At 43.6% G+C, this 144179-nt stretch overlaps 2 protein-coding genes across 4 annotated transcripts; one reads left to right on the top strand and one right to left on the bottom strand.

Annotated features, from left to right (window-relative positions):
- Positions 1–42260: 42260 nt before the first annotated feature.
- serinc1 (serine incorporator 1) lies at positions 42261–82774 on the top strand. Of its 2 annotated transcripts, XM_072555930.1 has the most exons (11): positions 42308–42373; positions 47126–47226; positions 52306–52467; positions 56756–56949; positions 58578–58657; positions 60596–60733; positions 61095–61264; positions 64180–64270; positions 65512–65653; positions 77533–77763; positions 81434–82774. In XM_072555930.1, exons 3-11 carry the CDS (start codon positions 52432–52434, stop codon positions 81570–81572), a joined length of 1221 nt encoding a protein of 406 aa, XP_072412031.1. In that variant the 5' UTR covers positions 42308–42373; positions 47126–47226; positions 52306–52431; the 3' UTR covers positions 81573–82774. The 2 variants fall into 2 exon arrangements, with proteins under 2 accessions (XP_072412030.1, XP_072412031.1); XM_072555929.1 differs by lacking the exon at positions 47126–47226 and having other exon boundaries at positions 42261–42373.
- Positions 82775–82945: 171 nt separating this feature from the next.
- hsf2 (heat shock transcription factor 2) lies at positions 82946–109271 on the bottom strand. Of its 2 annotated transcripts, XM_072555927.1 has the most exons (12): positions 109119–109271; positions 108669–108777; positions 104638–104765; positions 102958–103082; positions 101771–101846; positions 99048–99109; positions 94009–94090; positions 93791–93912; positions 91926–92174; positions 90918–91023; positions 86069–86138; positions 82946–83621 (listed from the first exon to the last, which is right to left on the bottom strand). In XM_072555927.1, exons 1-12 carry the CDS (start codon positions 109209–109211, stop codon positions 83323–83325), a joined length of 1521 nt encoding a protein of 506 aa, XP_072412028.1. In that variant the 5' UTR covers positions 109212–109271; the 3' UTR covers positions 82946–83322. The 2 variants fall into 2 exon arrangements, with proteins under 2 accessions (XP_072412028.1, XP_072412029.1); XM_072555928.1 differs by lacking the exons at positions 82946–83621; positions 86069–86138 and adding an exon at positions 87403–90794.
- Positions 109272–144179: the final 34908 nt, after the last annotated feature.

Here is a 144179-nt window from a genome sequence, read left to right as displayed (position 1 = left end):
AGTGGGATTTGTGGGGCGTGTGTCAGTAGAATGCTGGTGAGTGGCGTTGGTGGGGGAGGAAGTGGTATGACATCAGTGATGAAAGTTCTTGCCCAAAAGCATCCTAATTGGCCTTTCTCCAATTTAGAACTTCAATTTATAGATTTGGTCTATCCTTTTCCATCACTATTTTAAATCCAATAGAATTATGGTCGCTGGCCCCAAAGTGCTCCCCCACTGACACCTCAGTCACCTGCCCTGCCTTATTTCCCAAGAGTAGGTCAAGTTTTGCACCTTCTCTAGTAGGTACGTCCACATACTGAATCAGAAAATTTTCTTGTACATACTTAACAAATTCCTCTCCATCTAAACCCTTAACATTATAGCAGTGCCAGTCTATGTTTGGAAAGTTAAAATCCCCGACCATAACCACTCTATTATTCTTTCGGATAGCTGCAATCTGCTTACAAATTTGTTTCTCAATTTCCCTCTGACTATTCGGGGGTCTATAATACCATCCCAATAAGATGGTCCTCCCATTCTTATTTCTCAGTTCCAAATAACTTCTCCGTATGTATTTCCAGGAATATCCTCCCTCAGCACAGCTGTAATGCTATCCCTTATCAAAAATGCCACTCCCCCTCCTCTCTTGCCTCCCTTTCTATCCTTCCTGTAGCATTTGTACCCTGGAACATTAAGCTGCCAGTCCTGTCCATCCCTGAGCCATGTTTCTGTAAGCGCTATGATATCCCAGTCCCATGTTCCTAACCATGCCCTGAATTCATCTGCCTTCTCTGTTAGGCCCCTTGCATTGAAATAAATGCAGTTTAATTTATTAGTCCGACCTTGTCCCTGCCTGCCCTGACTGTTTGACTTGTTTCTGTTCTCAACTGTACCAGTCTCAGATTGATCTTTTTCCTCGCTATCTCCCTGGGCCCCCCCCCCCCCCCCCCACCCCCACCCCACTTTACTAGTTTAAATCCTCCTGAGCAGCTCTAGCAAATTTCCCTGCCAGTATATTAGTCCCCTTCCAATTTAGGTGCAATCCGAACTTCTTGTACTGGTCACTTTTACTCCAAAAGAGATTCCAATGATCCAAAAATGTGAATCCTTCTCCCATACACCAGCTCCTCAGCCATGCATTCATCTGCTCTATCCTCCTATTCCTGCTCTCACTAGCTCATTGCACTGGGAGTAATCCAGATATTACTACTCTCAAGGACCTTCTTTTTAAGTTCCTACCTAACTCTTTGTAAGCTCCCTTCGGAATCTCAACTTTTTCCCTTCCTATGTCTTTGGTTCCAATGTGGACAATGACCTCTGCCCCGTGAGAACATTCTGCACCCTCTCTGAGACATCCATGATCCTGGCACCAGGGAAGCAACATACCAAATCTGATGAATGGACATTTTCACTGTACTCCTGCGTGCATATTATATGAAGTTTCATTTAAATCCATCACGGTTGTAGATGTAGTTGATAGCCTCTCTAGTCATGTTATGTTAACACTGTCCTTTATTCACTCTTAATGTCCAGCTCCCAGTCTTCGTTGTCCCCCTTGCACCAATGACTTGCTCTCTGCATTCACAATTTGTACCCTCCATTCCAGAGAATTGCACCCTGACAATCACACCCTTTGAGTCCCGCACCCTACCTTTCATTTTCACACAGCATATCTCTTTGCTCAGTTTTTCAGTTCTTGCCCCTTTTAGGTTGGTACCTCTTTAGATTCCTTCCCCATTTATACGGCTCCCTCTTTTAAGTTAAGCCCTGTTTACCAGACCTGGTCAGGTTTTCTTAAATCAGTCAGTGTGCTGCCTCCTGTGGACAAGCTCATGAGCCAAATTGAGCCTTCACTCCTAACATTGTAGATTCTAATAAACAAGATGGTGAACTATTTATGAATGACACTTCTGTTAAACTACGGAATATAGACTGGCTTCAGTCTAACACTATAAGTATTTGCACAAAAAAAAATTTCTGATGTAGTTTAATTAGTGAAGTTGGTATCAACCAGAGGTTGGAGAAGTATAGGAAGTCAGAGTTGTAAACAAACTTGTTTCCCATTTTTAGGTAATCCCATAATTGATGGAGTGTTGATGAGTATTTGTGACGTACTAGTAAATACAATCCAGGTTCCTGCCAATTTCAGTCCCAGCACCAATCCCTGAGGCGTCACAGCTTGCCAACCTGTTAAAGACCCATTTATGCCTATACTCTGGTTCCTGTTACGCAGCCAATCTTCCAACCACACCAACATGCTTCACTCTACACTAAAATGTCTCATTTTCCACAATAGACTTTGGCGCAGTATGTTAGCAATTGCCTTGGAAATCTAAATACAGAACATCCCCTGGCTCCCCTTTATCTTTGGCAGGTGTCATCTTCTCAAAAGAAATTGGTCAAAATTATTTCATTCTCTAAAAACCATGATGACTCTGCCTGGTTACTTTAAACTTGACACAAACACTGTTGTAGCTCCTTTAATAAGAGCGTCTAAAATTTTTTCTATGTTAAATGTTAAGCTGGCTGGCCTGGAGTTTCCTGAAGTTGGCTATTTGATGTAGTGAGGGTTTGGGCTCCATGTTATTGCAATCCAGTCAGTGGGCCACAGTCAGTTCAGAGCTTGATTCCAACCTGTCTGAGATTAGTGATAAATCAGTTGAGGAGCTGTGTAGAGATCAGTCAGGGCTCTGGCCAATATCAATCGGGATGTTTTCAGGCTGTTGATCCATGAAGTTTGTGCAGTAAAGGTCATGGAGGGATTATCATGTGGCTGTGCTGTGGTGGGGATTGGAGGCAGCACGTTTGGATGCAAATGGGAGCATTATTGTACAGGAGGGCTTGAGTGAGATGAAAATGGAAGGCACTGCTATTCGTGCAGGTGGGGGAAACACGTTGAGCGGTCCCAGGTAAGTGAGAGTTAACAAGATAGTGCTTGCAATAGTGAGAGTGGTAAACTCTGGATTATGGTGGGAGGTGGGTGCAGTGGCAGAGTTAGGAATGTAAGGTGGCAGAGAAAACATGGTGACAGTTACCCTTATGCAGCACAGAAGTCATTGACATTCTTGTGCCATTGCTGTTTGGCACAAGAATTGGCTCTGATCTGGAAAACAACATTGGACAGACTGGCAGGATTTGGTACCATGGTCTCCTTTGGTGAAAAGAGGATGGCCCTTCTCTCCACCATTCCACCCTTAAGGAACTCCAGTTCCCTGTTGGTAAAATGGGATGCCAATTTGCCTCCATTCAGCACCTCCTTTAAAATTCTTGAAACACAGGAACCGTGGAAGGAAATTTCTGGCTTGCAGCATTTGGACTGGTGTTCATCTGGGGTGTAAACTTAGTTTAAAGAGGCATAGAGACCATAAGAGATCAAAACAGAACTATGTCATTTGGCTGATCGAGTCTGCTTAGCCACTCAATTAGATCATTCTTGATCTAATCATTCTCAACTCTATTTTCCTTTCTTTTACTGATTAATAATCCTGTGAATGATTAAAAATCTGTTGATCTTAGCCTTGAATATTCTGAATGATGTAGCCTTAAGAACTCCTTGCAGCACAGAATTCCATAGATTCTTTGCCAACTGAGAGAAGAAATTCCTTGTAATCTCTGTTTTAACTGGACTACCCCTTTACTCTGTGATTATGCCCTCTGGCCCTAGAAGGGGAAACAATCTCTTTGCATCTACCCTGATAAGTCCCTTAAGAACCATTTTCAATAAGGTCTCCTCTCACTCTTCTAAGTTCCAATGAGTCTAGGCCCAACCTGGTCAACTTCGTCTGATAAGACAATGCCTCTGTACTCAGGATCAACCTAGCAAACCTTCTCTGGACTGCCTTAGATGCTAGTATATCTTTCCGTGGATAAAATGACCCAAAACCGTTCCAGCTGTGGGCCAACTAGTGCTTTGTATAGTTTTACATAATTATAGACATCCCTATTTTCACACTCCATTCCCTTTGAAATAAAGGCCAAAGTTCCACTTGCCTTCCCTCTTAAGTGCTGAACTTGGATGCTAACATTTGTAATCCACACACATGGAAAGATCACAGAAGCGCTTCACAGGAGGCTCCCAAGCACTGTGGATGTCACCTAGACAGGGGACGAAACGTCTGCAACACAAATTCCCAGCTCGGCGAACAGAACCACAACAATACACATGGACTCCCAATCTCTCTGTGCTACAGCTTTCTGTAGTCTTTTTCCTTTAAAATAATATTCAGTTCCTTTAAGTCTTCCTGCCAAAGTGTATAACCTCACATTTTCTTATATTTTGTTACATCTGCTAAGTTTTTGCCCACACACATACTGTCTATATCTCTCTGCAGACTCTGTCACCCTCGGTATTCACCTTCCTCCCTAGTTTTGTGTCATCCACAAACTTGGCTGCAATACATTCACTTTCCTCATGAATGCTGCAATGTCCAGTGCTTCTGTTGCTGGTGACTGTAAGCTATCACAAGAGTGGTGCCTTGGAGATGTGGTACATATTTATAAGGTGAGCAGCATAAATCTCCATGAAATAATTTGCCAGAGCTCACAAAGGGAAACTCTCCATGAAGCTCTCTGAAACTGACATAGCCCAATTTTGAGAGAATTTCTTTTGTGACATTTATCAAACTTGTGGCAATACTATGAGTACAGCACCCTCTTGTGGAAGTTGGAAATGACCTTCTTTTAAAATGTTAAGGAAAGTTTGGACAGGAAGGGGCTTAGGACAGTTTTGTGCCATTGACCTCTACCATTTACATCAAATACTCCTGATTTATTTCATCAAAACATTGTCAGGAATTCTCCCTGCTGAAGTACAATGGGTTCATCTCTTTATTTAGGAACAATTCCTTAAAAGCCTAAAGAGAGATACTGGCCAAGTTCTATTGACCTCATAGAGTTGGAGACCAGACAGATCCAGCAAGTGGGCTGTGGGTCCCCTCCGCAGTCTTGATGCAATGATATGCTGCTGGGAAGTCTACACTTCGGGTGGGTAATTACCCAGCATCTTCTGAAAATGTTTGCAGATGTCCATAATTCTGAGATAGAGTTGGAGATTGTGGAACATTCTGCCTATTCTCACTTCAGGAACTAGCCAGGAAAAGCTACAGGAAACCTCCTCCAACTCCTGGCTAACTACAAATCTGAACCCTATCCCCCAACTCCCCACTGATCCCCTGATCACTCACACTGATCCTTCAGTCATTTACACTGATCCCTCGGTCACTTACCCTGATCCCCAATCACTTACACTGATCCCCGATCACTCTCACTGATCCCTCGGTCACCTACACTGATCCCCAATCACTCACACTGATCCCTCGATCATTTACACTGATCCCCAATCACTTACATTGATCCCCAATCACTCACACTGATCCCCCAATACTTACACTGATCCCTGATCACTCACACTGATCCCTCAGTCACTTTTACTGATCCCCAATCACTCACACTAATCCCCCGATCACTCACACTGATCCCAATCACTCACACTGATCCCAATCACTCACACTGATGCCCAATCACTCACACTGATGCCCAATCACTCACACTGATCTCAATCACTCACACTGATCTCAATCACTCACACTGATCCCCAATCACTCACACCAATCCCTTGGTCACTCAGACTGATCCCCAATCACTCACACCAATCCCTTGGCACTCAGACTGATCCCTCGGTCACTCACATTGATCCCTCGGTCACTCACATTGATCCCTCAGTCACTCACACTGACCCCCAATTGCTCACACTGATCCCTCGGTCACTCACACTGATCCCTCAGTCACACACACTGATTCCCCCAATCACTCACACTGATCCCCAATCACTCACACTGATCCCCCAATCACTCACAATAATCCCTCGGTCACTCACATTGATCCCTGATCACTCACACTGATTCCCCGATCACTCACACTGATCCCCCGATCACTCACACTGATTCCCCTAATCACTCACACTGATTCCCGATCACTCAAACTGATTCCCCAATCACTCACACTGATCCCCAATCACTCACACTGATTCCCCTAATCACTCACACTGATCCCCTCATCACTCACACTGATCCCCCGATCACTCACACTGATCCCCTGATCACTCACACTGATCCCCCGATCACTCACACTGATTCCCCTAATCACTCACACTGATCCCCAATCACTCACACTGATTCCCCCGATCACTCACACTGATTCCCCTAATCACTCACACTGATCCCCAATCACTCACACTGATTCCCCCGATCACTCACACTGATCCACCGATCACTCACACTGATTCCCCCAATCACTCACACTGATTCCCCCAATCACTCACACTGATTCCCCTAATCACTCACACTGATTCCCCTAATCACTCACACTGATCCCCTGATCACTCACACTGATCCCCCGATCACTCACACTGATTCCCCTAATCACTCACACTGATCCCCAATCACTCACACTGATTCCCCCGATCACTCACACTGATCCACCGATCACTCACACTGATTCCCCTAATCACTCACACTGATCCCCTGATCACTCACACTGATCCCCCGATCACTCACACTGATTCCCCTAATCACTCACACTGATCCCCAATCACTCACACTGATTCCCCCCGATCACTCACACTGATCCACCGATCACTCACACTGATTCCCCTAATCACTCACACTGATCCCCCGATCACTCACACTGATTCCCCTAATCACTCACAATGATTCCCCTAAACACTCACACTGATGCCCCTAATCACTCACACTGATCCCTAATCACTCACACTGATCCCCAATCACTCACACTGATTCCCCCAATCACTCACACTGATTCCCCTAATCACTCACACTGATCCCCTCATCACTCACACTGATCCCCCGATCACTCACACTGATCCCCTGATCACTCACACTGATCCTCCGATCACTCACACTGATCCCTCGGTCACTCACATCAATCCCTTGGGTACTCACACTGATCCCCTGATCACTCACATTGATCTCCCGATCACTCACACTGAATCCCTGATCACACACACTGAATCCTCAATCACTCATCCTGGTCACTCAGTCTGATGCATCCACAAACACCAGACTCAATCACCCTCCCCAAACACTGACACCTCAGCAATTGGCAGCTGACCATCTCCCTCCCTGTATATGCGAGAAGCCCTGTGCTCCTGACATTCAACCACCCCCCCTCCCTCAAGCACCCAGCCTTTACCCTCCAGCCTTCCAAAACTCCTCCCCCAGACTCTTTGACCTGACCATGATACCTGACGCACCCTACCTGTTCAACCTCTGCCACCCACTTCTGTCACCTACCTGCCATCCTATTTCTTCACCTGCCAAATTACTTCCTCAGCCATTTGACACCCTATCCCCCCACTCAATTACCTGCCATTATGTGCTCACTCACCAGCCACCCACCCTCATTACCCACTTGCCACTATCCCTCATCTACTTGGCACCCATTCCCATTACCCACCTGCTACCATACTCTCTCATTCACAGCAATAAATACATCTTTATTCAAAGGAATTCTACTCCCTCGTCCTACTTTCTCACCCACTTAGCTTCCACACTTATTTTCTTCTCTTCTCTGAGACTTTAGACCTTTGAACCCGAATAGACCGGTTACTGCTGTAAAAAGGGAGCATGGTTTGTTCTCCTATGTTGATCACACATTATGCTGGAGGGTTCCTGAAAAGCTATGTTCCACATTTTAGAAGAGGCCTGAATTCAAATGTTGGGCCAGAAACTCAGAACTCTGAATAGCAGTAAGTAAAAAGAAGAAAAATGTCTATTCTATAATGATTCCAACATTTCAGAAGATTTGGCACAATCTATGCAGAAAATCTGAATTTTGGATTTTACAAACTCCACATCGTCCAAACTTTTATTCCTAATGTGATAATATGGTAATAAAAGATGGTTTATGGCAGTTTTACAGAACATAAAACACCCACAAACAGGAAAGTGAAGATATATGTTAAAAGGATGTGCTTCAGAAAGTCAAGCAGATGGGTCACTCATTTAAAACAGAGATAAAGGGATTTTTTCACTCAGAGGGTAGTGAATCTATGAAACTCTTCGCTGTAGATGTTGGCTTATTAAGTATATTCGATGGTGATAGAGAGAGATTGTTAATCAGTAAGAGAATCCAGGCTAATGGGGAAAAGTCACAAGAATGGAGATGAGGGTTATCACATCAGCCACAACCTCATTAAATACAACACACTACTTGGATTGAATGGCCTACTCCTGTTCCTACATCGTCTGGTCTTAGGAAACAGACAAACCTTTGACAGCACTGAATAATACAGTAAATGTTTGAGCTGATCTTGAACAGTCATCAAATATCATAATTTCTCAAGATAAGATGGTGTCTAATTGGTGAAACACAATTGATTATTGATCTTCCAGCTCTGTTGAGAAAAGTCTTACCAGTCTTCAAATAGTGCATATGTGAAAAAAACTTCAGCAAGGTGTTCAACAAGCTTCCACATGGTACAATGTTTAGCAACGTTAGATCACATGGAACCAAGGAGAGCCAGCCATTTGGATACAAAATTGGTTTGAAGGTAGGAAACAGAGGGTGTTGGTGGAGGATTGGTTTTCAGACTGGAGGCCTGTGACCTGCGGTATGCCACAAGGATCGGTGCTGGGTCCACTGCTCTTTGTCATTTACATGAATGATTTGGATGTGAATATAGGAGAAAAGTTAGTAAGTTTGCAGATAACATCAAAATCAGTGGTGTAGTGGTCAGTGAAGAAGGTTATCACAGAGTACAATGTGACATTGATCAGATGGAATAATGGGCCAAGGAGTGGGAGATGGAGTTTAGTTTAGATAAATGTGAGGTGTTTCATTTTGGTAATGTAAATGAGGGCAGGACTCATATATTTAATGGTAAAGTCCTGGGGAGTGTTGCTGAACAAAAAGACCTTGAGCTGCAGGTTCATAGTTCCTTGAAAGTGGAGTTGCAGGTTGACAGATTAGTGAAGAAGGCAATTGGTACACTTGTCTTTATTGGTCAGTGTATTGAGTATAGGAAATGGAATGTCATGTTGTAGCTGTACAGGACATTAGTTATCCCACTTTTGGGATACTGCATTCAGTTCTGGTCTCCCTGTTTTAGGAAAGATGTTGTTAAACTTGAAAGGGTGCAGAAAAGATTTACAAGAATATTGCTGGGGTTGGAGGGCTTGAATTATAAGAAGAGACTGAATGGTCTGAGGCTATTTTCTCTGAATTATTGGAGGCTGAGGGGTGACCTTATAGAGGTTTATAAAATCATGAGCAGTGAGGATATGGTGAATAACTCAAGGTCTTTTACCCAGAGTAGGGGAGTTAAAAACTAGAGGGCATAGGTTTAAGTTGAGAAAGGAAAGATATAAAAGAGACCTTAGGGGCAACTTTTCCACACAGATGGTGGTGCATGTGTGGAATAAGTTGCCAGAGGAAGTGGTACAATTACAACATTAAAAGGCATTTGGATGGGTCTCTGAATAGAAAACGTTTAAATGGATATGGACCAAATGCTGGCAAATATGATTAGATCAATTTGAGATAGCTAGTTGGCATGGATGAGTTGGACCAAAGAGTCTGTTTCTATGCTTTACAACTCTATGATACTTTTGCTTCTATGACCAGCTGGTCAAAATGTATTCTATATTGATGCCTTAGTTAGTGAAAACATTTATTTAAGCTTTGCAAAATTCTCTGTGCATTGAATTAATGATCCAATATCATGATATATTTCTCAGTGATATGCAATGAATAGAAACAGATATGAAATTACTCCATGAATGCTGGAATCCCATCACCACATCACTGTTTATTTACATCTGCATAGCACATGACATTGACCCAGCTAGTTCAGAGCTGGCTCAGAGTGACACTCCTGCTTTTTTTCTTTTATTTCCCACATGTTATTTGTGTGCAGGTATCTCGGACACTGTGAAAAACAACAAGTGTGTACATCTTTATTTATATTCCACCACCAGGAAGAAAGGCAACAGCCGAGTGGCCAGTGACAAGCACTGCCCTTCTCAAAAGGGCAATGCTGTGTGAACAAATAGTGAAGGGGAGGGCAGGGATTAAATCAAAATAGAGTTGGATGGGGAAATAATGTACTCTACTCCCTGCGGCCCCCACCTCTCCCTGAACAACTCCAGGGTGTCAGTGGACACCGCGTGCTCCTTCTCCAAGGACACCCGGGCTCTAACGTAACCGCAGAAGAGGGGCAGGCAGTCGGCCCTAACAACCCCCTCCATGGCCAGCTGCCTGGACCTGTTTATGGCCAGATGCTTCTGGTTTTTTTTAAGCCTGCTCTGAGTGAACAGAACAGTGACACACCTATTTTTCTCCCCCCATTTACCCCCACCTTATGTCTAGCTGCAGTATGCTCCTGTTTATTTTTTCAAATTTATTTTTCCCCTCCTGTTCTTTTTATTCTTCTTTAATTTTTTTTTTCCCCCCCCCACTACTACCTAGCTGTGGTAGTGCTTAATTTTTCCCCTAGCATCCATGTTGTGTGTGTGCGCGCATGTGAGACACAGTGAAAGACACAAGGTGCACAAATCTTCATTCAGTTTCCACCACCAGGAAGAAAGGAAGCACCTGAGTGGCCAGTGACAAGTGATGCCCTTCACATGAAAGGGTATTGCTGTTTGATCACACAGCAAAGAGGAGGGCAGGGACTAAATGAAAATAGAGTTGGAGGGGGAAAGATAATGCACTCTACTCCCCGAACAACTCCAGGGTGTTGGTGGAGACTGTCTGCTCCATCTCCAAGGACACCCAGGCTCTAATGTAACTGTGGAAGAGAGGCAGGCAGTCAGTCAGCCCTAACACCCCCCTCCATGGCCTGCTGCCTGGACTTGTTTATAGCCAGTTTGGCTAGGCCCAGGAGCAGATGCACGAGGAGATCTGTTTCCACACTAAGTAATCTAATCTACAGACCTGCCCTCCCTCCTGCGTACTGGGTGCCTGAAGATCAGGCGTGTGAGACTGAAGTGCAACCAAAAGCAGAGGAGGAGGCTTTTAAGAAAATCAAAAAAGAGTGCAAACACCCACACCCAAAATACACATGGTCCACGGATGCCACAGAACAAGCAGTTGGGCTGGAAGTCTGTGAACCACTGCAATCTACTGTTGCAGGGGACCGCTGCGTACAGCACCCTCCAAGGGAGAGTACTCCAACATAGAGCCCTCGACTGGGGATCCCCATGCCCGGTGGCAAATGGGCACACCATGGTGTGTCTGGACAGTGGATGAGGGAGAAGAGGTGGATGGTGTGCAGCAGCAGTCGATACAGGGCCCACCTTTTTACATCCTTAAAAAAAAGGGACAAAAATGAAAATTCCAGAGACGGCTCAGGTTGTGGGGCACAGGCTCCAGCGGGAAGTACGGGACCTTGGGGTCAATGTGAAATTCCGTCCGAGCTGGGTGAGCATGGACAGGATCCCACCGCACACCTGAGCATCCTCCAACTGGTGCACTAAGTCGGGTCTGAGCACTGCCATTTTAAGGCTTCGGATGGCGGTGGCCACGTACCGGACGTCTACCCGCTGCCCTGCTCGCTATGTCCTGCGGCAGTGTCCAGCCCAGGCCCCCGGCACTCAGCATATCCCTGACCCTGGTCACCCTCCCCTCTGACAGCCACTCGAACCCACGAGTACAGAGCTATGGATTCCTGAGCGACAGCTCCCTGACAACAGCCGCTACTCCTGCCGGAGGGTAGGTGCGGTGTGATTTGACCATGTTCCAGGCATGGATCAGGTCCTGGTAAAAGACAGGCAGTGTCTGGAGGCTGACCTCCAAAACAGTCATGGTTGACAAACAGGAGCCACATGTTGTAGTTGAGGTTACACACCTGGCGGAAAAAGATACATGGCCAGGGTGCACCATGTAGGAGGAGGCTCAATGTAAAGGTATCGCTGCAAGGTCTGAAGGCGGAATGTCACAACCTGAGTGCGGATGCACACCAGTGACTGACCGCCCTCCTCAATAGACAGACACACACCGAACCTGCACAGCGACCCAGTGCATTTTTTGTCCCAGAAGAAGTTGACCAACATTCTCTGGAGGTCAGTGACAAAGCCAGGAGGAGAGACCAAAGTGACCAACTGGTACCACAGCATGGTGGCTACCAGCTGGTTTATGACCAGCACACTACTCCTATAACATTGCACTGAGCAGTCCTGTCCAGCAGCCTAGGAGAGCCGAGACTTTGGCCTCCAGCTCCTGCCAGTTGGCCAGCCAGGATTCCTCAGCCGGGCTGAGGTAGACCCCCAGGTAGAGGAGATGGGTGGTACTCCAGCTGAACCCCTGTAACTCCCCCAGCAGGGAGTCCACCTGCCACAGACTGACCTGTAGTCCAGAACATTTAGCCCAGTTGATCTTGGCGGAAGACACTGCAGAGTACACAGCCTAGCATTTGCACATCCTCCCCAGGTCAGCTGGGTTGGTGAAAGTGAGGAGCACGTCATCGGCGTGGGCAGAGAGGACCACCCCCGTGCCCGCACTGTGCAGAACCAGCCCTGACAACCTCCTCCGCAAGTGGTGCAGGAAAGACTCCACACAGGGAATACAGCTGGCCGGACAGGGAGCAGCCTAGACACACTCCTCTCCTGAAGCGAAGGGGCGCCGTCAGGGACCCGTTAACTTTAACCAGACACTCTGCGGTGGCATACAAAAGTCAGATCTGGGCGCTGAACTGCGTCCTGAACCAGAATGCCTGCAGAGTCCTGAGCAGGTACTCGATCGACCCTGCTGAACGCCTTCTCCTGGTTGAGAGACAGGAAGGCGCTTGGCAGACCAGCCTGTCGACAGAAATGAATCAGGTCCCGGACCGGGTCGATGTTGTAGTGTATCCTCTGGCCCGGGACAGTGTAGGACTGGTTCGGGTGAATCATGTGGGCCAGCACGGAAGCCAGGCAAGACGACAACACCCTGGCGAAGATTTTGTAGTCCGTGCTGAGGGAGACTGGATGCCAGTTCTTTAAAGAACGAAGGTCCCCCTTCTTTGGCAGCAGGACAATGACCACCCTGCGCCAAGAAAAGGGCAGCTCTCTGGCATTTAGACACTCCCCTAGGACCTGTGCGTAGTCACTCCCCAGGACATCCCAGAACACCCCGAGGAACTCCACAGTCAGCCCGTCCAGCCCTGGGGATTTTACCCTCGAGAGTCGGTAAAGGGCACCAGTCAGCTCCTCTAAAGTGACGGGAGCGTCGAGCCTTCCAGCGTCCTCCGGGCCAAGCTGCAGCAGGTCCTCCCACCTAACTCTGCAAGCATCCTCGCTGGACGGATCCAGAGAGAACAGAGCCGTGTAATAGTTGTGGATGTGGGCCCTGACACCCTCTGGATCAGAGACACGGGACCAGTCGTCAGCCAACAGCACAAGGAGCTGCTGACGGGTGCCACGCCTTTTTTCCAGCAAGTAGAAGGGGGAGCCACGGTCCAGGTGCTGGAGGAGCTGGATCCGTGACCTCACGTACACGCCCCGGACCCTGACGAGCTGCAGGTTCCAGAGCGCGGCCTTCTCTTCGTACGCCCCGCACAGGGCCAGGTCCGCGTCGGGCTGACCAAGGCGTGACTCCAGGTTGAGCATCTCCCTCTCCAACTCCCCGATCCTGAATTTCCACCTCTTTGTTGACCCCCTCGCGTACTCCTGACAAAATACGTGGATGTGAGCCTTGCCCACGTCCCACCATAGCCTCGGAGGGGAAGCTTCCCCGCTTCCTTCTCCAGCCGGCCCAGAAACGACGAAACGAGTCCCAGAACTGCTCGTCCTCCAGCAGCAGGTAAAGTGCCAGTATGCAGAGCAGAGCCTGGTGCCGATCGGAAGGAGTTCCGCCCACACCAGGTGATGGTCCGTGCACAACACCTGCCGCGTGGAGGCCTTCGGAAAACAGGAGGCGTACATTCGTGAAGTGTACAGGTGGTCGATTCTGGACACTCCGACCCCAGGCCTCACAAAGGTGAAGGCGATGGAGTCAGGATGGAGATTCTGCCAGACGTCCACCAGGTTGAAGAACTTGACCAAGTCCCCCAACCTCCTCCCTGACACCCAACTGGTGCAGGCACCACCATGGTCCCTGTCCTCGAGAACACAGTTAATGTCTTCCCTGAGGATGACACACTGGCTCTCAAAGGTGGTGAGATGAGCGGACGCTTCTCCGAAGAAGCTCGCTTGCCTCAGCCCAGCCAGGGGAGTGTAGATGTTCACCAAGTGAAGCACCGTGCTTTCCCCCCCCCCCACCGCCACCAAACCGTCAGATGAAGCAAACAGCCTGGCACTAGCTCCCTGACCCCCAAGATCTCTGGCTGAAAATGCGGGGCCAACAAGATAGCCACCCCGCCAGATCTGCGGGTGAGGTGACTCATGTCGACCCCCCCCCCCCCCCCGCCACTCCAGGAACTGGGTGGCTTTGTCTCCCGGGGTATGTGGGTTTCTTGCAGGAAGCACACTGCATACCTCCTATCCTGAAGGGCCGAGGGGGTCTGGAATCTGCGTTGTGACTCCCTGCTGCCGTTGATGTTGAGGCTGGCTATAGTCGTCTCCATGTCGGAAGCATTGTGCAACCACCACCGGTACAGTTAAAAAACTACATACATTTACTGGGAGGACAAGGGAGGGGCACAGAAGTCCCTCACCAGGAGTGCCCGACTCGCTTTTGCTCATTCACATCAAGCCCAGGCGCCTGGCAAGCAGCGTGGGCCAACCAGTTGACTCTCAAAGGAGCTCCAATGGTTGAGCGCCAGTTGGGCTCTTCCCAGCGACTCAGTTTCCTCAACAAACTCAGAGCTCCTCGATGGGGATGAGGGGGAAGATTGGTGGGGGGCACCTGGAACTCAAAAACATCACTGGAGAAAGACTCCACGTCGTCCCCAGTGACCACCACCAATCCTAAACCCTCCTCCAGGAGATCACCGAGAGAATGGGGTCTGGTCCTGCACCACCAACTGGCCTCCAACCACCGGCAACCCCACCCCTAGGGTGACCAGCAGTACCTTCCTCAGCACACCCCTTCCCAGAATGCCCCATGTACAGGTCATCAACAGCAGAGGCTCAGGGCCCCACTCCTCTCCTGACACCGGGATACCCAGCTCCTCAGGGAAAAGGTCCTTCCCCAAGGTCAAGTTCCCCTAGAAAAACAGTCTGGGAGGGAGGATCAAGGATAACACCTTCCTCCCCTCCACCACTCAACAACCCAGCAGAGAGCTCACCATTGTCACCAACACCACGGCCCATGCAGTTATTAAAGTCCTCCCCAGGGACCAGAGGCATTATAGCAGCTGAAGGTCCTGCTGTAGCCGGTGGGGGTGGGGCACCATAGGCTCACCCCTGGAGAGGGACAGCACCACCAACACACTGCTGGGACATCTCTCTCCTCTAAGGGCCAGCACCTCTTCATTAGAGAGACAGGGGGAAATTTATAGGCCTTCTCCTCCCCGCCCGCCTTGGTGGTCATGGGGCCCACGGCTCCCCACCGCCCCCTCCAGCCTTTCCTGGAATACTATTGGCTGGGGAGGGTCAGTCGTGTCACTTCCTGCCCCACCTCTGGTTTATCAGATGATGGTGGGTGGGGCAGGGGCCTAGAGACATGATTGCTGTAGGAGGTGAGGCAGCGGTGGTTCCCCCCAGGTCAGTATCTGGGTGGGCTCAGGGGTCCCTGGGCCAGGTGTTGTGGTGCTAGGAGCAGGCGTTGAAACTCTGAGGATTTCTGTAACAGGGTGGGGGTTGGGTGTGGGGTCAGTGAGTGCAGTAGGAGCAGGACTAGGTACGGGTTTGGGGGTCAGGGTTCCTGTGCTGGGGTGACGCTGGCATGGCCATGGGGGCATTGTCATGCCAGGACAGGGCAGGGTGTGGGCTAGTCGTAGGGGGAGGGGATAGGGTAGTCTCCCCGTGGGCAGGCCTGGCGCGTTGAGTCCTCTTGAGCGCCTTCTGTCCGGCTGGACGCTCATCCCCCTCCCCGCCAGAGGCTGAGGCATTGGAAGCCTCTGGCTTAGCCCCTGCTGCTGGGGCTTGTGGTGTTGACTTCGGGGGAGGGGGAGTGGGTGTGGCAGCTGTTAGTAGGGGCTGGGTAGCCTTCTGGGTGGGGCAGTTTTTTTTATGTGCCCCACCTCGCAGCACAGGTGGCCCTGCACACTGTCCAGAAGACACAGTAGGCTGCGCCCTCATGGAGGAGGGTAAAAGAGCTCTCGGTGACTTCTTCCCAGGCAAGGCAAATGAACACCTGGCGTTGGAAGGAGTATATGTGTCGGAGGGCAGGGTCCTTAAGAACCGAACAGGAGCGGTTGGACACCTGACTGGATCTCCCCCAAGGTGTTGAGGTGGGGAAGAAGGAGCTCACTAGCAATGAAGGGCAGGACGTTGGAGATCATGACCCTCTTGGCCATAACCTCCAAAGGGTCGACGGGCAGATGTGTCCCACCCACAGTGAGCCCCTTCTCCACAGCCAGGTGGACCACCTGCTCGGTCTTCAGGAAAAAGACGGCCTTCCCTACATCCTGGCTGCAGCGACGATGGCTAGTGGGCCGACCACACAAACCATGGCCTTGCTGCAGGCCTTGATGATGTTGGGGTGGGGATAGGCCTTTACCCCTAGGTGTTTAGTCAGGTGCCTGAAGGGGGTCAGGGTTGCAGCCGGGGTTGGAGCAGCAGCCCCTAAGGCAGCAGCTACCCTGGCGTAGGTGTGGCTGGCCCCTGCAAGTTTGGGACTCGCCATACTGTGCTGCTGAATGTTGGTAGGCCCAGGAACCAGCTGTGTGTGTTGAGTCCAGTTGAGGCCTCAGGAAGTGTCAGCAGCAGGTGGAGGCAGGCCTCAGATCGCAGTAGTGGTGGCCCAAGGCGAGCCCCAGGCAGCGGGTGGTGGAGGCAGGCCTCAGGCAAGTCCCAGGCAGGCCCTTGGTCACAGCGGTGGGGGCAGTCCTATTGGGGAGGGTCCCCAAAGCAAGTCCCAGGCAGCAGTGGTGGAGGTGGGCCACTAACGGCAGCAGCGGTGCAGGCCCCAAGCAGTAGCAGCTGAGGCAGGTCAGGGTGGGGTCCCAGAGACCAGTAGTGGGAGTGGGCCCCAGGTCAGCAGCAACACTCCCTTGACCTGGGTGAGGCCCAGGCTGCAGCTCCAAAAGCAGGCCCAGGACTCAAAGCTCTCACCTCCTTCTGCCTCTGCTGCCTCCTCCTTCCTCTTCTCCCTCCTTCTCTTCATCTTCTTCCTCCTTTCCTTTCTTTCTTTCTTTCTTTCTTCCTTCCTTCCTTCCTCTCAGAGCTCTCTGGATGTGGGGCAGCTGGTCTAGGGACAATCCCCTTCCCCTCTGACCTCTTCAAGGAGGCGAGTCCTTGAACATGTGCACACACTGATCCAGCTCCCTCGGAGGCAGCTCTCAGAGTAACAGAAACTCTGGCACTCCTGTTTACTTTTTTCCTTTTTTTTCTTTTTTCCCATGGTGTGTGTGTGCAGGTGTGAGACACTGAAAAACACAAGGTGTACCAATCTTTATTCAATTTCCATCACCAGGAAGAAAGGAAACACCCGAGTGGCCAGTTACAAGCAGTGCCCTTCACATCAAAGGGTAATGCTGTGTGATCAAACAGTGAAGGGGAGGGCAGGGATTAAATTAAAATAGAGTTGGAGGGGGAAATAATGTACTCCACTCCCTGCGGCACCCACCTCTCCCTGAACAACTCCAGGGTGTTGGTGGACACCGCGTGCTCCTTCTCCAAGGACACCCGGGCTCTAACGTAACCCCGGAAGAGGGGCAGGCAGTCGGCCCTAACGACCCCCTCCACGGCCCACTGCCTGGACCTGTTGATGGCCAGATGTTCCTGTTTATTTTTTCTCTTTTTTTAAACACCTCTGACTCTTTTTATTTTTAGTGAATAGAACTGTGGCACACCTGTTTAGATATTTTTTCTTTTTTTTTCCTCTTCCCCCACACTACCGACGAACTGTGGTAGTGCTTATTTTTTACCCCAGCACCCATGGTGTGTGTGTGTGTGCAGGTGTGAGACACAGTGAGAGACACAAGGTGCATGAATCTTTATTGACCTGTTTATGGCCAGATGCTCCTGTTTTTTTTTTTTTCTTTTTTTCTTTTTTTTCTTTTTTTTTTAACCCCCACACTACCGCCTAAGTGCGGTAGTGCTTATTTTTATTCCCCAGCACCCATGGTGTGTGTGTGCAGGTGTGAGACACAGTGAAAAGACACAAAGTGCACGAATCTTTATTCAATTTCCACCACCAGGAAGATAAGAAAGACACCCGAGTGGCCAGTGACAAGCACTGCCCTTCAAACCACAGGGCAATGCTGTGTGATCAAAACAGTGAAGGGGAGGGTAGGGATCAAATCAAAATAGAGTTGGAGGGGGAAATGATGCACTCCACTCCCTGCGGCGCCCACCTCTCCCTGAACGACTCCAGGGTGTCGGTGGACACCGCGTGCTCCTTCTCCAAGGACACCCGGGCTCTAACGTAACCCCGGAAGAGGGGCAGGCAGTCGGCCCTAACGACCCCCTCCACGGCCCGCTGCCTGGACCTGTTGATGGCCAGTTTGGCCAGGCCCAGGAGCAGACCCACGAGGAGGTCCTCGGACCTGCCCTCCCTCCTCCGTACCGGGTGCCCGAAGATCAGGAGCGTGGGACTGAAGTGCAGCCAGAAACAGAGGAGAAGGTTCTTGAGAAAATCAAAAAGGGAGTGCAAACGCCCACAACCAATATATACATGGTCCACGGACTCCACAGCGCCACAGAACAAGCAGTTGGGCTGGGAGTCCGTGAACCACCGCAACCTGCGGTTGCAGGGGACTGCTGCGTGCAGCACCCTCCACCCCAGATCCCCGAGAGAAAGGGGGAGGACTCCCGCGTAGAGAGCCCTCCACTGGGGATCTCCGCCGCCCGGTGGCAAATGGGCACGCCAAGGCGTGTCCGGACGGTGGATGAGGGAGAAGAGGTGGACGGTGTGCAGCAGCAGTCTATACAGGGCCTTCCTTTTAATATCCTTAAAAGAAACAAAATTAAAATTCCGGAGGCGGCTCAGGTTGTGGGGCACAGGCTCCCGCGGGAAGTACGGGACCTTGGGGCCAATGTGAAATTCCGTCCGGGCCGGGGTGAGCGCGGACGGGATCCCACCGCACACCTGAGCGTCCTCCAACTGGTGCACTACGTCGGCTCCGAGCACCGCCGTTTTAAGGCGTCGGATGGCGGTGGCCACGTACCGGACGTCTACCGCTGCCCTGCTAGCTATGTCCTGCGGCAGCGTCCAGCCCAGGCCCCCGGCACCCAGCACGTCCCCGACCCTGGTCGCCCTCGCCGCCACCGCCCTCCCCTCCGACAGCCACTCGAACCCGCGAGTACGGAGGTGCGGATTCCTGAGCAACGGCTCCCTGACGACAGCCGCTACTCCAGCCGGAGGATAGGCGCGACGCGATTCGACCATGTTCCAGACAGTGATCAGGTCCTGGTAAAAGACAGGCAGCACCTTGAGGGCGACCTCCAAACCGTCACGGTCGACGAACAGGAGCTGCGTGTCGTAGTTGAGGTTACGCACCTGGCGGAAAAAATACGTCGCCAGGGCGCACCACCTAGGAGGAGGCTCGACGTAAAGGTATCGCCGCAAGGTCTGAAGGCGGAACGTCGCGACCTGGGTGCGGACGCACACCAGCGACTGACCGCCCTCCTCGATAGGGAGACTCAGAACCTGCGCGGCGACCCAGTGCATCTTTTTGTCCCAGAAGAAGTCGACCAACGTTCTCTGGATGTCAGCGACAAAGCCAGGAGGAGGGACCAAAGTGACCAGCCGGTACCACAGCATGGCGGCCACCAGCTGGTTTATGACCAGCACTCGACTCCTGTAAGATAGCACTCGGAGCAGTCCTGTCCAGCGGCCTAGGCGAGCCGAGACTTTGGCCTCCAGCTCCTGCCAGTTGGCCGGCCAGGATTCCTCAGCCGGGCTGAGGTAGACCCCCAGGTAGAGGAGATGGGTGGTACTCCAGCTGAACCCCCGTAACTCCTCCGGCAGAGAGTCCACCCGCCACGGGCCGACCAGTAGTCCGGAACACTTGGCCCAGTTGATCCTGGCGGAAGACGCCGCCGAGTACACGGCCTGGCACTCGCGCATCCTCCCCAGGTCAGCCGGGTCGGTGAAAGTGAGGAGCACGTCGTCGGCGTAGGCCGAGAGGACCACCCCCGTGCCCGCGCCGCGCAGAACCAGCCCCGACAACCTCCTCTGCAAGAGGCGCAGGAAAGGCTCCACGCACAGGGAATACAGCTGGCCGGACAGGGGGCAGCCTTGACGCACTCCTCTCCCGAAGCGAAGGGGCGCCGTCAGGGACCCGTTAACTTTAACCAGACACTCTGCGGCGGCGTACAAAAGTCGGATCCGGGCGACGAACCGCGTCCCGAACCCGAACGCCCGCAGAGTCCCGAGCAGGTACTCGTGATCGACCCTGTCGAACGCCTTCTCCTGGTCGAGGGACAGGAAGGCGCTCGGCAGACCAGCCCGTCGACAGAAATGGATCAGGTCCCGGACCAGGTGGACGTTGTCGTGTATCCTCCGGCCCGGGACCGTGTAGGACTGGTCCGGGTGAATCATGTGGGCCAGCACGGAAGCCAGGCGAGAAGACAACACCCTGGCGAAGATTTTGTAGTCCGTGCTGAGGAGGGAGACCGGACGCCAGTTCTTCAAAGAACGAAGGTCCCCCTTCTTCGGCAGCAGGACGATGACCGCCCTGCGCCAAGAAAGGGGCAGCTGTCCGGCATTTAGACACTCCCCCAGGACCTGTGCGTAGTCGTTCCCCAGGACGTCCCAGAACGCCCTGAAGAACTCCACAGTCAGCCCGTCCAGCCCCGGGGTTTTGCCCCTCGAGAGCCGGTCGAGGGCGCCGGTCAGCTCCTCTAAGGTGACGGGAGCGTCGAGCCTTCCGGCGTCCTCCGGGCTGAGCTGCGGCAGGTCCTCCCACAGAACTCTGCGAGCGTCCTCGCTGGACGGATCCGGAGAGAACAGAGCCGTGTAATAGTTTCGGACGTGGGCCCTGACGCCCTCCGGATCCGAGACGAGGGACCCGTCGTCGGCCAGCAGCACAAGGAGCTGCTGACGGGTGCCGCGCCTTTTTTCCAGCGAGTAGAAGAAGGGGGAGCCGCGGTCCAGGTCCTGCAGGAGCTGGATCCGCGACCTCACGTACGCGCCCCGAGCCCCGACGAGCTGCAGGTCCCGGAGCGCGGCCTTCTTCTCTTCGTACGCCCCGCGCAGGGCCGGGTCCGCGTCGGGCTGACCGAGGCGTGACTCCAGGTCGAGCATCTCCCTCTCCAACTCCGCGATCCTGGATTTCCGCCTCTTGGTCGACCCCCTCGCGTACTCCTGACAGAAGACGCGGACGTGAGCCTTGCCCACGTCCCACCATAGCCTCAGGGAGGGGAAGCTTCCCCGCTTCCTTCTCCAGCCGGCCCAGAAACGACGAAACGAGTCCCGGAACCGCTCGTCCTCCAGCAGCAGGTTGTTAAAGTGCCAGTACGCGGAGCCGAGCCTGGCGCCGAACGGAAGGAGTTCCGCCCACACCAGGTGATGGTCCGTGCACGACACCTGCCGCGTGGAGGCCTTCGGAAAACAGGAGGCGTACGCCCGCGAAACGTACAGGCGGTCGATTCTGGACGCTCCGACCCCAGGCCTCACGAAGGTGAAGGCGATGGAGTCGGGATGGAGAGTCCGCCAGACGTCCACCAGGTCGAAGGACTTGACCAAGTCCCCCAACCTCTTCCCCGACGCGCAGCCAGTGCGGGTACCGCCGTGGTCCCTGCCCTCGAGGACGCAGTTAAAATCTCCCCCGAGGACGACGCACTGGTTCTCGTCGATGGAAGCCAGATGAGCGGACAGTTCTTCGAAGAAGCTCGCTTGCCTCGGCCCGGCCAGGGGAGCGTATACGTTCACCAAGTGAAGCACCGCGCCCCCCAGCCGAACCGTCAGGTGAAGCAAACGGCCTGGCACCGGCTCCCTGACCCCCAAGATCTCGGGCTGAAAATGCGGGGCCAACAGGATAGCCACCCCGCCAGATCTGCGGGTGAGGTGACTCATGTAGACCCCCCCTCGCCACTCCAGGAGCCAGGTGGCTTCGTCTCCCGGGGTAGTGTGGGTTTCTTGCAGGAAGCACACCGCATACCTCCCGTCCCAAAGGACCGAGAGGGTCTGGAATCTGCGCTGTGACTCCCTGCTGCCATTGATGTTGAGGCTGGCTATAGTAGTCTCCATGTCGGAAGCATTGTGCTACCACCACCAGTACAGTTAAAAACAAATACAATTACTGGGAGGACGAGGGAGGGGCACAGGAGTCCCTCGCCCTCACCAGGAGTGCCCCCAGGAAGTTCCTGACTCGCTTTCGCTCGTTGACGTCGAGCCCAGGCGCCTGGCGAGCAGCGTGGGCCGACCAATAAACTTTTTCATAAGAGCTCCAGCGGTCGAGCGCCAGTTGGGCTCTATCCCGGCGACCTCGAGTTTCCTCGACAAATTCCCGGAGTTCCTCGAGGGGCATGAGGGGGAGATCGGCGGGGGGCACCTGGGACTCAAAAACGTCACTGCAGACGGAGTCTGCGTCGTCCCCGGTGTCCGCCACCGATCCCGAACCCTCCTCCGGGAGGTCGCCCTCGGTCGCCGACCTCTCCCCCACCGAGAGGATGGGGGCTGGTCCGGCGCCGCCAACAGGCCTCGAACCCCCGGCGACCCCACCCCCAGGGTCACCGGCGGTACCTTCCTCGGCGCACCCCGTCCCGGAACGCCCCGAGTTCGGGTCGTCGGGCGGCGGAGGCTCGGGGCCCCGCTCTCCTCCCGACACCGGGACGCCTGGCTCCTCGGGGAAAAGGTCATCCCCCAGGAAAAGATCGTCCCCCAGGGCCAAGGCTCCCGGAAAAACAGTCTGGGAGGGAGGAGCGGGGATAACACCTACCTCCCCTCCGCCGCTCGGCGACCCAGTAAAGGGTCCTTTGTCGACGCCCGCACCACGGCCCTCGTCGTCGTTGTTGGGCAGGTCAGGCCGCGGTGCGGGATCGTTGGTGGGTCCGTCCCCCGGAGAGGGGCAGCGCCGCCGGCGTGCTGCAGGACTGTCTCTCCCCTCCAAGGGCCAGCCCCTCTTCCCCAGAGAGACAGGGGGGGATTTATGGGCCTTTCCCTCCCCGCCCGCCTTGGTGGTCATGGGGCCTAAGGCCCCTCCCCCCAGCCTTTCCCGGAATACGATTGGCTGGGGGAAGGCAGGGGGCGTGGCCAGGGTGGGGAGGGTCAGCCGTGTCACTTCCTGCCCCGCCCCTGGTTTATCAGGTGACAGCGGGCGGGGCAGGGGCCCAGTTCCCTCTCCGGGGCCCGGAGACACGGTGGCTGCAGGAGATTGGGCAGCAGTGGTCCCCCCCAGGTTAGTGCCAGGGCGGGGCTCAGGCTCGGGGTCCCCCGGGCCAGGTGTTGCAGTGCCCGGGGCGGGCGTCGCACCCCTAGGGGTTTCTCCATCGGGGTGGGGGGTAGATGAGGGGTCCGTGGGGTCAGGGTCGGGTACGGGTCCGGGGGTTTGGGGGTCAGGGTTCCCGCGCCGGGGCGACGCTGGCACGGCCGCAGGGGCATCGTCGTGCCGGGGCGGGGCAGGTCGTGGGCTGGGTGTCGGGGATGGGGATAGGGTGGTCTCCCCGTGGGCGGGCCTGACGCGTCGCGCCTTCCTGAGCGCCTTCCGGCCGGCTGGACGCTCACCCCCCTCCCTGCCGGAGGCTGGAGGATCGGAAGCCTCCGGCTCAGGCTCCGGTGCCGGGGCCTGTGGTGTTGACTTTGGGGGAGGGGGAGTGGGCGCGGCGGCACCACCGTCAGCCGTTGGCGAGGGCTGGGCGGCCTTCTGGGTGGGGCAGTTTCTTCTGATGTGCCCCACCTCGCGGCACAGGTGGCACCGCACGCCGTCCGCCGTCCAGAAGGCGCGGTAGGCCGCGCCCTCGTGGAGGAGGGTAAAGGAGCCCTCCGTGACCTCCTCCCGGGCCAGGCAAATAAACACCTGGCGACGGAAGGAGTAGACGTGACGGAGGGCGGGGTCCTTCAGACCGAGCAGGAGCGGCTGGATCCCTGACCGGATCTCCCCCAAGGTGGTGAGGTGGGGGAGAAGGAGCTCGCTGGCAATAAAGGGCGGGACGTTGGAGATCACGACCCTCTGGGCCGTGACCTCCAGAGGGTCGACGGGCAAATGTGTCCCGCCCACAGCGAGCCCCCTCTCCACGGCCAGGTGGACCGCCTGCTCGGTCTTCAGGAAAAATACAGCCTTCCCGTACATCCGGGCCGCAGCGACTATGGCCAGTGGGCCGACCACACTAGCCATAGCCTTGCTGCAGGCCTCGATGGTCATATTGGGGTGGGGATAGGCCTTGACCCCCAGGCGTTTGGTCAGGTGCCTGAAGGGGGTGTGGTTTGCAGCCGGGGCTGGGCCAGCCGAGCCTAAGGCAGCGGCTACCCCGGCGTAGGTGCGGCTGGGCCCCGCGACCTTCGGGCTCGCCATCCTCTGCTGCCGGTGGTGGAGTCGGGACTCTGGCAGCGGCAGTGGTGGAGGTCGCAGGGAGGGTCCCAGGCAGCGACGGTGGAGACCTGCCTCAGGCGACAACAGCGGTGGAGGCAGGCCTCAGGCGAGTCCCAGGTAGGCCCTCGGTCGCAGCGGTGTGGGGCAGACCTGTTGGGGAGGGTCCCCAAGGCAAGTCCCAGGCAGCCCCAAAATCGAGTCCCAGGCAGCAGATGTAGAGGCAGGCCTCAGGCAACTGCAGTGGTGGAAGGCAGGCCTCCGGCAAGTCCCAGGCAGTTCCTCCAGTCACAGCAGTGGGGGGCAGGCCTGTTGGGGAGGGTCCCCAAGGAAAGTCCCAGGCAGCCCCAAAACCGAGCCCAAGGCAGCAGTGGTGGAGGTAGGCCTCAGGCAACAGCAGCAGCGGTGGTGGTGGAGGTCCTGGGGAGGGGCCCCAAGGCAAGTCCCAGGCAGCAAAGGCGGAGGCAGGCCCCGGGCAGCAGCAGTAGAGGCAGGCCTCTCCTCAGGCCACAGCAGCAGCAGTGGTGGTGGTGGAGGTCCTGGGGAGGGGCCCCAAGGCGAGTCCCAGGCAGCAAAGGCGGAGGCAGGCCCCGGGCAGCAGCAGCAGTAGAGGCAGGCCTCTCCTCAGGCCACAGCAGCAGCAGTGGTGGTGGTGGAGGTCCTGGGGAGGGGCCCCAAGGCGAGTCCCAGGCAGCAAAGGCGGAGGCAGGCCCCGGGCAGCAGCAGTAGAGGCAGGCCTCTCCTCAGGCCACAGCAGCAGTGGTAGTGGTGGTGGAAGTCCTGGGGAGGGGCCCCAAGGCAAGCCCCAGGCACCAGCAGGGAGGCAGGCCCCAAGCAGCAACAGGAACAGTCCTCGCACAGTCACAAGATGGTCCAATCTCCAAAGGGAAGGAAACACTCAAGTGGCCAGTCACAACTCCAGGGTGTCAGTGGACACCCGCATGCTCCTTCTCCAAGGACACCCGGGCTCTAACGTAACCCCGGAAGAGGGGCAGGCAGTCGGCCCTAACGACCCCCTCCACGGCCCACTGCCTGGACCTGTTGATGGCCAGATGCTCCTGTTTATTTTTTCTCTTTTTTTAAACACCTCTGACTCTTTTTATTTTTAGTGAATAGAACTGTGGCACACCTGTTTAGATATTTTTTCTTTTTTTTTCCTCTTCCCCCACACTACCGACGAACTGTGGTAGTGCTTATTTTTTACCCCAGCACCCATGGTGTGTGTGTGTGTGCAGGTGTGAGACACAGTGAGAGACACAAGGTGCATGAATCTTTATTGACCTGTTTATGGCCAGATGCTCCTGTTTATTTTTTTTTTTTTTTTTTTTTTTTTTTTTAACCCCCACACTACCGCCTAAGTGCGGTAGTGCTTATTTTTTCCCCAGCACCCATGGTGTGTGTGTGTGCGCAGGTGTGAAACACAGTGAAAGACACAAAGTGCACGAATCTTTATTCAATTTCCACCACCAGGAAGATATGAAAAACACCCGAGTGGCCAGTGACAAGCACTGCCCTTCAAACCACAGGGCAATGCTGTGTGATCAAAACAGTGAAGGGGAGGGTAGGGATCAAATCAAAATAGAGTTGGAGGGAGAAATGATGCACTCCACTCCCTGCGGCGCCCACCTCTCCCTGAACGACTCCAGGGTGTCGGTGGACACCGCGTGCTCCTTCTCCAAGGACACCCGGGCTCTAACGTAACCCCGGAAGAGGGGCAGGCAGTCGGCCCTAACGACCCCCTCCACGGCCCGCTGCCTGGACCTGTTGATGGCCAGTTTGGCCAGGCCCAGGAGCAGACCCACGAGGAGGTCCCCGGACCTGCCCTCCCTCCTCCGTACCGGGTGCCCGAAGATCAGGAGCGTGGGACTGAAGTGCAGCCAGAAACAGAGGAGAAGGTTTTTGAGGAAATCAAAAAGGGAGTGCAAACGCCCACACCCAATATATACATGGTCCACGGACTCCACAGCGCCACAGAACAAGCAGTTGGGCTGGGAGTCCGTGAACCACCGCAATCTGCGGTTGCAGGGGACTGCTGCGTGCAGCACCCTCCACCCCAGATCCCCGAGAGAAAGGGGGAGGACTCCCGCGTAGAGAGCCCTCCACTGGGGATCCCCACCGCCCGGTGGCAAATGGGCACGCCAAGGCGTGTCCGGACGGTGGATGAGGGAGAAGAGGTGGACGGTGTGCAGCAGCAGTCGATACAGGGCCTTCCTTTTTATATCCCTTAAGGGGACAAAATTAAAATTCCGGAGGCGGCTCAGGTTGTGGGGCACAGGCTCCCGCGGGAAGTACGGGACCTTGGGGCCAATGTGAAATTCCGTCCGGGCCGGGGTGAGCGCGGACGGGATCCCACCGCACACCTGAGCGTCCTCCAACCGGTGCACTACGTCGGGTCCGAGCACCGCCGTTTTAAGGCGTCGGATGGCGGTGGCCACGTACCGGACGTCTACCGCTGCCCTGCTCGCTATGTCCTGCGGCAGCGTCCAGCCCAGGCCCCCGGCACCCAGCACGTCCCCGACCCTGGTCGCCCTCGCCGCCACGGCCCTCCCCTCCGACAGCCACTCGAACCCGCGAGTACGGAGGTGCGGATTCCTGAGCAACGGCTCCCTGACGACAGCCGCTACTCCAGCCGGAGGGTAGGCGCGACGCGATTCGACCATGTTCCAGACAGTGATCAGGTCCTGGTAAAAGACAGGCAGCACCTTGAGGGCGACCTCCAAACCGTCACGGTCGACGAACAGGAGCTGCGTGTCGTAGTTGAGGTTACGCACCTGGCGGAAAAAATACGTCGCCAGGGCGCACCACCTAGGAGGAGGCTCGACGTAAAGGTATCGCCGCAAGGTCTGAAGGCGGAACGTCGCGACCTGGGTGCGGACGCACACCAGCGACTGACCGCCCTCCTCGATAGGGAGACTCAGAACCTGCGCGGCGACCCAGTGCATCTTTTTGTCCCAGAAGAAGTCGACCAACGTTCTCTGGATGTCAGCGACAAAGCCAGGAGGAGGGACCAAAGTGACCAGCCGGTACCACAGCATGGCGGCCACCAGCTGGTTTATGACCAGCACTCGACTCCTGTAAGATAGCACTCGGAGCAGTCCTGTCCAGCGGCCTAGGCGAGCCGAGACTTTGGCCTCCAGCTCCTGCCAGTTGGCCGGCCAGGATTCCTCAGCCGGGCTGAGGTAGACCCCCAGGTAGAGGAGATGGGTGGTACTCCAGCTGAACCCCCGTAACTCCTCCGGCAGAGAGTCCACCCGCCACGGGCCGACCAGTAGTCCGGAACACTTGGCCCAGTTGATCCTGGCGGAAGACGCCGCCGAGTACACGGCCTGGCACTCGCGCATCCTCCCCAGGTCAGCCGGGTCGGTGAAAGTGAGGAGCACGTCGTCGGCGTAGGCCGAGAGGACCACCCCCGTGCCCGCGCCGCGCAGAACCAGCCCCGACAACCTCCTCCGCAAGAGGCGCAGGAAAGGCTCCACGCACAGGGAATACAGCTGGCCGGACAGGGGGCAGCCTTGACGCACTCCTCTCCCGAAGCGAAGGGGCGCCGTCAGGGACCCGTTAACTTTAACCAGACACTCTGCGGCGGCGTACAAAAGTCGGATCCGGGCGACGAACCGCGTCCCGAACCCGAACGCCCGCAGAGTCCCGAGCAGGTACTCGTGATCGACCCTGTCGAACGCCTTCTCCTGGTCGAGGGACAGGAAGGCGCTCGGCAGACCAGCCCGTCGACAGAAATGGATCAGGTCCCGGACCAGGTGGACGTTGTCGTGTATCCTCCGGCCCGGGACCGTGTAGGACTGGTCTGGGTGAATCATGTGGGCCAGCACGGAAGCCAGGCGAGAAGACAACACCCTGGCGAAGATTTTGTAGTCCGTGCTGAGGAGGGAGACCGGACGCCAGTTCTTCAAAGAACGAAGGTCCCCCTTCTTCGGCAGCAGGACGATGACCGCCCTGCGCCAAGAAAGGGGCAGCTGTCCGGCATTTAGACACTCCCCCAGGACCTGTGCGTAGTCGTTCCCCAGGACGTCCCAGAACGCCCTGAAGAACTCCACAGTCAGCCCGTCCAGCCCCGGGGTTTTGCCCCTCGAGAGCCGGTCGAGGGCGCCGGTCAGCTCCTCTAAGGTGACGGGAGCGTCGAGCCTTCCGGCGTCCTCCGGGCTGAGCTGCGGCAGGTCCTCCCACAGAACTCTGCGAGCGTCCTCGCTGGACGGATCCGGAGAGAACAGAGCCGTGTAATAGTTTCGGACGTGGGCCCTGACGCCCTCCGGATCCGAGACGAGGGACCCGTCGTCGGCCAGCAGCACAAGGAGCTGCTGACGGGTGCCGCGCCTTTTTTCCAGCGAGTAGAAGAAGGGGGAGCCGCGGTCCAGGTCCTGCAGGAGCTGGATCCGCGACCTCACGTACGCGCCCCGAGCCCCGACGAGCTGCAGGTCCCGGAGCGCGGCCTTCTTCTCTTCGTACACCCCGCGCAGGGCCGGGTCCGCGTCGGGCTGACCGAGGCGTGACTCCAGGTCGAGCATCTCCCTCTCCAACTCCGCGATCCTGGATTTCCGCCTCTTGGTCGACCCCCTCGCGTACTCCTGACAGAAGACGCGGACGTGAGCCTTGCCCACGTCCCACCATAGCCTCAGGGAGGGGAAGCTTCCCCGCTTCCTTCTCCAGCCGGCCCAGAAACGACGAAACGAGTCCCGGAACCGCTCGTCCTCCAGCAGCAGGTTGTTAAAGTGCCAGTACGCGGAGCCGAGCCTGGCGCCGAACGGAAGGAGTTCCGCCCACACCAGGTGATGGTCCGTGCACGACACCTGCCGCGTGGAGGCCTTCGGAAAACAGGAGGCGTACGCCCGCGAAACGTACAGGCGGTCGATTCTGGACGCTCCGACCCCAGGCCTCACGAAGGTGAAGGCGATGGAGTCGGGATGGAGAGTCCGCCAGACGTCCACCAGGTCGAAGGACTTGACCAAGTCCCCCAACCTCTTCCCCGACGCGCAGCCAGTGCGGGTACCGCCGTGGTCCCTGCCCTCGAGGACGCAGTTAAAATCTCCCCCGAGGACGACGCACTGGTTCTCGTCGATGGAAGCCAGATGAGCGGACAGTTCTTCGAAGAAGCTCGCTTGCCTCGGCCCGGCCAGGGGAGCGTATACGTTCACCAAGTGAAGCACCGCGCCCCCCAGCCGAACCGTCAGGTGAAGCAAACGGCCTGGCACCGGCTCCCTGACCCCCAAGATCTCGGGCTGAAAATGCGGGGCCAACAGGATAGCCACCCCGCCAGATCTGCGGGTGAGGTGACTCATGTAGACCCCCCCTCGCCACTCCAGGAGCCAGGTGGCTTCGTCTCCCGGGGTAGTGTGGGTTTCTTGCAGGAAGCACACCGCATACCTCCCATCCCGAAGGACCGAGAGGGTCTGGAATCTGCGCTGTGACTCCCTGCTGCCGTTGATGTTGAGGCTGGCTATAGTAGTCTCCATGTCGGAAGCATTGTGCTACCACCACCAGTACAGTTAAAAACAAATACAATTACTGGGAGGACGAGGGAGGGGCACAGGAGTCCCTCGCCCTCACCAGGAGTGCCCCCAGGAAGTTCCTGACTCGCTTTCGCTCGTTGACGTCGAGCCCAGGCGCCTGGCGAGCAGCGTGGGCCGACCAATAAACTTTTTCATAAGAGCTCCAGCGGTCGAGCGCCAGTTGGGCTCTATCCCGGCGACCTCGAGTTTCCTCGACAAATTCCCGGAGTTCCTCGAGGGGGATGAGGGGGAGATCGGCGGGGGGCACCTGGGACTCAAAAACGTCACTGCAGACGGAGTCCGCGTCGTCCCCGGTGTCCGCCACCGATCCCGAACCCTCCTCCGGGAGGTCGCCCTCGGTCGCCGACCCCTCCCCCACCGAGAGGATGGGGGCTGGTCCGGCGCCGCCAACAGGCCTCGAACCCCCGGCGACCCCACCCCCAGGGTCACCGGCGGTACCCTCCTCGGCGCACCCCGTCCCGGAACGCCCCGAGTTCGGGTCGTCGGGCGGCGGAGGCTCGGGGCCCCGCTCTCCTCCCGACACCGGGACGCCTGGCTCCTCGGGGAAAAGGTCATCCCCCAGGAAAAGATCGTCCCCCAGGGCCAAGGCTCCCGGAAAAACAGTCTGGGAGGGAGGAGCGGGGATAACACCTACCTCCCCTCCGCCGCTCGGCGACCCAGTAAAGGGTCCTTTGTCGACGCCCGCACCACGGCCCTCGTCGTCGTTGTTGGGCAGGTCAGGCCGCGGTGCGGGATCGTTGGTGGGTCCGTCCCCCGGAGAGGGGCAGCGCCGCCGGCGCGCTGCAGGACTGTCTCTCCCCTCCAAGGGCCAGCCCCTCTTCCCCAGAGAGACAGGGGGGGATTTATGGGCCTTTCCCTCCCCGCCCGCCTTGGTGGTCATGGGGCCTGAGGCCCCTCCCCCCAGCCTTTCCCGGAATACGATTGGCTGGGGGAAGGCAGGGGGCGTGGCCAGGGTGGGGAGGGTCAGCCGTGTCACTTCCTGCCCCGCCCCTGGTTTATCAGGTGACGGCGGGCGGGGCAGGGGCCCAGTTCCCTCTCCGGGGCCCGGAGACACGGTGGCTGCAGGAGATTGGGCAGCAGTGGTCCCCCCCAGGTTAGTGCCAGGGCGGGGCTCAGGCTCGGGGTCCCCGGGGCCAGGTGTTGCAGGGCCTGGGGCAGGCGTCGCAGCCCCAGGGGTTTCTCCATCGGGGCAGGGGGTAGACGTGGGGTCAGGGTCGGGTACGGGTCCGGGGGTTTGGGGGTCAGGGTTCCCGCGCCGGGGCGACGCTGGCACGGCCGCAGGGGCATTGTCGTGCCGGGGCGGGGCAGGTCGTGGGCTGGGTGTCGGGGATGGGGATAGGGTGGTCTGCCCGTGGGCGGGCCTGACGCGTCGCGCCTTCCTGAGCGCCTTCCGGCCGGCTGGACGCTCACCCCCCTCCCTGCCGGAGGCTGGAGGATCGGAAGCCTCCGGCCCAGGCTCCGGTGCCGGGGCCTGTGGTGTTGACTTTGGGGGAGGGGGAGTGGGCGCGGCGGCACCACCGTCAGCCGTTGGCGAGGGCTGGGCGGCCTTCTGGGTGGGGCAGTTTCTTCTAATGTGCCCCACCTCGCGGCACAGGTGGCACCGCACGCCGTCCGCCGTCCAGAAGGCGCGGTAGGCCGCGCCCTCGTGGAGGAGGGTAAAGGAGCCCTCCGTGACCTCCTCCCGGGCCAGGCAAATAAACACCTGGCGACGGAAGGAGTAGACGTGACGGAGGGCAGGGTCCTTCAGACCGAGCAGGAGCGGCTGGATCCCTGACCGGATCTCCCCCAAGGTGGTGAGGTGGGGGAGAAGGAGCTCGCTGGCAATAAAGGGCGGGACGTTGGAGATCACGACCCTCTGGGCCGTGACCTCCAGAGGGTCGACGGGCAAATGTGTCCCGCCCACAGCGAGCCCCCTCTCCACGGCCAGGTGGACCGCCTGCTCGGTCTTCAGGAAAAAAACAGCCTTCCCGTACATCCGGGCCGCAGCGACTATGGCCAGTGGGCCGACCACACTAGCCATAGCCTTGCTGCAGGCCTCGATGGTCATATTGGGGTGGGGATAGGCCTTGACCCCCAGGCGTTTCGTCAGGTGCCTGAAGGGGGTGTGGTTTGCAGCCGGGGCTGGGCCAGCCGAGCCTAAGGCAGCGGCTACCCCGGCGTAGGTGCGGCTGGGCCCCGCGACCTTCGGGCTCGCCATCCTCTGCTGCCGGTGGTGGAGTCGGGACTCTGGCAGCGGCAGTGGTGGAGGTCGCAGGGAGGGTCCCAGGCAGCGACGGTGGAGACCTGCCTCAGGCGACAACAGCGGTGGAGGCAGGCCTCAGGCGAGTCCCAGGTAGGCCCTCGGTCGCAGCGGTGTGGGGCAGACCTGTTGGGGAGGGTCCCCAAGGCAAGTCCCAGGCAGCCCCAAAATCGAGTCCCAGGCAGCAGATGTAGAGGCAGGCCTCAGGCAACTGCAGTGGTGGAAGGCAGGCCTCCGGCAAGTCCCAGGCAGTTCCTCCAGTCACAGCAGTGGGGGGCAGGCCTGTTGGGGAGGGTCCCCAAGGAAAGTCCCAGGCAGCCCCAAAACCGAGCCCAAGGCAGCAGTGGTGGAGGTAGGCCTCAGGCAACAGCAGCAGCGGTGGTGGTGGAGGTCCTGGGGAGGGGCCCCAAGGCGAGTCCCAGGCAGCAAAGGCAGAGGCAGGCCTCAGGCAACAGCAGTGGTGGAAAGTAGGCCTCCGGCAAGTCCTGGGCAGTTCCTCGGTTGCAGCTGTGGTGGAGGCAGACCTGTTGGGGAAGGCCCCCAAGGCAAGTCCCAGGCAGCCCCCAAAATCGAGTCCCTGGCAGCGGTGGTGAAAGGCAGGCCTCAGGCAACAGCAGTGGTGGAAAGCAGGCCTCCGGCAAGTCCTGGGCAGTTCCTCGGTTGCAGCTGTGGTGGGGGGCAGGCCTGTTGGGGAAGGCCCCCAAGGCAAGTCCCAGGCAGCAGCAGTGGAGGCAGGCCTCCGGCAAGTCCCAGGCAGTTCCTCCAGTCACAGCAGTGGGGGGGGCAGGCCTGTTGGGGAGGGTCCCCAAGGGAAGTCCCAGGCAGCCCCAAAACCGAGCCCAAGGCAGCAGTGGTGGAGGCAGGCCTCAGGCAACAGCAGCAGCGGTGGTGGTGGTGGAGGTCCTGGGGAGGGGCCCCAAGGCGAGTCCCAGGCAGCAAAGGCAGAGGCAGGCCCCGGGCAGCAGCAGCAGTAGAGGCAGGCCTCTCCTCAGGCCACAGCAGCAGCAGTGGTGGTGGTGGAGGTCCTGGGGAGGGGCCCCAAGGCGAGTCCCAGGCAGCGAAGGCAGAGGCAGGCCTCAGGCAGCAGCAGCAGAGGCAGGCCTCTCCAAAGTCCCAGGCGGCAGCAGGGAGGCAGGCCCCAAGCAGCAACAGGAACAGTCCTCGCACGGTCACAGGAATGGTCCAATCTCTCCCGAAGGGAAGGAAACACTCAAGTGGCCAGTCACAACTCCAGGAGTGTCAGTGGACACCCACGTGCTCCTTCTCCAAGGACACCCGGGCTCTAACGTAACCCCGGAAGAGGGGCAGGCAGTCGGCCCTAACGACCCCCTCCACGGCCCACTGCCTGGACCTGTTGATGGCCAGATGCTCCTGTTTATTTTTTCTCTTTTTTTAAACACCTCTGACTCTTTTTATTTTTAGTGAATAGAACTGTGGCACACCTGTTTAGATATTTTTTCTTTTTTTTTCCTCTTCCCCCACACTACCGACGAACTGTGGTAGTGCTTATTTTTTACCCCAGCACCCATGGTGTGTGTGTGTGTGCAGGTGTGAGACACAGTGAGAGACACAAGGTGCATGAATCTTTATTGACCTGTTTATGGCCAGATGCTCCTGTTTATCTCTATCAGGTGGAAATCCCTGATTGGACCAGATTAACAGTCCCAATCAGGAACTCATTCTATGAGATCCATCTATATATGTCACCTGGCTGACATTGTTACGATCACTACAAGACCCAACAGGTTTTGTCATTGTGAAAAACTGCAACAGATCTCAGGTAAAAGGTCTCTAAAATTGTTTGTGTGAAAGGAATCACTAGAAAAAAAAGAGAAAATTCAGAAAACTAATGAATTTATGAACTTAAGATGAAGACAGTAAGTTTTATATAATGTGCTCTGTGTATCTCATGCTTAGTAAATTAACACCCTTTGTATAGAGTGCTGCTGATGGACCATTCCACAACTGAAAAAAAAAGTCACTGGCACATACTTGGATGCAATTTTCTATTCTAGTCAGTTAAGGATTTGATACAGGGAAAGTGTGAATAAAAAGTTGATTATTGCTTGAATAACTGTAAGGAAAATTCCAACTTCCCGCCAGAGCATTGGAGTTCATGACATACTATAAATACACAAAATAACTTATAACTCAATGGTGTTTTGATACTAAAAACAAACAACCGGATATTGAAAATCTTAAACAAAAACAGAAAGTGCTGGGGAAACTTTGTTTGTGCACCTATTCTACTTTCTTGAACAGTTATGTATTTATTTATGCGTGCTTTGTTCAAGGGAAAATCCTTAATAAATTGTCTGTCGATGCTTTATCCTGAGCCACCCTTGTGGCATCTCCTGTCAGTGGTGATGTATTATTGCCTTCCACACTCAGGGGCAGAATGAGACGGCAGGTCCTAAGTCTACCTCAGCCAGAACAGGAACTGAACCTGTTCTGTTGTAATTTATTCAGAAACACAACGTAGAGTACCTTCAGTCGTGAGTCCTCTAGTAAATCTCCATATTAGGATAAATTATCTGTGCCTTTGAGTTGTATCCTTTATTTTGAAGCAAGACAAATTTGTAAGACTCTAGAAAATAATCTAGTTCCACTTAATCTCAGAAAACAGTTTCTCGGAAAACAGGTTGCATATTTTCCAATTTTGTTACACTATTGAAGATTTACTATTATGAAATATCTCCCTCCTCCTAAATCCCACTCCAAGTTAAATATTTGTGCAGTTAGCACCTCTGTGAGTGATCTCATAACTTGCTGTTAAGTTAAAATCATGTTGCCACTTCCTTTTTAAGCCTTTCCAATATAATATTAACAATATTATTTGTACTGAAAGCAAAGTTTAATCCCTATCTCAAAAGTTTTATAACTTCTTTTACACTTTATATGGAACAAATACAAATTTTAAAATTGGTTTCAAATATCCATGTCTATAAACTTTTTTATTTTATGATTGTATAAAATACCATGAACATTTCCAACCAGTACAGGGCAAGGAAAACACAAGAACATGAGTAGGTCATTCAATCCTTTGAGTCTGCTCTGCCATATCTGATCATCTAGTTCAATGGCATATTCCCACCCTATTCCTGTACCCCTTGACTTTATTAGTAGCTAGAAATCTAACAGTCTCTCTCTTAAACTTGTTTAATGTCTGAGCTTGCATAGCTGTCTGGGGACATGAATTCCAAAGATTCACCATCCTCAAAAGTGAAGAACTCTCTCCCCATCTCAGTCCTAAATGATTTATCTTTTAATCTGAAGCCCTGCAGTCAGGGGAAATGTCCTTTCTGCAACTACTCTGTCTTTACGTTTAAGAAATTTGTAAGTTTTGATGAGATCATCTCTCTTTCTTCAAAACTCTAGTAATACACATCTAAACTTCTAAAACTATCTACACAGGATGGTCCCACGATTCCAAGAATACATTTGTAAAGGTCTGCTATAGTTGCTTTAGCAAGCATATCCTTCATTTGCACGGGGACCAGAACTGTACACAATACTCCATTGTGTCATCAATGTCTATACAACTGGACCAACAAATCTTTGTTCCTGTATTCAATCCTTTTGCAATAAAATCAATTTCCCTGCCCAGTTGTTTGCTGCACTCACATGCTAGCTATCGTTGACTTACGAACAAGAACACCTCAGTCCCTTTGGACATCAACACTCTCCAATCTCTCAACATGAAATAAATACTCTGTACCTTTTATTCCTCCTGCCAAAGTTACTTATGCACTTTATATTCCATCTGCCAAGCTTCCTTTGAGTACTCACTCAGTTTGTCTGAATCCTCCCAAATCCTCTCAAAATCTCTTCCACTAGTTATAACTGGAAAATCCACTGCCGTGAGTGACTGGAATTGATTATATATACTTGTTTCAATAATTTAAATACCTCCATGCAGTTTGCTGAAGTAATAAATCTATTCTTTTTTATCAAAAAGTCATTAATGCAATTTTGGTCATTTGTTCTGCCATCTGTAAAGACTGTTTAAATAGATTTTGTAACCTTTGGTTCTAGTCACTATTTGATAAGTAGATTCTGGGCCAGATTTACATAGGGCTGGAAGGGGTCATTGACAACCAAAATAGCCCCAATTTCAGAAGTTCAAACACTCATTTCCAGCATCCACCGTTCTGGCAGGAGGGAAATTGGGACAAAATTGTACTTTGCGCATTCATGATTAACAAAGGCAGCTGCATATTGTGATGTGATGTGCCTTTAAGATGGATTTGTCAGTCCTGGTTCTCTTGAAGAGAAGTGTTGTAAACTTGGTACTGAGGTGTCTACTCCATGGAAAGCAGAGTAAATAGCCTTGGGATTTTTAAAAATTTGACAAAAAAAAGCATGAATGGGTGAAATCAGGCTCACACAGACCTAGGCTTTTAGTTTTGCTTTTAGTTGTTGAAGTTGGGGTTTTGCAATTGAAGTTGCTGGATACATCTCTCTCTCTGCTGCTGCTTGATCCATTCTGTTCATTCTCCTAGACTGGAATCATAAAATCCCTATAGTGTGGAAGCAGGTCATTCACCTCAAGTCCATACCAACTCTTCAAAGAGCATTCCACCCAGGCCCACCCCCCCATTTCCATATTTCCCAATGCTAACCCACCTAACCTACACATGCCTGCACACTATGGGCAATTTAGGATGGCCAATCCACCTAACCTGCACAACTTTGGACTGAGAGGGAAAACCAGAGTGTCCAAAAGAAACTCTCACTGACACAGGGAGAATGTGCAAACTCTACACTGTTGGTCACTAAGGGTGGAATTGAACCCAGGCTTCTAATGCTGTGAGGCAGCAATGCTAACCACTGAGCCATCATGCCATCCCTGGAGGAGATAACAAGCACAAGAAATCTGTTTTGTTGAAGTTGCCTTTGCCAGGCTGGGTTTATTGGAATAGTTAATGTGTTGTAGTTAAATAATATATTCTTTTGTCAAGTATTTGAATAGAGTTAAATTTATGCCAATTCTTTTTGTATTTGCAGTTTAATTGTGGTGTAAAAATGAAATGTGTTTTGCTAAAAGCAGAGTAATTTGACCAATCAAATTATATGTGGAATGTGGCACCTTACAATTGCCTTTTAAATAAAAGTTAGGGCGTAGGGTATCCTCTTGATATTTTTTGAGGGGGTTTGGTCTGGTCAATAACAATATATATACAGATGCAATTTTCATTAGTGGGATGTGCAAAAGGTGATTAATGAGCTTCAGCCATTTCAGCAAGAGATGTAAAGATGCGAGAGTCAATTGGAGAGATAAGTGAGCCTCTGTTGGAGATAAGGTGTCAAAGGTAGACATGGCTGCACATGGAACAGTCAAACTGGGAAGGCACTTAAATCCCACTCTTTAAAAATGTTGACTAGGATGGCCTGCAATTTCATCAGATAAATGCTGACTAAACTGAGGGATATCATGGTTTGATTACTGCTACATGATTGAATCCATATCTTATCACAGGATGGAATGCTGTAAATGCAGTTTGATTAACAGCTGCAACTAGTTATAAACTTTTCAATGTGAGGCATTTATGTTCATTAGGGAATTAAGTATTTGAGGAAATGTAAATATATTGAATAAATGAAAGTGTTTTTTTTAAATAGCCACATCAGATACATGTAAAGCAAATACAAACCAATGGGTAGACTGGAAATGCAGATTGATGAATTGATTTTAATAAATGGATAAATGCAATGCAATGAGACTGGAAAGGAGACAGTAACAATAGAACATAGAAAAATACAGCACAGAACAGGCCCTTTGGCCCACAATGTTGTGCCGAGATTTAATCCTCATGTAAAATATAGTAACTTAACCTACGCACCCCCCAACTCACTGCTATCCATGTGCATGTCCATCAGTCGCTTAAATGTCCCCAAGGACCCTGCTTCCACCACCACACTGGCAGCACATTCCATGCATTCACAACTCTGCGTAAAGAATCTACCTCTGATGTCTTCTTTATACCTTCCTTCTAATATCTTCAAACTATGGCTTCTCATACCAGTCAATCCTGCCCTGGGGAAAAGTCTCTGGCTATTGACTCTATCTATTCCCCTCATAATTTTGTACACCTAAATCAGGTCTCCTTTCTTTCCTTCTCGCCAGAGAGAAAAGTCTGAGCTTATTCAACCTTTCTTCATAAGGCAAGCCCTCTAGTCCAGGCAGCATCATGGTAAATCTTCTTTGCACCCTCTCCAAAGCCTCTATCTTTCTTATAGTAGGGCGACCAGAACTGGACACAATATTCCAAGTGTGGTCTCACCAGGGACTTGTAGAGCTGCAGCAAAACCCTCACGGCTCTTAAACCTGACCTCCCCGCCCCCGCCCCCGCCCCCGCCCCCACCCCTGTTAATGAAAGCCAAAACACCATATGCTTTCTTAACAACCCTATCCACTTGGGTGGCAACTTTAAGGGATCTATGTACTTGCACACCCAGATCCCTCTGTTCCTCCACACTGTCAAGAATCCTGTCTTTAATCCTATATTCAGCATTCGAGTTCGACCTTCCAAAATGCATCACTTCACATTTATCCAGGTTGAACTCCATCTGCCATTTCTCAGCCCAGCTCTGCATCCTGTCTATGTAACACTGCAGTCTGCAGTAGCCCTCTATACTATCGACGACACCTCCAACTTTTGTGTCATCTGCAAATTTACTAACCCACCCCTCAACCTCCTCATCCAAGTCATTTATAAAAACTACAAAGAGCAGAGGCCCAAGAACAGAGCCCTGCGGTACCCACTCAACACTGTTCTCAAGGCAGAATACTTTCCATCTACAACCACACTCTGCCTTCTGTCAGCCAGCCAATTCTGAATCCAGATTGCCAAGTCTCTCTGTATCCCATACTTCCTGACTTTATGAATGAGCCTACCGTGGGGAACCCTATCAAATGCCTTGCTGAATTCCATATTTACCACATCCACTGCTCGACCGTCATTGATCTGTCTTGACATGTCCTCGAAGAACTCAATAAGATTTGTGAGGCATGACCTGACCCCCTCAAAGCCATGCTGACTACCTTTAATCACACTGTGCTTTGCCAAATAGTCATAAATCCTATCCCTCAGAATTCTTTCCAAAACTTTGCTGACCACAGACGTGAGACTGACTGGTCTGTAATTGCCAGGGATTTCCCTAATACCCTCCTTGAAAAGAGGGACAACATTCGCCTCCTTCAAATCCTCTGGTACGACTCATGTGGAGAGTGAGGAGGCAAAGATCCTCGCCAGCGGCTTAGCAACCTCCTTTCTCGTTTCCTGTAGCAGCCTAGGATAAATCTAGTCTGGCCCTGGGGACTTCTCAATCTTAATGTTTTCCAACATTTCTGGCACATCAACTTCATCAATCTTGATCTGGTCAAGCCTGTATCCCAGCTCCTCTAAGTTTTCATTTACAACAGGTTCCCTTTCCTTGGTGAAAACCAAAGCAAAAAACTCATTTAGGGCTTCCCCTATCGCTCAGACTCCACACACGTTCTCTATGCTATCCCTGATCGGCCCTACCTTCTCCCTGGTCATTCTCTTATTCCTCACATATGAGTAAAACGCCTTTTGGGTTCTCCCTAATCCTTCTTGCCAAGCTTTTGTCATGCCCTCTCCTGGATCTCCTCAATCCATTTCTGAGCTCCTTTCTAGCAAGCCTGTAATCCTCTAAAGCTGTGCTAGATCCTAGCTTCCTCCACCTTACGTAAGCTGTTGTCTTCCTTTTGGCAAGAAGCTCCTCTGTTCTCGTCATCCAAGGTTCCTTAATCTTACCACCACTTACCTGTTTCAGAGGAACAAATTTATGCATCATTCACAACAACTGCTCCTTAAACAGTCTCCACATATCTGCTGTGCCCTTTCTGTGGAACAATTGCTCCCAGTCTGTACTTCCCAATTCTTGTCTGATAGTGCTATAATTTCCTATTCCCCAATTAAATATCTTCCCTCAGTAACTGCTCCTTTCACTCCCCAAGGCTATGCTAAATGTGAGGCAGTTGGGATCACTTTCACCAAAGTGCTCTCCCACCGCGAGATCTGACACTTGTGCTGGCACGTTGCCGAACACCAAATCCAAAATGGCCTCTCCCTTCATCGGTCTGTCTACATATTGAGTAAGGAAACCCTCCTGAACACATCTGACAAAAACGGCTCCATCCAAACCATCTGCACTCAGGACGTTCCAGTTGATATTGGGAAAGTTGAAATCACCCATAACAACAACCCTACTACTTTTGCATTTTTCCAGAATCTGCCCACCTATGAGATCTTCAATTTCTCTACTGCTATTAGGTGGTCTGTAGAAAACCCCCAATGTGGTGGCTGCTTCCTTGCTGTTCCTAACTTCCACCCATACTGACTCAGTAGACAAACCTTCCTCAACAACCTTCGTTTCTGTAGCTGTGATGCACTCTCTGATTAGCAATGCGACACTCCCTCCTCTTTTTCCACCCTCCCTGTTCTTTTTAAATGTTCTAAACCCTGGAACAGCAAGCAACTGTTCCTGCCCCTGTGAAACCCACGTCTCCGTTATGGCCACAACATCGTAGCCCCAAGTACTGATCCATGCTCTAAGTTCGTCACTCTTATTTCAGATATTTCTTGCATTAAAGCAGACACACATTAATCAATCCCTTTGTTTCATCACGTGAGAAACCTTCCTGATAGATTCAATATATCCTATCACTGTCCTGTCTGCAACTGACCCCCTCGCAGACATATGACTCTGATTCCCACCCCCCTGCCAAACTAGTTTAAACACTCCCGAATCACACGAGCAAATCTCCCACCCAGGACACTTGTGCCCCTCCGGTTCAGGTGCAACCCGTCCTTCATGTACAGGTCCCACCTTTCCCAGAAGGTAACCCAATGGTCTAGGTATCTGAAACCCCCCCTCCTGCACCAGCCTCGCAGCCATGCATTTGCTGACTGTTCATCTCACTATCTCGTGGCACTGGTAGCAAACCTGAGATCACTACTCTACTCGTCCTGCTCTTCAGCTTCCAACCTATCTCTCTGTAGTCACTTTTCAGATCCTCCATCCCTTTCCTCGCTATATCATTGGTGCCAATATGTACCACGATTTCTGGCTATTCACCCTCCCCCTTCAGAATCTTGTAAACCCGATTGGCTACAGCCTGGACCCTGGCACCAGGGAGGCAACATACCTTCTGCGAGTCCCCTTCCTGACCATAAAATCTCCTGTCAATCCCTCTAACTATTGAGTCCCCTGCCACAAGCGCTTTTCTATTTCTCCCCCTTCCCTTCTGAGCCACAGTGCCAGAGACCTGACAACTATGGCTTTCCCCTGGTACGCCGTCCTCACCAGCAGTATCCAAATCAGTATACTTATTGCTGAGGGGGACAGCCACAGGGGATCCCTGCTCTGATCCTCCCCCTGATAGTAACCCAGCTGTCCTTATCCTGTATCTGGGGAGTGACCACCTTCCTCTCAATTTCCCCCTCAGCCTCCCAGATGATCCGTGGTTCATCCCGCTTCAGCTCCAATTCCCTAACTCGGTTTTTTTAGGAGCTGGAGTTGGGTGCACTTCCCGTGGATGTAGTCGCCAGAGACATGTGAAGTGTCTCTCACCTGCCACATTCTGCAGGAGGAACATGCAACTGTCTTAACATGCAATGATTCATCTTCATCTAAATACAGAGCTCAGGAAATTGTGGGAAGAGTCATGGAGGAATTTATTATGGAATGAGAATTTATAATTGAAGAGGATCCATACGGTAGGGGAGGGCTTTGGAGACACTGAAATGCTGTATTGTGGAAATTGAATCAGTGCTATAGTTATCAACAGCTAGCACTGAAATAATTTTTAAAACCAGCGAAGCACCTACGGGTGCTTGCATTAAGGAAGGAAATATATTTTGGGAATAAAGATGTCAAACACCAGCTTGCTGCCGAGTCTGGCCTGGTTCCGGAAGGGGCTGTGCTTTCCAAATGGGTTGGGGGGAGGTGAGAGTGAAAGCGGAAGCTGTGCGGGTGTAAACAAGTTGTCAGTCACTGTCAGACAGTTCTGTCCCAGTGTGAGGAGCCGGAGCCGGAGCAGCAGCGGTGATGGGAGCTGCGCTTGGAGCTTGTTCTTTAGCCAGCTGGGTAGGTGTACAGCTTCAGGGCAGCGGTGCGCACTGAACCTCACCGAAGTGTTGTTCCTAAACCGCTCTAGGATTGCTATGAAAGAATGCGCCGGTTGCATCTATGATTTCACGGCCAAAAACAGAGTAGATAACAAAGAGGATGATGCAAATCCTCGCTGCTTTTTCTCTTTGTATTTCGACTGGCAGCTTTTGGGTGGGGGTGCGTGCTGGTGGTTGCAGGATTTCTCTTTAAATTTAAACCTTGTCGGTTTGAACCCCAGTCAGTTTTATTTTAGACGTATTGCTTATGCAGAGCCGGTGATGTCACTGACTTGTGATACTGAAGATCTGAGTCATGCTGGACATCTCAGGGGCCTTTAAATAGCTGACAGTATCGATCCGATTATGTAAAAGCCCAGGCAGCCTTCTGAATCCTTTCAGTGGTTTAAACAAAAACCCCCTGAAAGTTGGTCAGGGCAAGTGCGTGGAAGTGACCCAAATATCGAACCAATCTCTAAATTAACCCACCCCTCTAACACACTCACACACCCCACTGTAGACAAATTGTGGAGAAAGCTGAAGGGTGGAATTTTGAGTGTATACAGCCTTTAACAACTGTAAACACATACCTATCCGCAATAAATAAGTGAAAACAGTGAAGCGTGGGCAGTAATGGATTGCCGCAAGACGCCTCTTCATTGACAGGGAATGGGAATGATATTTTGTTGTTTTTAAAAAATATATAATTTGACTTTATACTCCAACTGAGTCGCTGTAGCCACTGTAATATTTGCAGCAACATATCTCTAGCTGCCAGTTTGTTGGGGTATAGATTGCTCTGGGTTTTTGAAGAGGGATGCTGTCCAGTTAGAGCCTGTATTAAAGACCGCTAGTTGATTTCCTTTTAACTACATCCATAAATCACGTGAAATATTGTTGCACCCAATCGATGGGAGCTGCCTGGGGCTGTTGGAGATGTATGGCTTTTGTCTCTGACAGAAAAATACTGCTTAGGTTAAAATGGCAGAAGGGAGTGATCCTTAATTTTGTACAGTTACAGCAGTTTTTCTTGATAATGCAAGCACATGAAACAATTTATCAGATGCAATAACATTTAATGTGATTTTGCACATCATCAATGCTCCAATTGTAAGCCAGGCTTCTCACGAACTAATGACTACTTAGGTTATAACAAAGTATTCATAGCTTATCCAACTTTGACTATATCCAGTGCATCATATAGGACTCATCTATAATAGACAGCACAAAATAAATTATTTCAGAATTATACAGTATAAGGTTGACCCAATTGTTGAAAATAATAAAATAAAACTTGGTTCAATGCTTTGAGTAATACCAACTTTTCTAAGTAAAGTTAATAACCAATCAGAACATCTTCAATATGGTTAAACTTATTTCTCAAGTGAGTATGTTTATTTGACTATACAATAGACTTTTTGACAAATAAAAACTTATATTCTGCTCAAATACTAATTTCCAAGAAAATAATCCTTTACGTACTTTCTTCCCATAAAGCTCCCAAAACTCATCCACTCCTTGATTTCAAGATTTCTGATAATCTTGGGGTGATAGCAAGAAGATTAACAATGTTGTGAAATAAAATGCATTCTATCACCTAAGACAAAAAGAGACGTGTAGGTTGAAGTAAAGGAGTGATAAAGTTGCTGCCCAAGGCACAGTATGTCCCAGCCCTAGGCAGATCAGTCCATCATTTGTATTGGTTAGGATTTGAATTTTAAAAAGAAAAGAAACTAATCCCATAATAGACAATGCTAAATAAACCTAGTGATTTATATAAGGAAAATAACTAAGTGTTGGGGGGAGGTGGGAGAGCTTGAGAAGTTGTACAATTATTTGGGAGTCACACAGGGTGTATTTAAAAAAAAATGTTGGTGACCATGAGATATAAATTCTCTAAGGGAGATATCTCAAAATATCTAAGAGACTAGATATGATTGGATGATTTTCCTTAGGTCAGAGAATGCTGAGAGACCTAACTGAGGTATACAAAATAATGGGGAGGGGGGGTAACACATCGGTAATTAGAAAGATAGATAGAAACCTTTTGTCTTAGAGGGGGCAATAACCAGGGCAGAGTTTTAAGGTAAAGCACAGAAGGTTTACAGGGCATTTGAGGGAAAGATTTTTTTTTCATCCAGAGGGTGGTAGGTATCTGGAATTTGTTGCCTAAAGGGATGGTAGGTGCAGGAACTCTTAAGACGTTTAAATATATAGATGAGCACTTTAATCGCCATAATATATGAAGTTAGAAAATGGGATTAGAATTGATGCTTGATGACCAGCTTGGATACAATGGAACAAAGGATTTTTTTAAATGCTGTAATAGCTTTGTGATTAGCCAAATATAAAGTAATCCATTGAATATTGTGTTAAACTCGAGAGGCTGTTGCTAAAAGATGGTTGTGATTGAAATAAACTTGTGTGACTTTGTATTAGAAATATCCATGTGCATATGTAAAAAATGAAAACATATACCTGAGAGAGTAATTTAAATTACATTGCAACAAGAGATTAATACAAGGTCAGTTTGAGACTAAAAGAAGGAAATGTTTCGTTAAACACAGATTAAGATATGAAATAGACCTCTAGCGAGCAAAGAAAACAAAAGGCTTAGGACAATTTTAGAAATAAATTGATGTTTTTCTGGAAAGGATTGAATTCATTTTCTTACCTGTAAACACTTTTGATCGAGTGTGCTCTGTCCATTGCATTAATGTCCTTCCCAGTTCTGGTTATTACTTATATTTGAAAAAAAAGACTTTGATTAGGACTAGTGCAACTTTAATAGTGGCAGTAGTCATGTTGCGCCTCACTGTATTGAGGGAGAAATGAAAATCATTGATTTGTGATTGCCGAGACTGTGAAAGATTCTTTTGGATTTAGGCAAACTGTTTTTTCGTCTTTCACTTGACACTCTGGTTGGTGGGGAAACCATTATTCTTTGGTATAGCCCTTAGTCTATTTGTGAGTGAGTAACATTCCTCTTCGGTGAGTGATTATATTCTATAAACGATTGGTAACATTAGAAATGCATTGACGTTACAATACAAAAAAAGTAATTTGGCCCAATCAATGTGTTGCTTCAAAGTGTTGCGTCAGTGTGTTTACACCTCACCAAAGAAATCTTAACAACATTCATTTATTGTTCTATTATGTACCTTCAATCACCAATTCAACCGAATCTTGAATTTTGACATACTTCCTGTCATAATTACAAATACTAGAAACAAATTTCACAGTCTTGCAACTCTTGGTGTAAAGATATTTCTGTATTATTTTCTTGTTCTAAATCTCTTGTATTCAGTCTGTGACCTTTCATGATTGACTGACTATAAAACCATTGTATAAGCAACTGAGCGTAAAAACAATCTCATTCTTCTGGCTCCAAAAGTCATGTTTTTACATGTTATTTTGTATATAATTTGAACTAGTTTTGAACCAATGAATTGTTATATTTGCATTAATAGTTGGCCTTAATTTTTCTCTCCACAAATGCATGTTTTACTTACAAAAATGTAGGCTGTTGTGAAGGTGCTTGGAAATTTAAAGCATTTCTGGTCTTTGTGCCAAAAGCAGTTGACGTTTCAAAATGGTGGTCACCCATACCATGTTTCACTTTTGTACTTGGTTTTTGAGTTTGAGCCCTGTTGTTTAATGGATTTTCCGAGGATTGAAAAGTTGACTTAAGTGCTGATATATATGATGCTTTCAAGAAAGTTTATCTATCTTGCTCAATCCTTTCACAATTTTAAATATGCTTGATATATCACCACAGAAACTATATAGAAAAATATAAATGTGCTGTAGTGTGTTTGTACCAAGAAACATATGAGTGAACCTGCATTGTATGTCTTTAAAAACATTAGTAGCCTTTCTTCAGTTCGATAGTTTAGGACATCTCACAAATGCATTTATGGAGCAGAGCAAGTGAGGTTCTTCAGGCAGGCAGTCAGCATCACTGAGAGGAGGAGGTCAGGTGAGGACCCCAGAGCAAGTAGACAAACAAAAACAAATCTGTTTATCAGAATTAGTTTTTCTGCTATTAGAGAAAAGAGCTATTTGAGGAAATCCCTGGTAAGTGATGAAAATCTTTTCGATTCTTAGATTTTAGCATCGCCAACAAATTCATGGTAAAGATAATATTTAAAATGCAACATAAGTGAAAAATAAAATTCAGACTCATTAAGGATGGCAGATCAAGCTGATGTGTCAAGGCTGCAACATGTGGGAGCTCTTGGATCCCATCTTCAGTCAAGGTTTTGAAGTTTGAGCAGCTTAGGCCTGTTGTTTGCGATGGAGGCTGAACTGCAGACATTACAACATGTCAGGGAAGAGAAAAGTTATTCTTTGTATCAGGAGGTAGTCATGCTACTTGGGGTAGTTTCTTATTTGTACACTGGTCAGAGAAATAAAATAAAATGTTGTCATTAAAACAGTGGTGCCCTTAAAACAGCTCATGGTAATTGGAAAATATCAGTATGGTTTTGTCAAATCGAAAGCATGTTTTAACAATCCATTCAAATTCTTTGAAGGAGCAACATGCATTGCAATAAAGGGGAGCAGGTTAAAAAACCATACCTGGACTTCTAGGAGGTGTTGGTAAGACACAACCACAACGCATATTGCGGAAAATAAAAGCTTATGATCAAGGTGGTCATGTATTGCAATTGAAAGAAGATTGGCTAGCAGAAAACAAAATTACACACAAAATGCATCTTTCTCTGATTAGCAGGATGTAACGAGTGGAGTCCAGGTTTGGGTCGGGGCCTCAACGTTTTACAAAAGGGAACAAAGGCATTGGGGCTAAGTTCACAGACAAGACCAAGATAGGTAAGTATGTTGTGAAGAAGACATAAGGAAGTTGCAGAATATAGATTGGTTGAGTGAGTTGGCAAAAAATCTGCAGGATGGAGTATAAAATGGGAAAAACCTGAAGTTGTCAGGAAATAATTTTTTTTTTAAAGCAGAGTATTAACAAGAGGATGACTGCAAAATTCCAAGATGCAGTGGAATTTAGCTGTTCTGGTGAATGTGTCACAAAATGTTACTATGCAGGTACAGCATATAATCGGAAAGTTAAAAGGGATGCTGTTGTTTATTATGAGAGGAATAGAACATAGAATTAAGGATGTCATACTTGTATAAGGCATTGGTGAAACCACACCTTGAACACCGTAGTTGTGGTCTCCTTTTCTGAGGTAAGGTGTAATGCATTGGAGGCAATTCAGAGGAGGTTACTTGGATATCTGGAATGAGGAGTTTGTACTGTGAGGTTAGGTTAGGTTGGTGGGCCTTGTTTTTATTGGAGATCAGAAGAGTGAAGAGTAACTCAGTGGAGTGTATAAGATCTTGAATGGTTCTGCCAAGATGGATGTGGAAAGGATATTTACTGTTATGGGTCAATCCAGGACTAGTACTGAGATGAGAATTATTTTTTCCTCTCAGAAGGTTGCGTGACTTTGGGACTCTGTGTCTGCAGGCGCATCATTGAACAATTTTTTTAAAGACAGGTGGATAGATGGATACGTTTCTTGTTAGCCAGGGCAATCCAGGATTGTTGTGGGTTGGTGAGAATGTGGAATTTGAAATTCTGCTCCTTATTTGTTTTTTTTGTATGTTTTACAAATGCTCACCTTTACTACTTTGTTTTATAGGCAATTCTCTGGTGCTCAAATGTAGAATTACACAAATGTTTTAAAATCCCTTTCTAAACCTGACTTAGACCCATATATCTTTGATTCCCCTACTCTTCCGCAACATCAAAACTCCTTCCATTCTGAGAATGGTGGCTAGTTAATTAAGTGGGTAGCAATAAATCAGATGCTATAGACGATAGTGCTTTAAATACATCCATTAGAAGCTCATTTAGCATGGCCTTATATGATGCTTACTGTGATAATGCCATTAGAACACTTCTTGCATCCTATTGGCTTTTCTTTCATCTCCCCCTGTACAGGTTGTGCACACTAATGTATTGTCTGACCAGGTGATATACCTGTGGTATACCTCAAACACTTTGAATTCTTGAGCTAGCTGAGAGGTAGCAGCAGATTAACTCATGTTTTTTTTTATTTTCTTTACTTTTGAAGTATTTTCCTTCCCTCTGAGGAAGTCACTGACATTTCCCATTCTTCCACTTGACAACCATGAAAGGATCAATGATGTATTATGTTCTTGAGTGACCACATTCTCCCATTCTATGGCACTGCCTTGTACTGACTAATTTTTCTGCATTCACTACAACTAAAGAAAAAATCTGCTTAATTTCTGTGGGTGAATATTGACTGGCTTACTGCATGCAGTAAATTAACTTATTTGAAGTTGTATCATGCTTTCCTTTTTCTTCATTTAAAGTATTATTTATTGTGTTCAAGGAAAGCTATTTATTTTTCTCCACTGATATTAGCTCGTATGTTTATTTCCTGTATTTAGCTTCTGTGTTCATTACCTGTTGGTTTATTTAAAAAGTAATGCCCATTCTTTGTCTAGGTATGTTGTGTGTGCCTTTTTCCACAGTTCATTGTTCCACCTTGATCCATGTTGCACTCTGCCTGTATTAGCTGTACCATAGACCTTGCCCAGTTTTTCAAAATATAATTACTGCTAATGAATTAAAATTCTTGTGTTCCGGAGTTAAACTACAAGAAATGCCTTAATTCCAAATTACATTGGGGTATGAATGTGACTACCAGTAAACTCCAAATAAGTCTCTGCCACTAACTTCCCACAGACACAGCCTAGTTAATATCATTTCACATCTGCTTTCTGTTGTTAGGACAGTCTCCAATCCATCCAATAAATTTAATCAATTTCACTGAATTGGTTAATTTAGAAAAAACACCTTTCAATTAGACCTTTGATCAAATGCAGACCTAAGGGTATTAGTTCTTTTAAACAATCTCAGTAGATTATGTTAAATTCACAGTTGGTATGTCAGTTTTCCTTAAAGAGAATTGTTCATGATTCATTACTTATAAGGGCATGTGACCTGATTGCAACATTTAAGAGGCATTTGGATGTGTACATGAATAGGAAGGGTTTGGAGGGATATGGGCCGGGTGCTGGCAGGTGGGACTAGATTGGGTTGGGATATCTCCCATTCCTCAAAACTCTAGAGGAGTTGGACCAAAGGGTCAGTTTCCATGCTGTACATCTCTATTACTCTGAGTCTTACACTCCGGCATTTTAACTAGGATCACTTAAAGCCTGATGTGTTACTAGAAGCATGCTCTTCAGCTGTAATCTCTTAATGTTATCCCAGACATTGGTGTACCTGTAAATGGATTGTTGGATTTTTCAATTTGACAATATCTGCAGCCAGTTTTGGGAGATAATGTAAGTATTGTTGCATCAGGTAAAATACAACCTGGAGGGGAAAGTCACATCAGACTACTAGGGCATAGCCTACAGTTTCTGAAGCCAGCTGCTTATTCTGTTTACTTTGCTTTTGTTTCCAACAAAATATCGAGCAGAATTAGCTGAAGCATTCGATATAAAACAAACGAAGTAAAAATGTATTAGAAATTTAAAGCCCTGATTTTCACTTCTGGGCTTGATGCACAGAGGAAGGAGAAATCTGCTTTTAAAATGGCTGCCTGCACTTCTCATTTTTGGTCCTGGATGAGGAAGGACAGGAATGGGAGTCAGGCCAGTAATTTGGAAGAGCAGAGGATGCTCCAATTCCTGAGACAGAATGGGTGGAAAGCCTGCTGTGAGCCCCAACACCATGTCCGAGTCTAAAAATAACAATTAAAACATAAACGGTTCCTCCTGCTCTCACCATCTCACTGCCCTCATCTCTCAATAGCTCATTCATTCCAACCCATGACTAACTATATATCTCTATTCCCACTCTCCTATGGCTCCTCTCAATTTATCTACCTTCAAACATCCCATGGCCCTTGTAGCCCCAGTGTAAAGGTTTACTAGATTAATTCCTGGAATAGTGGGACTGTCTTATGAGGAGACGGAGTCTGGGTTCCCTAGAGTTTTGAGGAATGGGAGATGACTTCATTGAAACTTGCAATGAGGTGACAGTTTAGATATAGCTAAGATGTTTCTTCTGACTAGTGGGTCTCGAACCAGCGGAGATGATCCAGGGGCACTTTATCTCGCAAAGAGGGACAACTATAAAACACTCCTCCATTCCTCAGCCCTCCTATCTGGCTCATTCTCTGTCACCTCACACATTCTCCATTCCCCACCTATGCCAACTCTAACCTCATGTTCTCTATGTCATGCTCTGTTGTACCCCCAGACCAAAGTAGTGCCCTTTTCCCCAAGTCCCCATTTTCTACTTCACTTACAAGTTAACTCATTGAGTATCCACAATTAACAATGCAAAAAAACCAGAAAATGTAGTTCTGTTTCCTAAAAGTTCTATATTGCATGCTACACTTTTAAGAATGATGGTGCTTTTCTCAATAAAGCACCATCGAGGCATATCAACATGTGTTGATGTGCCTCGACACTTGTTGACATTTCTGGACCAGTCTGACGAATGGGACCGATCCAATGTACCTAATGGATACTAGCCCAAACACAGTTAACAATCCCAAAGACCACCCTGCCAAAAGGGTATCTGTTCTTGCGCTCTCTTCATACCAACCCACGTCCACACACACACACAACCACACCCCTGCATCCACACGCTGCCACTCCCCCACCCCCCACCCCCCACCCCGTGCACAGCCACACCCAAAAAGGATCACTAATGCTTCCACCCTGGGGTCTGGGACCTTGCCTGCAGAGGTATCTCAGCTGTACAGAGGGATGCCCTAACTATCCAAAAGAAATGTACAAAAAAAACCCATTTGCTTTTGTCTGATCTACTTTGCACACTCCAGGTTGTGGAGTCGGGAGGTTCTGCAAATCCTGATCGCAGTGGAGACAGTTGTCCATTTGAGTGTTTGGCTGCCTATGGGAACTGTGAATGGTAGACATTCCCAAAGTCCCCCTGAGAAAATTAGAACTACTAGGTGCTGGAGCAAGTTTTCTGATGACCTCTGGCAAAGTTGCTGAAATGGGGATGGTGAAAATTGGGCAGTAATTATGATTTATTGAAGGTGGTCTTGCTTGAATTTATGCCAGTGTGCACTGAGTTATTCTACAATTCCGGCATTGGTGTGATCAAGATGTTCGGGTGGAAAAGTTGTGGCATAATACCAATGCAAAGTTGGCCTGATTTTTTGTGCATGCAGAATCTTTTACTTTGGACATTTCATAGTGGCATTTAGAATACTTTTAAAAGTTTCAAAGTCAGGCTTCTCTTCCTATGTCATTAATTAGGTCCTTTTGATCCAGCTCATTTGTTCCAGCTTTCTGGGAGTGCTGTTCACTTTTTTTCTATTTTCCTTTTATGTTTCCACATCATTCATTTTAGTTTACAACAATTAATCAACTTTTTAAATCTATTCAGATTCTACTTGCCGCACTTTATTCTGGACAGATTTCTTTCCTCTTTCTGATCTGCATCTTTAATTTCCTTTAGCAGCACAAACCATTGCAGATTTGCGAGCTCAGTTTGAGGCATTAATTGCTATGTGGGATATGACTTGATATTGGTATTAATTCCCCTTGTTGCCTGTATCTTTCACCAAATGAACTGATTGTTTTTAAACCTCAATGTTTATAGTGACAGATGATTATCTACGTTTATTGCAGTAACATTTGAGAATGATCAGATGTATATATTCTTCCTGAAAGAAAGGAAGAATATTTAATGAATGAGTAAAAGCCATGCAAGTTCTTGCTTGTAATTACAGTGCAGGATTAATTATTTTACGTCCAGTTATTCTCTTCAGTGAGTGTTAAAGCTTGCAAGTAATAACAAAGCATTATTCAACACCAGTTGCATATTTTCCTGGTCTGTCTGTATGGATTAATTGGTTCTTTACTTGATCTTTACAGATCCCGTGTTTATGTGGCAGTGCACCATGTCTTCTCTGTGGATGCTGCCCAAGTGGGAAGAATTCAACAGTGACTCGTTTGATCTTCGCATTCTTTCTGCTGCTTGGAGTGGGAGTGGCTTGTATTATGTTAATGCCGGGAATGGAAGAGCAGCTCAAGAAGGTTTTGTATCTGTTAGCAGTATGCTCCACTTGTTTGTGTAACCTGACCTAAAAGTGCAAGGCACACATCCGTCTTTATATTTTAGATGTAGGGAATGTAGAAGAAATTTCTTTCCCCAGAGACTGGTGAAAATGTGGAACTTGCTACAAAGGGAAGTTGAGGTCAATTGTAACAATGCATCTAAGGTATACATTGAGAGAGAAGGAATTAGGGGCTTATAGTGATAGGAATTAGATGAGACAGGATGTTTGGCTGGGCATAAGCACAAGATGCCACTCTAATCCTTGATCTGGCTATCTCCATTAGACTTTTAGTGAATGTCTTGTCTGCATTCTTAGTATTTTGGATCAGAGTGGTGCTGGAAAAGCACAGCAAGTCAGGCAGCATCTGAGGAGCAGGGAAATCAACGTTTTGGGCAAAGGCCCTTCATCAGGAATTCTTAGTAGTTTCTTGTTATTTGTTCTCTGGCAGTCAGGGATCCCAGCAAGTCTACAGCATAAGCAGCTCAGATTCTCTAAGAGTGCAATTTGGCATTCTCATTTTCTGTGGCTTTTACACACTTTTTTGAGAGTGTTTAAAAATAACCATATGTTGTTCTGGGCATGCCATCCCGGTCTAGCATGGTTAAGGTCTTCAGATTTCCTGCCTGTAAGTTGTCTTCTTAGACCTCTGTCCTGTTTCCTCCAATAACAAGTTTGAGGCGGCCATGGAATTTTTATAGTCACTTTCTGTCTTAATTCCTGCGTTTTAGTTTCTCTCCTATCGGCTCCCCTCATGTCTCCTCTGCATTAACTTTGCCTACGACTCAATACCTGCAAAACTACTGATCAACCAAATTCCCTTCTTATCTCCCATAGTAGTTGGCATGGTTACTGATTCTCTGTCCACTGGTTTTGTTCCTCCTTCAAACCTTCACCTTCATGTTACAGGATGTAGTGGAGTAATGGTAATGTCACTTTACCCTTGGGTTCTGAATTACTGGTCATGTTCTGGGGAAATGGATTCAAATTCCACCATGACAGATAGCGAAATTCAAATTCAGTAAAAAGCTAGCTGAATGGTAACGATGTAACTATTGTTAATTGTTATAAAAACCCATCTGATTCACTAAGTGTCCTTGGAAGGAAATCTGCCATCCTCCACTCTCTGGCCTACATGTGACTTCAGACCCACAACAATATGGCTGATTCTTAACTGCTGCCTGGGCCATTTGGGATGGCAACAAATGCTGGCCTAGCCAGTAACATTCACCTACATGAAGCAATAAAACAAGTCAGATGTCATTACCTGAAAGAGACAATTCTTAACCCCAAATGCTAGCAAAATACTGCCCCAGCTCTAACCTTTTTATTTCTAGCCAAAGTCTTTGATAATATCTGCTGCAGCAGACTCAGAAGTCTGATTAGAAAGATTGAAACCAAGTTCTGAGAAAGCTGGGCAGAGATTCGGAGCATCACAATATTGTTCAGAGTCACAAATGGCATTCGATGTGATGACAACGGTAAACTATCTTTGTCTTTTTCGACCAGCCTAAAGTCTTTGACACAGTTAGTTACTTGATCCACTTCCAACACCTTTCTATTATGGATAGGATAAATAGACAAAGTCTTTTCCCTGGGATGGGGGGAGTCCAGAACTAGAGGGCATAGGTTTAGGGTGAGAGGGGAAATATATAAAAGAGTCCTAAGGGGCAAATTTTTCACGCAGAGGGTGGTACGTGTATGGAATGAGCTGCCAGAGGATGTGGTGGAGGCTGGTACAATTGCAACATTTAAAAGGCATTTGGATGGGTATATGAATAGCAAGGGTTTGGAGGGATATGGGCCAAGTGCTGGCAGGTGGAACTAGATTGGGTTGGGATATCTGGTCAGCATGGACGAGTTGGACCGAAGGGTCTGTTTCCATGCTGTACATCTCTGACTCATTGTTGTTAATTTGGGGGACTATTTGTTTGCTTCTGTTCTTCTCTCGAATAGAATCCCTGTCGGGTGTGTGCAGGTCATTCAGTCCATTGAATCCACACTGATGCTCTGAAAAGCATCCTACCCAGACCCACTTCTTACCTTATCACCCTACATTTTCTATGGCTAACCCACCTAGCCTCTACATCCCTGGACACTATGGACAATTTAGCATGGCCCACCCACCTAACCGGCACACCTTTACACTGTGGGGGGAAAGCGGAGCAGTTGGAGGAAACTTACGCAGACACAGGGAGAATTCACAAACTCCACACCCGAGGGTAAACCATTATCTGTCTATCTCATCTTAATCATGGAATTGCAATCCACAGCTGCAGTTCCCATTCCTGCAGAATTACCTCCATGCCCCAAGGATCTGTCTTTGGCTCCTTCCTATTTCTCATTCACGTGATGCCCCTTGATAATACCATCCAGTAACAGAACATCAGTTTTCACAGGAACACTAATGATGTTCAACTTTATTCTCATCACCTTCTCTCCAAACTTCTCCAGTACCTCTATGCCATAAGAAGATGCTCGTACAGCATTCACTACTGGGTGAGTAGAAATCTCCTCCAAATAAATAATGGTATTTCCTTAAATCCACACCAAAATCTGTTCCCTGCTCACAAACTCCATCACTTTCCCTAATAACTGGCTGATCCAGAGCTTTCCTGAACTTGGTGTTGATTTTGAATCGAAGATGAGCTTCCAATCACAAATTTGTGTCATCACTAACAGCACCTCCATAACATAACTCAACTTTGTCCCTGCCTTGACTATTTTATTGCTGAAACCTCATTTTTACCTTTTAGTACCTCTAAATTCTACAGCACTCCCTTGTGCTGCTCTCCATAAATGTTTGAGGTCATCCACATCTGTCCATCCATGTCCTAATTTGTATCAAATTTTGTCCATCCATAAGCCTTGTGCTGCCAGTTCCCACAAACCTCCAAGATATGTTTACTCTAATGCCAGTCTCAACTTTAATGAGTGCGCCATTTGTTATGCATTCAGTGAAGAGTTATAATGGTAGTATATTGGGTAATACGGTGGCTGTGTGGAGTTTGCACATTTTCTCCGTGTCTGCATGGATTTTCTCTGGGTGCTCTGGTTTCCTCTCTCAGTCCAAAGATGTGCAGGTTAGATGAATTGGCCATGGGATAATGCAGGGTTACAGGGCTGGGATAGGAGTGGTGGGTCTATGTGAGGTGCTTTTCGGAGGGCCAGTGTAAAATTGATGGGCCAAATAGCTTGGTTCCACATTGTAGGAATTCTGTGAATGACATGGGATTGCTTGCTTATACTTGGAAGACAAAAGCAACAATTTTCATTTCATTTGTTTTGCTTTGTTCTAGTTCAGTATTTTGTACAATTTACGCTCCGATGGAGAGCGGGTTTACCTAGAGAATTTTTTAAAAAATTGTCCATGGAATATTGGTATTGCTGCTAGGTTAGCATTTATTGCCAATCCCTGATTGCTCAGATGGCTGTTAAGAGTTAACTGTATCGCTGTGGGTTAGGAATCACATTTAGGCCAGATCAGGTAACGATGGCAGTGTTCCTTTCCTAAAGGATGCTATTGAAATAGAAGGATTTTTGCCATTAACTTGCTTTTTATTTGAGGTTTTCATTTAATTCAAATTTCACCATTTGGCCATGTTGGAATTTGAATCCTTGTCACCAGAACATTAGCTGGGATTACAAGTCCAGTGACGTGACCAACACACCATTGTCTCCCTTAATGTAATGTCAAATATCTTCATATGATTCCATTTATTCAAAGGGTGACCCCTTGCATGAATTTCCAGAGTGTTGATTGAAACAGTTCTCTTTTCAGAGCTCTTATTTGAATGAACACCCAAGGTTGGGTTGGGGAATCAAGGACTAGAGGACATCAGTTTAAGGTAAGGGGGGAAAGAATAAAAGGAAACCTGAGGGGTAAGATCTCTACACAGAGGGTGGTATGCATATGGAATGAGCTGCCAGCGGAAGTGGTTGATGTGGGTACATTAACAACATTTAAATGGTATTTGGACAAATGCATGGGTAGGGTAGGTTTAAAAGGATATGAGCCAAGTGCAGAGAAATGGGGTTAGCGTGGATGGACATTTTGGTCGGCATGGACCAGTTTTGCCTGAAGGGCCTGTCTCTGTGCTGTAGGACTGACTCTTATCATCTTCATAATTCTGGAGAATGATTTTCATACTAGAAATTTGTTTCTAGCTATGTGTGGAAGAAAATGTACTTTAAAAAAAAAGCTCCTACATCTGTGTGAATGAAACAAGCCTAAATCCTTTCATTTTTGCTGCCTCTTCCCTCTGTAGATACCAGGATTTTGTGATGGTGGACTAGACACCCCCATTCCTGGAGTCCATGGACAAGTGAACTGTGATGTGTTGGTTGGATATAAGGCTGTTTACCGGGTTTGCTTTGGCATGGCAATGTTCTTCCTCCTCTTTTCCCTGTTGATGATTAAAGTGAAGAGCAGTCAAGACCCAAGGGCTGCAGTCCACAATGGGTAATCTTTAAAATTCCTATCTTAAAAAGGGGCTTTGCAGACTCTAAGCCAGTGCTTACTTCAGTGACTTGGTCATTAGCAATTTAATTTCATGCAACAATTGGGTGGTCAGCTGTTTTGTTGGCCCATTAGTCATGTGATGGGAGATAATGTTATTTCTGTTTTATGTTTCTCTTGATCCAAAATGTTACAGTATTTATTTTAGATTTGTTATGAAATATATTAGTTGTCCTCCTATATCATGGCAGCAGAAAAAAGTAATGATCTGTTCCTAAGCTGTGCCCATTGCCACTATACTTTATCTGCAAATAGTTTAGTAAATGGTAATTTAGAATAATGAGTATTCACTCTCCACATCGTTGGCATTGGAAATATCGTTGAAGCTTAATTTGTATTCAGTTTTGATTGAATAATGGAGATTAATAGATTAACACAATAAATGCACAAGCTTCCCCTCTTGCACTGTATGCTTTGTCCCCTTCTTTTCCTTCTACTTTGCAACTCTCCATCTTCCTTTCCTTAAAACTGTCATTTTTGACTATTTTTAGTTACTCCTTACAATTTTGTTTGATTTGGTGGCCATTTTTCCTTTGCACTTTAATGAAAGATTCTGTAAGATATTCCACATTAAATGTCTCCTTTCCATTCTGAAATGCCTAAGGTTCTTTGGTTTTTCATTATAGTTGATACCTCCTGCAATACTTACCAGTCTTTTGGCTTTTCTCTGGGTTTCCTCCCATTGTTTTATATCTCCCTTCATTTCTTGGGAACTAGGAGCCAAGGGGTAATATGACCACAGCAGTTGTTGCAAGACTTAGTGACCTATTGCCTTGTCTGAGGCATTCTTTCTTTTGTAAGTTTGTCAAGGAAGTGCACGTGCATTTGTAGCTATACCTTTGACATTATAGAAGTCTTAAGGATTACTCCAAGTTCCCTAGAATAGAACTTCATTAATGACTTGCCTAGTTTACATTTGGGCCAAATGGGCAGAGGGGCAGAACTATAATCTCTCCAGTAATTGGTCAAATCTCTTTGAAAATTCATAGAATGGCAGGTTTTGACAATTTTCAAACTGAGTAAATAGTAGGATGTAATTATTAAAAAGTGCAGCAATAATTAAAGATCAGGATGTACTGTTAACTTCTGAATCGTATATCTTCCTGTCCTCAGTTGCAATTAATATTGTCATGCTTTTATTACAAAAATGTACTTGCATATTCTAAAAAAAAATGCATAGAGGCAGTCCCTATGTTGTGAATGTTTTCTATTCTTGAGTCCGTTCGCAAGTCGATTTGTATGTAAATTGGAACACCATGCAGGGTAATGTAAATTAACTGTTCATAAGTTCAGGAAATGTTGAATCTTTAAAAGCACATTGTCTGTATGGGATCGCATTCGTAACTATGAACGTTTGTAAGTCAGATGTTTGTAAATCGGGGACTTCTTGTAATTGAATGGAATGAGCATGTTGATCAGGGACACAATGTATGAAATGAACATGTTAAAATCCATTTCTCCTCCCTACTGTTCACTTTCTGCTGTAGTAATGACAGGACAAATGATTGTCCTATACTTGTGGCATCAACTGTTTTGGATGGTGACATAATCAGCTGTTTGTTTTCTTTTAGATTTTGGTTTTTTAAATTTGCCACCATGGTTGCCATAACAGTGGGTGCTTTCTTCATTCCAGAAGGACCCTTTACAACAGGTTTGTACAAGACAAGCAACAAAAATGCTGCTAGTTCATGACTGTTGAGATTTTTAAAGCATCCTTAGACTAAGCATCTTGATTTTGATTTTTTTACCTTTTTGTATATCCATATGAACTAAATCTAGAGATCATTACAATATTACACGAATGCAGCACTATCATAATGAATATCTTTGGTTCAAGTGAAAATGAGTAGACCCAATGTTGAAGGCACATGCTGTTTCGCATAGTGCATAGCAACATAGAAAAGGATGTATGCAAGGTCAGTAAAGGTAATGAATATGATTTTTTCTTTTATTATTAAGTTACTGAACTGAGATTGACTAAAAGTAGGATCAGATTTGCTGTACCTGACCCAGAAGACCTCGATGTTGACACTGAACATGAAGGCATTGGATGAAACATTTTCCTTTAATGAATTATCTCCGGATAGCTAGCGCAATTCGTTTAAAAGGCAAATCTTGTTTACACAGCTTGTTTGAGTTTCTTGTCAAAGTAATACACAGGATTGATGAGGGCAGTGATGTCATCGATCTGGATTACCAAATAGTATTGGACAAAGTGCCACATAATAGGCTTGCTAGCAAAGTTGAATAAAAGGATGTGAAGTTATTTGAGTGACAGAAACAGAGTGATGGTGAATGATTGTATCTTTTCCGCTTCTGTGAAAATAATCAGACCCCTAAGGGTTGGTATCAGGACTACTATTATTGTAATTCAATATTAAAGACTTGTCTGCATAGGACACACTTTTTTTCATGGACTAAATTTTGAAGTATTGTACACAATGAGGAGGTCAGTAATGAAGTTCATTGGCTATAGACATGCTATCAAAATGGGTGGACAAATGGCAGATGAATTTTAGTGCAGAGATGTGTGATCTGATACATCTTATTAGGAAAAGTGAAGAAAGGCATTTTAAATTGAAAGCAACAATTCTAGTTAAATTGTAGTGTCAGAACGACCAGGCAGGGTATATGTGCACAACTGTTCAAGATGGTGGGGTAAGTTGCGAAGTTCATTAAAAAGGACTTTAAGTTTCACAGCTTTATACAAGCAAGATTTAATGAACCTTTATGTAAGAAAAGAGATTCACCCTCAACTGGATTATCCTGCCTCAGTTGTAAGGATTTCACATTTTAGGCACGATGTGAAGGTAGTGGAGAAAGTGCAGAGACGATTTACAAACACTGATGGTGATGAAGGCATTCGTTATGTGGATAGATTGGAAAAACTGGTGGTGTTTTCAGAGAAGATCTGACAGCCGTTCTCAAAGTCCTGAGGGCATCAGGCAGAGTAGATGGGGAGAAGTTTTTCCCATTGGCGGAAGGTACATGAATCTGAGGGCACAGGCATAAAGCATTTGGCAAATGACCAAAGGTTCCACAAAGAAAGAATATTTTAACACAGTACGTGGTTATGATCTGGAATGCACTGTGTAAACAAAGATCCTCAGATAGCGCTTTCCAACCCGAGGACTTGGGCAGCAGATGCATGATTCTGCCACTGTATCTTATGGCCTTGGAGAAAGGATTGAGGAATGGGACAAGCTAAATCGTCCTTGGAGAGAGTCAGTATGAACTCAACCACCAAATAGCTTCCTTCTGTGCTGCAATTATTCAAAGTTCCCTTTGTATTAACTATTAACTTCCAATGTTGTGATTTTTTTTTCTATGCAACATCCAAATAAACTAACAGACCTTGTGAGAAGATGCTCAGTTTTACTGAGTACATTTTAAGGTATACCACATTTGAGGGCGTTTGATTTTTAGTTTAAAGTTCATGTTTAGTGAGCCATGATTTTATAATTATTATTAAAAAGCATTTTAAATATTCATTCCACAGATATGTGCTCAAAATATAGTATTTTTTCATACTTTAAATAGAATGTAAGTTAAACCAATTTCTGAGCTTGTTTTATTTGTTTATTTACAGTCTGGTTCTATGTTGGAATGGCTGGTGCGTTTTGTTTCATCTTAATCCAGCTGGTCCTACTCATTGACTTTGCCCACTCCTGGAATGAATCATGGGTTGAAAAAATGGAAGAAGGCAACTCGAGGTGCTGGTATGCAGGTAAGGAGGGAAAAAAAACTGAAGAACAGTAACTACCGAGAGTGGTGATTTTAAGTAAGTGAGGCTAGGGTGACAAACAGTTCAGTGTTGTTGTTGAATACTGAAATTCCTGCATTTGTTCACTTGTTGGGGTAAAACATTGCTTTCCATTTGGGTCCTGTTGAACTTCATCAACTTTGTATCACTTTTACCATCCAACCTCTGTGCTGTATCCTTCGCTTCATGATTAAGAGTATGTATATCCTCAAATAGTATTGGTGCAAATAGTGATTTTTGTTTTTTTTTTTGAAAGAAAGCAGTTTGCTAAAATTACTATTAAAGAATCCAAAAGACTAATTAGCTGACGTTATCTTTTGTACAGCATTGTTGTCCGCCACAGGCATGAACTACCTGCTATCCCTGGTTGCTATTGTCCTATTCTTTTGTTACTACACGCATCCTGAGGGCTGCACTGAGAATAAGGTCTTTATCAGCTTAAATATGCTGCTATGCATAGCTTCGTCTGTCATGTCCATCCTCCCAAAGATACAGGTATGACCCAAAAACTTTGACTAATTAATGTAGATTTTAGAGCTCATATTGAAAAATCCATCTTATAATTTAATTTTGTTTTGCCAAAGTAAATCCTGTGGGATTGGATTCTAACTGTATTTACTGCTTTAACATAGGTTATTGCATATAAAAAAGAAATTAAAGTCATGTCAAAAATAGAGTTCAAGGAAGGTATTTAATCAGCACAGTTTTAGCTTGTTCATTGGCACCGCTTTCAAATGTTTAAGGAAACTATAGAGTTTAGCTCCTTGCATCTTTTAATACTATTATATTAGATTAATGTCCACATCGGAATCTATCTGCAATTTGTTCATATCGATTGATACTCAACACCTACAACTTCAGAAAAAAAATGATTTGACCCAGAATCCACTACATTTTAGAATGAAGGGGATTTCAGATTTCCATACTTATTTGTTTGGGGATAGAATTTTACTTCTAACTTTCCTAACACTAATTTTTAGATTAGAGTTGCTGGTTCTGGATTTGACCACCAGAAGAAATAACTACTTTTTTCATACTATCACATGATTTTTAATTTTAAATACTCTGATTACTTTCTAACGCGAGAGAATACAACGCACCCTTTAGCCTTTGTTATTTGTCTGGTGGATCCCCACTATAGCCCCTCCAAGGCTTATGGTGTTCCAAAGGCATGATACCAGAAGTAAGTATTCTTATATGGCTTTCTTAGATCCAAAATGAATAGCTTCATTTCTCTCCAACATTGAACATCACCTTCTATGGTTTTGCCCACTTATTTAATCCGTACGTCTCTACTTGTATGTTGTGGTTCTGTTTGCCGAGCTGGGAATTTGTCTTGCCAACGTTTCGTCCCCTGTCTAGGTGACATCCTCAGTGCTTGGGAGTTGACAACCGGAAGCGGCAGAGACAGGCCACTATAAATGCCGGAGGAAGCAGCACAGAAGCGCTTCACAGGAGGCTCCCAAGCACTGAGGATGTCACCTAGACAGGGGACGAAACGTTTGCAAGACAAAGTCTCAGCTCGGCGAACAGAACCACAACAACGAGCGCCCGAGCTACAAATCTTCTCCCAAACTTTGAACATCTACTTGTATCTGCACAACTTAATGTGCCCCCTAAATTAGAGCCAGATAGTTCTTTTAAAAATTCTGTTCCTTCATACAAATCATTTGTAGATAGGCTATTAAACACCTCTGGGAGCAGTTGAGATTTGAATTCAGGCCTCCTGGCACAAAGGTAGGGTCATTACCACCTGTGCAACAAAACCCTCCAGGTTATTTATATGCTGAGTAGCTGAGGCCTTATTACAGATTCTGGGGGAAGCATCACCTTTCCTATTCAGGCAATGTCAATCAATGGATGGTGCCTTTATCTCCACACTTTCTCTGACCTCCAAACTAATTCAACGTTAAGGTTGTCATTTTTGATAATATCTTGTGCAAATTCCCTATCGATTATGTTCTGGTAATGGAAATAGAAAATAGCTGCACACATTTGCTTATAAATCCTGTCAGTGACTTTCCACAAAATTCAACTGGATTAGTCAGATACAGGTCATAGAGATGTACAGCATGGAAACAGACCCTTCGGTCCAACTCATCCATGCCAACTAGATATCCCAATCCAATCTAGTTCCACCTGTCAGCACCCAGCCTATATCCCTCCAAACCCTTGCTATTCATATACCCATCCAGATGCCTTTTAAATGCTGCAATTATACTAGCCTCTACGAGCTCATTCCACACAGGCATCACCCTCTGCATGAAGAAGTTGCCCTTAGGCTTTTATAGCTTTCCCCTCTCACCCTAAACATATGCCCTCTAGATCTGACTCTCCCACCCCAGGGAAAATACCTTGTCTATTTACCCTATCCATGCCCCTCATGATTTTATAAACCTCTATAAGGTCACCCCTCAGCCTCCGACATTCCAGGGAAACAGCCCTAGCCTATTCAATCTGTCCATACAGCTCAAGTCCTCCAACCCTGGCAGCATCTTCGTAAATCTTTTTTGAACCCATTTCAAGTTTCACAACATCTTTCCAATTAAAATGAGACCAGATTAATCTCTCAATATTCCAAAAGTGGCCTAACCAATGACTTGTACAGCTGTAACATGACCTCCTAACCCCTCTACTCAATTCTCTTGACCAATAAAGGGAAGCATACCAAATGCCACCTTCACTATCCTATCTACCTGCGACTCTACTTTCAAGGAGCTATGAACATGCACTTGTTCAGTATCCTAGGACCTTACCATTAAAGTGTATAAGTCCTGCTGAGATTTGCTTTTCCAAAATGCAGCACCTTGCATTTGTCTAAATTAAACTCCATCTGCCACTCCTCAGCCTATTGGCCCACCTGATCAAGATCCCGTTGTAATCAGTGGTTACCTTCTTCGCTGTCCATTATACCTCCAATTTTGGTGTCATCTGCAAACTTACTAACTACACCTCCTATCTTCCCTTCCAAATCATTTATGTGAATGAGAAAAAGCAGTGGACCCTGCACTGATCCTGGTGGCACTCCAATCTGGTCACAGGCCTCCAATCTGAAAAACAACCCTCCACCACCACCCTCTGCCTTCTACCTTTTTGAGCCAGTTCTATATCCAAATGGCTAGTTCTCCCTGTATTCCATGAGATCTAACCTTGCTGACCAATCTCCCATGGCGAACCTTGGTCAAGTTTTGACAAGTGCCGATGATTTGTGTATGGAAAAACAGTGGAAGACAAAGCAGTGAGAAGTAACAGATTAACTTATAAAATCAGACACCGACTGTATGTGTTCTGTCTGAATGGAGTATGTTTATAAAAGGAATATTGAAGTTAAATAAGGGGTAGACACTTGTAATTGTGTGTATATATGCATATGTAAAAATAAATTGAAGAGATTGTTGATATATTTTTAGGAGTCTCAACCTCGATCTGGTTTGTTACAATCGTCCATCATCACCTTGTATACCATGTATCTAACGTGGTCTGCTATGACTAATGAACCAGGTATTTTATTCATTTTTAGTTATTTTAGTTCATACAGTGTACCCTCCATTAATAATGTCATGGAATGTGAATAATGCTCCATGATAAATTCTCACCCAGAGAGGGGAGAATGAAAATGCTGCTGCAGTACTATTGGACTTCAAAAGCTCAAAGGACAAAGGTTTCATTGGTTATCATGAAACTTGCATTCCAGAATGCTGTTACATTGCTGTCTTTTTAAAAACACTCTGTTTTAGGTCTTGTTATGAAATTGGGAGGGAGGCACTAAAAATTGCATTAATGCATTTCCTTCTCAAATATTGATTTATATTTTGGTTTACAAAGAATTAAAGCACTGGAAAATGCTAAAGCGGGTTGCTTTTGTATTTGGCATGTCAAAGGGAGAAGTTTTAATTTGTCTTTTAAAATGCAAATTTATTCATACCTCCAGATAGTACGTTTTTTTTCGTAATTGTGTCTAGATGTTTCTAGGTATCCTGTAGTCAAGCTTGTCACAGTTCATGCCATTGTTGTGCCAAGGCTAAAAATGGATAGGAAATGGCAGCTAGTTCCACCTCAGTCTGCCTACACTGAAAAAGATTGTAGTTGAAAAAACATTATGACAGTTCAACTAAGCTAAATTATTTTCTTTTGGCAGTTGTTGAAGACTCCTATCAATCACAAATTAAAACTTGTTGACCTAGTGCCTAGATCAAATTTACTTCTATAAATGTAATGCTGATTTAATTCTGCATATTAATTTGAGACAACTTTGTGGCAATTTTAATTTATATCAATGGAGTGAAAATTTTGAAGTGATTCATTATGTTTAACAGGCTGATGGCTATGATTTACTGTGGTGTGGAATTGAATATGTTTTGTACATGTAACTGAATAGAAAGTGCTATTGAGACCGCCAGAAATTGGAGAGATTGACATTTCGAAATTATATGATAGCTATTTTGTCAGCACTGAATGGGTGCCTCAAAGTGTTTGGGTCAGCATGAGTCCAAGGCCTCCTGTAATGAACAAACTTTGAACAATTTATTTTTCATGGTCAGATTGGAAACATCAGCATAAAAAGAATGCTTCACCTTGTATGTAAATCAGTTAAGTTAATCTTTAAATCACATTGCTTACAAAAAAGGTGTTTTATTGAAAAAAAAGTTATGTAGCTAGCATAATCATTTGAAGTATAGACAGTAATTTTGAGAAATAGTCAGACAAAAGGCCATTTTACTTATGTGTTTAATTTCTTACAGACCGAAAATGCAATCCCAGTTTGCTGAGCATGATTGGGTACAACAGCACAGGGACTCATGTCCCTGGTCAGGTTATCCAGTGGTGGGATGCACAAGGAATTGTAGGACTGGTTCTATTTTTACTTTGTGTTCTATATTCAAGGTCAGTAATCATCAGATCTATGCTTTTATTATTAGCTGTCTTCTTTTCTCCCAAAGCTGTCACTTCAAGTCAGAAATATAAACTTGTAGGAAGGTTAATATAAAGTAGATGCTAACTAAAGTCATACTGCATATGGATTTAACTTGTAAGTTATGAATAATGGAGGAGTCGTCTCAGTTTGCTTGTAATTTAGATGCTCAAATGACACCATGGTTGATTTAGGTTGTCACTTCCTCAAGGAGGATATCAGGCAGGAACCTTTCTGTCTTGAAGCCATGTTGCATGTGTCATAAAGTCATTACAACAAAGGAGGAGACCATTCAGCTCATCAACTCACTGCTAGTACACTTCATAGCAATCTAGAAAGCTACATTTCTCCAGTTAATCATTGTAGTCGACAAGTTTATTTTCCTTAAGTGCCTATCTACATTCCTTTTGAAATCATTAATTAATTGTCTCTGTTCCCATGACCCTTCTAAACAAAGGAGTTCCAGTTTATTGGCATTCGGTGTATAAAAATTGGGCTTCTTACATTCCTCTATTTCTTGTGCAGAACTATTCATCTGTGTTCCCTAATCTTACGCTATTAGTTCACAAGAAGGGCTTTCCTTCGTCTAGCTTGTCCAAACATGTCATAATCTTGGAACAGTTTTATTTCCTCAACCACCTTTGGTCTAAGGAGAACAACGTCTGCTTCTCCAACTTAATTTTGCAGCTAAATTCCCTCATCCCTTGAAACATTCTGGTAAATCTCCTTTGCAGCTTCCAAAGAATCATCATGTTGTCCCTAAAGTGTGGTGGCCAGAACTTGACTAGATAATCTTGTGGCCCAAGCAAATAAAGGTTTAGCATCCCTTCCTTGTGTTTCTACTTAATCGCTCCATATTTGAGGTCTGCTATGCCATATGCTTTTCAACCTAGGTCCTGATTTTTGTTCCTGTGTCCCGTGCACAGAGGCAGAGTAAACCCCAACTCCACAAGCATAACTTTTAAAAATGTCTGCTTGTCCTTCCCTTCTCTTTTTCTTCCCTCCAATTGGGGATTGTGGATTAGATTGGGAATTGTGCTGGATAACCTGGGAAAAGCTCAGGATTCTGCGAGTGATTGATAAAGGAGAGGTGCCTCTGAAATTTTGACCATAGTGTTGGAGACGAAAGTAAGGATGAGAAAGTAAAACATCCCTCCTGCCTATTCACCCTCTCCACCATACATTCCCCATGCCCTATCCAAGTCAGCCTATTCCCATCTATCCACCTCCATGATGCTTCACACCCCCTGTGCCAACCTACTCACCCCCATGGTCACTAATACTCCCCTGTGCTACCCTATGTCCATTTAGGCATCCCCTTGGCTCTAGTCTGCACACTCAATTATGCAGCACAAATCCTGTAATGACTAATGTGAATAGACACTCTGAAAGAGCAATCACTTTTTTTTTTAAACAACTTGCACCCACTTTTTTGGCAGTTCCTTGGGGTACCACAGCAACTAATGGAGTTTGAATTTCATAAATAAATCTGGAATTGAAAGCTAATCTCAATGATGACGACCTTCACCTTCCATATCACCTCAGATTATCCACAAGCATTCATGCATACAGGGTAAATATATAGTTCTATTACTTATAGTTCTATTTTCTACACAGTTCACAATCACAAAATACCCTTGACCCTTGCTTTCATCACGTTTCCACACAGTGCATTTAGGACCAAAATCACTTGTTAGAAAAAGATTTTTCTCGTATCACCCTTGCTTTTGCAAATTATTAAATCTGTGCCCTTTTGTTCTTTGTCGTTACAAGCAAGAATAGTTTCTCCTGCTGACGCTAGCCAGTCTGATCATGATTTTGAAAATTGCTTAGATGCCATGTTAGCCCCCTTCTCTCCAAGGGGAGCAGTCCCAAACACTCTAGTCTGTCATAAGTGAAGTTTCTTATCCCTGGAACCATTCTTGTAAATCTCTTCTGCACTCTGTCTCTCAACCTTACTATAGTGTGGCCACACTGACTTGTGCACAGCATATGGTCATGTAGGTTTGATATCGCCTCCTTGCTGGTGTATTTGTGGTTTTTGTAGCTTTATTAACTGCTCCCCTCATCTGTCCTGCAACCTCCAATGGTCTGTACATATGTACATCCAGCTCCCTCTACTCCAGCACTCCTTTTAGAATTGTGCCCCTTGTTATGTTGGCTGTCTATGCACTTATCACAAATACGATCACCTCATATTTATATGTCTTGAACTGTATCTGCTACATATCCTCCCATTCCAAATTATTTACGTCCTTTATTGAAGTTCTACTCTGTCGTCCTCACAATTTACATTGTTCCAAGTTTTGTATCAAGTGTAAAATTATCCTCTGCAAATACAATATCTAGATCATAAATAAACATCAGGAAATGCAAAGGTCCCAATACCAACCCCGCAACCAGCCCCCCCCACCACCTCCTCCCAGGCACTCCACTACAAACCTCTTTCCAACCTAAAAAATATCCATTTCTGTCTTTTCTATCATTCAGACTGTTTTGTATCCAGGCTGAAGAACTGTTTGTATGTGCACTTGTGTTAAGAATAGTTAGGTAGTTGTTTTTGACTGATGCCGACTTGAAGGGCTAAAAGGCCTTTTTCTGTGCTCTAGATCTCTTTGACACTTTGACCCTCCTATTTTGCAAATTTCAGTTTTGTTAACCAGTCTTTTATGTGGTATAAGAGATGGTAACATAGTGGAAGATAATCTCCTGGCCTAGACTGATGCTTTGAAACCTGAGCTTAGTTTAGCTCCCATGATGCTAACTGAGTAATATAAATTCCATTATTTCATAATCAAGAACCAAGAACTATAATTACAAAATGTAATAATTGTGAAATTACTGGATTGTTATAAAAAGCCTTCTGGTTTACTAATACCCTTTCAGGGATAAGAATTTGCCATACATAACATATGGGAGATTGATTCTTAGCTGCCGCTAAAATGGGCCAGCAAGCCTATTGGTTATATAAAACTGAAGCTAAAGCAGAAATTGCTGAAGAAATTCAGCAGGTCTGGAAGCATCTTTGGAGAGGAAGTAAAGTTAACATTTCAAGTCTAGTGACCGGCTTCAGTTACGTCATGTGATGTTCTCACCTCAATATTGATGGTTTCTTTACTTTGCCGCCCTGGAATTGAGTCTTATAATTTTTACTTTGCTTCTGTTGGTGTGCTATTGTGTAGATAATCCTGCGTTTTACTGCTGAGCCTGGATTCCCCAGTAAGTTGAATTGGTTTATGGTTACCTATGTCTGCTTTGTCGCCTTTTTTGAACAAGGACTTCACACTGACTTGATTCTGGTCATCTGATGCCTCTTCAGTATGCATTTCTCCATCAAAATCCTTGTCAGGACCTTTTATAAATCATCACACAGGTTGCTACGATAAATACAATCAGAATTTGAACATGTGCTTAAAACCATTTCAACTTGCGAAGGGCTTTCTTCTTATTGACGTAACCATAGCTTTTCTGGGGATACTCAATTCTTTGTGTTTCCCTTTAAATAATTGGAAGCTATAATTATTCAAAATGTGAACTGTCTTGTGATCGTCATTAGCTTCACGCTTCAGTTACACTATGTAATGTTCTCCCCTTTATGCTGATGGTTTATTTGCTTTGCCAACCCAAAGTCAAGGCTTATCATTTACACTTTGCTTCTGTTGGTGTGTTTTTTATGTCCAAGTCATTCACGTGTTCTTCTTATCAAACTTTTTTCACTTTTTTAAATTAATATAATCCTGTATTCATATGAGTAACTCCTTTTTCTTTCTTTTACAATATTTCTACATATATGCTCTTTATTTCACTTTTTAATTTGTCTACAAAGCATCCAAGTACTTGATTGTTTAGAGTGAATTTGTCGAATTTCAGATTTTTAAAAGTTTAATTCCTGGTAAAATAGTGTTTTTGAAATAAATTATAATGTGCTATCTAGTTCAGAAATGATTAGGAAAAATTTTAATGTCTGGCTCCTCTGTGTTTTTCTCTTCCTATTCATCAGCCACAGTATTTTCTTAATCTCACTAATAAACATTCACCAAATCACCCTGCGGAGGATCACAGATTTAAATTTATAACCGTGAATTGCAAAATGCTGCAACAATTCCCAGCATAGATGTTCCAAAATCTGATTGAATTTCTAGTGAATGTCATACATAAGTCACTTGATCAAGAGAGACAGACATTTTTCAGCTTGAGCAGAACTCACTAACTATGAAGGCAAAAATAGAGGCTGTGGGAGGTCAGCCACTATGCATACCAAAACATTGTGATGAGGAAGGCTGTCTAGAGTGGTAGTGGAGGGAATATCAGAACAAAATAGAAATGTGGTAATGAATAGAGGGTTTTGTATTTATAGAGACATTAAGAAAAGCCCCCCCCTGTATTCCTGAAGAAGGGCTTATGCCCGAAACGTCGATTCTCCTGCTCCTTGGATGCTGCCTGACCTGCTGCGCTTTTCCAGCATCACATTTTCAGCTCTGATCTCCAGCATCTGCAGTCCTCACTTTTTCCTTAATCAATGCCAGAGTTGAGAGACAGTTGGAAAGGGACAGAAAAATCCACTTTTCCTGGACTATATTGGCACAAAAGACTTGGGTAAGAATAGCTATTTTGTAATCAATCTGCTCAGAGATGTTAGTGCATACCTCTGAAGCAGGTGGACTTGAACTCTGGCGTCCTGGAGTGGGGTAGGAGGGCCCTCTTAGGTGAGAATAGGGAGGCAGTTTAGGTGTTGGATCAAGAAGAAGGGCTTATGCCCGAAACATCGATTCTCCTCCTTGGATGCTGCCTGACCTGCTGCGCTTTTCCAGCAACACATTTTTCAGCTCTGATCTCCAGCATCTGCAGTCCTCACTTTCTCCAAGTTAAAAAGCAAGCATTCAAAACTAATTATTGCTGGATTGATACTGAAACTACATGCAAATTGACATAAAGATAGGCCCTGTATTCCTGATGAAGAGCTTTTGCCCGAAACATCGATTTTACTGCTCCTCGGATGCTGCCTGAACTGCTGTGCTTTTCCAGCACTACTCTAATCTGGACAAAGATAGGCCAGGGCTGGTGTGAGAAAGCAAGTACCCTTTTCCTAGGACATGCCTGGTAGTACTAGTGCAAGAAGGAGCTGAAGAGTGAGGCTAGAATCCACCTGAACTGGAATGGGACCTATTGAAAAGCCCAAGGAGGGAGATGGCAAAGTTTTTAAATGGGCAAAATTGGTTGGGTAAGGGAGGGGAAGAATCTGAGAAATGAAACCAGTTCAGTAGGAATGAATCAGAAAAGGAGAGCAAACATGACCAGGGAATGATAGTTATAGAATGGGGGGTGGTGGGCGGTGGGTAAAAAGACCATTAGACAATGAGAAGAACTACTGGGATTAAAATCTTAGAACGCCCTTCCTATCAGCACACTTATTCTACATATAGTGCAGATTGCAGAAGTTTATAAATAGCTCACTGTGATCTTCTCAACAGCGAATAGGGGCAATCGGTGCTATCTGAGCCAGTGATGCTCAAATCTTATGAAGCAATAAAAAATATTTTGTCTTTACAATATTATATGTATTGTCCATAATAAAACAGTAATAGTTTGCAAGGAATAGCTATATCATAAGTGAAGAGGGTACAAACAATTAACAGACAGATAATTTCGAAAAACACGGCTCTTCCTGAGGTTTCCCCTGCATGGTTGATACGCTGTAACTGCAAAATTGAGGAAAGATATTTCTTTCTTAAGAGTTTACATTTCACTGAGAAGATTTCAATCCACATCACTCAGCTCCGAAAACTCTGCTAACAGGTTTTTTTGCTGTAACAATTTTCACCACAGCAGCTGAAACAATCTGTGTCTAAAACATCCATAACATTCTTAAAAATGCCAATTTGTTTTGTCTCACAAATTTAAAGAATCCTTTAAATTTCATATCCACATGTTATGCTGTGGTTATACAGATCATTGGTGAGACCACATGTCGAGAACTGAGTGCAGTTTTGCTTTCCTTATTTAATGAAGATATATATGAATTGGAGGTAGTTGTAGAGGTTTAGTGGATTGATATCTGGCATGATTGGGTTATTTTATGAGGATATGTTGGACAGGAGGGCACAGCAGTTCAGGCAGCATCCGAGGAGCAGTAAAATCGATGTTTCGGGCAAAAGCTCTTCAAGGCCTTGAAAAGTGAGAGTGTTTAAGATCCTGAATGGTCCCGACAAGGTGGATGTGAAAAGGATGTTTCTCTTGTGGGGCAGTCAATGGTTAAAAGGACACTATTTAGGTTTAGGAGACACCCTTTCAGGAGAATTTTGATTTTCTTGAAGTGTTGTGCAGCTACGGAACTCTCCAGCTCAGAAGGCAATAGAGATTGGGTCTTTGATTACTTCGTAAAACCACGATGGACAGATTCTTGTTGAGTAAGGAGTTGAATGTTATCTGAATAGATTGGAATGGGGAATTCAAAACAAATAGATTAGCTATGATCCTGTTGAATGGTGGAGCAAACTCAAAAGGCCAAATTGTCTGCTTCTGCTCCTATTTGTACATTTCAAATTTTCACTATAAATTAGTCCGCTCTTCCTTGGGTCATTCCCTATCTGTGCACCAACATTTGTTGAGATACATTGTTTACGAACAGACTAACTAACAGACAAGGCAACAACATAACTCCAACATTGAAGGTGGCAGAGATAAATTCCCAAAATATGGCTGCAAAACATCAGGAGTGGGAATTGAAGTTGGCAGAGTATATCTCAAAACGCTGTTATTGTTAGATATAGCATGGCAGTGGAGAAAAGTGACATTGCCATATCGTACAAAAATGGAATTGATACAGGCAGAAATGAAAGATAAATGATCAATCACACTAATAAGAGATATCTACATCTCCTTTTAACAGTGTGAGAGAGGTGGAAGAAGAAATAGACCATCAAATTAGAGAAATGAGGAAAGAGATTTCTGTTAGTGAAATTGATTGGCCAGAGTATACAGATAAAGGGAAAGAGTTTCTATAATATGTACAGGCCTCTTTTTAAGTATGTAGGTATGTGAGAAGAACAATGTTAGAGGATTTACTACTGGACTTCGTAAAGATTACAGAATACAAAAGTGAGGTGGGGAACATCGAGGCAAGAGTCACTATAATATAAGCTTTAAAATAATATTTTGAACTAAGGCATAAGTGTGAACAGGAGTAAGGTAATAGTTAGGTAAGGAAAAAACCCACTACTGGAGGGCTGAGACTAGAATTAGGGAAAATAAGTGACAATATGACAAATGAAGGACAAAAAATATTATTGAACAACAATGAAAAACATTTTAAAGCTGTGATCAAAAGTGTTCCACTTGACATATCATTAATGAGGTATACCTATGCAAAAAAGGCAATGATAAGGGAAGTTAGATGTAACCACTGTGTGCACGACTAAGGAGAGAATGATGATTACACAACACCAGAAGGGACGTCAAGAGGAAAATAAGAAGGCAGAGAAGAAATGTGAAATTATGTTATCAAGAAATTTATAACATTCGGTCCAATTCATCCATACCGACCAGATATCCTAAATTAATCTAGTCCCATTTGCCAGCATTTGGCCCATATCCCTCAACTCTTCCTATTAATGTACTGATCCAGATGTATTTTTATTGTTGTAATTGTATCAACCTCGAACACTTCCTCTGGCAGCTCATTCTATACTTGCAACACCCTTTGTGTGAAACAGTTGTTTTTAGGTCCCTTTTAAATCCTTTCCCTCTCACCCTAAACCTATGCTGTCTCGTTCTGGACTCCCCCCGCCCCCAACCTTGGCAAAAGATTTTTGTTTGTTTATCCTATCCATGCCCCTCATGATTATATAAACCTTTGTATAGTCATCCCTCAGCCTCCGACTCTCCAGGGAAAACAGCCCCGGCCTATTCAGTCTCTCCGTATAGCTCAAACCCTTCAACCCTGGCAATATCCTTGTAAATCATTTTTGAACCCTTTCAAATTTCACAACATCTTTTTGTAGGGGGGAGAACAGCATTGTACACACTATTCCAAAGGTGGAGCAACCAACGGGCGGCACGGTGGCTCAGTGGTAAGCACTGCTGTCTCACAGTGCCAAGACCCAGGTTCGACTCGATCCTTGGGTGACTGTCTGTGTGGATTCTGTTGCATTCTGTCTGTTTGCACATTCTCCCCGTGTCTGCACGAGTTTTCTCCGGGCGCTCCAGTTTCCTCCCACAGTCCACAGATGTGCAGGTTAGGTGAATTGGCCATCCTAAATTGCCCATAGTGTTAGGTGCATTAGTCAGAGGGAAATAAGTCTGGGTGGGTTACTCTGCGGAAGTCTGGGTGTGGACTTGTTGGGCCGAAGGGCCTGTTTCCACACTGTAGGAAATCTTATCTAATCTAATCAGTGTTTTATACAGCTGCTCCATGACCTCCCAACTTGTTTAATCAATGCTCTGACCAATAAAGGAAAGTATATTAAATGCCTTCTTCATTATCCTGTCTACCTGAGACTCCACTTCCAAAGAACTATGAACATGCAATCCAAGGTCTCTTTGTTCAGCAACACTCCCTAGGACCTTACCAATAAGTGTGTAAATCCTGCCCTGATTTGCCTCTCCAAAATGCAGCATCTCACATTTGTCTAAATTTAATTCCATTTGCCACTCCTCGGCCTATTGGCTCTGTACATCTCTATGACTCTATTCAGCAGGTAGATGAGCTAAAGTTTTTGTTGATAGAGGATGGACAGGATAGGATGCTACCTGAACTGCTGTGCTCTTCCAGCACCACTAATCCAGGATACAATTATAGGCAGTGATAACATAATGGCACTTTTTTTAAATAAAAAAAAATATTTGCTTCTCTATGTACGAAGGAGGCAGATTATATAGCCATCATATTGGAAAATGAAATCAGCAATGTTACAGCAATATTTAGAGTAAGAGCAGAGGAAATATTAAATAGACTAATCAAATCCAGTGGATTCATTCCTGATGTGGATTGTTTTCATAACAGGGATAGCAGAGACAATATTGTATATTAGTTTAATAGTTTATTCGAAAAAAAAGTTGTACCAGCAAACTGGTGGCTTACTGATGTTATACTGATATTTAAAAGGGGGCTAGAACATGTCCACAAGTAAGGTTAACACCTGGAGTAAGAAAAAACATGGAATTCCCAATAAAGGAGAGCATTTTCTTTAAAAAACCAGAAACTATGTTTTATCAATCTTATTGAAGAGATTACCATAGAAGAATCCAGAGTAATGTAGTTGAGAACTTATCTACACTTCCAAACATTGTGATCAATTACCACATAATTGAATAGTGGTGCAAGTGTCTCTAAGGAATAAGGAACAGAATAAATGGTTAGTTGGATGATGGGAAAATGGTACCTATTTAAGCTGAGAAGTGACCTCTCGAAGATCGGTGCTAGGACCACAGTTGTCCATTATTTATATTGACATTCTCAACTTTGAATTCAAAACAAATTTTATAAATTTGTAGGTGACAGCAAACCAAAGTGGGAGAGCTGAGTATGAGATGGTTAGTATTAAAGAGGACAATCTCAAGAGTGTGCAAGAAGTGTTAATTACTTGCAGAATAAGCATATCACTGGCAATTGAAGTTCGGTAGATGTTACATTTTGGCAAGAGAACTAATGGTGGCATTTATTATTGAGAAAATAAGAATCTAAATGGGATAGAGGAGGTGAGGAAGTACAAATGTAACAATCACTAAAAATAGTGACGCAAACTAAAAATGCTGGTTTTAAAAAAGCAAAAACCAAGCATTAGCATTTATTTCTAGAGGAACAAAATTAGAGAAGTTAAGCTGTATCTAATCTTGAACAAAACACATTTGGATACTATGTACATCGTTAGTTAACATATTATTAAAAATGACATAATGTGATGGAATTTAGCATTCCGTTTGAGTGCAAAACAACTGTGCTAAACTTATAAAGAAATGAGGGCAGAGTTGGCTGTAATGGATAGGTGATTGATGAGCAACTGTCAGACATTTTAAGAAAATAGTTCATGCCTTACAGCACAGATATAACCCAGTAGGGAAGAAGGATTCTAGTAAAGGATAAAGTGACCATTAAGTTAGGGACAGTAGCAAATTGAAAGGAAGAAACATACAATGTGGCCAAGATTTGTGGTAAGCTAGAGAAGTGGGAAAGTTTAAAAGTCAATAGAGGATGATCAAAAAAGTAATAAGGAGAAAATATTCTGAGGGCAAACTGTTAAGTAACAAAAGCAGTTAGTAAAAATGTCTTTATATATTTAAAAAGAAAGAGAGAGGCAGCAGTGAACATAAGCCCCTTAGAGGATGAACCCTGGGTGGGGGAAAAATAATGGGGAGCAAGGAAATGGCAGAGGAGTTGAATACATACAAGGAGGATTGATGGTTTAATGAGTTAGTGTGATTTTATATGAACTTCCATAAGACGTTTAATAAGGTGCCAGCTAATAGGCTTGTCACAATTTGGTTTAAAAAAAGCAATGGCTGCATGAATACAAAGTTGGTCTGTCGAACCTCATCAAGAATCTTGAGCTAATTAACTACCATGTGTCTTGAACAAATCCATATGGCTTTGCATAATTAATCCACAATTAAAATAGGGACAGAAAAATAGACTGTCAGTTCCAAGATAGGAAGCTGAGAATCGTGATAGATGGTTGGTTTCAGAATATATCCTGCACTCTTGACACCATTTGTGTCTCTTCCACTTAGTATTCAACATGGAGGCATGCTGACTCACCAACTGAAGACAGAGTATGGAGTAGGTGGTAATCGGCAGGACACTTCCTGATTCATATCCGAATTGCTGCCATTAGTCTCTTGACTATGATTTTTCTTTGCTTAGTTTACTTGAATTAGGGAAATATTAACAATGATAAATTTCTGGGTGGTTAACAGTGAGGAAGACTATATTGGGCTACAGGGAGGTATAAAAGGAGTAGTCAGATGGGCAGATCTGTGACAGATGGAAGTTAACCCTGATAAATCTTAGGAGATGCACTTTGGAAGAAGTAACAAGACAAGGGAGCACTCAGTGAATGACGAGACACTGGGAAAGCTCGGCAAAATGGATCTTGGTGTATTGGTTCACAGATCCCTGAAGTCAGCAAGGTTAATAGGGTGGTTAAGAAGGCATACAGGATGCTTGTCTTTATCAGTCTTGCCATAGATGAGAGCATGGGGGTCATACTGGAGATGTACATAACTTTGGTTAGGCCAGAGCTGGATTACTGTGTGCAGTTCTGGTCTCTGTAGGAAGGATCTGATTTCACTGGAGGGGTTGCAGAGGATATTCAACAAGAAGTTGCCTAAAATGGAACGTTTCAGCTAGCTCAGGTTGTTTTCTTTGGAACAGAGAAGGTTGAGGAGAGACCTGATTATAGGGGCATGGATAGGGTGAATAGAAAGCAGTTGTTCCCTTTAAGCAAAGCATCAGTAACAAGGGGGCCATATTCTTAAAGTGAAAAGCAGGAGGTTTAGAGAGGTTTTGAGGAATAACTTTCACCAGAGAGTTTTGGGGTTTTGAGTGCACTGCACAGCAGGATAGTTGAGGCATGAAACCTCAACTTTTAAAAAGCAGTTGGATGAACACTTGAAATATTCAAGGTTATGGGCCTAATGTGGGAAAGTTGGACTAATGTAGATAGTATAGTTTTGGCGGTACAAACATGATGGACTGAAGGGCCTCGTATATTCTGTATGATTGTAAATAATCACAAACCAGAAGAAATTAAGAGTAATGTGCCCATCCAGTAACTTCTTAATAATGAAAGTGTTCTTATCTGTTAATTCTATGTGATCTGATAGTATGAGTTTAATTTTTTTTCCTCCCCCAAAGCATCCGGACCTCGAACAATAGCCAGGTCAACAAACTGACGCTAACTAGTGATGAATCTACGCTGATAGATGAAGGAGTTGGTCGAAGCGATGGTTCCTTGGAAGATGGTAACAATGCACATCGTGCAGAAGACAATGAGAAAGATGGTGTCACCTACAGTTATTCTTTCTTTCACTTCATGCTGTTTTTGGCTTCTCTCTATATCATGATGACATTGACCAACTGGTATAGGTATGTAAGCAATTTAAGTTAAACATCTTTACCATTCTGCAGTACTACTCTGTCAGTAGTAGCTAATTGTTAGTACTCTATATGTTGCTTGTTTTCTCACAAAACATGAGCCAGGTACATATTTGAAACATTTTTAGATGCATATTATCTTTAAAACATCAATGTCATGGCGATTGGTATAATGTCAAAAAGAAATAGTCATAGAACTTTTGACACCAAGAAATTCAAAATTGCAGGCATTGTATCTTTAGTGAAGTATAATTATTGCATTTGTATGTTTTGTTGCGAGAGGAATGTGTCAGTTCCCTAATATTTGCTGTCCATTGTGGAACTAAGCAATATTGAAGAAGGAATTCTTAGATTGATTCTAATTTATGTATCAAGCCCTTTCTGCCATTCAACATGACCATGACTGAACCTGTATCTCAACCCAATACTATTTCTCTTTCCCAGTACTGCTTTGTTTTTAATCTCTAGAAATCTATCTATTGCTTTTTTAAACATACTCAGTAATTTGGCCTCCACAGCCTTGTATGATAGTGAATTCCATAGGCTCACCACCCTTTGAGAGAAGAAACTGCTCTTCATATCAGTCCAAAATATCCTATCCAATAGCCGGAGACTGAGACCCCTTGTTCCGAACACCCCTGGCCAGATGAAAGGTCATCCCTGCCTCCACTCTTTCCAGCCATGTCAGAATTTTGTGTTAGTGTAATGTCCTCTCATTCTTTGAAGCTCTAGTGAGTGCAGGCCTAGTCGATCCACTGTTTCCTTACACAACAAACCTGCCATGCAGAAAACTATCTGGTGAACCTTTGCTGCACACTGTGACAAATGTCTTTTCTTTAGTGAGGAGACCAAAACTGCAAGCAGATATGCTCACACTAAGTCACTGTGCAGCTGCAGTGGGATATCCTTGCTCCTACCCCTAGTGGGATATCTATGATTCACTGCACCTGCATTTTCCAACTTGCTCAACTTGTCAAAACTGCCTTGACACCTCTTTAACTCTTTCTCACCACTCCCAATTTTACCTAATTTTGTGCCTAATATTTGAAAATATTTCATTTTAATCCTTCATCAAGATTATATAGATATAAATGCTGATCCTATTGTATCCCACAAATCACCATTATCTACTCCAAATACAGTTTCCTTTTAGCTAAACAATTCACTTTTTAAGCTATTCTGTTATCCCCAATTCCCATGTGTCTGCTGTCCTTGTCCATCTGGATGGAAGTGGTCGTGGGTTTGGAGGGTGCTGTCTGGGGATCTTTGGATTTCTGGAGTGCATCTTGGGGATGGAATATACTGCTGCTGCTTCGTGGTGGAGGGAGTGGATGCTTATGGATGCAGTGCCAATCAAGTGGGCTGATTTGTCCTGGATGGTGTCAAGCTGCTTGAGTGTTTGTTGGTGCTTCACTCATCCAGGTAAATGGGAATATTCCACCAAATTCCTGACTTGTTCTTTTAGATAATGGGCGTGATTTTGGGAGTCACGAGGTAGGTTGTTCACCATGGTATTCCTTGTCTCTGATCTACTCTTGTAGTTACTGTGTGTTTATGTGGAGTGCATAGTTTTTGGTTTTGGTGGCTTCAATGGAGTTGGTGGTGGGGGATCCAGTGCAGTTGGCACTATTGGGTGTCTGGGATGGTGATTAGATAATCTCTTGTTGGGGATGGTCATCGCCTGGCATTTCTGTGGCATGAATGTTACTTGCCAGCTGCAAGTCTAAGCCTGAATATTGTCCAGATCTAGTTGCATTTGAACGTAGACTGTTTCAGTATCTGAGCAGTTGTAAGTGGTGCTGAACATTATGCGATCATCACCGAATACATCCATCTAATGCTGCTGGAGCTTCTCCAGATAGTTGAGTCCACACTGACGTGGATGGCAACCTTGGATCAAACTGGCAGTTTGATCTAGTGTTGTGGCCATCTGTCTTCCCATCCCAGGACTGACCATGTCCTGCCTCTACACAATCTCATCCACCAGGGCCTTTAGGTCAAAGTTCGTAAAGCAGGTGCTGACTCACCCTTACCTGCCACGTCTGGGCCAAATGACTCTATGTGCTGGGCATCAAGGAATTGCTTTCATTTTACTGGGTGCACAACACTCAAGTGTGGTGCAAAGACTAGGCATTCCCAGATATCGCAGAGGTGTTGATCTGTTCCACATATTGTGAGATAGAGATTTGGGCTCTCAACAGATTAGGGAGGCACCGTTGGGGCATGGTACCTAGTTAATGAGGCAAGTTTGGGGTAGTAGTATAAGAAACACAAGAGGACATAGGTTTAAGGTGAGTGTGAGGAAAGTTTTTTTTACAGTGGTATGTACCTAGAACTCACTGCCAGAGAATATTGTAGATATGTTCGCATTTAAAAGGCATTTAGACAGACATGTGAACAGGCAGAAAATAATATGATATGGATCATGTACAGGCAGGTGGGATGAGTTTAGAATGACATGATAGTTGGTACAGAAATGGTGGATCGAAAGACCTGTTCCTGTGCTATTCTGTTCTATTTGATATTCTATGTTGGGTTAACTGGTCTGTAATTTGATCCCAATAAAAAATTCTCTGCTCTTATTGTCACGTTTTTATTAAAAGACTTCTCACAAGAAGATTATTTCATTGTACAAAATCCTAGTTGATTCCTCAGCATACTAAATCTTAATATGTTAGAATTTATTCATTTGCACAGCATTCGTGCTAATATAGTTTGGCAGATGAATAAATCTGACTTGTGCAGCATTTTTGCATGTATCTCTGATTTCTTGTTTAATGCCAACCTTTACCTTACACTACTGATTTGGAGGTTTATGAATAATTCCTAATATTGTCTTCTGCCTTTTGCTGCTGCTTTGCTCCATTTCTTCTGAATCCTCATCTAGATTTTCTGACCCAATATCCTTTCTCACTAGCAACATCATGCCACCACCTTTTATTTTACCTTTTCTCCTATCCTAAAGACTGAACACCCTTGGATGTTCTACTCCCAGCCTGACTATCTTTGGCTGTAGGAAATACTGAAGGGCAAGGGAGAATGCCAATCAGTTACATCCTTGCTCCTGGCATCAGGAAAGCAGTGTACTATCCTGGTGTCATGTCTGTGGCCATAGAAACATTAATATGTTAGCTTTATGATAGGGTATTCTATCACTATTACTCTCCATTTTCTGTCAGTTCACCCTGATCCTGTGGAAATACAAGCCACTCTTGTGCATCAACTTGGTTTGTCAGCATTTATGAAATTTGGGTGAGAATTTAACTTAGCAGTCATGCTAATCATGTAGTCAGCGCAAAAATGCTCACCATTTGAGTTTATATGAAAATCATTGCTTTTGTGCTAATGGTGGGGAAACCTTAGCCACTGGAGGCTCCTATCAGATAATACAGCACATCCTGTGGTCTTTTAAAGATTAGGACTTGGAAGTTCTGCTTGGAACTTTTAACATCTGCTGTTCTGAGGCAAGGGTCTAGGAATCCTGGGGAGGATAAGTTAGAAAATAAAAGTAGTGGAGAGGGTTTGCAACTATTGCCAAACCCATTGAAGTAATAGGGTAAGTAACTAGCATGATAGGAGGAAGGATACATAATTTTAAAGTATGCCATTGTTTAGAAAATTAATATGCAGGCAATGAGTTTTGTTTTCTTTTCGTTCTCAGCCCTGATTCCTCATATGAAATAATGACAAGTAAATGGCCATCAGTTTGGGTGAAGATTTCTTCTAGCTGGATCTGCATCATGCTGTACGGATGGACCCTGGTTGCTCCACTTGTGCTGACAACTCGTGATTTTGATTGAAGGATAAATTTAAGAACGGTTTTCTGTTGACACACCTGGGATTATGCAACTAAAATCTAACTGCAGTGTTAAACAGCTAGTGTGTGCTACCACATGGTATTTATTTTCCCTCTACTTTATTGCATAATTGGACTAAATGTTTAACTTTTCTTTGAATTGCACATTAAACGCTGTTTACTAAAGTTAAAATATTTGACTTGTAGAAATATTAGAAAGTGTGACAATCTCCAAAAAATTATGTGCGCATTTCTTTAGAAGTGGAAAAGGCAACTTATTTATTTGCTTTACAAAAAACATCTTGAAACATGTGAATGATCTTTGTTTTCAGCTTTGCTTATTGGTGTCTAGGAAAAGGCTTTGTCAGCATCTGTATAGATTACATTTGTCTTGTGTAGGAATTGTGGTGCACAAAACTTAAATGTGAATTAAGATTTTAGTATTGCTGACATTTGACTAACCTTGCTTTTAAGCTAAGTTGACACAGCTACTGCGTGAAGTTTGTTGTGGATGTCATTGTAAACAGAAATTGTTCTTGCTTGTTTGTGATTATAAACTGTATTGAATGAATGTGAATTCCTGTGTCTACACCAATCATTTGACCTAGGTTGGTTAGCTTAAGCATAAATTTCTAATTGATAATGATTGGTGAAGGATAAAGGAATCTCCAAGTATAGGAACTGGATGTCGTGTATTGCCCAATTGTGTTTGTACTTCAAAAGTACTACTTTTGCATGCATAATGGTAACTGAGCCATCCTTAATCACAACTCAGATGTACAGGTACTACTTATGAGGCCTAATCCACCATTTATTAAACTGAGAGGCCTTGGTAAAATGATTGGAAACATTTTTCCCACTTACTTGAATTTTTAAAAAATTAGTATTACTGATGGATGGTATCATATGCCTAGCTCTGAAAGTAATATGCCACAAAATTTTATTAATCCATTTTCCTTTTAAAGATGTTGTTTTCTTATTTACATGATTAAAGTTTTCTTCAGACAAAGCAAATGTATATTTCTTATTGATACCACATTTCCCAATAGTGCACTATACCAACCACTTGTCGCAGGAATAAACCAAGATTGAATCAAATTAACTAATTCTACAATGTATAACATGAAATTGAGGGACATTTGCCTAATGAAGCACAAATGTCTTTCATGTAGCATTTTGGTAATTAAATAAATGTATTAATCTTTAGACTCCTTGCATCACAGACCAACAGCTTCAAAGAATTGCAAAGTATATTTTGTAGGTGAGATGTTATATAATTATATATACACACACACACACTTTTAAAAATGTTTGCAAGTAAATCTGATTATATCACCAATAACACATCATTGAACAACACCCAAGCTTAATCAAAAATTGGATAGTAGTTTTCTTTTTAATGGTCATGGAATGTAGGATGGTGCATTCAATTATCCCAAGCTGGGTTTCGGGCAAGGGATATTTGCACAATACAAAATTGCAAGATATTTCATATATTGCTGCCATCAGCAACAAAATAATGCCATGTAATATCACAGCAATACTACAAAAAAAATTAAACTTACGTAAAGCTGCATCTGATGGGAGTTTAAGGAACACAGTCTTATATATTAGCAAAAATTGATTACAACATATTTACATGAAACACAATACAGGACACTAACTACACAAACCAAACTTACAGTATAAATTAAATGTTTCAAGTTAAGTTAGTCTTTAGCTAAATGCTGGATAAAGAATAGTTAACTTATTGGCTAACTATCCAGTAAAGAATTTTCACCATCTAGACTATTTGTGGGAGTCAATTCACAAAGGTAAAACAGTGTTTCCTCTCTTGCTTCTTCTTCTGTTAAAGGTTCTAATTTAAAAAGTTGACTGGTTTTTTTCTTATTTTCCCGTTCGACTTTTTCTGCATTTTCATTTTTCTGTAGGTGATTGTCTTCACATGTACACTTAAGGCCTGACGTAGTGTGTTCCTTTTCCAATAAACAGGAGGCATTTCCATCCAAGAAAGTTAGTACAGGATACATATTGTATTGCATCAGTTGCTTTCCTGCAAGTAAACCACAAACAATATGGAGTTTTTAATTAAAGTGATGAAGGATGGAAAACTAAGCAGACGGTAACTTTTATATAAAAGCATTAGTGGTGTGAATAGAAGTCCAGAGCAAAAACTTTTAGAAGGGACTAGACCAGTAACACTATAAATGTTAACCCAACTGTCTCGATTATTAGTGTAATATTACCAATGATCCATCAAAATAAGCTGTGGTGTATAGTTTGTTTTCTATGTTCAGCTGTGAACAAGCACTATTTTAGAGTCAGCGAGATGTACAGCATGAAAACAGACCGTTCAGTCCAACTCACCTATTCTAACCAGATATTCTAAATCAATCTAATCCCATTTGCCAGTACTTGGCTCATATCCCTCTTAAACTGTTCCTATTCATAATACAATTACCATGTTTAAACGGCATTGGGATGGGTATCAGTCTCCTCCACTTCCTTTGGGAGCTCATTCCATACATGAACCATCCTCTGTGAAAAGGATGCCCATTAGGTCCCTTTTAAATTTCCCCACCCTAAACCTATGCCCTCTAGTTAGAGACTCCCCCACCCCAGGGAAACGACCTTATGTATTAACCCTATCCATGCCCCTCATGATTTTACAAACCTCTATAAAGGTCACCCCATAGCCTCCAACACAACAGAAAAAACAGCCCCAGTCTAATCAGCCTTTTCCTTTATCAGTATGGACATGGATTTGAAATGAAGTGCACTGCAGTAACTGACATTCAAATAATTAAATAAATGTAGTATCTGTAATACAAAGACCAACTTGTCATAAATATCCATCTGATTAACCAACATCTTGTAGGAAAACCAATCTGCTGTGTAACCAGTCTGGCCTTTAATTCCTGATAATAGCAGTGTACTTGAATCTTAAATGGCATAGCAAGAAACAAAGCTGTAGCTACTTACTACACAACTGACTTAAACTAGATGAGAGGGCCCTCTTGTGTGCCCAGAGGTGTGCTGTAACAAGTTTGGTCAGGCTGATTAAAAATATCTTAAGCTAGAACAGGACTCGAGGTGTTGTGCTAATGTCTCTACCTCTAAGCCAGGAACTCAGGGTTCAAGTCCCATCAGCTCCAGATGCATTCAATAACATCTCGCAGCTGGTTGATTAGAAAATATCTATGTACCATAGTGTTAGCCTTCCAGGTCTCTTGTCGTGCAATGGTAGTATCTGGACCTCTGGCTCAGGATGTCTGCATTCAAGCCCCTATGCTCCTTGCTCCTGAGGTATGTGGTAACATCTCTGAACTGATTGGTTTAAGATATTTTTGAATCAGATGGATCAGCAGGCAACACTAGACTCCAAACACAATGAAGACAAATCTACTCCATCATTAGCACCTCAAGAGTTCTCTTCTAGTTTAAGATTTTTAAAACTCCCGACACCTAGAATTAAAAGTCCTAAACATCACGTTGTCTTAATCACCTGCTTCCTGCTTTACTTATAACACCCATATCCCTCGGTGATTTTTTTTGTGTCTTGCTTCTTTTGATTCTTCCTTCCAAAGTGCATAAGCTGTCAATTTCTTACATATCCTAGAGTGAGACATATCTTCGGGGACCTATAGGTGACTCCCACCCATGCCTTCTTCCCTTATTTTCATCCAAAATGATTCCACATCAGGGTCCCTCTCATTATGTCACTACTCACCACTTCAGTGATATTATCCTTTATTAGTTTAAAGCTCTATCTATAGCTCTAGTAATACGATTCAGTAGGACACTGGCCCTGGCATGGCTCAGATGTTCCATCCCAACTGAACAACTCTTTCTTACCTAGTAGTCATGAAAGTGGTCCATGAGTTGAAACCTACTTCTCCCATACTAATCTTTGAGCCACACATTTACCTCCGTAATCTTATTCAATGTCGGCCAATTTGTCTCAAGGCTAGCTCAAAACACAATTGAACTGACAAAAAGTACAGGGAGACAGCGAGGTCTGCAGATGCTGGTGATCAGAGCTGAGTGTTTTGCTGGAAAAGCACAGCAAGTCAGGCAGCATCTGAGGAGCAGGAAAATCAATGTTTCGGGCTGGAGCCCTTCATCAGGAACCAAAAGTACATCAGAACAAAAAGTACACCTTTTCAAAATAGTTGATCATTGTATAATGCTCTTTAAAATTCTTGCAGGAGTCTGTTGATCAAAATCAACAAGGAGACACCATGGTAAAGTGTTGATATAGAGATGTACAGCATGGAAACAGACCAATGACCAGATATAAACCTTTTGATATAAACTCATTTATATCAACCAAAAACAAGGCCCCTAACACTGACTCCTGTAGGATCCAACTGGGCACAGACTTCCCCAGTTGGAAATCACTTAAAGCATCACCCTCTGCTTACTGCCCCTCAGCGAACAATGGATTTAATTTGCCAATTTCCAAATGAACAGAAAAGAACAAAGCCTATAAGCACTAACCAGTATCAGAAGATTTATTTTCATCCACTTTGGATTCAACTCCATTACGATTTTCTTTAGCACTCGATACCTAGCATGAGTAAAAGAAATATGCATATGAACATAATATCAAACTAATTTTGGTTTCATGAACTATATATATCTGATATGGTTTAGAAACGCAGCTTATCTATGTTATCATCCTTCTGATTATCTTCCATTCAGTAGAGAGGACTTAAAGTGCTTTTAAAATTCTTAACGTGATCCTTACACAATTAGAAGCAATGTCCCTCTAGACCTCATGCAAATATACGAATTCAGAGAAGTAAACCATCGGTCCATCCAGTCTGTTTCACCATTCGTTAAGATCAAGACAGATCAGTTTGTGCTTTGAATTCCATATGCTCATATACTTCAAATTACTTCTGATTACCTGGTGTAACAAGACACTGTGCACCTGTCATCAAAATACTCAATCACCCTTCTTCCACTGCTATGAAGTGGAGAGAATTCCAAAGTCGTAAAAGCCTGAAAACATTCTGCCTCCTCACTGTCATGAAAGGGCAATCCCTAATTTTAAAGGGTGGCTTCATGTTCCAGACTCAGTCTCGAGTGGAAACGTTCTTGCCACACTCCTCTTGTCAAGCCCATTTGGATCTTTTACACTTCAAGAGAGTCACCTCTCAATTTTTTTTCCACTATAATATGGAAGCAAGCCATCCAGCACAGATTCCACAACGACCCTCCAATGAGCAACCTAACTTCCTACCTTATCCCTGTAACCCTGCATTTCCAACAGCTGATCAATCTAGTCTGCACAATCCCGTATCCTGTGGCAATTTAGCATGGTCAGTCAACTGAACCCTACACATCTCTGGACTGTGGAAGGAAACGACAACACCTAGCATAAACCCCTGCAGATATGGGGAGAATTTTCTAAACCCCAGTGTAACAAGCTCAGACTGTTTAACCTATCCATATAAGACAGACTTTCATTCCATGTAGCAATTTAGTAAATTTTCTCTGAATGGCTTCCAACACACTTAGATCCTTCCTTAATTAAGGAGACTAAAACAACACCTTGGATGAGATGTTGTCTCACCAATGCTCTATATGACTGGGTCATAGCATCCTTATTTTTATGTTCAATTTCTAGCTTAACTTTAATACATAGGACATACAGATGATATTCAGTGCTCAACACAAAGTCATCGTATGATCACAAAGCCAAAAATAAATAATGTTTACAGATGGTTTGTGGCAAGGTAAGAGAAATCAAGAAAGTATTCTATAAACAGATATCTGATGCATAAATTGGAAGGCTGATTCAGGAATAAACATCACATTCTAGGATATTTCCTTTGCAACTCTGTTTGTAGAATTTTATTGTCATGTACAAAGTTACAACTAGCTTTATAAATATTCATAAAACACTGGAGGGTTTATTATATATTTGTAGCAATTGAGATGCTTTGTTGCTTCAATGTACTTGAATTATCTCCTGAATGATTTGTTTTAGATCAACAATGCTGAGTTTTTGCAAATTATATTTTCACCCCACAATGACCAAACATTTTACGTAGCTTAAATCCCTCTCTTTAGATCTATACACAGAAGTACAATGTGTCATGAGGAATTTTATCTTTCATAAAACAATGTTTTCAGCAAGAGATATACTTAAGTATAACTAGTTCATTCCCTTTTTCAGTACCTTTTCACAAATCAACTATTTTAAACATTGCTAAAAAAGAGATAAGTTGAACATTTTTTAATCTTGAACTCATCAGAATTAGTCAGGTCCATAGAAAATTGTACTAGTTAAGACATCGTCCACTCCTGTGTACAGAACCTCTGCCCTAATATGATGTCTCATGAGGTTAAAAGAAAAGCCCAATCTCATGCAACTCAGTAAATCAATCATCCTTCATTTAGGAATAAGTTAACTCTATGATGTCCTACCTAACACAATCAAGCATCGGCCCTTATGGTGAGTGAGATAGTGTCTAGTACATTAAAATATTCTACCAGTTAATGTTAACTTTTACATGAAATTGCGATTCAAGCTGCATATGTATGGTGTATGAGAGGTTCGATTTTAATCTAGTCGTGTGCAGTTTCCTCTAAGATGCATGGTGTTCCATGCTCAGCATCGACTTCTGGTTCCAGAAGCCATTGCCACACCAGGACCTCGGGGGTATGCACAGCCTATAAGAAAATTAAAGGAAACAGTGATGGCACGAGTGGTTAGGTCTGTGTGAATGAAGGGATTTAAATCAATAATGTCATTATTTTTGGAACCTTTTTTTTGAAAACCAGCACGAGAAATTATGTTCCTGGAATGGTCATGATAATTTGTTTGCAAAGGGAGAATTTTATTAATGGACAGAGTAAATATTAACAGCATTGATTTGTTTTCATCTAGAATTTTTTTTTGCTCTGGATAAAACCCATCACTTGGAGACCTTTTGTTTTCAGTTTGCAGAGGACTTGGTCGAAGTCAAATGCATAAAACAGGTTACCTCAGTGTCAGGAGTTTTAGTTTGAATGTTTCAGCTTGAGGTCTTTGGTCAGAACAGTGAAGGAATTATATAAAGCTGAGATAGTCTAAGTTCAGTCCTCAAAGAGGCTATCAAACTTTCAAGCGAAGGAATTGAATAGAAACAGTTAAGTCAAACCTATAGATGTGACAGAGAAGGGAACTCTACCTAGTGTTTGAATACTATAAAGTGATGATGCTGGAACATGAGATGGCAAGATACGTGTTTTGAAATCTGTCAAGTTACATCTGTCATACGGAAAATAGTAGAAGCTATTATTAGAAACATTATAACAGGACACTTGGATGAGTTCAAGCTGATTAAGTAGATCCAACATAGTTTGGTGTATAAGTTTATCATGTTTAAATAATCTTTGAAGTAGTAGTTTGTGTTGTGGTTATAGGGGAACATGTGGATGCATTATTCTTAGATTTTCAGAAGACATTTGATAAGGTGCCACATCAAACGTTATTGCATGAAATAAAAGTTCAATGTTATGGCTTGGTTAGAAGACTGGTTTACTAACAAGAAGCAAAACATCAGAATAAATGGGTCTTTTTACATTGGTAGAATGCCTTGAAAGGTGTGTCATGAGTGGTGTGCCAGGAGTGTTAATGCTAGAGACCGAACTCTTTACAATGCTATCCAAATGATGGACAGACCAAAGGCATGGCAACACGTTTAATGATGACACAAAGATAGGTAGGAACGTGAGCTGCCTGAGTATGTTACGTGAGTTTGCAAAGATCTGGCAAACGGAGTATAAGGTGGGAAACTGTGAAACTTTCCATGCCTACCTTTAAATTTTGGGCTGAAAGAATAAAAACGTAACATAATATATGGTGATGGGTTGCTAAGTTCTGAGATGCAAAGATCTGGCTGTGCGAGAACATGAATTGAATAGGGTTGGTATGCATGTACAGCAAGTAATCAGGAAAGCTAATAGAATGTTACATTTTAATGTAAGGAGAATTAAATGTAAGAGTAGGGAAGCTATATTTCAGTTATACAGGGCATCGATGAGACAATGTCTGGAATACTGTCAATGCCTTGGACGTAATTCAGAGGTTTAATACAGTGGTACCTGGAATAAGCAGACTGTCTCATCAGGAAAGGTTAAATGGACTAAGCCTACAATCTCTGAAGTTTTAAATAACCAAGGGCTACTTAAGTGAAACATAAGGTCCAAAAAAGGGTTTGACTGGGTGGATGTGGAAAGGATATTTTCTCTTGTGGGACAATCTAGAACTAGGAGCGAGTTTAAAAAAGGGCTCAACTATTTAAGACAGATATGAGTAAAACAATTCTGTCAGAAGGTTGAGCCTTTGGAATACCCTTGCTCAAAAAGGTATTGGATGCAGATTCTTGAAACAATTTTTAGGCAGAGGTAGATAAATTCTTGATTACTAAGGTGCTGAAATAATATCGGGGTATGAAAGAAAGCAGAGATCAGGTCAAAATCAGATCAGCCATGATTGTATTGAATGAGGAGCATTCCTGACGGGCAGAATGGCCTACTTTCGGTTTGTTGTTCATATGAGAGCTGATTAAATGGAAAGAGTTTGCCTTTTTCTGTTTTATCTTCATTTTTGTCCAATAAGCTTCTGTTTATTGTTAAAACCAATCCGCAGCACTGTTTGCTTTCATTTCAGTGTGATACCATCTCATTCTTTTTTAAAAATTCTGTCAAACTAGACTTGCCCAGTGATATCAATTAGGATCATAAAACGATGAACACTATGAATCCCTGTCCGTCTAGTACTGAAGAATGTTTGACCAAGAACAGATTGAAAACTTACCTATTGATTTTTGAGTGAGACCCAATAAACAACCAGAAAGCATCATAATGTATGAAGTTAGCAAATTAGCGTGATGTAAAATTGATTATCAGTATAGTAAAGACTTTATGAAACAAGATTACTACTCTATATCTCTGTAAGATATGGCAAAATACCATTCTTCCTCATGAAGTGTTTCTAAGTGAAGTGCATTTGTTTAATGTTTGTATAGGAGCTAAGTGACAGTGCTTCTGAATAATGGGCCAAATGAAAGATAAATGTTTTGAACATGATTCAAAAGGGAATTAGACTGTTATCTGAAAAGGAAGAATCTGTAGGGTTACAGGGAGAAGAACTGGAGAATGGTATTAAGTGAATTGTTCATTTGGACAGCCATCATGGATAAGTTGGGCCGAATAGCCCCCTTCAGATCTGTAACAAATCGAAGATTGCATAGTTTTAGCTTATAGAGCAACCTTTACTAAGGAAGATGAAAGAACAGTTTAGAATTCAACTTTGAGATAAAATCCAATCAACTATATGATGGATACTTACATCTGACAGAACATCCGGGTCAATATTGAACTGCTTTCCTGATAATGTTGCCTGAAAATCTTCTAAACTACAGTCAATACTGTCCAAATAATCCATAAGTTCTATCCTGCAAGATCAAAATTTAATAAGCATAAATCTTCTACTGACTGAAAATCAAGCTTTGAAGCAAGAACGGATTCATTGATTTGATGTGAATTGTGACTAAAATGGCTTAACAGTAAATTATGGAGATAATGCATACATGTACTCATTAAGCATTCTGATCTACCAATAAGCTCAAATTCATGTAATATGCTGAAGTTTTTATTAAGTAAAATACATAAAAATTAATCTGGTGTTTTTTTGAAATCAACATTGATCTTAACATTAACATACTTTCAAACTATAGCAAACTTTGTTTTTACCAGCACTCTTGCTAAACTAGCAAAAAATATATACCTCAATTACTTGAAGCTTACTGCATTACCATGACCTCTGTGATGCTATAGTAATCTGTTTAGGGTGCCAGTGAGACTCTCTGCCAGTAAGTTTTATTTAAGGCAAAGTTACAATATTATTTAAGTGATTTATGTTGTAAATAAAAGTATAACAGTGATGCATATACCCCTTGCATTAAACTTCTATTACTTAGTGTGTTTTTGGATTGGTTATGTGAGCCTCTTCATCAACTGGAATATTTGATCAACTGGCACACTCCTAGTTCCATAGGAGTCGGTTAATAAAACGTTTGGTGTAGATCCAGAGTCTGAGCTATAGCGGTCCTGGCTGCTAATATATTGCACAGAAAGAACATAAATTTCCATACGAATGTAAGTTCATCTCAAAACACTATATCATGAATGAATTAGTATAGTTGAGCAGGAAAATACAGTTATCACAAAGATCTACATCCACATGATGACATAATTTAATTTCAATTACACTGGATAAAGGAAATAAAACGGAAGTTTTGAGGGAGCTTGTAATACATCAAAATATACCATCACAATATTCCCCAAATTTACTCACTTGCCAAGAAGGTTTATGTTCTGCGAAATAACTGCATTCTCATTCAAAATGGAGTCCATCATAGAAATAGGGTCTTCAGAACTGATTGATGATTCAGTGTTTGTTGTTTCAACATTGTCGGTTATCATAGTGTTCATAACATGATCAGTACTACACACATCCATTATCTCTGATGAGGAAAGTTGTTCCTGACATTTAGTAGTCTCTTCGCATAAAGAATTGTCCTGTTCTGCGACTTTGGACAGTTCACTAAAAGAACAAGGAATTTTGAATTTACAGATGGTACAGGGAACACTTCTTTAATATTATTACTTTTCTTTGACTGTGTGAAAAACTACAAACTAAAATTTAAGTTAACAAACAATGCCCACAACATATTAAACTCAAATTTCCAAAAAAAATGCTAATCTGAATAACACATGAATCAACCCGAAAGTGATTCTTTTGGTTAACCATGAGGTTTGTGCAAGTATTATGATCTAGTGGTCCTAATTGTTATTGGGTAATGTCCAGTTTGTGTCAGAACCAGACATCTTATATCCTCTGCAGGAACTTGACTCAATTCATAAATGAGTTTTTAAAAAAAAAACAGTAAGCATTTACCAAAACATAAGCCAGCAATGTTTCAGTCTTTATTTTAACAATAAACTAAGTTTTATGAACAAAAATGAAGATAAACAAGAACCCACTCTATTGCCTTCTAACAAAGATTTAGAGACTTTTAAACACACACCAGAAATAACCCAAGCACTCATTAAAAAAAAACAGCAGCTTTGTATCAGAATCAGTGAATGCCTGTCAAACTTTGCTACAATTCTAAGAACAAGTAACTCTAGCAGGACACAGTCCAATTCCTTTCCAAGGACACACATTCTTTTCAATTTCTTACTTTGTAGAGCTTGAACTAATTAAAATTTCAACTCCTCTGCTGGAATCACAAATAATTCATTGAATCTGAGAAACCCTACAGTGTAGAAGCACGTCATTCAGCCAATCAAGTCCCCACCGACCCGCCAAAGAGCATCCCACCCAGGCCCACCTCCCCACCTTATCCCTACATTCTTCATAGCTTACCTGGACACTATGGGCAACTTAGCATAGCCGTTCAACCTAACCTGCACATCTTTAGACTGTGAGAGGAAACCAGAGCATTTGGAGGAAAGCCACACAAAGACGGGAAGAACGTGCAAACTCCACAGTCACTAGAGGGTGGAATCGAACCTGGGTCCCTGACACTGAGACAACAGTGCTAACCACTTAGCAACCTTGCTGAGAACTTGCTTAATTTTTTATTAGTATGCTCCTGACGTAGCTTGTAGAGCTATATGATTCTTTTATATCCACTTGAATAGACAGATGTAGCTCCAGGTTAATTACACCTCTGCAGAAGGGAACTTTCAATGTAGTATCACAGAATTATCAGACTGTAGGGATCTTGGAACAGGTATTGATCCACGATGTTTTAAAGAGAATGTCTGCTGAAGGTATGAACTCGCAGCTTTATAATGTAGATAAAGAGCTATCAAGCAACCATTGGTAATCATGTAACTTAGGCAAATTATTGTTAAAAATAAAGCTAGATGATAATTAAGTCTGTTGTACAGAAGCCCAAAATAAAAATTATATTCTACAGAGCTCGGAAGTAAACATAAAGATAGTTGGTCAAAACAAGAACCTCAATGTACTAGTTAAGCAAGGGTATACCAATAGCAGCTGTTCTTTTCTGAAGGGCAATATTCATTTGTAAGGTTGCAGTACAATGACATTTTCAATTTATATCTTTCCTTTACTGTAACTGAATGCTATAACTTGGTAGATGAAGTGCACAAGCAAAATCAAACCAAGGATAGGAATTGAATTCGTACTCATTAACAGTAAATGTAGATTCTTCATTTTTTCCTTTTTGTGTGTCCGTGATGTCACAAATAACAATGTCATCTACTGTTCTGACACACTGCTTCACACCATTTGGTCCATGTACAGATACCTACCAGAAAAAAGGATATGTATTATTAAATTATTTTCAAGTTCACTTCAACTTTCTAATAAAAGAATACAAAAGTACAAGGTGGTTTTTAATTACATGGGTTGAGTCATCTGGCTCTTTTACTATATGATGAAAATATTTTGGCTTAGAAGGTCCAGTAGTATTAATCATGATTGGCCTAGGAACAAAAATAAAAATAAGTTAAGTATCGATACAACTCAAGATGAATCAAGACAGTACATGCAACTAAACTACAATTTTATCTCTTACTGTCAAAGTCAGCTAACTGGGTTAAATAATTTGTTCATCCTGATTAGTTTATTATTATTCACAACCGCAAAGAAAAAGTTTGCAGTGGTCTACATTGACTACTACCCAGTGAATATATTATGTTTTATTAATTGAAAATGATTTTATTCAACTATTTTGTCAATGTCAATATATTTGAGGCACTTAAGTGGTAACTTGGAATCATCCTATTCTCAAGTACAGGAGTTGGGAGGTCATGTTGCAGCTGTACAGGACATTAGTTAGGCCACGTTTGGAATATTTCGTGCAATTCTGGTCTCCTTCCTATCGGAAAGATGTTGTGAAACTTGAAAGGGTTCAGAAAAGATTTAAAAGCATATTGCCAGGGTTGGAGGACTTGAACTATACAAAGAGGTTGAATAGGCTGGGACTGTTTTCCCTGGAGTGTCAGAGGCTGAGGGGTGACCTTGTAGAGGTTTACAAAATCAAGGATAGGATAAATAGACAAAGTCTTTTTCCTGGGGTGAGGGAATTCAGAACGAGAGGCCATAGGTTTAAGGTGAGAGGGAAAAGATATAAAAGAGACCTAAGGGACAACTTTTTCACTCAGAGGGTGGTATGTGTATGGAATGTGTATGGAGGAAGTGTTGGCTAGTACAACTGCAACATAAGGCGCCTGGATGTGTGTATGAATAGGAAGGGTTTGGAGGGATATGGGCCAGGTGCTGGCAGGTAGGACTAGATTGGGTTGGGATATCTGGTTGGCATGGACGTGTTGGACCAAAGGGTCTGTTTCCATGCTGTACATCTCTAGGACTCTAAGTACTGCATAACAGAATTCCTTCATTAGTTAATTTCATAAATAATTTAACATTTTGCACAACAATAATATTTTAGTACATAACATCTTAAGTGCCCAAATAATTGATTTGATTGCCTGGAAGCTACAGAATTTGCTCGCAACCCTCATTATTTTATACTACATATTCCCCAATCTTTTTTGTAACAGTATCCATGCAAACATTCAAAAATGAAAAATCTTAGATGGTTTCATGGAATCCAAAACAATGCTACTAACAATACAAGGATCAGATTAGATTAGAATCCCTACAGTGTGGAAACAAGCCCTTTGGTCCAACAAGTCCACACCAACCCACAAAGCGTAACCCACCCAGACCCATTTCTCTCTGACTAATGCATCTTACACTGCGGGCAATTTAGCATTACCATTTTTGAACTGTGGGAGGAAACCCACGCAGACACGGGGAGAATGTGCAAACTCCACACAGTCGCCAGAGGCAGAAATCAAGCCTGAGTCACTGGTGCTGTGAGGCAACAGCGCTAACCACTGAGCCACCGTGTCAACCCAGGATCTGCTGGCCATTTATTGCATTAGAATTTTCAGCCTGAAGTCAAGGTCTGCAGTGCAACAGCGACCAAAGATAATCCTACAAATATCATTACAGAAAAGTTCAGAAAAATCAGTCCCAAAGTTGACAAATTGAAGTTGGTATATAGAATTTCAGATTAAAACAACAGAAGGTAGACAATTGTGCACTGTAACATCTGTTTACTTCTAGTTCTAGGATTTTAAACAATGGCTATTATTTTGCAAAAGAGTTTATTAATAGCAACAAACAGTTGATGAGATTTCTAAAAAACGTGCTAAAATTTATAAAATGTTCTAATTAGAATCAATATCAGCTTTTTCAAATTCAAAGCTTAAGAAATATTTAAAGATGAAGCTGGAAACCAGTTTCAATAATTTTCTCTCACATTTGTTTACTAAAGTAATTCAACATTGTTTACACATAAATTTCATATTAGCAAACTTCAATATTTATGACCGACGTTAAAGTCAAACAATTAAAAAGTAGAAACATAGAAGATAGGGGCAGGAGGAGGCCACTCGCCTCTTTAAACCTGCTCTGCCATTCACAATGATGACGGATGATTGTCCAGCTTAATAGCATAATCCTGCTTTCTCCCGATAACCTTTGATCCCATTTGCCCCCAAGTGCTATGTCCAACTGCCTCTTGAATACATTCAGTATCTTGGCATCAACCATTTCCTGTGGTAACGAATTCTAAAGGCTCACCACTGTTTGGGTGAAGAAATGTCTCCTATTTCCATTATAAATGGTCAACTCCGAATACTCAAGACTGTGACCCTAGGTTCTGGATGCACCCCCATAGGGAACACCCTCCTTGCATCCATCCTGTCTAGTCCGGTTAGAATTTTAAGTCTCTAGGAGATCCCCCTCACTTGTCTGAACACCAGGGAAAACAATCCTAACCTAGTCAATCTCTCCTCATACATCAGTTCCAATATCCCAGAAATCAGCCTGGGAAATCTTTGCTGTACTTCCTCGAGAGTAAGAGCATCCATCCTCCAAAAAGACCAAAACTGCTGACAATATTCTAGGCGTGGCCTCACTAATGCCGTATATAACTGCCACAGACCATCCCTACTTCTGTACTTGAAACCTCTCACAATGAAGGCCAACATATCCTTTGCCTTCTTTATCGCCTGCCGCACCTACATACTTACTTTCAGCGAATGGTGTAAAGGACAACTAGGTCCCACTGCACATACCCCCGCCCAATTTACAATTATTCAGGTAGTAATCTGCCTGATTTGGTTTTGCTTCCAAAGTGAATGACTTCACATTTATTCAGTTTTACTGCATTTGCCATTGATTTTCCCACTCATCCAACTTGTCCAGGTCATGCTGAAGGACCTCTGCATACTTGTCACACTCCCACACAACTTGGTATCATCTACAAACTTTGAGATGTTAAATTTTGTTCCCTCATCCAAACCATTAATGCATACAGTGAATAGCTGGGGTCCCAGCACCAATGCCTATGGCACCCCACTAGTTACTGCCTACCAATTTGAAAAGGATCCATTAATTCCTAGTCTTTGTTTCCTCTCAACCAGTTTTCATTCATCTCAATACACTTGCCCCAATCCCAGGCACTTTAATCTTGCACAATAATCTCTCATGCGGGACTGTGTCAAATACTTTCTGAAAAACCAAATATACCACATTGATTGGCTCACCCTTGTAAACTCCACTAGTTACATCTTCATAGAATTCCAACAGATGTCAAACATGATTTCCCCTTCACAAATCCATGCTGACTCTGTCTGATCCTGCCACTACTTTCTTAATGCTCCCCGCTCCCCCATTATGTCCTTGATAATGGATTTGAAAGTTTTCCCCACTACCAATGTTAGGCTTACTGGTCTATGATTCCCTGGTTTCTCTCTACCTCTCTTTTAGAATACTTAATTAACAGTAACTCCCCTCCAATCTGCAGGGACTGAATCAGAGTCGATAGAATCCTGGATGACGGCCAGCAAAGCAACCACTATTTCTCGAGCCACTTCCCTAAGTATTCCGGGATGTAGATTATCAGGGCCTGGGGATTTATCCATCTTTAAATCCCTAAATTTTCCAAGCTCCATTTCTCTACTAATATTGATCTCCCCCAGTTCATCCCTCTCACTAAACCTTGCATTCTCCAACATTTCTGGTATCTGATTTGTATCCTCTTTTGCTCAACCATTTTTTCGTCTATTATACATTCTCCTATTTCTGTCTGTAGGGGACCTACATTTATCTTCACCAATCTCTTTCTCTTCACATACCTATTGAAACTTTTAGCGTCAGTCTTTATGTTCCTTGCGAGCTTACTTTCATACTGTATTCTCACCTTCTTAATCAATCCCTTGGTCCCAATCCTCAGACTATGCTTCTCAGTCAATCACTACTTTCCTTTGCATGCCACAGATTGGCCCTCTTACCCATTTTGCTTTTGTGCCAGACAGGAATAAACAGTCGCAGTTCCCCCATGTGTTCCTTGAGTGTTCCAATTACCTATTCAATGCCAACCCTTTAAGTAACTCTCCCCAATCTATCAAAGCCAACACACACCTCATATATTCAGTTTCCTTTATTAAGATTCAACACCCTCATCTCTGCAACAACTATCTTACTCTCCACCTTGATAAAAAAAATTCTATCATGTTATGGTTGCACATCCCCAAGGGGTCTCACACAACCTGATTGGCAACGATTCCCTTCTCATTACCCAATACCTAACCTGCTCTTTAGTCAGTTCCTCCACATACTGGTCAAGAATAACATCCCTTATACAGTCCAGGAATTTCTCCTCTCTGGCACTGTGGCTAATTTCATTTGCCTAAACCAAGTGAAGATTAAAATCACCCATAATCACCAATATTCCCTTAATACATGTATCTCTAATTTCCTGTTCAATGCCATTCCCAACATTACCACTGCAGTTTGGGAGTCTATGGATGACACCCACTAATTTTTTTTGCCCCATGATTATGATTATGAGTCTAGCAAACATTTACTCCATTGCAAAACTGCAAATCAATTCATTTTAGTGTTAGAAGGCAGATCAAATCTAACAGCTGGAAAGTTAAAGAAATGTAATGTCACTGATAAGGTTTCACAATGCAGTTTTTAAGAGTGCTTACAATATTTAAGTTATAACTTTTAAGTAGCCGTGAGCATGTATTCATACACTGTACAGGGTTCTTGAGGAAATTCACAAAGCAAGAACAATGTCATAATGTACCAAATAATGTACTGAACACTTGGGGTACATTTGAGACAAAAATAAATCCATCATTCACTAACTCAGATATATGACTGATGAAGCAAATTCTTAATAAACCAGAAAAATTAAAAGTTCATATTCCAAGGAAAGTATAGTTTACAATTTACTTTCAGCTAAAATTATACTTACAAATTGAATTAGTACATATAAGGAAACTTGAAATAAGTAAAGCAATGAGCAAAACTAAGATCCTAAAAATATTAAACATTTTTTTTTAAAATGCATACCTTTTCCGCTTCAACGTAACGATTTGGTTATTCTGGACCAAACTAACAATAAATTTAATAATCTGAAAAATATGAAGCATCACCATTTATAACCAAAAACCAACATGAAGAATGAAACTAAATTAACATGTTCCAGTAGAAAATCATAACAGATAAAATCAAGAAATGGACTATAGTGAAAATAAAACTTTAAAAATTACCAAAATCAATTATGTTTTCAGTACTTATTTGTCATATTTAAAAGGGATGAGACATCATAAATTGATTTTAAAGCTTTACATTTTAAGATTTTAACATGAGCTTTGCTGGACATGTTAAAATGGACATGGTTGCTGTCAATTAAAGTATGCCAGTTGACAATTTCCAGAAAGTTCTCATCAGCAATAACCAGGACCGAGTTTACATTCTCCTGAATGCTACATCTTTACACATCTTGCACTCCAAACAGAAAGAGACCAATAGACAATACCAGTCCTCAGTTAGCACTGCATGAATGAGGAGGGGGTTATTTAAATTCATTATGCCTCAAGTAGTGTTAAAGAAATAACTTTTTCTCATGTCAACAAACAGCAGACAAGACCAGAAGCATAGAAACTATCCAATAAACAAAAGTGATCCAGGAAGCCCATTAAATGACCAAAACTTCTGGTTTCTGGAAACAGTTTAATTTTAAATTCTGGTCTGTCTTGCTTAGGCTAGGAAAAAAGCTTTTGTCAACTATTAACCTCACTGTCTACAAGACTCTGGCTCAACATAACAGCAGACTCAGCTAAGCCTGTCTTTAGTCACAAATTCCAGGAAACCTGGTATCCAGATTAAACCCTACATTTTCCTGAAATGCTGGCCAACTGCACTGCTACACCTCCATGTTGTCTTGCCATAGTCTAACCAGACCATAGGGGCTGCTCTCTTATTAGAGAGAAGCGACTGGTGGTGATTTAACCTGAGGGTCACCAGACCTCAGGCAAGGGGAGAGGTTGAGAAGGAAAGTCCTTCATGGTAACCTCAAACTGTTGATGGAATTGAATCCACTCTGTTGGCATCTCATTGCCCTGCAAATCAACAATCACTGCTACAGTAAGAGATTCTGCAAGATCAGTCTATGGAAAAGTACCGTTACTGGTTACAGACTATCTGCATGCAGTCAAATCACATCAATTATAATGTTCATAAATTTTATTTTTTTAATTATTAACACTTTTTTTCCCAACTTCTTTATGCTTGTGTGCACATATTTTTAATATACTACATTTAAAGTATGCCAAGCTGTTAAACAACAATTAGATGAAAATTGACACCAAATCAAAGACAAGCATGACTAAAGCTTAATCAAATAGTTTTTTTTAAAAAAGGTCTTAAAAGGATCAGGAAGGCTAAAGATACTAATGGTAGGTCACAGGAGTGGGGCATTTGCAGAGTGAAGGAACACAGATTGGAGGATTATGAAGCTGGAGGACATTAGTCATGTTAGGTTTGAGCGATGACACACAGGATGGACTGGGAGCAAATGTAAATCAAATACATGGGTGTGGACAATAGTGCTTTGGATCAGCTCAAGTTTATGCAAGCTGGAATATCAGGAGAAAGTGAGAACTGCAGATGCTGGAGAGTCAGAGTTGAAAAGTGTGACGCTGGAGCACAGCAGGTCAGGCAGCATCCGAGGAACAAGAGAGTTGACATTTCGGGCATAAGCCCTTCATCAGGACATTCCTGATGACGGGCTTGGGCCAAAACGTTGACTCTCCTGCTTCTCAGATGCTGCCTGATCTGCTGTGCTTTTCCAGTGCCACACCTTTTGATTTGAAGTTAGAATATCAGTCAAGCAGACATTGGAATAGATGAGTCAGGAAATATAAAAGCTGAAGCGGAGATGGAATTGGCAAAGGTAAGTAGAACCAGGTGGAACTTATGATGGGAGAAGAGGTGTTGAAGTTTCAGTTCAGGATCAAGAACGGCACTGAGATTGAACCCATCCAAACATATACTGAGATAACAACCAAGGAGGGAAATGTAATCACTCAGTGATTAGGGAACTAAAGTTTAATCAGGAGTTATCATAGCCCATTCAGGAAATAATATCAGAAAAACGGAATTGGAGATCACAGGTTGGCAGTAAGACAGACCTCAATAGTGGTAACGAATGTAAGTGAGTAATATAACACCATGGGTAAGCCTTGCTTCATTTTCTAGCACACAACAGTAAAATCATTTTTGGGTCAAGAACTCAATCTTCTAATCAATGAACCTTACAGGTTGCACTATACCAGAGTAATTTTGTCATAATTTTGTCTAGGGTAGTATTTATTGCCCTTCCCTAATCACCCAGAGTGCAGTTAAGAATAAACCACTTGCTATGGGTCTGGAGTTTCATGAACGCCAGGTCAGTATCCTTTCCTAAAGGGCATTAACGAGCCAGATGTTTTGTCTCCCCAACAATTGACATTGGACCCACAGTCATCATTAGACTCTTATTTCCACCATCTGCGATGATAAAATTTGAACCCAGCTCCCAGTTAGCAATTCTCAATCTGCTTCCAGAATCACTGATTTTTAAAAAATCATGTTAAAGGTGCCATGCAAGTAAGCTTTGTTTCACAGGTATTTATAGGTAAAGTAGAAGAGTTTAGCTGGCTGCACAAAAATCAATATTTGCCAAGGATGTTTTTGTGCTGCTAGATGTCCAAATTGCATGTGAAAGTTGAGTAAACAAAGAAAAGCCTTACCTGTCGAATTACTTGCTGCTGCTGTGCATGCTTTTGTCTAAGGTCTGCAATCTCTCTCCAAAGTGTTTCATTTTCCCTGTTGGCACGCAAAAATAAAAATAAAATTGTACAGTATTACTGATGTCACTTTAATAGTTGCAGACTGAAAATCAAATATGCACAGAGTGCCACTACTTGCTGCAGCCCACTGGTTGGTGTTGGTGAGATGGGGCAGTGGGCAAGCAATATAGAAGATAGCAGGGAGGCAATAGACATGGATACCAGCACCTCTGTACAAGTCTATGAATTTTCACCAAACTCAAATGCTGAAAATGCTGCCAGATGCTCCAAGCTACTGTTGGGCATTTTATATATTTTATATTATTTATTTTGCTATCCATTTAAAGCTTCCATATCACAACTTTATAACTTCAGATTTCATGAGCCAACCTCACAATGCATTATTATTTTACTTCTGAAAGGCATAATACCCTTTAAGCACTAGACATCCTTCAGTATATCATCCAAACAATGATCCTTCTGCAAATATTGACAATGTGTGTGGCAGTTCATTTTACCATAGTGGATAGTCAACCTGTTTACCATTGCTCAGATGCATTAATCCTACCAGAATCTTTTAAATGCAAGGATGGAGAGTTTTATCCAAACACACTACTTTGAATGGTATGCTGTCAGCCTGGCTGAGAATGACTAACTCAAGGCTAGGGATCATACCAGAGACCCTCTTAACTATTTATTTAATTCACTGAGTTGTTTGGAATCACGAGACAATGTAACTTACTGATTGGGAAACTGGTAACAACAAATGGATTCTATTATGGCGATGAGATTGTCAATTGCAAGATTATGAAGCAAACCCTGCAGATGCATCTTCTCATTGCAAATACAGAAAGAGCTCAACTAGTGAAATGGATATGTTGAAGCAATTTTATTTTTATTTTATCTATCAGACAATTATGAAAACATTTACATGGTGTCCAAGAATCAGCAAAGGCATCTAGAGAAATGTTCACATTTGTAAGGAGCCCCAATTCTCATTTAATTCTTGTATTTGCAATAGCCAAGTGACCCAAACAATCCAAGCCTAGTAACAAAAACAAATTCTCTCCTAATTTTGATTGTCTAGATACGACAAGCTGCTTTTTTGTCAGGAATGCAGATACAAAAAAAAGAGATTATTGCAATACCATTTCAAGGAAGTCAATCTTGAATCAAGATTTTCTTGCTTTCCTTGTAGTTCCTGAACACTGGATAAAATTGCAGTTAAGCCTTCTTGCTGGATTTTAGCTTCTTCTGGCTTAATCGAAGATACCTATGATAATACAAATAGTTAAATAAGCTGATTAAACATAACTACAGATGCTCAAGAGACCAGAATTAAAAAGCACACGTCTAAGAAGGTTGCAAGGTTTTAAAACTTATATTAGATTCCCTAAAGTGCAGAAACAGACCCTTCAGCCCAACAAGTCCACACAGACCCTCCAGAGATTGACCCACCCAGTCCCATTTCTCTCCATCACAATGGGCAATTTAGCATGGCCAATTCACCTGCTCTACACACCTTTGGACGGTGGGAGGAAACCAGAGCACCCAGAGGAAACCCACGCAGACACAGGGAGAATGTGCAAGCTCCACATAGACAGTCGCTGGAGGCTGGAATTGAACCTGGGACCCTGGTGCTGTGAGGCAGCAGTGCTAACCACTGAGCCACCGTACCGCCCTCTTGGATTACACTATAGAAATTGAGGGCAGTGAGATCACTGAAGAAATTGAAGTTAAGGAATTAACATTTAAATATCAACAGGTTACTGTAAATCAGTCACAGATGTGACTGGCAAATGGGACTTGGTGTAATTTGGACACTGCATCATTTTTTAAGTGACCTAAAAAAGTGTGCAGAGTGCAGAAAATGGGAGGTCACCCAGATTGTAAAATGAGATGAGAAACTGGATGGAAGTGAAGGATAGTTCTGGAAACAGTAGCAATAACAGTGCAGGATGAGAAAGGGAAGCTACTGCAGGTAATTCCCTGGATACAACTAGATATGTAGCATTAGAACAAGGCAGTTGCAGTCCCAGCTAAGTAACAGCAAAGGCTTAAGAGGAGTATGCGTGGTAATCCATGTCAGTGTCAGTACAGCAAATCAATGCGTTGGAAGGTTGGGATAGAAACCAAATACTTGAAACTTCCCATTCAGATTACAAAGAATAAATCAAAACCACTTTTCATTCTATCAAATCATTACTACAACAGGAACAGTTTTAATGATGAAGCGGTGTTTAACAACCCATCGGTACTAAATCCTGCAGTGCAAAATGCATTACAATAACCTAAAAGTTAGTACTATTGTACAACTTAACCATTCCTTTCGAAAGTGAATTTTTTGGATAAGTAGGAATCATACATGCATACTCAGATTTCAACAGGCCATTGGCATAAATCTGAACTCATAATTTATGTTTTAAAGGAAAACATTTTGTTTGGAAGTCTTTAAATTTTCAGGTATCTAATTAAAAGATTGACCCTCTTCAGTAATCAACAGTCAATTACAATATTATATTTTGGTTAAGGCACATAAAGAGGGTGGCCGACCCATAACAGATACTTTCATCTTTTCAGAGTAGACATTAAAGTAGTTCACATAAGGTACTTTATCCCTTGTACTTTAAAAATCATTACTTTCTATTTTTATCCTTAACCTTCTGCTACCAATACTTGTTTCTTAAATGGTTGAATAGCACAAGTTCCTTAAACGAACACAAAAAGTCAGCAAACCTGAGTCGAGCATGTAATAAATTAAAATGAACAAGACAAGGCATGGAAGAAATGTAAAATAATTATTTTATCTGAAGCCTATTGCAACTTACCTTTCTTTTTATGTTTTCCAATAATTCATCTTGGCCTTGCTTGAAATAAGGATGTTGAAATTCCACAGGGCCATCACGCTCCTGTTTGACTATACCTGCATCAACATTCAGTACTTTACGAAAGCCATCTGTAATGCAATCAAGAGTTACTTCAACTTTAGGTTCTGTGGAATGGCAAAGGCAACAATAAAGACATGTCAATTTAATCAAGGGTTACAAATTAATAGAAGGGGCAGATTCAAAGCGTACTCATCAAAAATTCATATTCAGATCACAAGAAAAAAAATCAAACCATGTACCATATTATAGAAACATTACTACAACAGAATAGGTTTAAAGATGGATTACAATTTGCTCAGAGTCTCTGACTCAAATAAACTCTCTTGCTACTTCAATTGTGACAAAGTGCAGACTCTAGGGTTGAAAAATGTATTGGGAAAATTCATCAGACTTGTAACAAATGCAATTACCTTTTGAAAATCTGCATTAATTGCAGATTTTAATAAAACATCAAAATATTACTTCATCGGTTGAATTATTTTCAAAACTTAGGCATCACTGACAAGGACTGCATTTACTGTCCTTATGAAAAAATTGATGGCAAGTCAACTTGTCAGCCTGCTGCAAACCCCATGTTAAAAGTACTCCCTCAATACATTCATGTGTGGATTTCCAGAATTCTGGTGCAGCAACAATAAAATTGTGCGCAAATTGGAAGGAAACTTGGAACTGATGGCTTTCCTCACACATTTTTGTAACCTTAATCTGCCCAGATGATATAGATTGGAAGGTGCTGCCAAAGATTCCCTAGCAATACTTCTGAAACCAACATGGTCATTCTAAAAGATGAGTGACTTAATCAATCCAGGTTATATGGGGTTATATGTGGCATCTCATGTTTGTGCTGCACAAGATCCAGAGCATGACTTGCCAGCAAGAAAGTTCAGCAACCTTCGAGGCATTCAGTGAGATGATTATTCTGGGGTCATCCACCATCTGCACCCTGCGATTCACTATTAATCCACAGCTCCATGTGGTCAACCACCTAAGTGGTACAGTTGCAAAAGATGATTAGAGACTGGCTATTATGCACTAGGTGACTCACCTGTCTTCAAACTGTCCAACATGCACATATATAATTTCAATTGCATCACACTGTAAACTTTTGCTATAAACTGTGTCCTACGATCTTGTACTCAGCTCGTGCTTCCAAATAAACCTGCTGGTCTACAATCTGCTGTTGTGTGATTTTTAACTTTGTACACCCCAGTCCAACACTGGCACCTCCAAATCAAGCTTATTCAGCCTTCTTCCAATGCTCCTTTCAAGGCAACATTCTGGTGAATCATGTTTGCAATCCTTCCACTGCAATCACAGCCTACAGTATTTCACAGTACCCTAGTGGCAGTTTAATCAATGAATAGCTCCAGTGTGACTTCCTTATTCTCATGATCTATGCTTCAACTGATAAGACAAGTATCATCAGTATCGTACTGGTTGCTTAGGTTGATAGATAAATGTCAGCCAGACACTTACTCAAGATAGTGTTGAGCTAACTGCAATTTCTAATCCTATCATGATTTAAAGTTCGATGGGTTAACCAGACCTAACACCACAGACACCCTACTATTCTATGTAGGAAATACACTCAGCCAAATACATATAGGCAACTAAAAGGATGATAAGATGCTCTTTTCCTGTGTGCATGTTGGACAGTTTGAAGACAGGTGAGTCACCTAGTGCATAATAGCCAGTCTCTAATCATCTTTTGCAACTGTACCACTTAGGTGGTTAACCACGTGGAGCTGTGGATTAATAGTGAATCGCAGGGTGCAGATGGTGGATGACCCCAGAATAATCATCTCACTCAACGCCTCGAAGGTTGTTGAACTTTCTTGCTGGCAAGTCATGCTCTGGATCTTGTGCAGCACAAACATGAGATGCCACATATAACCCTAAGTATGGATGATGCCTCGGTATTGCATGCACTGCAGACATGGATTTCTGTCAATAAATTATCAGTAATTTTCCTCTGCAATACAACTCATGCTTATGCTTGGTCCAGGTGGTACTGGCAGAACCATAACTAAACGTTAATACACAAGCACTATATGATAGAAGAGTTTATGACTCCTCCTCCAACACTAACAATTGAGAAAAAAACTAGATGGTAGCTGAGTGGATTGAATATGTCCAATGTTTTATGGACCTGGAATTTTTCACATGCTTGGGTGGATGCCGGATTTTGCGACATTTGAAACAGCTGGCTAGTGCAGCTAGCTCGGGAATAAAAACCTTGAGCATGACAGCTGAAGTATTTTGTTTCATTTTGGGTACGACACTATCAAAAGGATGTCAAGGTCTTGATGAGGGTATCGAAAAGATTTAATAGAATGGTACAAGAGTTGAGGGATCCCACTTACATGAGGAAAGAAGCAGGGATCGTTCTTGAAATGCAGACAGTTAAGAAGACATAAGACATGTTCAAAATTATGAATGTTCTGAGAGGTTAAAGAGACGCGGTTTCCAATAGCAGAAAGATTAACAAACAGTATCAAATATATGGTGACTGACAAAAGTACTAGGTATGACATTGCTTCTGTTGTGAAAAAGCCAGCTGCTGTGATTTGGAATTTATTTCCTGAATAGACAGTAAACGCATCTTCAATAGTAACATTTAAAAGAGAAAAAGTTAAGTGGGAGAGACTTATTTTACGATTTGCTTCTACACAAGATTAGATGCCCTACAGTGTGAAAACAGACTCTTTAGCCCAACAAGTCCACACCAACCCTCCGAAGAGCAACCCACCCAGACCCATTCCCCTACATTTACTCCTGACTAATGCACCTAACACTACGGGCAATTTAGAACGGCCAATTCATCTAACCTGCACATCTTTGGACTGTGGGAGGAAACCGGAGTACTCAGAGGAAACCCACGCAGACATGGGGAGAATGTGCAAACTCCACACAGATAGACAGTCGCCAAAGGCTGGAATCGAACCTGGCACCCTGGTACTGTGAGGCAGCAGTGCTAATCACTGAGCCACCGTGCCACCCCAGGCTATTTAAAATTTTATGTTGTCAGGTTCTATAGTCATTCTTGTGTCCAGTGTATTCATTTTTTTGTTGATGTTACATGGAGTCAACTGATGCTGCTGAAACTACCTGGTTCAGGAGAATGCAGAGATGCATAATCCACGTGGCCCTTTTGTCTTAATCTGGCTGAGCCTGCTAAGATTGAGGATCAGGAAATTCATGCAGCTTCCTCTATTCATCAACTTCTTAATCTCCACCAACATTGAAAAGAGTGCAGAGTTTTGATCAGGCCTGTTGGCTTTGTTTTGTCTAGAGGATGCTCTTTAGCACATGTAGTCGACAGCTTTGCTCTATCAGCGCATCATATTCAGGCATGTCTGCTGCTGCTCCCTAATTGCTCCTTAACAACAAAACTATGGCCTGTCTTGCCTCAGTGTGGTCATGTTAAGCAGTAAATAACAGGTCAAAGTACATTAGAATACAAGAAATAGGAGCAGGAACAGATAGTACAATCAAAGCTGCTCTATTATTTGGTTTCAACTCAACTTTCCATATTTCTCAACTCCTGACACAACAAAAATCTAAGTCAACCTTAAAATATTTATTAATGGAACATTCACAACCTTTTGTGTATCTAAACTCAGCCCTAAATGATCATCCATTTCCCTCTGACAGTACACCCACTTTCCAAATGCCCCAGTCATGAACAGAACTGCTCTGCATCGAGCCGATAAAGCCCTTCTGAATATTGTATGACTCAAAAAGATCACCCCTCATTCTTCTGCATTACAGAATAAAGGCTGAATTTACTCAGACATTCATCATATAACAACCCTTCCATCCAGGACGGTATCTCATGGATCTTTACGGTGTCAGCCTCACACTTCTACCCCTGTTTACAGGTGAAGCCCACATTTTGACGTCTGGACACACCAAAGTCCTGCACAATAGCAACAAAACGTGCTCCCGCAGTCATGCATGTTGACACTTACACATATTGAGTTGTCGTACAAAACTAGCCATGTTGTTGTGTTTGAAATACTTGGGTAGGATCTCTTTGGCGAATCTCTGCTCATCCAGGACCAGGAATCCGTGCCCATTCTAGTCGTGAGAAAAGGAACAACAAGGGAATGAGTGACGACCGAGAGCTCAGGGCTCACTCCGCTCCCCCCCACCCCGGGCCCCCGCATGTCCCCTTTCCAGCCCGGTCCCACTCCCTCCCTTCCCAGGCCGGCCCTCACAGCCCTGACCATCCCGGAGCTCCCCTCCCCCCCGCCTGGGACAGGCCTGTTGTTTTCCTTCCGGATCCTCCACCAGCTGCCAGCACACTAGGCCTGAAGAGCTCGCGTTAGCACAACGGGATGGTTTGGGGAGAGAAGGGGGGGGGGGGCGGGGGGGACGGCGGGCAGATGGCCCGGGGGCTGCCCGGTTCCTTTTTTTACCTGATTCCAGCAGATGAACTCGTTGGTGTCAGGGTCCTCCACCAGGGCCCACAGTTTGGTGAGGAAAGCCGGCACAGGCACCGACTGCTTCATCCCCGCGGCGGCCCCGGGGCTTCCCCACGTGACCGCGGGGACAACAACAGACAAACGGCCGGCGCGCGCAAGCTGACGTCACCCGCCGGGGCCTGCGCGCTGACGTCACTCGCAGAAACCCTCTCCAAGGGGCGGGGCGTGCGCGGGGGCGGGGCTGGGATTTGGTGTTGATGGAGGAGGCAACGTAAAGTTTGAGTTAAAAATCACACAACACCAGGTTATAGTCCAGTAGGTTTATTTGGAAGCACACTAGCTTCTTCATCAGCGGCGCTCCGAAAGCTAGTGTGCTTCCAATTACACCTGTTGGACTATAACCTGGTGTTGTGTGATTTTTAACTTTGTACACCCCAGTCCAACACCAGCACCTCCAAATCATAAACGTTTGAGGAGGGTTGAAGGAAAAAAGAAGAGGTTGAGGCACTTTAAGCCCATAAGTGTACTTACCCAAATATATGAAATAGGCAGACACATGTCCATCCAGGTGACAGTTTGATGAAAAAAAGTGAATTAATTGTTTATGGCTGGAAGGTGAAGAAGTATCTTGACACTGCCTCATGTTTTAGACTTCCAGACCATTGAAAACAATGTCTCAAAATCTGCCATATCTCTTAAGAATCTTGTTCATTTCAGTGAGATTTCCCAATACCTACTGCATTACCTTTGTAGCAATCTTCAGTTATATGATGTGAAATAATATGAACCTAGATGGCTATGTGACTACTACTTCTCCAAGTCCAGATATCACCCCAATAATTATGTTCCTTAATGTTTTTAATATCTGCCTCAATTTTTGATTAGTTTACTGAACCTTAATATGTAATTATGCCTTTCTGAAAATCCATTTTAATTCTTCCAAATATTCCCTTTGAAGGGCAATATAGACCTCATATTTTGCCTGTATGTTATAACTATTTCTCTAGGAGAACGTGAGGATTGCAGCTGCTGGAGAGTCAGAGTTGAAGTGTGGCACTGGAAAAGCACAGCAGGTCAGGCAGCATCAGAGGAGTAGGAGAGTTAACGTTTTGGGCATAAGCTCTTCATCAGGAACGTGGGGGGGGAGGCTGAGAGATAAATAAGCGGGAGGTGGTGGGGCTGGGAGGAAGGTAGCTGGGAAGGTGATAAATGGATGCAGATGGGGGGTAATTATGATAGGTTGATGGGGAGGGTGGAGCGGATAGGTGGGAAGGATGATGGACAGATGGGACAGGGCAAGAGGATGATGCCGAGTTGGAGGGTTGAATCTGGGATTAGGTGGGTGGAAGGGAAATTTGGAAACTGGCAAAGTTGATGTTGATGCCGTGTGGTTGAAGGGTCCCAAGGCGGAAGATGAGGCATGCTTCCTCCAATTGTCAGGTGGCTTGGATTTGGAGGAGGAGGCCAGGATTTGCATGTCTTTGGGGGAGTGGGAGGGGAGTTGAAGTGACATCGAGAACCTTGCGGAGGGAGGAGGAGAACTTCTTCAAGGTGGGCATACCTATTTCTCTAGCTGAGTCTGTCATATTAATAATCACAGAATTTCTCTTCCTGATTTTTACTCTTCTTCCAATTCATGAATCATTAATCCATACTTTTGTTAATTACCTTAAGTCACAGAGATTTTGCTTAAAGTTCTTGCCTGACTACTAAGTTTAGTGTCATCACTCATTACATCCAATATAACTTGAGAAGATAATTGATTTAATTAATCACTTACAGCATTGATACGTAGGCCAGAAACTGTAGAAATGCCTGCACCGTAAATGCCTGCAGTGTCTCCTATCAAACTTCTGCTCTCCTTGTATTTCATCATGGTTTTTTAACCTACTTGTTTAAACAACATCTTGATCAATTCCTTATAAGTGTTAGGTAAAGATTTTAGACACCACAATGGTAACTGAATACCTGAGAGATTCAGAATTACCGGTACCAATTCATGATTGACACTTTCAGACAATACTTTCACTATGCTTCATATACCTATCCTTCTTCCGGGTCCTGCTTTTCATACAGGACACTCAACAGGGTTTCAGTTGCTTGCAATGAAGGTTTGAATGTAATCCATGATTCTGTGCAAATTGTTAGCCCAAATGGACTTGACTTCTGTGTTGCATTTTACAATTAACACATGATATTGTGGGTAGATGCATCTCCTAAAGCATTGGATCTGCTCACATTAATGTCTAGTTATGTGTAGAATAACACACAGTCGTCATATTAATCAGTACACAAACTGTAATGGATCCTGCTGATGGACCAATCGAATGCACTGATTTCTGTGTTTCTGACCAAGGGGCTGGCGTCCATACTAGTATTATGCCACCATGAAGCCAGTGAGAGGCTTATGGTTATGTCTAGACACTATGTCCACTTCCACTTACAGCTGGATCCTTGCTGCTAACTCTGTATGTCACTTGCGAAAGCCAGCAAGACAATCCCAATAACCAACTTCATGGATTATCTAAAGCTCAAAATCAAAAGATCAAGGTATTTTCTGCTCTTATTTACAGTTTGTCAGTTTATGCAGATCCTTAATCTGAATTTTGTTTTTCCAAAATTTGTTCTCATCTTGCTTGTTGCCTGTGAAATATACAATACAAACACTTCAAACAATTTATTACTGTAATAACACATTTACCTGGGTGCTCTTACTTCAGCCAAACAGAGATTGCAGTTCAAACTTAGATTTATCTGTTTTTAGTTTCTCTCTCTCTCTAGGGCTCGGCTCAGGGACATGAAAATAGATTGAAGTAGGGGTTCAGATTCTCCTGAGTTCCCATTCCAGTCTCTTTTTAAGTCGAAGGTGTTTCAGAAAAGGACATCACACTCCTCTGACACTCTAGAAAATAGGTCTTAGCCCTTATCATGGTTGAGTCTAGATTTTACTCATACCCTTAACTAACCTAACTTCAAATTCTGTCATTTTTCATCTCACTTCTCAAAACGCCTGGGTTAAGGCCCATTAACTGTTCAATTGCCTCTACCTTCATTTATGTTTTTGAATTTACATTAAATCTTTAACGTTTCTTTGGGTTTGTGCCAGACTGGTATAGGTGGATATAGGGACTCTTTATCCAAGTATGGTGGAAGGGGTGCCAGGGTCAGAATTACAATCTTATTCCCTGTCCTGATCTGAATAGGCTTCACCCTCAACCGATCCTCACTTGGGATCATCCCTCTCATCCACTAATTTCTACACTTGTCCCAAAGCACAAATTGGTGCCAATTGTTTTGTGTAATTTATCACAGCCTACCTTTAATTCAGTTACTCATTAAGAAATCTCACAGACAAACAAATACTGAAACAATTACTTAAATTTTGGCTGAAAAGCTGTGACTCTAAGATATCAGTCTCTTGTCAGCATTTAGAATGATCAGCAGTCTGCACTTGTTGCTTAAGCTGCACTTGATGCAGTACTTTACATTTGCCTTCGAGTTCTTGAGTCTTAATATCTGACTCCTGAACCTTCCCCTGTGCCTTCTCAGTATTTCTGTTCACTGTCTCAAATTGATTTTGATTATTTGAAAGGTAAACTATCTTCTCTTGATTATCCATCTCTTGGGGTTTAACCTTTTCCTTTTCTTCTGTGTTTTCCAATTGGAAAACTGCCCTTTCCTGACTGGACCCTTCTGAGGCTTCACGTTTCCATTTTATTTCTGAATTTTCTGACTGCGATTCTACATTTTCTGACCTCAACTCAGTTATCTCAGCATTTTTCTGTTTTAATGCATTCTTCACATACCAAATCTTTGCATAAAAACAACAAATTCATATCAGCCCAACTTTATCCTGCTATTAAATCCTTCATCTTTGGACTTTCCTTTTTCAGGCAATCTTAATTGCACATTTGTCACAGGGTGGCAAGTTACCAAGCAGTTGTTACCTTCTCTGTCCCAGGAAGCAGCTTGTTTATGTTACTTTGACCCTTCCCAGAAATGGTTAATGGGCATGTTGCTTTTAATTCCTTTATAACAGTTCCTCCTTGTTCCTTTCATCACTGGAAACAGTTCATTCCAGAAAGAGTTATTTGCTAATTCCTTCAATCCCTGAAAAGTTATTAAATTTTGAAGTTCGTGGTATCACACATCACTAATCACATCTCGCTTCGCCTCTATAAATAGAAAGACACTTGTCTGTGTGGCCATGGTCTGTCCCCTCACCCACCATGCTGTCCATCTCTTCATCAAACAGATTGCAAGCCCCTCAAATGACATCACAAGTTTAGGGTCATCCATCATCAAATAACGAATCCCCTTACCTGGCTCTACACTCTCAAATACCTGATCATTAACCAATTCTAAAGTTCTGTTCAGCATAAAGAGCCAAGGCTACCACCTGGAAAAATTAAAAATCACATAACATCAGGTTATAGTCCAACAAGCATTCGGAGCACTGCTCCTTTGTCAGGTAATTCGTGCGGCATGATCATAGGACATAGAATTCATAATAAAAGATCAAAGTGTCATACAACTGATGTGATGTATTGAACAAAACTAGATTGCTGTTAACTCTTTAATCACTTAGAATGGGTCTCAGTTCAGACTCCAGCTCACTGACTGACATTGCTCAAGCCACATACACCTTCTGCCCCGTGTGCCACAAGCCACAAGCAAACCTACGGTGGGAGGTCTTGGTGCAGGGGCATTATCATAGAAAAATTCAGAGTTCTGAGGACTGTTCAGATCCCACCACAGAAGATGGCAAATTTGAATTAATTTAAAAATTTCAGATTATGAAACCATTTTCAGTTTTCAAAAAATCACAAAAACTGTTTAAGGAGGAAAACGACCTACATAGAGTCATAGAGATGTACAGCATGGAAACAGACCTTTCGGTCCTACCTGTCCATGCAGACCAGATATCACAACCCAATCTAGTCCCAACTGCCAGCACCCATCCCATATCCCTCCAAACCCTTCCTATTCATATATCCAGCCAAATGCCTCTTAAGTGTTGCAATTGTACCAGCCTCCATCACTTCCTCTGGCAGCTCATTCCATACCCGTACTACCCTCTGTGTGAAAAAGTTGCCTCTTAGGTCTCTTTTATATCTTTCCCCTCTCACCCTAAATGTGCCCTCTAGTTCTGGACTCCCCAACCCCAGGGGAAAGACTTTGCCTATTTACACTATAAGGTCACCCCTCAGCATCCGATACTCCAGGGGAAACAGCCTATTCACCCTCTCCCTATTGCTCAAATCCTCCACCCTGACAACATCCTTGTAAATATTTTCAGAACCCTTTCAAGTTTCACAACATCTTTCCGATAGGAAGGAGACCAGAATTGCACGCAATATTCCAACAGTAGCCTAGCCAATTTCCTGTACAGCCGCAACATGACCTCCCAACTCCTGTGATCAATACTCTGACCAATAAAGGAAAGCATACCAAACGCCTTCTTTACTTTCCTATCTACCTGCGACTCCACTTTCAAGGAGCTATGAACCTGCACTCCAAGGTCTCTTTGTTCATCAACACTCCCTAGGATGTTATCATTAAGTGTCTAAGTCCTGCTAAGATTTGCTTTCCCAAAATGCAGCACCTGAGTTTAATCTGAATTAAACTCCATCTGCCACTTCTCAACCCATTGGCCCATCTGGTCCAGATCCTGTTGTAATCTGAGAAACCCTCTTCGCTGTCCACTACACCTCCAATTTTGGTGTCATCTGCAAACTTACTAACTGTACCTCTTATGCTCGCATCCAAATCATTTATGTAAATGACAAAAAGAGCTTTATTGGCAAACACACCTGGTCCCTTTACATACAACCTCTCACCTTTTAATAAATTTTCCACACATTTATTCCTCCTAGCAAAGTGCATAATTTCACAGTTGTCCACATTATATTCTAACTGCCATGTCCTACCCATTCAGTAAGACTGTCAAATTCTTCATGAAACTGCTTTATATCTTCTCCATAACACACCACTACTTAGTTTTATAATTTTTGCAAATTTGGAAATATTTGGTCCCCAAATCCAAACTATTGACACAGTATTACTCATTTAAGTTGACACTTCTGGGCCTTTGTAAACTTTGTCTACATAGTAGGCTTTTGACATTACTGATCCAAGATGTTGGTGGATTATGTGATTTTATATATGTGCTGAATGTATTAGTAGGTGTCATATGTTATATCGTAGTATGTTATATTATGAATACTTTTCATGTCTTTGTGCTCCATTGATCACCAAAATAAAAAGAAACAAAGACAAGAATTGCAAAATACTATAACAAGTTTTTTTGTTGAACAGCCCATAATCAAAATACCAGCATTAGAATGTGTAGTTTAAAATAATGGTAACCATCTGTTGTCATCGGTTAGTTTTGAAAATATCAAATATCAATGAGAGTTGCTTCATTCTTGACGACTGTTCCTTGTCTACATGACTATTAAACTGGTCCAGTAATGCCAGAGCTTTTTGTTTGGTCTGTTGAAAAGATACATACAATGAGCTGTTGCTTGGAGCCAAAGTTAACTGACCTTTTCTGAGATTTTGCAACTTGAAAGAATGTACAATTGCTGTAAGTGATGTAATAGTTCTTTCAAGACTCTCCGTTCCCTATATACATCATGGCCTTTTAATGTATTTTCCCAATTCATCTCAGCCAACAAATCAGTTTCCTTTATTCAAATTTTAACACTCTTCTTTCAGATTGAACTATCTCATTTTCAATCCACCTATTACATTGTGGTCACAGATCCCTAAAGGTTCTTTTATAACATGATTATTAATTAGTCCTTTTTAACTACATAACTTTGATCTAAAATAACCCATCCTCAAGTCAGTTTCATAGGTCAGTTAAGAGTCCATCATATTCCTGTGGGTTTGGAGACATGTAGGCCAGACTAGATATCGGACATTAGTAAACCAGATGAGGTTTTACAATAATTGTTTCATGATCATTGTGAGATTTGCTACCATAAGATTTGAACTCCAGAGGATTACCAGTGTTTCTGGAATACTATTCCAGTGACTTACTTCCCCTTCCACATATTCTTATGTATCAGGTGGACTGCAGTGGTTCCAGAAGGCAGCTCACCATCACCTTCTCATGGGAACCTAGGGACAGGCAATATGTCTGGCCAGCCAGCAACACTTACAGCCCATGAATGATTTTTTTAAAAGAATCTAACTGTGATATATCCATGATAAAAGTGAAGTTTCCAGTTATCTATCGGTGGGACTATTGCGACAGTTTCAATGCAATCAATTGTTCAGCTTCAGAACATAATGTGACTTAACAGCTGAACTCATTTAATATTAGTTTGTTTTACATCTTCATATTTTTTCTTTTCCTTTAAGAGTCATTGGAAGGCTTAGTAGACTGATTATTAACTTGGTGAACCATATAATGGACACTCCTGTGACTATTTCTAGTTCAGAGGTGGGACATTTCTGACAAAAGTGCAGGACTTCTTTTTAAATGTATGATTAAAGTATTAACTTGCAATGTTAGACTTTGGACACTGGGTGGCATTGTGCCTTGAACAGTGTACATTTCGGTGTACAGTACGAGCTTGATCATAATTGGTCAGATCATTCCGTCTCTGGATATTTGGAGTGGAACTATGCTGAAAGATGTGTTTTGACCTTTCCTATCCCTCACTCCCGGAGGTCCCTCTGCGCTGCTCCCTCCTAATTGCCCATAAGTTCAAAATTCTAATTGAACCCTCTGAAAAAGTGCTCTGAGCTAGTGTCGGAGATTTCAAGTGGTTCTGATATTAATTGTTCACCAGGAAATGCTTGAGGAATTGAAACCTGCTGTAACTCTTGGCTAATTATGAAACTGGCCCTCCAAATATTCACACTGATTTCTTGCCCAACCTGGAAGCTAAATTAACTCCTTACCAACACCCAACCCCGACCATCCATGACCAGCTGAAACCCTCCTATCTTGTAGATCCCTGACACCCCATCCCTCCAGGCACCTAAACATCACAGCTGACACTCTCACAATAATCTGCTCACCAGCCTCAACACCGCCATGGTTCCTAAAACCTTGGCCCCCCCCCATTAAATCTTAAACCTACGAGGCCCTTTCTGGCACTGGGCACCTGACCACCAATACACTCCCCTAGATATGTGACTCCCTATCTCCCGACCCTAAACCCCCAACACCAGGTCCCTTAACCAGACCCACCCTGACAAGATCACACATCGCCACTCGCCAACACATGATCAGTCTTATCCTCTCACCTACTTATCTGCCACCTGTATCCTTCATCCACATCACAACCTACCCCCTCCCTCTTGCCATTTTAACCCCTTACCCACCCAATCCCTAATCAGTATACCTGCCACTCCATCTTCTGACCAACTGACTTTACAAACATACCTTCTCTCAATAGCTTTTTAAAATGGTTTTGGGATCTTAAAACATTTTACCTAGTGGAATAGGGCAGCACTTGCTGTACAAAGGTAGTTAATTAAATGTTGGTTATGTGAGTTGCTGACTATTTGCCTGCCAGGATGGATCCTGCCTTGGGTTTTGGATCTCAAAAAGTGTGCCAAGGTAAGAAAGGTAACCTTTTGTCTTAGATTGGAAATAAAAATTCCGACCCCAGATCTGAATATTCGGGCCAACAATTTTGACTGTGGCCTTTGATACAGATCAATTTTCCCAGCCATTCCCTTTCTCTGCAAATACTTTATATACCATATATTACTGGAAATCGGAAATGAATTCAGAAATTGCTGAAAATACTGAGCAGGCCTGGCAGCATTTGTACAGTGTCATGGTTTAAATGGTTCAGGTTACTGAAAGATCAGACCCACGGCTAGGGTTCTCTTTTCAACAGAAGCTGAAGAAAATTTTGAATATTTTTAATTCACTGTTTGCAGGAATTCATAGAATTTCAAAGGTACTGAGACTGACATGTTAATGAAACATGGATTCAAAGGTAATATTTTCTGTATTTGCAGTTGTATTAAATCATGACAGTGATTTCCTTTGCAGGTCAATGTTATTCAATCATAGGCATAGGAAATGATATGATTTAATGTTCTAATGTAATGAAAGAAGAAGCAGATAATATGTGGCAGAAAATGAATTTATTTTGTTAAATATATGTGTTTGGCTGCAGTTTTCTATGCTGATATTAAAAACTAAACTTCCCCTCATGAGGTGGTAAAGCTTAGTTAAGCAAAGTTATTTTGAACGGAGATAAAGTGTACGATGTGAACTGAAGATTTAAGATTCATAAAAGATAAAAACAAAATCCCATTGGGAAAAGTAGATAGAATAGCTCAATGGAGTATTGAGGTTTCGGGCACGCAATAAGGAATGTGAAACATAAAAAAGGACAGATAATGGTGAATCTAACAAAACCTTAATAATTATTAAATTGGATTATTAAAGCAATAAAAACATTTTTAATATCAAATATAAATAGGTAGTTACAAAATTGTGACTGTTTTCATTAGAACAATGGAAATTAAGACCGTTATAGAGTCATAGAGATGTATGGCACAGAAAGCCTCTTCAGTCCAACTTGTCCATGCTGACCAGATATTCTAGCTTAATCTAGTCCCACTTGCCAGCACTTGGTCCATATCCCTCTATACCCTTCCCATTTATATACCCACCCAGATGCCTTTTAAATGTTGTAATTGTACCAGCCTCCACCACTTCCTCTGGCAGCTCATTCCATACACGTACCACCCTCTATATGAAAAGGTTGCCCTTCAGGTCCCTTTTAAATCTTTCCCCTCTTACCCTAAACCTATACCCTGTAGTTCTGGACTCCCCCACCCCATGCCCCTCATGATTTTATAAATCTCTATAAGGTCACCCCTCAGCCTGTAATACTCCAGAGAAAACAGCCCCAGCCTATCCAGCCTCTCCCTTTAGCTCAAACCCTTCAACCCTGGCAGCGTCCTTGTAAATCTTTTCTTAACCCTTTCACGTTTCACAACGTCCTTCCTATAGGAAGGAGATCAAAACTGCACACAGTATTCCACACCATTGTCCTGTACAGCCACAACATGACGTCCCAACTCCTATACTCAATGCTCTGAACAATAAAGGAAAGCATACCAAATGCCTTCTTCACTATCCTATCTATCTGTGACTCCACTTTCAGGGAACTATGAACCTGCATTCCAAAGTCTCTTTGTTCAGCAACACTCCCCAGTACCTTACCATTAAGTGTATAAGTCCTGCCCTGATTTGCCTTTCCAAAATACAGCACCTCACATTTATCTAAATTAAACTCCATCTGCCACTCCTCGGCCCATTGCCCCAACTCATAGAATCCTACAGCACACAGATAAACCCTTTAGCTGAAACTGCTCCTTGCTAACCAAAATGTCCATCCACACTAACCCCATTTCCCTGTAATTGGCCCATATCCTGCTGAATCTTTCCTATCGGTGTATTTGTCCTAATGTCTTTTAAATATTGTTAATGTATCCACCTCAACCACTTCCATTGGCTGTTCATTCCACATGCACACCATACTCTGTGTAAAAATGACCCTCAGGTTCCTTTTTATTCTTTTCCCTCTAACCTTAAACTGATGTCTTCTGGTCCTTGATTCCCAACCCTGGGAAAAAGACTGATTCATTCACCCTATCCATGCCTCTCATGATATTATACACTTCTATAAGATTCCCCTTCGGTCTCCTAAAGAAAAAAGTCCAAGCTTGTCCAACCTTTCCATATAACTCAGATGCTTGAGTCCTGCCAATATCCTTGTACATTTCTTCTGCACTCTTTCCAGCTTAATGAAATCCTTTTTAAAATGCAAGACCTCACACTTAGCTATATTAAACTCCATTTGCCATTTAGCAGGTCACCTTCCCAGCTGATCAAGGTCCTGCTGCAATTTCTGAGAACCTTCCTCACTGTCCACGATACCACCTATTTTAGTGTCATCTGCAAGCTTACTAATCATGCCTTGTACATTCTCATCCAAATCAACGATATAGATAACAAACAGCAATGCGCCCAGTCACTCGACCTGAAATATTAACTCTGATTTCTCTTCACAAGTGCTGCCAGATGTGCTGAACCTTTCTAACAATTTCTGTTTTTGTTTCTGATTTACAACATCCACAGTTCTTTCAGTTGAAATTAAGAGATGATTTGGTAAAGATGTTTGCAGTTATAAAGGGCAGGGTGGATAGGAATTAGACTAATTTAGTCCATTAAAAATATGGGAAGAGGAAACAAATGTAAGATTAAACATTAGAAATTAGGAAAGGGAACAGAAGTAACATTATTACACAATGAGATGAGAGGCAGACACAATAGAATGGATACTATCTACCCTATCCCATAATTTGGCATGTTCTCTGTGTGTACAATAGGGAGGGTGGCCAGCTCACCAGTTTCCCATCCACCCTACAATGGACCTCCCTCGTATGAAGCATGGGCAAGTGCAAAATATCATCAGCACACCCACCATGTGGAAATAGTTGATTAATGTGCATGTTAAAGATTCAGTTGAGTCCAGTATTATCCTACCTATGGCATAATATGGTGGAATGAGCAAGTAGTGAGAGCACATTCTCTTTACAATGTTAAACTTCTGGGAAAGAAGGTGACATATTTATCTTTAAAGGTTGCCCTTTGTTCATTAAGGGCAACTCCTGAGATGGTAGTACTCTCCTTTTCTGTCTGCCCATATTTCAAAAGCCACCCTAATGTGGGCAAATGCTTCTCACCCAATACCCAACTTACCTCACTCTGCCCTCTTTTGTGAGCCTGCCTATAGTTCCAGCCATGCCCAATACCAAGGTCACTGGTTTTCAAGATTCACAGCTAGATATGCCCTCACACCTACCTTGCTTGCTTCACCCTCACACTTCATGGCTCTCACATTCATCTAGTTATTCATCGTTAGCTGCTATATCACCCAATGTCACTTACATTTTCCCCTCTGTCTTTCAGCGCCAGTTACACAACTGAAGGAGCAGAGCTACCCAGCAGTATAGAAAAGTTGGTTTGCTTCATCATTGGGTCAGCTGCAAAGGGCTTGTGGCTTCTGATGTTACTTAAAACATTGAGGACAGAGGCATGTTCTTGCCTCACAGCTCTTAAATACCGCCACAGAGGATTCAGTTTAAGATCTCGATAGGGCCATAAACAGGGAAAAGCTGAATGGCATCCACACCAAGCTGTGGGATGCATTGGCTCTTTTAGACAACTAGCTTTTATAGTCAAATATATTGGGTTATGTTTTGGACTTGACAGAGGGCAGACTTCCCTGCTCCTCAGTTTCTGTTCCATGTCCTTGTTGTGTTACAGAACCAGAGGACTGAACTGCTGCCCCGGTCCTAAAGTCATCCAGGCTTTTGATATTCAAATCAACTGCTCACCTGGCTGCCCTTGTGAGGATATGGCAATGCTTTCTTGAAATCCAGGCACACAAAAGACTCATCCACAAACAGTCGAGCCCTAACAGTGGACATTTTTCCAAAGATTTAACTGAGATTTAAGATAATCACAGTGCCTAGTCCTTGAAATACTATTATTGCAATGCCCATTTGAAGCTGAACACTTTTTACTTTGCTTGAGTAAGTCCTGGAGAAACTGTCTAGACATTTAGTGACCAAATTTAGAATCCTGGCAATTACTTCAGCTGCTTGGGATGTGTGAAATCAGTCAGAGTCCTCAGCGCATGCAGGGGATTTGCCTGTAGGCACTCTTATCCTGGCAGAATGCTGCATGAGCCATGCAAGAAATGACTGGCAGTCTGGGGGGGATACTAGCACATTCCATCTGTTAAACTTATTCACTAAGAATTTTGGAGAATGTATTTAATAGAATTAAAAGGCATTTTTGTGCATAAAAGAGTCCCCATCAATAGACTCAATTTTTTTTTAGTGTCTACATTTAGGACCTGAGACAATAAATAATTTTTAGCCATTTTAGTCAGCCATGTATGTCACATTCACAAATTTAAAGATGGTCAGCACAGAATTTTCTGTAATTGTTGTTTCTTTTGGAAAATTGGCCATAAAAGATTTCTAAAAGTCATTTGAAATTTCTGCACAGATCCAGAATTATCTCAAATCTACCAGAAGTTCCAAATTAAATGAACATATGCGAGGGTGTCTCTTGAATGGAAATGTGAAAAAAAAAACCATTCATGGAATTCACACCTCCCATTATGCATGGACGTAGCCAAAACTCAAAGTTCAGACTTCATATGCAGAACCTTCTTGAGTCATTGTTGGATTCAACTGCCAATTGGACAGCCAGTGAGAGATCCATGTGGCTTCTTTTCATGAAGGTCCATTGAACTACAACCCAGTCAGGCTGAGGTGAAGCCAATGGCAGCCCTTCCCCTTGAATCAATTCTCTGGAGGTGGGAAGCTTGCCTTTTGAGAGCTGCTGACTGATCAATGGCCTGACAGTTCTTGCGTTTAACAGTTCCACTGGAGCTGCCACCAGGACAGAAGCACAGAGCCACCTAGCTCACCAGGCCATTAATGTGAGGGGATGTATTTTGTAGAGTGTGGTGCAATGAAAAGGTAAAAGCTTGTCAGCAGCAATGTTAAGGACGATTTTATTCAGCAGCACCCCACTCCTGAAGCCCAGTCCCTCGAGCAAACAATGATTGTTATTCTCCCTGGAGGCCATAAACTGGCCACACAGTTTTAGCTGCAACACTCACCTTATGCCAACAACTCCCCAGAGAACAGTGGAGGCAGTACATTTTTAAAGCTGAGTTAGATAGATTTTTTTTTGATTGACAAGACAATCAAAGACTATGGGGATAGACAGAAAAATAGAGCTTAAGGCATAATCTGATCAAATGGCAGATTGGTTCAAGAAGCCAAATGGTCTACTCCTGCTTCTATTGCATATTATGGTCATGTTTGTATGAATATTTGCATTGAATGAGCATATGATAATGAATTCTTGTGACAAGAAATAGCCTGTGATCTCATTTCTGAAGAAGAGTTATATTTGACATGAAACGTTTACTCTGTTCACTTGTCATGGATGCTGCCTGATCTGCTGAGTATTTCCAGCACTCTTTGTTTCATTTTCAGATTTCCATCATTAACAACAGTTTGCTCTTATCTTAGCTCCTGAGATCTGACCTATGTGGATGTGACATACCTCAGTAGTAATTTTTAGTGAGTATCCAGTGAATCCATAGCAGGAACTGAAAGTAGGGGGCTATGGTAACACATTGGAATGGGCTCATGACAGAGGGGGAATTGTCCACGGTTAGGAACACCCTAGATTTAAGAGGGGTACAGTGTATGCTCACACCGGACATGGTTAGCTCATTTGCCAGAGGCTGGTGGGAAAGGTGTAGGCTACATCATGGGAAAGGTGCCTACATCAGATGTAGGCAGTTGTTTGTGGACTTGGGGCAGTGCAAAGCTCATAGGATTTAAGGCATGCGCTACTAGGAAAAGAATGCGGATATTTGGGGGCTCACTGACACATTCAGGCTGAAGTTCGAAGCCACTGGAAATGGAATAGAACATAGAACATAGAACATAGAACAATACAGCACAGAACAGGCCCTTCGGCCCACGATGTTGTGCCGAACTTCTAACCTAGATTAAGCACCCATCCATGTACCTATCCAAATGCCGCTTAAAGGTCGCCAATGATTCTGACTCTACCACTCCCACGGGCAGCGCATTCCATGCCCCCACCACTCTCCGGGTAAAGAACCCACCCCTGACATCTCCCCTATACCTTCCACCCTTCACCTTAAATTTATGTCCCCTTGTAACACTCTGTTGTACCCGGGGAAAAAGTTTCTGACTGTCTACTCTATCTATTCCTCTGATCATCTTATAAACCTCTATCAAGTCACCCCTCATCCTTCGCCGTTCCAACGAGAAAAGGCCGAGAACTCTCAACCTATCCTCGTACGACCTACTCTCCATTCCAGGCAACATCCTGGTAAATCTTCTCTGCACCCTCTCCAAAGCTTCCACATCTTTCCTAAAGTGAGGCAACCAGAACTGCACACAGTACTCCAACTGTGGCCTAACCAAAGTCCTGTACAGCTGCAACATCACTTCACGACTCTTGAATTCAATCCCTCTGCTAATGAACGATAATACTCCATAGGCCTTCTTACAAACTCTATCCACCTGAGTGGCAACCTTCAAAGATCTATGTACGTAGACCCCAAGATCCCTCTGTTCCTCCACCTGACTAAGAACCCTACCATTCACCCTGTATTCCGCATTCTTATTTGTTCTTCCAAAATGGACAACCTCACACTTGGCAGGGTTGAACTCAATCTGCCACTCCTCAGCCCAGCTCTGCATCATATCTAAGTCCCTCTGCAGCCGACAACAGCCCTCCTCACTGTCCACAACTCCACCAATCTTCGTATCATCTGCAAATTTACTGACCCACCCTTCGACTCCCTCATCTAAGTCATTAATAAAAATTACGAACAGCAGAGGACCCAGAACTGATCCCTGCGGAACTCCACTTGTAACTGGGCTCCAGGCTGAATATTTACCATCTACCACCACTCTCTGCCTTCGACCGGTTAGCCAGTTTTCTATCCAATTGGCCAAATTTCCCTCTATCCCATGCCTCCTGACTTTCCGCATAAGCCTACCATGGGGAACCTTATCAAATGCCTTACTAAAATCCATGTACACTACGTCCACTGCTCTACCCTCATCCACATGCTTGGTCACCTCCTCGAAGAATTCAATAAGACTTGTAAGGCAAGACCTACCCTTCACAAATCCGTACTGGCTGTCCCTAATCAAGCAGTGTCTTTCCAGATACTCGTAAATCCTATCCCTCAGTACCCTTTCCATTACTTTGCCTACCACAGAAGTAAGACTAACTGGCCTGTAATTCCCGGGGTTATCCCTATTCCCTTTTTTGAACAGGGGCACAACATTCGCTACTCTCCAGTCCCCTGGTACCACCCCCGTTGCCAGTGAAGACGAGAAGATCATTGCCAACGGTACTGCAATTTCCTCTCTTGCTTCCCACATAATCCTAGGATATATCCCGTCAGGCCCGGGGGACTTGTCTATCCTCAAGTTGTTCAAAATGCCCAACACATCTTCCTTCCTAACAGGTATCTCTTCTAGCTTAACAGTCCGTTTCACACTCTCCTCTTCAACAATACGGTCCCTCTCGTTCGTACATACTGAAGAGAAGTACTTGTTCAAGACCTCTCCTATCTCTTCCGACTCAATACACAGTCTCCCACTACTGTCCTTGATCGGACCTACCCTCGTTCTCGTCATTCTCAGGTTTCTCACATACGCATAAAATGCCTTGGGGTTATCCTTGATCCTATCCGCCAAGGATTTTTCATGCCCTCTCTTAGCTCTCCTAATCCCTTTCTTCAGGTCCCTTCTGGCTATCCTGTATTCCTCCACTGCTCTATCTGAACCCTGTTTCCTCAACCTTATGTAAGCCTCCTTCTTCCTCTTTACTAGACATTCAACCTCCCTCGTCAACCAAGGCTCCCTCACACGACCATTTCTTTCCTGCCTGATAGGTACATACATATCAAGGACACGTCGTATCTGCTCTTTGAAAAAGTTCCACATTTCCACCACATCCTTCCCTGACAGCCTATGCTCCCAATGTATGCTCCTCAAATCCTGTCTTACAGCATCGTAATTTCCCTTTCCCCAATTGTAAAATCTACCTTGTTGTGCGCACCTATCTCTCTCCATAACCAAGGTGAAAGTCACAGAATTGTGGTCACCATCACCAAAATGTTCACCCACTAACAAGCCCACCACTTGTCCTGGTTCATTACCGAGTACTAAATCCAATATGGCCTCCCCTCTGGTTGGACAATCTACATACTGCGTTAGAAAAGCTTCCTGGACACACTGCACAAACACCGCCCCATCCAATCTACTTGATCTAAAGAGCTTCCAATCAATATTTGGGAAGTTGAAGTCGCCCATGACTACGACCCTGTGGCTTCTGCACCTTTCCAAAATCTGTTTCCCAATCTGTTACTCCACATCTCTGCTGCTATTGGGGGGCCTATAGTAAACACCCAACAAGGTGACTGCACCTTTCCTATTTCTGACTTCAGCCCATACTACCTCCAGAGGCAGATCCCCCTCAAACTTCCTTTCTGCAGCCGTTATACCATTTCTAATTAGCAATGCCACCCCCCCTCCTTTTTTACCACCCTCCCTAATCTTACTGAAACATCTGTAACCAGGAACCTCCAACAGCCATTCCTGTCCCTCATCTATCCATGTTTCCGTGATGGCCACAACATCGTAGTCCCAGGTACCGATCCACGCCTTAAGTTCACCCACCTTATTTCTGATACTCCTTGCGTTGAATTATACGCACTTGAGCCCATCTCTGTGTCCGCAAGTAGTCCCTGTCAGTGCTACCTTCTCCACAGCCTCCCTACAGTCTTGGGCATCCTGACACACAGCTAGCTTACTTGCTGGACTACAAGTCCGGATCCCATCCCCCTGCCAAATTAGTTTAAACCCCCCCGAAGAGTGCTAGCAAACCTACCCCCCAGGATATTGGTGCCCTTCTGGTTCAGGTGCAACCCGTCCTGTTTGTACAGGTCCCACCTTCCCCAGAATGCAGTCCAATTGTCCAAATATCTGAAGCCCTCCCTCCTACACCATCCTTGCAGCCACGTGTTCAACTGCACTCTCTCCCTATTCTTTGCCTCACTGTCACGTGGCACCGGCAACAACCCAGAGATGACGACTCTGTCTGTCCTAGCTTTTAGCTTCCAGCCTAACTCCTTGAGCTCTTGAATGACCTCCCCACCCCTCTTCCTACCTATGTCGTTGGTGCCAATGTGTACCACGACTTCTGGCTGCACACCCTCCCCCTTAAGGATTCTGAAGACACGGTCTGAGACGTCTCGGACCCTAGCACCCGGGAGGCAACAAACCATCCGAGAGTCTCGCCCATGTCCACAGAACCGCCTGTCCGTCCCTCTAACTAGAGAGTCCCCTATAACTAGCACTCTCCTCCTCTCCCCCTTTCCCTTCTGAGTCTCAGAGCCACAGACCCCTTCACTGCAGCTTACACCTGCAAGGCTGTCCCCCCCAACAGTTTCCAAAGCTGTATACTTATTTTTTAGGGGAACGACCACAGGGGAACCCTGCACTGCCTGTTTCTTCCCCTTCCCACCTCTAACTGTTACCCAGCTACCTCTGTTCTCTGGCGTAACTATGTCCTTGTAGCTTCTATCAATCACCCTCTCAGCCTCTCGAATAATCCTCAGTTCATCCAACTCCAGTTCCAGTTCCCTAACTCGTTCGGTGAGGATCATGTTTACTCACCTTCCATCATGATGCAAGCGGAAAGGGCACATTGAGGAAGACACTGGCTGAGACCTCAGTCCACATGAATGGGTGAAGTGCAACTTGATCTATGATGGGCTGTGGGGGTGGGGGTGATGTGAGGGTTGCAGAAAACACTGATCATAAAACTTTTAAAGGGTAAAAATGTTGGTCATGGACCAACGCGATGCGCAGCACACAGGCTGCCTTTTCTCTCAGCCATCATACAGCATTGAACTTGTTTCTAATTAATGCAGCAAACTTGGCAAGATCAGGCAAGTGAACTCGATTGACCTCAGAGCAAAAAAAAATTCTTAAAAATATTTGACACAACTCCGGTTTAGCCAAAAATGTGAGATTCAGCCCAAAGCCTTTGAGATTGCAGAGCAGACAAATATATTGTGCCGCAGCTAGAGATTTCAAAATATCAGAGAAGAATGTTAGGGTAATTGGAGGATGTACCTTACACAGACTAGATAAATGGCTCAGAATAAATAAAAAGGGGATAGTGCTCACTGTCACCTTTCATGATGATGCAAATGGAAGGTGCACAAAGAGGAAAAAATTGGCTGTGATCAGAGGTTGAGTGGGTGGGGGAAGTGATTCAACCTGCAAGGGGTGGGGGGTGGGGGGAGGCTACAGATTCAGTGTTGTAACTTGCATGCATGTTCTTTCCCTTTAAAAGTCCTATGATCAGTGGTTGCTGTAGCCCCCTCCCTCATAGGTTGAGTCACTTACCCTGCCCACTCCAAGTGAGGTTACAACCAATTTCTTCCTCTTTGCGCACTTTCCATTTGCATCATGAAGGCCAGTGATCAGCCATTGACCGACAGCCTCAGCCTGAATGTGCGGCAGAGGCCCCAAGCAACAAAATCCTCACTCCAGTGGTTCAGGCCTTAAACTCCACAGGCTCCACACTTCCCCAAGTCCACACACAAGCTGTCCACATGTCTGCATCTGCCCAATATGTGACCGCAGCTGGGAAATGAAGCTGCAGAATATGCCAATGAAAATCGCCAGCGTGGCCTCTCAGTTTCTTAAGGACCTATCCAGATCTCTGCTCTGAAGCTAGGAATAAAATTAAGCATTGCAGATTTCAGAACGTATCATGGATTTATGAAGAAAATTTCTGAGTGTATGAAAACTTAAAAACTTAGATGATAAAAAATAATTTTGACACCGTTTGCACTAGATTTGTGGGTGATGTTGATGGGTACAGTCCTCTACTTGGATATTCTTCTGATTTACAGCTGATCAAACAGTTCAGCAATGAGTGAGGGTGAACTTTAATCCTGCAGGAAGTATGACTCAAGTATAAGTTAAAACCCCACATTCTAGCTAAAATTTGATCTCAGGATTTGACTTTTTCACAAGTATACACGGTGTTATTCAATGCAACCTGACTTCCGACAAGGTTAGCAAAAGTGTTGCAGTCCGGCTCAGCATCCCATTGGCCCCCTTTCCTCCAGCAGTCACAGCCACAATGAAAATAAAGGCTGATGTATCTCCAGTTGTTGTCAGTGAATTTGCAAGATTGCCTGTAAAAAATATACTTGCGTGAGCGTTGTGAAATTGGAACCAGATTTGTTTCAGTGTTTTTGATTAATGCATTTATGTTATCCATTGAAGTAAAATGCAAGGCATGAGAGATTGATACTTAGCAAGGCATTGAAATGTTTCTGTCTCTCTCTGTGCCAAACCTACCAGGCATTACCGTCATTCATTGTATATACTCTTTTGAACTAAATTTTTACTGCAAAATAATAAATCAATTGATGAAGACATTTCTAATTTGTAGTGACTAAAAATGAAGCAATGCTGAAAATATTCAAAATCCACTCAATGGCACATTCATACATCAGAAGAAAATGATACAAAATCTGTAACATATAGCAACTTTATGTATTTTCTTTCCAATTAATGTAGTAAAGAGACAATTATGTACAGGATATAGAAATCTTGTATAATTCCATGGAAAAGTTATCCATATTGTGCTGGAAAATGAATTGAAAATTTTCCAAAGAAAGGATTTAGGTTTGTGAAGTTATTTTTAAATGAAGATTATAAAAGCAAAACAGGTTTCCATACATTTATTAAAGGAGATCATAGACTGCAGACAATTATCTGACCTTGCTGCCATTACACAGAACACACTGTACTGCCTCAGAGAAATGCTGAACAAATATTTACAGCATAATACAGTGATGGTAAGTGCCTTTCTGATGAGTTAGGAGAGCCAGGCTTGAGTAACAGCTCTTCTGGCCTATATCTGGGCAAAGAGAGATAAGTCCAGAACCAAGCACAGCATTTTTGGCTGGATAGAATGATGTGACAATGTAGATGCAGTCAGACTTTGCAAAAGTGGGTCAAGTCCAGCAGGAAGGAATATTGCAAGAATTATGCTTGATACATCTAATTGATTTTTTAATGAGTTAAAAGGAGGTTGATGAAGAAATCTGATGTTTGCCTTCTATGTGGATTTTAGGAAAGTAGTTTATAAAATTGTTATGATATGGTGTAATGTGTTTTTTTTTTGTTCTTCATATAGCTCAGACCAGACTGAAATTGACTTACTGTACATAAGAAGAAAGTGAGGACTGCAGATGCTGGAGATCAGAGCTGAAAATGTGTTGCTGGAAAAGCACAGCAGGTCAGACAGCATCCAAGGAGGACGAGAATCGACGTTTCGGGCATGAGCCCTTCTTCAGGAATGAGCCCTTCTTCAGGAATCCATTCCTGAAGAAGGGTTCATGCCTGAAATGTCGATTCTCCTGCTCCTTGGATGTTGTCTGACCTGCTGCGCTTTTCCAGCAACACATTTTCAGCTCTGATCTCCAGCATCTGCAGTCCTCACTTTCTCCTAGAAGATTTTAACCTACTGCGAATCCTCTTACAAGGATACCTTCCTTGAAGAAGCTCTCTTCCTCACTGTACATAATACATGATCTCTGTGCTATGCTGGTTCCTGTCACTTAACACTATGCACAGGATATGGAAATCTTGCATAATTCCATGGAAAGGTTATCCATATGGTGTTGGAAAATGAATTAAAAATTTTCCAAAGAAAGGATTTAGGACTGTGAAGTAGTTTTTAAACGAAGATTATAAAAACAAAATAGGTTTCCATATATTTATTAAAGGGGATCATAGATTGCACATCTCTGTGCTATACAGGTTCCTATCTCTTAATACTAACACCTCCTATCACTTCAGGCAAGGCAATAGCCTGGTGGCATTATTGTTAGACAATTAATACACAAACTCAGCGAATGTTCTGGGAACCGTGGTTCAAATCCTGCCATGGCAAATGGTGGAATTTACATTCAATTAAAAATATCTGGAATTAAGAATCTATTGATGACTATGAAACCATTTTTGATTGTTGGGAAAACCCTATCTGGCTCATTAATGTCCTTCAGGGAAGGAAATATGCCATCTTCACCTAGTCTGGCGTACATGTGAGTCCAGATCACACAACATTGTGGTTGACTCTCAACCACCTTCTGGCCAATTAGGGCAATGAATGCTTAATCTAGCCAGCAATGCCTGCATCACATGAATGAATTTTTTATTAAAGCAAAGTAGTACACAGAGCTCCTGAAGCTATATCAGAGATTACCTTAGAGTCTTAATTGACAAACTCATCAAATCCATCTCGACAATTGTAGCACATCATCACCTGGTTAAGAAAATTGAAACTTATGGTGTGGAAGGGTTAGTACCAATTGGATAAAAAAAGGCTAATGAACAGATTACAGTGAGGTGACAGTAAGGACTGTAAATGCAGGAGATCAGAGTCAAGATTAGAGTGGTGCTGGAAAAGCACAGCAGGTCAGGCAGCAGCCGAAGAGCAGGAAAATTGACGTTTCGGGCAGGAGCCCTTCATCAGGAGTGAGGGTGGGGAGATAAATGGTGAAACAGTGGAGAGATTTATCAGGAACCTGGAGGCTCTCAGCCTCATTCCTGATGAAGGGCTCCTGCCTGAAACATCAATTTTCCTGCTCTTCGGATGCTGCCTGACCTGCTGCACCTTTCCAGAAACAGAATACAGTGAGTCAAGGTAAACGTCATTTCACATCGGACTATGTATTCACACGAATCACTTTTTTTTTGTCATTTATGAATTATTTGGACCTTGTAATAGAATACAGATGACAATTTATGATATGCCAATAATAAGAACTTGAAAGAATGGCAAAAAGTGAGGATGAAACAAATTTCCTACAACATAATATTGATATGTAGCAGAACAAGAAGACAAGTTACAGATGGGAATTAATATGGAGAAGTACAAGATAATTTATTTTTGGCAGAGGGGATAAGGAGACAAAATGTAAACTGAATGGCACAGTGTTAAAGAGTGTGTAGAAGTGGAAGGATTTGGGGGTGTATATCTACATGGCTGCACAGGCTATGGGCAAGAGTTCACCACCACAGTTTCATGTAGTTTCAGAAACTCCAGAGTAGATGCCAATCTTGTAAACTAGACACCAGAGATATTATCCTATATCTCTGACAAGGAAGGCTTCAGGAGAAACTGACCTGGAATGCATTGGCTTTGAGGATGATTGAAGCAGAAATAGTCAATATTTTCAAGAGGAAGTTAGTGAACACTTGAAAGAAATAGACTCACAGGACTACAGGAATTTAGCAAGAGAATGAGATTGATGGATTACTATGTAGACAGCCAGCATGAATATGGCGGTCCAAATGGCCTAATTCCTTGCTGCACATGAATCTGAGATATGGAAAACACTCAGCTGACCAGGTAGCATCTGTGGAGAGAAAAATGACTAGTAATTTTAACCTAATCCATTTAACAAGAAACCTAAGAAATAGGATGTATATTAATTGTTCCAAGGTCAGCCAGGTAGACCACATGGAATACCAGTTCCTTTATTGGGGCTCTTAATCTGGTCCAATCATGGAGCCCTAGCTGACAGCTATAAATAGGAGTGTCAGGCATGCTGTTCACTCTGAGAGCTGGCTCTGAGGGAGCTGGATCAATGTCAAAGATTCTCCATGTGGTAGTGAGGGTGACTTGATGACATGATACTGGCCTCTGTGGAGTTATTTCAAGATGGAACATGTATCATCAGCCAAGAAGGTTATGTCAGAGTACAGCAGGACATTGATCAATTAGGCCAGTGGGCCAAGGAGTGGCAGATGGAGTATAATTTAGATAAATGTGAGGTTCTGCATTTTGGAAAGGTAAATTAGGGCAAGACTTATACACTTAATGCTAAGGTCTTTGGACGTGTTGCTGAATAAAGAGACTTTAGATTGCAGGTTCATAGTTCTTTGAAAGTAGTATCTTGTATACACGAGATAGTGACGAAGGTGTTTGGTATGCTTGCCGTTCTTGGTCAGTGTATTGAGTATAGGAGTTGGGATGTCATGTTACAGCTGTACAGAACAACAGTTATGCCACTTTTGGAATACTGCGTGCAATTCTGGTCTCTCTCCTGCAGGAAGGATATTGTGAAATTTGAGTGTGTTCAGAAAAGATTTACAAAGATGTTGTCAGAGTTGGAGAGTTTGAGCTATAGGGAGAGGCTGAATAGTGTGGGTCTAATTTGCTTGGAGCATCAAAGACTGAAGGGTGACCTTATAAAAGTTTATAAAATCATGAGGGGCATAGAGAAGGTGAATAACCAAGATCTTTATCCCTCTTTTGCATACCCTCAGCACCTTCCAAAGAGCCATTCTCTCAGGTATGTCTTTTAGGACTCACCCAGCTCATTCAATGGTGGTGTTACAGACACTCTTGGTGATGAGTAGAGACCAAGAGTCCAAAACTCCAGGGCATAGGTTTGAGGTGAGAGGGGAAAGGTTTAAAAGGAATATAAGAGGCGACTTTTTCAAGTAGAGGGTGGTGTGTGTATGGAATGAGCTGCCAGAGGAAGTGGTGGAGGCTGGTGTAATTACAACATTTAAAAGGTGTCTGGATGGGTATATGAATAGGAAGGGTTTCAAGAACTATGGGTCAAATGCTGGCAAATGGGACTAGATTAATTTTGGATATCTGGTCAGCATAGTGGAGTTGGACTGAATGGTCTGTTTTCATGCTGTATAGCTGTATGATACTATGACTATATAATGTTTTCTTTAAATTCAGATGATATGGAGAAGAGTCTTGATCCTAATCTTTCAAGTGATTAAGCCAATATTGGTCTCATGTAAAATGAGAATTTAGCTGCGAAATGATTATTTTTTTTCTCAATGCATTTAAAACATTGAATCAAGTCCAAACAACACCACTCTTTAAAATGATTCATGTGATGTGGACATCACTTTCTGAAACAGCATTCATTTGCCGTTCCCAATTGCCCTTGAGTAGGCAGTGATTGTTCTTTCTGTAAATGTTGCAGTCTTTTGGGGTGTTGGGTCACCCACAGAGCTGTTATGTACAAAGTTTCAGTATTTTGATCCAGTGACATTGAAGAAACATGTAAGTCATGATGATATGTGGCTTGGAGGGTAACTTGCTGGCAGTAACATTCCCATGTACCAAATATGGAAAGTGTTGGATGTGGTACCAAACGAGCTGCTGGTTTGTCCTGGATGGTGTCCAGCCTCTTGCATGTTATTGAAGCTTTACTCAGCCAGACAAGTGTTTAGTATTCCATCATGACGCTGACTTGTACCTTGCAGATGTGCGGATGAACAGATATTGGGGAGGAAAGAGGGTATTTATCCACCACAGAATTTTCTGTGTTTGCTTCAGATTTCCAGCATCCATAGTATTTTGATTTTATTATTTTACCTAGTGTAGGTAACAGTTCAGTGTTCCATGACAGTAATGCCATTGGTGGTCACGGGGCAATGGTTAGATATGCTTTTGTTTGAGATAGTTACTGCTTGGCACTTCTCCGCTGTGCCACTTATGAACCCAAGTCTGGATGTTGTCCAGTGCTCGCTGAATATGAACAAGACCTGCAACATTAAAGCTGTTGCCCTAGGAGTCCCCAACATTGACTCCAGATGCCACACAGCTTTAAAGTATCAAGTCAAACATGGGGATATCTCTATTCATCACCAAAAGTGACTGTAGCACCATCACTGAATGAACTGGGTGAGTCCTAAAGAACATACCTGAGATAATGGCTTTTTGGAAGGTGCTGAGGGTACGCAAGAGGGACAAATCTTCTTGATCTTGTCCTCAACACTCTTCCTGTAGTTGTGAATCTGTCTATAACAGCTTTGACAGGAGTGATTACTAACAGTCGTTATGGAGATATCTGTCCTGTCTCCACTTTGAAAATGTCTTCTATCATGTGTGTAGCACTGTTACTATGAAATGGAATGGATTTTGAAAAGATCCAGCAACTCAAAACTGAGTATTCAAGAGGTATTGAGGGCTATGAACAACAGCAGAACTGTTTTCAACCACGATCTGTAATTAAACAGCCTATTCCATTCAAGATTAACTCTGATTTATTAAAGAATGCAGAAGGTCATGCTAGGAGTAAAAATGCTGACCTCAAATTGAGGTGTCGATCCGTGAAACTCCAACACAGAACTGTTAGTATACAAATAACTGAAGTAGCATGCAACAAAAGGAGCAAAGCAATTTCGTGGTTAATGGAGTAGATCTAATATTTGCAATCCTGCCACTTCCAGTATTGAGTGTTGGTGATTGATTCAATCATTCATTGGAGAAGAGGTTTCTACAAATTGTCCCTCCTCAATGATGGAGGAATCCAGAACCTCCAAAGTAGAAGACAATACTGAAGAATTTATCACCATATCCAGTGAGGAGTACCAAGTGAATGTTCCATGAGGATCCCAGCATCACAGCTCCCAGTTTTGAACTAATTCAGATCACTCCATATGATATCCACATTTAGTTGAAGGCTCTAGGTACTGCAAAAGATGACAATGTTCCAGCAATAGTACTAAGGATTTGTTTTCCAGATCTAGCCTTGCATCCAGACTGGCATCTACCCGGTTATGTGGGACAATTTTCCGAGTATGTCCTGTCCCAAAAAATAGTCAGGAAATGTCCAATCAGGCCACTTACTATCCCATCAGTCTATTCTTGATCATCAACAAAGTGACCAAAGCGAGTATCAACAGTGCTATCTAACACCATTTACTGCTCAATAACCTGCTCACTGATGCTCAGTTTTGGTTCTGCCAGGACCAGTCCTGAACTCAGTTTAGTACTGGTCCCCACATGAACAAAAGAGCTAGACGCAAGATGTGAAGTGAGAGTGACTTCCCTTAATACCAAGGCAAAATTTGATTGAGTGTGCCATCAAGGAACTCTAGATCCACCCAAGTCAGTGTGGATCGGGAAAAAGGGAGATGCCTTTGAGTTCACTTACTTCAGCAGTGAAATGAACACTGAAGACAACCAAAGGCATTTGGTCTGGTCAATCAATCAGGGACGACAAGTTATACACATTTCCATTGGAGTCTGAATAGCATCCTCAAATTTAGGACAAGACCAAAAAGTAATTTTCTGGTTTAAGCATTCAGATGAAAAAGGGAGTACCTGTACCAATCAGAACAATACTGTAGCTCCAAAATTCAGAGAATGGCAAGGATAAAAGTATTTGTATCAACAGAGTAGCTGTCTCCCAGGAAGGAAATGTAAACTCCCCAGGAAGGGAGTTTAATGGTCCTCCAGATAGGGAAATGGACCGATAACATTTATAAAATATGGTATCATCCGTGAGGGGTGTAAGATCCTCCAGTAGTGAAATTATTCACATTTCAGAACCAAGAGCAACAGTCCTCAAACAAAAATCCTACCATTCTTCTCAGTCTGAGGAAGTACATTTTAAGAGACTTGTGAAACATCCAGATTGCCTACTTTTGTAAAGTTAGAGACAAGTGTGTATGTAATGCAGCAGTGGTAAATGTAAAATGAATGTATGTATTCTTGCATAATAGAATAAGACTGAGAAAAGTGCCTTAGTGGAGATGTTGTGTAAGATAATGGTTCGAAAGAGGCTAATGTTCATATTACATTTGCTCCATCCTCTCCGAGGTCAGACATAGTCTGTGGATGGAGGCAAACAGTTTTACTTCAGTTTATGGAGAGAGATGCTATAACTGTATCAGCTTTCCAAGGACCTAGTGATCATGTTTGATGAAACAAAGTTGTAATTATTGCTAAAGAGTAATAAACATTCTTATTATGAAGAAAGAAGACCTCTTATAGATATTCCACAAATCACTAAATAAGCTCAAGACAGAGAAAGACCAAGGAGGATTGGTGGCAATGAACCACCTCAAACAACTCTCACACAGCACCACACGCTGGTGGTGGTGGCACATAGCACAAGGTACGAGTGTGTCATGTGAGAATATACAGTATGAGGTCAGGTAACAGGAGGTGCTGGAATATACATGCCATCTGGAGTCTGTACATCAGGATAATGTGTGATATGTGAAGTTGGATTTAGCAGAAGCATACTATCGTAGAAACACACAAACAAAAAATAGGAACACGAGTAGGCCATTCGGCCCTTTGAATCTGCTGCACTATTCAGTATAATCATGGCTGATCATCCAACTCAGCATCCTGTAACAGTTTTCTCCATGTGTCCTTTGATTCCTGGTGTTGGCTTCAATGATTTTACTGATCATGGCTTCAGTGATGTCACACCAATTATTCCCAATGATGTCTCCTGAAAATGGGTGAGAACGTGCTGCCATGCCTGTCCACTAATTTGTCCTTCTAGAGTATATCAATGAGTGTGTAATGTGTTTGTGTGATGTACCTGATTCAGTTGAATAAACTGGCAATGTATACAATCTGTGAGATGTGGGCTTCCAATAGTACAAAATGTATGAGGATAGGAAATGAACACAATAGTTGCATTGTATTTGTTAGAGATTGTTGTGATCAACGAATGAACTGCTGTTTGTGAAGCTGGTGGAAAATGGCATTAAAAGTGTATTCATTGACCACTTAGGCAAGGAGGTGACATATTGGTGACCTCACTGGACTCAGAATCCAGAGCCCCAGGTTTGAACCCCATCCTGGAAAGTAGTGACATACAAATTCAATAAGAAATATGGAATTAAAAGCTAACATACAGCTAACGCTTTAACCACTATTGCAAAAAAAGCCAGCTGGCTCACTAAAGTGCTTTAGAGAAAAAAAAACGATGCCCTTACTGAGACAGGGTTAGATTAGTTTTTTTTTGAGATTCCCTACAGAGTGGAAACAGGCCCTTCGGCCCAACAACTCACAGCGAAATCGACGTTTCGGGCAAAAGCCCTTCATCACCACTAATCCAGTATTTGGTTTTCAGCATCTGCAGTCATTGTTTTTACCTTCGGCCCAACAAGTCCACACCGACCCTCTGAACAGTAACCTACCCAGTTCCCTTTCCCTCTGACTAATGCACCTAACACTATGGGCAATTCACCTGACCTGCACATCTTTGGACTGTGGGAGGAAACTGGAGTACCCAGAGGAAACCCATGCAGACAATGTGCAAACTCCACACAGAGTTGCCCAAGGCTAGAATCGAACCTGGGACCCTGGTGTTATGAGGCAGCAGTGCTAACCACTGAGCCACCATGTCACCCAAAGGCCTGCAAATTATTCCAGACCTCCAATAATGTGGTTGACTTTCAAACGCCTTCTGAAATAATCTAGCAAGTCACTCAGTTAGGATAATAGGTAAGTCAGCAATAATGGCTGTCCTCCTCAGTGATGGGCACAGCCCATGAACAAGTTTTTAAAAGAAGTGTGAGGTCATTAGACTTCTTTTGGCATGGCATCCAGGTCTGTGGGGTTAGACTGCTGCCATTGACCACACAAGCTACCTGTTCTCATTGTCTTTGCAGAACTGCAGGTCCTTCTCCCTAAGGAAGATACTCCCTCTTCCTGTCAAAATCTCCAAAATTCATTTAACAACTTTGTCATAGGCTTTCTGTCCTGTTGTACTATGTAGACTCATCCTGAGCTTACACTGATCTTCATATTGTTTCAGTGAATGCTAAACCATTTTTTTAAGAAGTGCAATCTGACTTTAAGTAGTGCAGGATAACTTTAAGTGATGCTATCCTTGCATGAACTTGAGCCCCATACTGAGGGGTGCAGTTAATCAACAGTGTGGTTAGCAATGGAATGTATGTCACAGTCATTGTAATTAGCAGGCAGCACAAGTTTTGCATGCTGCCTACATCACATTGAACAGGCACAGAATAATGATACAACACAATGCTTGATTTCAGAGCCAATAACTTTGTCCCCTCTAGGTTTTAGAAATTATTCTAAGACACACAGACATGACACAGGAGGGCTAAGCTTATAAAATAGTCAAAGCAACCTTTGTTAGACTGTTCAACTACATATTTAAGGCAAAGGATAAAAATGCTTTGAGTCATCTTGGGTCACTGTGATGCACTGCAGCTAAAGAAAGAAATGTGTTTATAAAAGGAATAGTTCGCTCTTGCCAGGGATTTCACACTTAATACATATTGACTTCAGACTTTTAACAGTGCAAAAGTCTGGTCCAAATGTGACCTATAGCTCTAGTGATGTAAAAGTTCATTTATTTCAGTGGGATCCCACCCCCTTTTAATTGGTTCCGTTATTGTTGTTAAAGTCTATTAATGATAAATGTTCACCACTGAATGGGTCGCTATCGGAAAATATGACATGACAAAGCACCATGAGAGAACGCTATCATGCCAAGCCTGTATTTTTTATGCCTGGCATTGAATCATTTTTAAGAAAGTATTGACCAACCGGAATATTTGTTCCGCTGCTCATTAAAATGGTTTAATTTGGAATCCAAGCAAAATCTTATTTATTTCATCGGAATGCATAGCTGAAAGTTTTTGGTTAATTTACAGTGGGTATAAACAATAAAAAAAAGTTTGGCTGTATTAAAGGTTTAACGTTGACTTCCCGAGGTAAAGCTTAACCATATCCTTATTAAATATTCTTTCCTGTTTAAGAAGTGACATTTTCAGACTTACTGCCTCTAGCTGTAACTCTGCGTGGGCCCCCACAATTTGGGCAACAAACATATTGTAAATACAAGACCTTTCTCTGTTGATTAGAGGCAATGATAAATGATTTTTAAAAATTATAATGTATGTATTCATTAGAAAAGAATTCAAAGAAAAATAATTTGTCAGAATTAATGCTGCAGAAATGACTTGCAGAGAAGCAAAACTTTCAAAATCAGTCCCCAATGAACTTATGGATAATTACACTATATCAGGCTAAAGGCACATAGTTCTTTTTTAGGTGTTCATTATAACTGACTTGAATATAAAGGAAAATTAAATTAGCTTCATTGATGTTTTTCAGAAATGAGTTAATATTCTTTCTCAGTTTAATTTTAGCTCCTAGTTCAATAAAAACAATGTTTTGTGTTAAAAGGTTTGTGTTTCCATAAAGATTAACTTAGCAGAGAATTTAAAATAAAACATTTAGCACTGAATGGCAGAGTTTTGTATTCAGTTATTGAATGCATTGCAGGAGGAAATGCCTGATCCATCCAATGGCCTGGATATTGACATTTTTGGAAATCACAGAGCCAGCTTATTTTAACATTGCCTCTGTGGGATAAAGGTGTGTAGCCAATCTCTATCAGTGACCCGCTGTAGTGACCCAGTCCTAGGAGAGTTAGAGGACATACTTGTGTGTATGCAGCTTCAGAATTTAAAGCCACATTGCTCTCACAATAATACTACCATGCAGGAAGGTGAAGTCACTGCTATAACAAGAATATCAGAAAATTAATCAAAGATATAAATGATCTGAAACAAGGAATGTGAATCCAGTCATGAGATTATAAGACAAAAAAAGCCAACAATACTGAAGCCATGTAGGAGAGAGTAGATTGATGTACACCAGAGATAATGTTATTCCATTTAAGAGATCCTGTGCATGTGACTGCAGAAAATCTTTTTAAAGATGCATTGCGTAGAGAGAAACAGGCTATGGCCATAGCAAGAAAAAGGAAAAAAAAGGGGACTTTGGCCTAGACACATCAAATGTGGCCAGTGACCAGATTGTGTGGCTGCAGAAGATCCTCAACACATGGTGGAGTTATATTTCATGAGGTTCCTGTCCTATACCAAGCATTCAGATGTTTCTAAAGCTGCTTCTTGCCTAGGGATGCCATGCCTGCTGGAGAAACTCTCTCTGCTCATGCTGCAGAGGACTTTGGCATTATTCTTACAGTTTGCCAAGCATCATTAGCATTATTACTCATCCGAGCATATGAGCTGTGTCTAGCGAACACCATCAAATAGGTTAATTTACTTTATAAGTGATGGTAGAGTCACAGATAGATAGGTTAGTGAAAAACATGTTAGGTATGCTTTCCTTTATTGGTCAGAGTATTGGGTACAGGAGTTGGGAGGTCATGTTGCAGCTGTACAGGACATTGATTAAGCCACTTTTCGAATATTGCGTGCAATTCTGGTCTCCTTTCTATCAAAAGGATGTTGTGAAACTTGAAAGGGTTCAGAAAAGATTTACAGGATGTTGCCAGTGTTGGAGGAATTGTGCTATAAGGAGAGGTTGAATAGGCTGAGGCTGTTTTCCCTGGAGCGTCGGAGACTGAGGGGTGACCTTATAGACGTTTATAAAATCATGAGGGTATGGATAGGATAAATAGACAAGATCTTTTCCCTGGGGTGCGGGAGTCCAGAACGAGAGGGCATAGGTTTAGGGTGAGAGGTGAAAGATATAAGAGACTGAAGGGGCAACTTTGCCATGCAGAGGTTGATATGTGTATGGAATGAGCTTCCAGAGGAAGTGTTGGAGGCTAGTACAACTGCAACATTTAAAAGGCATCTGGATGGTATATGAATAGGAATGATTTGGAGGGATATGGACTGGGTGCTGGTAAGTGGGACTAGATTAGGTTGGGTTATTGGGTCAGCATGGACGAATTGGACCAAAGGGTCTGTTTCTGTGCTGAACATCTCTATGACTGCCTATTTGTATGTTTCTCCTGATTATTTTTGCAGTTACATGCTGAATGCTTTGGATGGCGACATATAAAAGCTGATTGAGATAAAAGGAGCCTGCTCTGAAACTTCAAGTTTTAATTCTTAAGTCATTAACAGACAGTTCAATGCGTGGTTTGCAGATCTGCTTCAGCAGTTAAGCTCCTGTTTTCACCTTCACTTGCCTTCACAGGAAAAATAGGAATATAAGGCAGATGTGAGATCCTGATGTGACCACCCCAACTGCACTAAACGCAAGTGCTGTTTTATTTCTCTAAGAGGAATTTTGCACTGCTTTCTGTTCACACTGACTGCAGTGTAACTCTAAACAATTGTAAATCTTCATGTCAAATATCATCCGGTGTTTGACAGTATGGGATAGATTTTCACTTCACGTAATAGAGTAAAAAATATGATAGCAAGTTCGTTGCCTGCCTTAAATCTCACTCAAAGTGGCTCTGTTGGTGCATTAGTAATTTTCCTATCTCTGAGCCAAGAGGCCCAGGTTCAAGTTGTACCTGTTTCAGAGGTGTGCAATAACATCTCTAAAAAGGCTAATTAGAAAATATCTTCATCTTACTTAAATTTTATTAGCATTAAGATGTGAAAAGTAAGGATTTATGGGAAATGGAAAACAGGCTGCAGCCTTGTTATCTTTCATTTACACTACCACACAAAGTCTTACTGTGGAGTCTGTGATAAATTATTATTTTAAGTGGCATACTTTTCATGTTAGAATTCACATATACGGATACTCAGAATAGATCAAAAATACAAGGATATTTTTGGAGCAAAATTTTGCTGACAGACCTGCAGAGCTGTATTTTTACTGCACCTGTGTATTGGACAGAATACGATGCAGTTACTATTGTTAACTTTTGCCAGCAAATATTGCTCTCAAACCAATAACCACAGCCTTAATGTTTCATGATTGAACAAACTAACAATCAACATACCAATGCCCTCTGTCACATTTTGGTTTCTTGTATAAAGGCGATGTGAGTTAGCCACATTTTGCATTTAGAAGCAAAAATGTCCCTTTAAGAGAAATAAACTAGATTAGAGAGACAGGTTAGGAGAGGTGATTGAAGGTTACATTAAAATGATGGCTTTCGAGGTTATCTTTGAAGGAAGACTAAAATATCAGAATCTATTAATCAAACTTTGATCTGTTCCATTTCTTCCCTGTTTGCAATTTGACACACAAAAAAACAGATTCCAATTAGGCACCTGCAAAAGACAGACAAGTGCTGAATTATCATTGAAACTATGCTGTGGCTTTAATACTGAGGATTCTCAGCAGCAGACCTAAGCTGGAAGGTACTGACTGACCAAGATAGGTGAGCAATATTGTTTAGTTTTCTGATTAGGTAGACGGGGTGCCTCATTAACTCTCACTGACTCTGAGATAGCTGTAACACCCTTGTGGATTTCATATTTGGTGAGTTTTGTGATGCTTCAGTTGTGTTCTCTTGTCTTAAAGTGATTCTTCTTGAGTTTCTGCTTTGAGTTATGACAGAGTCATCATTCCAGTTAATTCACTGATTTCCCTAACCTCTGTTGTCACACGTCATGGTTGGGATTGCCTCAAAGTGGCCTAGTTCCAATTAGACTTTCTTTAATACCAGTGAATAAAAAAGCTTTAAGGTCCCACATGCTTCCCTGGTCAACCAAAAGTAATGTTGACTTAGAAGATTAAAAAATGAAATTAAGCAATTTCTCATCAGTTTTGTCAAAATTTCACTTATTTTTATTAAGATGTTAAAAGGATATGGGCAGTTAGAGTCATAGAGTCATAGAGATGTACAACACAGAAACAGATCCTTCGGTCCAACTTGTCCATGCCGGCCAGATATCCCAACCCAATCTCACTCCACCTGCCACCACCTGGCCCATATCCCTCTCAACATCCTATTCATATAGCCATCCAGATGCCTTTTAAATGTTGCAGTTTTACTAACCTCCACCACTTCCTCTGGCAGCTCATTCCATACATGTACCACCCTCTGAGTGAAAAAGTTCCCTCTTAGGTCTCTTTTATATCTTTCCCCTCTCACCCTAAACCTATGCTGTCTAGAAAATTATAGGCCGAGTAGCCTAACCTTGATTGTTGGTAAAATTCTAAAATCCATTGTTGAAGATGAGATTTCTAAATTCTTGTAAGTACAAGGGTCAGATTAGAACAAGTCAGCATAGATTTCGTCAGGGGAGGTTGTGCCTGACAAACCTGTTAGAATTCTTTGAAGAGATAACAAGTAGATTAGACCAGGGAAACCCAGTGGATGTTATCTACCTAGACTTCCAAAAGGCCTTTGACAAGATGCCTCACGGGAGGCTATTGGGTAAGGTGAGGGCCCAAGGTGAGCTACTGGCATGGATTAAGGATTGGCTCTTTGACAGAAGGCAGAGAATTTGGATAAAAGGTTCTATTTTGGAATGGCAACCAGTGACAAGTGGTGTCCGCAGGGTTCAGTGTTGGGGCGCAGATGTTCACTTTATATATTAATGATCTGGATGAAGGGACTGGGGCATTCTGGCAAAGTTTTCCGATGATACAAAGTTAGGTGGACAGGCAGGTAATACTGAGGAGTTGGGGAGACTGCAGAATGATTTAGACAGTTTAGGAGAGTGATCCAGGAAATGGCTGATGGAATTCAATGTGAGCAAATGCGAGGTCTTGCATTTTGGAAAAAAGAATACAGGCATGGACTATTTTCTAAATGGTGAGAAAAATCATAAAGCAGAAGTACAAAAGGGACCTGGGAATGCTAGTCCAGGATTCTCTAAATGTTAACTTGC

The sequence above is a fragment of the Chiloscyllium punctatum genome, chromosome 3, assembly GCF_047496795.1.
Source record: "Chiloscyllium punctatum isolate Juve2018m chromosome 3, sChiPun1.3, whole genome shotgun sequence".
NCBI lineage: Eukaryota > Metazoa > Chordata > Chondrichthyes > Orectolobiformes > Hemiscylliidae > Chiloscyllium > Chiloscyllium punctatum.
The sequence above is the reverse complement of the archived record's forward strand: the minus strand, read 5'-3'. Positions and strand labels throughout refer to the sequence as shown.

Bases quoted from the DNA above. Each gene is read 5' to 3' on its own strand.
- serinc1 (XM_072555929.1), top strand. From the start codon at position 42,335: ATGGGAGCTGCGCTTGGAGCTTGTTCTTTAGCCAGCTGG. The intron at 58,658-60,595 runs GTTTGTACAAGA...GTTTATTTACAG, and splicing joins AGAAGGACCCTTTACAACAG to TCTGGTTCTATGTTGGAATG. The intron at 64,271-65,511 runs GTATTTTATTCA...AATTTCTTACAG, and splicing joins TGCTATGACTAATGAACCAG to ACCGAAAATGCAATCCCAGT.
- hsf2 (XM_072555927.1), bottom strand. From the start codon at position 109,211: ATGAAGCAGTCGGTGCCTGTGCCGGCTTTCCTCACCAAACTGTGGGCC. The intron at 108,778-109,118 runs GTAAAAAAAGGA...TCTCACGACTAG, and splicing joins AGTTCATCTGCTGGAATCAG to AATGGGCACGGATTCCTGGT. The intron at 103,083-104,637 runs GTAAGTTGCAAT...GTATTATCATAG, and splicing joins TGGAAAACATAAAAAGAAAG to GTATCTTCGATTAAGCCAGA.